Genomic DNA, 137500 nt, shown 5'->3' with positions numbered 1-137500 from the left:
AAATTCTTCTAGAAAGGTAAACATGCAAAAGCTCGACACCCATTCCATTTGATTTCCATTAAACAACACACGATCACAGTGTAGACTCTACTAAACTCAGACGGATAAATGTTTCATCTTTCACACTTTATGTTCAAGCTTCCCCTCCTATCTGTGTGCAGTGTTCATGTAAAATAATTGCCATCATTTCGATTCCCTTATCTTAAGATATTCCCCAACTTGTGTTGAAACAGTAGTTGCTAATTACACAGTCCTCCAAACCATAATTTTTCTGAGAGCATTTTGTGAAGCGATTGCTATGCGGTCAGAAGCTGTTCCTGCGAAGTCCTCAGTATATCGTCACTTCTCTTTACAGAATGTTCAAATCTGCTGTACACTGATCTTAGTGTTGCCCTTGGTTACCTTGGTTCAGCTGCATCCATCCCTCTGTCACTCTAAAAGAAGTCAGGTAACCTTTATTAAGGTATGCCCAGCAGATGTCACATGAGTGGTTGCAGTTAACAATGAAAAATAGACAGTTCATTTATAGAGATGGTTCTGGAAACAGTCAGAAATAAGTCTGAAGTTCTATACAACAATTCTTAAGAGATCTCAAAATTCGGCTCAGTTGCCACAATATCAAGTCTTCCCTTACAAACTCAAACTTGCACTTTGAAACAAGACATTCAAGAGAACTGTGTCAGGCTGGGGACTGGTAAAAAAAAAAAAAAAAATCCGAACGGCCTTGTGTTCTCATAACATAGAAAATATGCCATTTTAAAACTGGGAATATCCCCTTCACCACTCATTCTGCAGAAGTATTCCAGAGTTTGGATGCCCCTTGGCTCTAAGGTAGGGGCCGTATCTGGCGTTCTCTCTGATTGATATTCATTAAATCCTTCCTACATGAATGATCTGAAGAGGGGGGGGGGGGGTAGCCAAGATGGAGTTGGAGCTCCACAACTTCAAACTGTGCATATTTAAGAAGCCAGGCTTGGAATATATTGTACAAAACTAGCATTGCTTACAAACCATATTGGCAATAATGCACTATTGGTTAGGAGATATTAAAGGTGGAAGTCATTTGCATCGTTTTATTCTCTGGTATTTTGAGGAGTTCAAATCAAATTGTCGTGTTCAAATCAAGGTGTGGTGGGTGCTTTGACATTATTGATATTGATATTGATATATAAAGAATGACAAAAGAGTTGTAGCTTCTGTCTCAGTGTTCTTCAGCCTCAGTGATAATGTTCTATAGAAGAGGCCCTCACTCACCTATCAGTCCGCTTCCTCGTATAATGATAATAATAATAATAATTGTAATTATTATTATAACATGGCTAATGCCAGTAAATCATAATAATTATTTGCACACTGACATTCAGTTACGCCCACTCCCTCTCGGTCACACACACACACACACAACACACACACACACACACACACACACACACACAGAGAGAGAGAGGGGGCTAATAGTGTTGGGCTGAGCACTCGAGAGAAAAGGGCATGACGATCGTAAAACAATGATGGAGAGAGGAGAGCTAAATGAGGAGGGGAGGTGGCAACAGAGAGACAGATGGAGAAGAGGAACGAGGGAGAGGGAGAGAGGGAGAGAGGGAGAGGGGGAGAGAGAGAGAGGGGGAGAGGGAGAGGGGGAGAGAGAGAGAGGGGGAGAGGGAGAGGGGGGAGAGAGAGGGAGAGGGAGAGAGGCAAAAAAAATTGAAAAGTGGAGGGGAGGTATAAAAGGGGGGGACACGAGAGGCGTGGAGAGGTGAAGAGGATCATGTTCATTGAGAAGGACGTAAGACAGTAAGAGGAGGGATGTAGGGGACTGATAGAGGAGAGGAGGATGATGGGATGGAGAGAGGGTGAGGGGTAAGAGGATCGGAGCAGAGATGAGAAGGAGAGATTGGGCAGGCGAGGAGTCTGTGTGTGTCCTCACTAGCCCTGGTGGATACACACACACACACACACACACACACACACACACACAGAGAGAGACACAATCACAAACACACACAGACACACACACACACACACACACACACACACACACACACACACACACACACACACACACACACACACACACACTCACTCACATAGATTAAATTGGGGGCTTCAGAGAGCCCCCTGAGTGTTATCTGTGATTATCTCAGGCCACACACACACTCCATGCATAGTCATGATGTTCTGGAAGCATCCCAAAGGTAAAAGACATCAGTCAATAAACACAATCAGTCTGACACTTAGCTAAGGCCAATCTTCTCACTATGTCAAATTAAATATGTACCAGAGGTACCCCCCACGCCCCCCATCACCCCGTGATATTCACGATAATCAATTCTCAGAAATATGCAGTTATATGCAATAATGTTATCTAAGGTGTATTGGACCTCGTGTTCTTTTAGAATCCATTGTAGCTATAGCAGTAGGCCAGTAATACTGCAGGTGAAATGAAGTGTTCTCGGTAAATTGCCCAATATAAATCTTTGCTTACACCGTAGGATATATCCCTCGCAGAGCCTTAATGGATCTGGAAATTTATTTCACATTTGATGCGCCACTGAAGACGATAAAACATTTTTGCTTTTCGGTGAAAAAAAAATCGATAAAGGCCAACTTCCCCCGTGGTCACTTTGTGATGGGAGTCCAGATGGAAAGTTTAGCATTTTGCGACTTCCCGCATGGGAATGGGGGGAAGGGGGGTCTTGCACCCGACGCGCCTCTGCCAGCACATCTGCACGAGCCAATCGGAACTCGCTAAAATCGCCGCTAGAGTGCTGCCGAATTTCACAGGAGAGTCCTCGCGCTCGCAGCAAGATTGGCAGCGCGCAGCGGGCAGTGTCGTGTGGGCAGCAGTCTATATCCACTTCATCAGCGCACGGAGATACCAGAGTACCAACCTCGCTGTGGCTGAGATCGAAGAGAAGTCTTTCTGATGGCCAGACGCTCCTGGGTTGACGCGCAGACGTATTGACACTTTCAAGCGGTCCAAAATGCGATGGTTTTGCTGAAGTATTTTGGGGATATCGCTTTGAGGGGACTTTTGCCTTTTTTAACAATCCTTTAGGCTACCAGCAGTTCATTTTATTTTGTGGTTTCTTATGTGATCAAACAGAGGCGTTTTTGGATGATATGCCGTAATAAGTTTTATGTGCCGCTTTGTTGTTTCTTTCACATGGACATTTGAATTCAGTGTACATTTCCCACCTCAGACTGCTTTGTCTCCGCGCGTCCAGGGGAAGCAATAGGTCGGCGGCGCGTGTGAGTGGATGTGGGTGGTGGGCTCCTGAGTCCGCGGGTCGATAAGGAAGAGATCGGAACGGGCAGACGCTCTATCCAAGTCCTGATCCCCGATCGCGGCAGCCTCAGCACCACGAGCCTTGAGTCACTGACGCGCTGAGAAAAGGCGGAATGTTCCTTCTCGGAATTCTCCTCAGCTTCTTCTCACCAGGTACGACAATGTTTCCCGCTTTCCGATCATCATTTTGCCTCCCTAATGTTAGTGTTTTGTTTTTGGCACTCTTCCCTAAATGCAGTATAAGTGACTTTGTCACAACATTTCCAACCAATAGCCTACGTGTAAATAAAATGAATTGTCTAATATCGAATCTATCACCTATACCCTTTTTATAACATCCAGCAGATGGCCAGTCATTTCAAAAGTGGATGGTCTGTTAATTTAATTACGTTATCCTCAGTGAAGCTCTAAATGAAAAGACAAATGTTAATGTTCCTCTAAAGGCTAATTAAAGTATTTACTGGGCCTATTCAACTTACAAGGAGAATTGCGAGGAGTAGATTTATATTGGACTTTGATAGGCAGAACATAGTCGCTCAGTCCCTCGGCTGCCTCGGCTCGAATTTTGTTGCATTTAATTTCTGGTCGCCTGCATGCGGTGTTCAGATCATAATTGGATTGCGGGCTGTCCTTCGGGCCGCTATCAAATAATCATCGTAATCCGTATCGGCAGAGCTGTGCGCTGCTCTATAAATACGAGTCTTGGGACAAAGCTAATTACATTATGAGATCCCTCACAGAGTGAGTAACGCGTGGGCCTTGGGAATAGCACACTCACATACATATACAGACACACACAGTAGAACAGATTCAGCCCGAATGGCTCAGTCGCAGGGTTACTTTGACATGTAGTTGGTGAAGTTTTCGCGCACATATAAGAACACTCACTTTTACGGTGTAAACGCAGTGCCACCGTGAAGTCTGAGAATGTTAAGAGCGTCAGAAGGGAAATAATTGTGTTTGTCATAGCCTACTGTCGGTTATGCCATTCTGTTTTATGTTGTGTCTATGTAATGACGACGACAGAGATCCCATAGTGACCGAGCGTCGCCGCTTTCACTTGTCTGCTGGCCTACCGCGTGGGCAGTTCGGCTCAGTTTTATGCTCTTGCAGACAGAGAGTGCTGTTTATTTATCACACTTGTTAATGAGTGCACATTTGATGGGCTGCGCGTGTATCCCCCAGGGTCGGCTCATATATCAGCGGCGCGTGTTCTGACATGGCCTCCCGTGAGCTCAATCCGTGGGCGTAGGCCTACAAGCTATGGCTCAATGACAAGTGTATTTTATTCTCTATGGCCGGTTGTTATTGTGGTAATTACGCACAAGTGGACTTATCTTAGTTTAATTTTATTTTAAATCAATAATATATTATATATTTTGTTGTTTGCCATCCACATGTTATCTGTCGGGTAAAAAAAGCTCTGCAGGAACACACTATCTTTTTGACAAACAGTAGTGACAGCTCTTATCAATGTCCAGGTGGGCGCCCGCGTTAGATACTTACCAGGTGTGTTTACGGAGAGTACGACACGGAGCAAAGAGATCTGTGCTTGGGAGGTGGCACGAGATGTGAACGACGAAATAAACAGGTGGTTTAAATTGTATGTGATTGAAACCGGGGGACCGCTGTCACACATTTAATCTTTGTAAAACTGAAGATAGACCACATGCCGTTCCGATTACATCTGCGTGTTATGCTATATCCTCCACTACGTCTCCCAAGTAACGCTCCAGCACGACTTAAATAAATCTAATAAAATTTTAACATACACTTAATAACCGAATAAAATCAACTGAATATATTGAGGGTAAGAAAGATGAAGATTTTCTCCAGTAGATAGGCTCCACTTAAGAAGCGCACACAAAGACGCTGGAGGAGGGATGACGGTGGGGTGTGCGAATCCGTATTGGCAAAGTATGTTTAAGTGTGTCGAGTGTGAGCTTGTATGCATTTCCAGTGTTTCTTGTACTTTGAAGCTGTGAGTAGTGTCTGTGTGACTTGTGTGCACTGCACAGTGTTTTGGGTTGCGTTTTGTGTGCGTATGTGAGGGTGGGTATTGAGTGTGAGGTTAGTGAAGCAGGGGACTTTCTGTATAGGAAGTGGAGAGAGCGGTTGCAGGTTTGAGAGAATATACCGTTTGTACAGGGGTTTTCAGGTGTGTGGAGAGAGAGGGGAGCTGTGTGTGTGTGTGTGTGTGTGTGTGTGTGTGTCAGTGGCTGGCGTTTGTTAGGTTAAGTGTGTCTGTGCGGGGTGTTTTTAGGTTAACCAGAGCTTGTGGGAAGGGGAGGGGTGTGAGTGTGTGGTGTGTTGATAACCAGGATTTGGAACACAAACATGGAGATGGCAGATGGCGTAGGGCCTCTGCCTTGCCTTGGAGCCGGGAGCCAAGTGACAATCAGAGGGGTTGTGTGTGTGCATATTTCATGTGAGAACACACCTTTGATTCAGTTTGATCTGCCATTCAGGTGTATCATAGTGGTAAAAGGAGTGCATAAGGATCAGCAATGTCAGAGAAACATGTTGTGTGTGTGTGTGTGCATGTGTGTGTGTGTGTGCATGTGTGTGTGCATGTGTGGGAGGGGGCACTGACAATAAAGAACACGGACAGATTTGTTTGGACCTAGGGTTATTAACCCTGGAGAATTGTTCTGAAACTGTTCGTATGTGTGTGTTGGAGTCAATGAATGTGTTTGTATGAGTGTGTAGGCATGTCTGTGGCAAAATGAATATGTGGGTGAACATAAATGAGTGTGTGTGTGTGTGTGTGTGTGTGTGTGTGTGTGTGTGTGTGTGTGTGTGTGTGTGTGAGTGAGAGAGAGAGAGAGAGAGTGGCTAAGTGGCGGTTGCCCAGCTGGATGATGTCATTGATGGGCAGATATACGGCTGAAACCGAGTGTGTGAGGCCATCTCCAGCTAATGCATCAACCACACACACACACACTCTCACGCACACACACACACGCACACGCACACGCACACAAAAACACACGCACACGAACACGCACACACAAACACACATACACGCACACACACACACGCACACACACACACACACACACACACACATACAAAGACTAAGGCTTACACATAGACACTTTCAAGCAAACAAATATGTGCATAATCTCAAGCAAACACAAACACACACACACGCACACAAATACACACACACACATACACCCACACACACATACACACATTAGCCATCACTCACACACATATAGATTGAAGTCCTTACCTTATTGACAGGTGTGTTTGTCCTCTTCTTTCAGTACTTGTGAGGTCTGTGGTTCCCGTTGTTGGGCAGGGCTCTTAGGATGTCTCTCTGTATCTGGTGAGGATCTGTTGGTGGAGACTACATCCTCTCTTTCTCACACACACACACACGCGCACACACACACACACACTGAGACAGACAGACAGACAGACAGACACACACACACACACACACACACACACACACACACACACACACACACACACACAAACACACAAACACACACGCAGACACGCGCACACGCGCACACGCGCACACACGCACAGACACACAGACACACACACACACAGACACACACACACACAGACACACAGACACACAGATACAGACACATACAAACACAGACAGACAGAATGACTCATGTCAGCATGGGTCTGATTGGACCGTGCCTCCACACTGAGTCTGTTTTCTCCCCCCTCCTGTTGCCCCCTCCTGTTGCCCCCCGATGCCCTCATCCCTCGCTCTGTCTCTTCCTCTTCACCGTTTAAAATGATTGATCGATGTAGGTGTGCTCGTCCCCGTGTCTCTACATCTCTCAGTGTCACTCTCTATTTAAACCCCCTAATTGACATGTCAGTGGTGGTGGTGGTGACTGTTCAGAGCAATGTTGCGGTCGCGTACGAACTGTGTCTTTGTCGTCCACACACCTGCCTGCGTGGATCTCTGTCGGGGATGGAGGTCCTGGGTAGAGTTCCATATTCCACATCCCCAATCCCTGATCCCAGGACTGTGCAGGGCAATTTTTTATCTCAGGTGTCATCCCCCTGCATAGCCAACACTGCAAACCACACACACACACACACACACACACACACATACCTACTGATCATAAAGTGCTCTTTAGAAAATAATTTTGAAGAAAATGTTAACAGTAAATTGCTCACCAAATTAAACAAAGGTTTAACTTGGCATTCTTTGAATGACACATCTCTGACAAATAAAGCCTGCTGTTACACATTAATGATTGCATGTTGTGAAGGTTCATTTGTTTCTTTTGTTGACTGCTCTGGAAGCCTTGCAGCTCTCTGAAATGATTGTGACTCCATCATGCCTATGCAGAACGAACTGGGTGCCTCTCCAAGACCACTGCATGCAAACACCCACAACATCCAATTAAACACTCTTCAACATCTAGTCACACACCCACAACATCCAGTCAAACACTCTTCAACATCCAGTCAAACACGGCAGGCAGCTGAGCAAAATTGGACACGCTCCTAGTAGCATCTAGAAGGATGGAACTTAGATAAATTGTGCACTCTTAGTTCCATTTTTATTTCTTCCAGCATCACCTCTCACCACATCGATCAAGCTATTCTGTAGGCGTACGGGAAAAAGCCATACTTCCTCAGCAAATGTGTCACTGATAAACAGCCACCAGTCGACAGATGCCTCTCCATCCAAAGGCTCACGAATCCTCCCCTCTTTACTTTTTCATTTTTCTTTGCCGTACTGCTGAATGTATATTTATATAAATATATATGCAGCCACTACCAATTTCTTTCACTGCAGAGGAGGTCTGGAGCCCTGCGCGTCTGTGTTTGCAAGGACTCTGAGGTTGCATTGCGGACAACAAGGAAAATGGCGAGGAGACCTAACATGGAATGAATTCATGAACCGTGACATATACTCAGTGCTGAGAAACCCAGTGGACTTCACATGAGTTATAGGGACGTAACCTCGCCAACACCAATGTGTGGCACCCACCTGGCTGATTCAGTGGCTGCCATTGTGAACCAGCATGCTCCCCCATCCTTTGGCTGTCCGATGGGAAGGCGAGCAGACAGAGAAGCTAACCGCAATGAACAAACCAACCCTCCTTCAGAGGAGTGGATGGATGTTTGCGAAGGATCTCATTCTTTTTTCTTTTTTTTTTTAAACAAAGGCCCTCTTTGAAAAGGGGAAAGTCCGGAAACTCCTCACAAAAAAAAAAAACCAGTGGACACATGAATTATAGGGAAGTAATCTTACGTCCACTGGGTTTCTCAGCACTGAGAGGTGTGTGTGTGTATACAAACAAGGTTGTGGTGAGAGAAAAGAATGAATACATGCTCACTAAATAAATGAGAATGTACTGCATTCCTAATGTGCACCACTGGTATTCCATAACCCATGATGCCTGGGGTGATCAGTGCAAGTGGGATGTTGAGAACAGGGCAGCTCAACGGCTCTGCTGAAATGCATCTCCATTGGATGGCAACACTGCTAATGCTGTACAAGTGGGCTAGTTGCACGTCACTCACACGGAACTCGAAGAAACTGTTGTCATTAACTCACAACCAGAACCATGTCTTTAGAGCAGATCTGCCTTTGTCTCTAACAAGGTCTAGGAAGTGAAAATGAAATGGGGCAAAATTGTGCAAGAAGGTTCAGGTGGTGACAAAAATACATCAAAATAGGCAATGCTGTATGATGACTGGACAATGAAAAAATATCACATTTGAGATGAGATTTGCATATATTGTCGGGTCGAAGGGGAACGTCCTGGTCAAACAATGTTGATCTCGTTCTTTTGTATCGTCAGACTCCAGAACCCAGTTTATTTCCCAGTGCTATACTCTAGGGTTAGCTCCTGTTTAAGTGTCGCAGACCTCAGAGTTGGTTCAGAGACCTGATTGAGTTGTATTGATCTGGTGGATATGCAGTGTGATATGGTGCTGGGGGTGAGAGGGTGAAGGTGCTGTATGTTTTGACGCAGGATCTGTCACAGCTGCAGCCATCTTGAGTCCTCACCCAGATCCTACCGCAGACCTGGGATCAGACTCTCCATTTCCTACCCCCTCCTCAGACCCTAATCTAGTCTCAGCCTGCAGTCCTCAGATCAGCTTTGGAGATCAGGAGTGTGTATCTGTCCTCTAGGCCTACAGAGTTATGGAGAACTCCCTGGGCAGTGAAGGTGTGTGTGTGTGTGTGTGTGTGTGTGTGTGTGTGTGTGTGTGTGTGTGTGTGTGTGTGTGTGTGTGTGTGTGTGTGTGTGTGTGTGTGTGTGTTATGTATTTGTGTGTGTGTGTGTGTGTGTGTGTGTGTATGTGTTTGTGTTTGTGTGTGTGTGTGTGTGTGTGTGTGTGTGTGTGTGTGTGAGTGTGATCTTGTCACGTCGTGGGTAATAACTCAGTGACACCTGTTCAATAATGACTGACTGTAGAAGAAGGTTATTTAAACCATGGAGCTTCTGGCCAATCGATCTACAGTCATTATTTAAGATCAGAATTCTCTCTCTGTGACCCCAGAGCTCCAGTTCATGTCATCCACTACACTCGAAACAGTTTGCAAAGCTGTCCACAGTAATGTGTTTGTCCTTCAAATCCGGTCGGATTGGACATGATCTCAGCAGTGTGTGGGTGTGTCTGTGTGTCAGTGTGTGTGTGTGTGTGTGTGTGTGTGTGTGTGTGTGTGTGTGTGTGTGTGTGTGTGTGTGTGTGTGGTGTTTGTTGCGTTTATCAGACTCAGACAAAGCGGCAGAAGCGTGCTGTGTGTTGTGTGCATTTTGTTATTTTGAGGTGTGAAATCTGTTAAATGTCAGCAAAAATCTCTTCCAGATGACAGGTCTTAGGAGAGCGGGATTATGGGAATTAGAACTTCAGGCAAAGAGTGGCAGAGGACTAAAAAGGCTGCTTGACCCAAAAAAGACACTAAACATTAGCCACCGCAGCACGGTCTTGTGACTCACTGGCTGCTTGCATGAATAGCAGCCTTCACTTCCTGTAGTTTAATTTATATATGTTGCCCTCTGCACTTCCAGAAATACATACTCCTAAAATTACTGTGAAATAGCTCTCCCTTCTATCAATTTTGTTTTTCACTCTTGTGCACAGGCATACACACACACACACACACGCACACAAACTCTTCCTGAAACAGGTTTTTTCTCTCTCTTTCTCCCTTCCTCCCTGCTTCTCTTTGTCCTTCTCTGCACCCTCTCACCCCCCCCCCATCAATCTCCTCTGCACCCTCTCACCCCCCACAATCTTTCTCTCTCTCCCACTCCTCCCTCTCTCCCACTCCTCTTCTCTCCTCCCTCTCTCCTACTCCTCCCTCCCTCCCACTCCTTCCTCTCTCTCCCTCTCTCTCTCTCCCTCTCTCTCCCTCTCCTCTCCTCTCTCTCCCACTCCTCCCTCTCTCCCACTCCTTCCTCTCTCTCCCTCTCCTCCCTCTCTCCCACTCCTCCCTCTCTCTCCCACTCCTCCCCAGGCGTGCACTGCTCCTCGACTGGAGGACTGGACTGTCTGGAAGCCCGGCGGTCCTGTCAGGAGCAGCGGCAGTGTCGCACGCTGCTCGAGCACCTGGACCTCTGCCTGGAGAGAAGCGCCGATGGCCGCCTGGACCCCGAGGCCCGGCAGGGCTGCCTGCAGACGCAGAGCTCCCTGCTCCAGGTGAAGCGTCACCTGCTGCACTGCCGCTGTCAGCGCGGCTCACGCAAGGAGGAGCGCTGCATCAAGGCCTACTGGGCCTTCAGGTTCCCACAAGGTGAGCCATGTGTTTGTGTGTGTGGGAGTGTGTGTGTATTGAACGCTGCATCAAGGCCTACTGGGCCTTCAGGTTCCCACAAGGTGAGCCATGTGTTTGTGTGTGTGGGAGTGTGTGTATATTGATCTGGGGTGTGTTTCTACAACCGTCGTTCAGCGATTTGGTGTTTCCTGAAAGCCTACAGTTGTTCCAATGATCAGTCGTAAACATGGTTGTAAAGTTGGGTGGTTGGAACGACAGTTCGAGATCAGTCGTTAGAAGCGTTGTTCCTGGATATTTGCTGTTGTCAACATTTTAATTGCGTTAGTTTGACAAGATTGACCCTCTCCCTACCTGCCTGAACACCCACCAACTAAGCATATCATACATTTCAAAATGAATATTCATTCGTCTTCAGTGAACCGTTGTACAACGGTGGTTAGAGAAACGGGAAATGCATCATCTTTCGAGAAAAGCAATCTTCTTACCACGGAGCCACTGCGCGTGTGCAGATAGCTGATGACCTTAATTAATAAAATATTATGAATAAAATTCGTAGTTCTTCATTCTCAACAATTATTAAGTATGAGGCTGCTCCATCAGGTCCTATAGCCTTTTCCTAACCACTTTTCCTTGACCTCGATGAGCAAGGACCACCGTCATTATTCTTGAAACAAACCCGTCTGTGTAAATTTTGTACGGCATGTGTTTGCGGCATTTTGTATCTCTCACTGTGTGTGCGGGCGTGTGTGTGTGTATGTGTGTGAGGGTGTTTAGGTTTGAAATTCTCTATGCGAGTAGTGTGCGACTAGCTCTGTGTGAAACCGTAAATAGTTTTGGCGACCAGTGAGGAATGGAGCTAGTTCATGTATTCTGTTGTTGCCTAGCGCTGCTGGCTATTATGTTCATCAGGTAATCAGGACTGAGCTGTAATCTGTCATTTAATCTCATGCCACAGCTCTCTTAATTACAGATAATGACAAGCTAATGGCCCAGGACTGCAAGCCTAATTAGTCTGAGATCTGTTCCTATTGTTGGTCTGATAGAAATCTCTATCTCCCATTCTGTGTGTGTGTCTGTGTGTGTTTGATTGATAAGCGTTACATATCTCTTTGTCCAGGAAGTGGGGTCTTAGTGCATAAAAATGTGAATGACGTCATGTGCTTTTAATGTACTGTGTGAATGTGTGTGTGTGTGTCTTTCTGGGGTTTATGGCGTCACTGAGTTGTGTCAATGCATTTATTGCCCGTGTGTGTGTGTGTGTGCTGCTCCAGGTTATGATGACATTGAGTCATCCCCATATGAGGACATGGAAGAAGAGCTACGGAGGAGTTTGGACACGCTCAGGATAAACTCCTTAGTGGCAGGTACACTACACCTACACACACACACACACACACACACACACACACACACACACACACACACACGCACACACACACACTACACACACACACACACACACACTCTTTCTACTTTAGCTCCACCTGCTTTTCTTTTTTCTATTTCTGTTCCTTATCTCTCCCTCTCTTCCAACTACCTTGTTGCTGTCCCATTCCCTTTGGCCTACATCTTCTCCTCTCATCTCTACTTTTTCTTCATTCATTCATTCATTCCTCCCTCTCTCTCTCCCTCCATCCCTCTTTCCTTTACTTTCTCTCTCTCTCTCTCTCCCTCTCTCTCTCTCCCTCCCTCTCTCTCTCTCTCTCTCTCTCTCACTCATACACTCTCTTTCCGTTTCCTTCTCCAGCCTCCTCTCCCTCTCTGGATGGGCAGAACCAGTGTCTGAAGGCGGCTCAGTACTGTGGCATGTTTGAGAAGTGCGGCGCCCTGCGCTCCGAGTACGCCGCCGCCTGCACCAAGCCCGCCGCCGAGGGCATCGACCGCTGCAACCGGCAGAAGTGCCACCGGGCGCTGCGGCGCTTCCTGGAGCGGGTGCCCGAGGACTACAGCCTGCCCGTGCTCTTCTGCCCGTGCTCAGACCCGCTGTGCGGCGAGCGCCGGCGCAAGACCATCGTGCCGTCCTGCTCCTACGAGGACCACGAGTACGACCGCCCGCCCAACTGCCTCCACCTGAAGGGGCTGTGCACGACGGACAACTTGTGCAGGTAACACACGCACACACACTCACACACACACACACACACACACACACACACACACACACACAGACCAAGATGTCCACACCCATAAATACACACAAAAAGACACATAAACAAATATACACACACACAATGTTCCATATGACTAACGGACATGCACGTGTTCATGCACACTTATTTGTAGAGGTAACAACCACTTACAAACACTGAGTCACCCCCCACTAAACTCACACAAAATGAACACACTCTCTCACACACACACAGACAAGTGATACACACACTATAGACAATGAGATGTGTGGTCTGAATCATCCAAGTATATGTAAGGGATAAGGTATAGTCCACCGACGGGAAGAACAGGACTCGGTCTTGTTTCATCCTTAAGGGATTTATTTTCCGATACTGACTGGTGGACTATACATTATCCTGCTCGTTATATGGCTACTTGCCAAAATGATAAAAGACATTCCTCCAAAAATTATTTTGCAACTTCCGCTAAGAAAAATAGTTCTCCACGCAAATAGAACATCAAAATTTCAAGTGTTGCGTAGCAAACAATTACTTGCTGACTTTAAGTTACAATGACTTTCCGTTACGTTAAGTGAATGGACTACTTCCGGAATGATATAAAAGATGTGAATTAATTTATGGCATCGGCCAATATAAAGAAATATGAGACCTACGAACGTTTGGCTGGCCCATTCAAATCAATGGAACTTTTTTGCAAAATTCTGAGGAGCTGTATAATAAATATATATATTGCAATATGCCCAACATTCTGAGGAGCCGTATAATAAATATATATATTGCAATATCCCCAACATTCTGAGGAGCTGTATAATAAATATATATATTGCACTATCCCCAACATTCTGAGGAGCCGTATAATAAATATATATATTGCAGTATACCCAACATTCTGAAGAGCCGTATAATAAATATATATATTGCACTATCCCCAACATTCTGAAGAGCCATATAATAAATATAAATATTGCACTATCCCCAACATTCTGAGGAGCCTTATAATAAATATATATATTGCACTATCCCCCTGCAATTGTGCCAGGAGTTTTGTGTTTAGTGCGGGGAGATGGTGAAACAGCGTCACTGGAGATCGAAGAAGTTCAGAGTTGAGCCGTTACGCAAGCAGAAAATGGAGCTCAACTTTGTTTGTGTGTGTGTGTGTGTGTGTGTGTGTGTGTGTGTTTGTACGTCCATTTCAGGGCCAGGTTGGCAGATTTTCAGCACCACTGCCAGCCCTCCCTCTACTCCTCATCAGGCTGTGCCAGAGAGAGCAGAGCCATGTGCCTCAAAGCCTACACAGGACTGATCGGTGAGACACACACACACACACACACACACACGTGCCATTTGCCTCAAAGCCTACACAGGACTGATCGGTGAGACACACCCACACACACACACACCCACACACACACACACACACACACACACACACACACACACACACACACACACACACACACACACGTGCCATGTGCCTCAAAGCCTACACAGGACTGATCGGTGAGACAGACAGACAGACAGACAGACAGACAGACAGACACACACACACACACACACACAGACACACACACAGACACACAGACACACACACACACACACACACACACGTGCCATGTGCCTCAAAGCCTACACAGGACTGATCGGTGAGACAGACACACACACAGACACATACACATGTGCCTCAAAGCCTACACAGGACTCATTAGAGAATGACACACAAACATACACACAATACGCTACACTCACAGACTTACACACACACACACACACACACAAACCCATTACAAACAAACCTACGCCTACAACACTTGCTCACAAACACACTGAAAAGAAAGTGGAGTCTGAAAGCTTACTCTGGACACATCACTGATACACACTGACACACAGACACACACATACTCACACACATTTTCCCTTCCCAACTCTTTTTTTTCTCCTGCCGACCATCTAGTCCTCCATGAATTTCCAGTCTAATGTATTTTTTAATGCAGTATGTAATTGGATTTCTCATCATTAACTTTATTAAAAAACTGTAATGTGATTACTGTAATGTATTTTGTCCTCCTCTCTTCTGCGTCTTTTGGCGTAGGGCAGGTTTGTTATGAGGCCTGTGTGTGTTTGCCTATTAAATGTTTATAAAATATTCACTGCGACTGAAGGTACACTTACATCCCCTCCTACTCCCCACCCGCCCCAGGCATCCAGACGCCCACAGATTAACTCCATCCACGTCACACACACACACACACACACACACACACACACACACACACACACGCACACGCACACATGCACATGCACGCACACACACACACACACACATACACACGCACACACACACACATACTCCATCCATGTCAGAGGACTGTGATTACTCTGATCCATCATCTCAGCAGGACACACACACACACACGCACACACGCACACGCACACACACACACGCAACACACAGAGGCACCTGTGATTATTGTCATTACTGTTAATGCAAATGCCTGTCAGACATTCAGCAGGTCTCGCCCAGTGCCAAGTCCGGCACAATGAGCGCAAGCATTAGTAATGCATTACCAGTGCTTCAGGGGGATGAAGCCCTGCCCTGCCCTGCCTAATATTAGCATTATAATCATACACACACACACACACACTTAATGTCTCTCTCACTCGCTCATATGCCCAATACACGCCATTTCCCACATCAGGAGGTTTCATCAGGAGCAATCAGCTCGCTGCTTCCTCAGGGTGTTGTGATGATGCTGTCTGACAGGCGTTTGCATTAACACTAATGATAATAGTCACAGGTGAGCTGATTGGCTCTGTGTGCGTCTGTGTGTGTACCAAACCTTGCCTGTGCAGTTACTTTCTTGTTTGTGAGGATGGGTATGTGTGTGGTGTGTGTGTGTGTGTGTGTGTGTATGTATGTGCATGTAGAATAGAATAGAATAGAATAGAAAAGCCTTTATTGTCATTGTATTTGCATACAACGAAATGTGGAGCTCTGCTCCTGTTGGTGCGACGAGGGACAACATATAACACAACAACAACATATAACACAACAATAATACAAATAGCTAAAAATAGTACAAATAGCTAAAAATAGTACAAATAGCTTAAAAAAAAATTATGTTATGAGTTTAACAAAGTGCGGTGGTTTAGATTGCACGTTCTTCCCTGAGGTGCTTTACAATAAATACAGTAACACTTTGTTTATACACATGTGTAAGGTGACTGAGATGGCATTAGTCGAATAAAGTGATTAGTGTATTAATATTGCACAAGGACATTTTACGTTTAGTGCATGACTGGGTTTAATGTTCTGATGGCCGTCGGGAAAAAAATGTCCTTTAGACGCGTGGTCATTGCTCTCGAGGACCTGTACCATCTGCCCGAGGGCAGGAGAGTAAACAGGTGGTGGCCTGGGTGGTAGGAGTCTTTCATGATGTTATTGGCCCTGCCGAGGTAGCGGGAGCGGGCAATGATTTCCAGGGAGGGCAGTGAGCAGCCAGTGATTTTTTGGGCTGTGTTGATGACTCTTTGGAGGGCGTGTGTTTGTGTGTGTGTGTGTGTGTGTGTGTGTGTGTGTGTGTGTGTGTGTGTGTGTGTGTTTGCATGCATGCGTGTGTGTATGTATGTGTGTGTTTGTGTGTGTGTATGTGTGTTTGTGTGTTTATGCATCACCTAGTGTATCTCTTCTAATGTGTGTGTGTGTGTGTTCGTGTGTGTATGCATCACCTAGTGTATCTGTTCTGATGTGTGTTTGTGTGTGTGTGTTCGTGTGTGTATGCATCACCTAGTGTATCTGTTCTGATGTGTGTTTGTGTGTGTTTCCACAGGCACGGTTATGACCCCCAACTACGTGCAGAATAGCAGTATGGATGTGTCTCTGTGGTGCAACTGTGAGGGCAGTGGAAACCACTGGCAGGACTGTCAACACCTTCAGCACCTGTTCACTGATAACACCTGCCTGAGTGAGTTTAACACACACACACACACACACACACACACACACACACACACACACACCTTTGTCAGCATCTCTAGCAGTGTCACAGCTGTCCACTTCATTAAAATACATACAGAAAGGAATTAATTTTCTGTGTGTGTGTGTGTGTGTGTGTGTGCTTGTGTGTTGTTACGCACACTGCGTGAGTGAAACAACAAAATTGGGGGTTTGAATGTGCCGTGGAGTCGTACCAATCGTTGTTTTATTTAACCAACACTATCAAAAAGAGCCAATCAGAACCAAGTTCAAAGTTCAAAAACGGTGACTAAAAAGTTCAAAAAACAGTCAGATGAGCCTTCACACAAAACCACGTCCCTGTCCATGCCCAGTATTCCAAGACAGGCAACTGCTGCCGGGAGAGGAAGAGCAGCAGCGATTCAACCCATAGGACACCTGCGCACCACCATACACTCACTGGTACCTCACATACACACAGACACACAGACACACACACACACACACACACACTGGTACCTCACATACACACAGACACACACACACACACACACACACACACACACACACACACACACACACACACACTGGTACCTCACATACACACAGACACACACAGACACACAGACACAGACACACACACACACACACACACACACACACAAACTGGTACCTCACATACACACAGACACACACAGATACACAGACACACACACAGACACACAGACACACACACACACACACACACCGCCGTACCTCACTGGGCTGACTGGCTCCTGCCACACTACCAGCACACCTGCGAGGGAACACCTTTGAAAAGGGCCGTGACAGTGTGTGTATGTGTGTGTGTGTGTGTGTGTGTGCGTGTCGTCATGTTTGTGTAGAATTAACTTTGTCACTGTGATTGCCATTGTAAAGTTGCACTCTGATTCGCTGTCTCCTAGGTAACGCCATAACCACCATGGGCAGCTTCCTGTCACATCCAGAGGAGGGAGTGGCCCCTCCCCCTCCTGCGCCGTCCCAGATCACACAGCACCATCAACTCAACGTCAACCTGCAGTCTGCACTCAATTCTGTTAGTACACACACACACACACACACACACACACACACTCTTCAGATCACACAGCACCATCAACTCAACGTCAACCTGCAGTCTGCACTCAACTCTGTTAGTACACACACACACACACTCACACACACACACACACACACACACACACACACTCCAGATCACACAGCACCATCAACTCAACGTCAACCTGCAGTCTGCACTCAACTCTGTTAGTACACACACACACACACACACACACACTCTCCAGATCACACAGCACCATCAACTCAACGTCAACCTGCAGTCTGCACTCAACTCAGTTAGTACACACACACACACACACCAGATCACACAGAACCATCAACTCAACTTCAACCTGCAGCTTGCACTCAACTCTGTTAGTACACACACACACACACACACACACACACACACACACACACACACACACACTCCTGAACCAGTGCCTTTACACATGCATAAAGCCCACAGCTATGCTACTACATACTTACTGTTAGTTGTAAGTCAGTATACAGCATGTCTTCACTCACTCACCCAACATTCAGCGTTCCTAGTCACACTTCCTAAACACTCTGAGAACAGGTAGGCATCATCCCATCCAAGAACTCACACGCTCTCTGAATCAGACACACACAGACAGACTTACACACACACACACAGAGACAGACTTACACACACGCACATACACAGACAGACACACACACGCAGACAGACAGACCTACACGCACACACACACACACACACACACACACACACACACACAGACACAGACACACAGACACACACACACACACAGACAGACTTACACAAACAGTTGGGCTTCTGCACATCTCTGGCTGCACTTGTACCGGAAGGAACTGACAGGAAACACACACATTCATTAATTCACAGAGTGTGTATGTGCACATTGTGTGTGTGTGTGCACATTGTGTGTGTGTGTGTGCACATTCTGAACACTGAACATAATCTGGGCCTCCAGACAAAAGGATTCAATTCAATCTCTCTCTCTTGGCTAAAGCTCTAATTCCAACTCATTCTCATGCTTCCCTTCATCTCCGTGGGTCCATCTCCCTCTCTCTCTCTCTCTCTCTCTCCTCATCTGTCTCTCTCTCCCTTCCTGTCTCTCTTTCTCTTTGAGAGGATTAGCTGAAGATGCAGGAAGCGGTGTATCAATCAGGCTTCATTAGTATTAATTTATTCATGCCATCTGTCTCCTCCACTGGTCCTCCTCTCCTAATCCCTACCTCCTCTCCTCCTCTCCCTCTTCCCCTCCCCTTCCCTCCGTCATACATCACACACTTTCTAAGTTTCTCAGTTCTATCATTCACTTCTCTGACATCCATATCTTTCCCCCTCATTAAAGATTTCTCTTTAATTGCATCACTCTGGCCTTCTATTTTTAACCCTCTCTTCTTCTTCTTCTTCTTCTTCTTCCTCCTCCTCTTGTTGTTGTTGTTGTTTGTCTTCTTCATCATCATCATCCTCACCATCTTCTTCTGTCTGTCAGGTGGAGACTAGTGAGGAGGAGGAAGAGGAGGAGAAAGAAGAGCAGGAGGCTGTTAAAGACGAGGAAGAGATAGTGGAACGGTTCCACGTCATCCCGCCGTACTCCGAGAAGGCCACCGTGTCCAACCTGAACTCAGCGGGCCGCGGCGTCCACAGCGTGCTCAGCCTGCGGCGCCCCCTGCTGGCTCCAGCACTGCCCCTCCTGCTCCTGCTCAGCTTCCTGTTCATACTCACGCTGGCCTGTCCTTTCACCTAGGGGTGACACTGAACCCCCTTCACGCCCCCCCCCCTCCCATATACACACGACTAGACTCACCCTGAGACAGACGGAGAGGGGAGGGGGGGCGGTGTGGAGAGGACTGAGAGAGAGAGAGAGAGAGAGAGTAGCATTGAGTTTTTTTAAGAGGAAGAGAGGATAGAGCGAGTGGATTGAAAAAAGAGTTGGCCCAGACAAAAGAGTTTTCACCCCCCTCTCTCCCTCACTCTGCCTCTATTCATGGGGTTGCGGTGTGTGTGTGTGTGTGTGTGTGAAAGTCACTCTGCCTCTATTCATGGGGTTGCGATTGCCTTGTACAGTCTGTTACCATAGCTGCTCTTTCTCCTTGGCTCTTGCCCCGGCTCAGCCAATCAGGTGTGAGAATGGGGCCAGCACGGCATTGGGAGCCAACGGCGTTGTGCGGCTGGTCCATGACCCCACCTCCCACTCTTAAGCTCCGCCCTGAAGTGTGTGTTGCTGGGCAACGCCCCGGGTCCCAGCTGGTGTCATGTACATGCGTGGATATGAATGACTTTAACCCAAACGCTACAAACGCCTACGCACTTCCTTCATGTACCATTTTACGTTATGAGTCATTGTTATTATAATTATTAATAGAGTTATGTTATTATTATCTGTGTACTAAAACTGCTATGAGTTCAAACATGAGGGGTGTGTTTGTTTATTTACGTGTGTGTGTGTGTGCCTCTGTGTGTGTGTGCCTCTGTCTAGTGTGCCTCTGTGTGTGTGTATGTGTGTGCGTGTGGGCCTGTAAGTTTGTGTGCGTGTGTTTGCGTGTGTGTACCTGTTTATGTGTGTGCGCCTCTGTGTGTGTGTTTGTGTATGTGTGTGTGTGTGCGTGTGTGTGTGCCTTTTGAAACTATTTCATCTTAAGGTTCTCTCACTTCAATCTACAGGATCATCTTAGAGCTCTCTTTGACAGACACATAAATGCTACCAGTATAGACACAAACAAGGGCCAAGAACAATGAGTCAGACCTACACACACACTTAACCTCACACACTTGCATGTCCATGTGTGTCAGACACAAAAAATTCTCTCACACATTGTCAATTAATTTCAAGCCGCTCTAAACTATACCTCGCTCACTGTCTCTTTCTTTCTCTTTTTCTTTCTCTCCCTCTCTCTTTCTTTGTCTTTCACTCACACTCAGACACACTCATACACACACACACACACACACACACACACACCGACACACTCACTCATATTGATCCAGCAGACGCAGCATTGTCTCTTTATTGTGATGTGATGTGCTTTTGACTCAGCGCAGACTGTGCAGTTTAACCAGCGGCATAAATATCAACAGTAACCTACACACACACACACACACACACACACACACACACACACACACACACACACACACACACAGCCTTCAGACAAGAGCAACACACAAACACTCAAGGCCTCCAGATGTCACACACAGCCTCCAGACAACAGCAGAAACACACACACACACACACACACACACACACACACACACACACACACACACACACACACACACACACACAGCCTCCAAACAATGGTTCCTCCACCCACACAGTATCTGAACCACAACGTAACCCCCCACCCCCACCCCACAAACACACACACACACACATGCACTGACACACACACACACATATAGCCTCCAAACAACACTGCCATAAAACATTGTAAAATAAATAGGAACACAGCAGGTGCCACGCAGTCTGTCTAAGAGGAGCTGGTGGGGTTGGAAGAAGGGACAGAGAGAGGGGCAGATGGAGGGAGAGAAGAGGAAAGGGAGAGTTTGAGAGATGGAGGGAGAGAGGGGATGCGCTTTTTATTTTTGCCAGATTGTGCTTTGGCGGGGAGAGAGATAATGTGTGTGTTTATCTGCTGAGTGCATTCAGGGCATGTGTGTGTGTGTGTGTGTGTGTGTGTGTGTGTGTGTGTGTGTGAGGAAGAGAGATGGAGGGAATGAAATACTCTTTCAGCACACCTCAAAATTCTCTTTCCCTTTCTTTCATTCTCTCTCCCCCTCTTCCTTCCTCTTCTCTCTCCTATATTTTATTAATCTTTTCATGACACTTACATTTTTCTCTCATCTATATGAGCGGATGACACAGGAAACTAATCAAATCACAGACCAAATAGACACAAACACACACCCACACACACACACACACACACACACATGCAAGTACTCTCTCACGCCCAAATACACATACGTATATGGCAGTTTTTAATTGGACAAAGTCACACAAAGACCCACACACACACACACACACACACACACACACACACAAGCACTCACATACACATGCTGAATATAAACACAAATAGTAAAACTGGTTGAAAGGAGTCACAGACACTGGAGACGCTTGCTGTGTGTGTCACCAGATCTGATATGCAGTCCACACCTCCACACACACTCACACACACACTCACACACACTGACATGAAATGTTGGTACTGCACTTTAAAATGTCACCTGGAGAGAATCAATTGCAGAGTAAGTATGCTCTCTTAACACATACACACTCATATAAATCAATAGTCTGACTCATAAACACACACACACACACACACACACACACAAACACACATCCACCTCAACTGTGGAAGTTAATGTTGTGTTGGTCGTCTGAAGCCAGTCTTCCAAGGCCTTCAATCGTTCGGGAGGAGACTGCAAAAGTCAGTAAACATTACATTTAAACACATAACAACTTATGTTATTCCGCTGCCTTAACATCGTCTGCTTGTGAAGAGACTACATTTCTCTGGAATGCCAATGCACATTCAATACATATTTTGAAGAACTGCACAATCACTCTAAACAGGAGCCATTCGATTTATCAGATGGCAGCTTCCCCGATGCAGATTTTTATATTTTTCAACAACTGGTTGTATCTTGTTCAGTTTGAAAACAATGGGTGACCTTGGTATTGACGGGACACTAGGTGAACTCTTAATATATACTTTGTGTTCATAGTTGGGCAGGCCTAAATATATTGTATTAATTATTCAAATATCACTCACCCGTTGGTGTTCGCTCATGACTGTTGTCTTTTACGCACGGCCTTCTAAGTGATGCTAGTGAGATATCTCTACTCGTGGCTTTCTGTAAGGAAGCAGGCGATTTGATGAGCATGAACTCTTCAAAAGTATTTTATGGAGAACCACACCACGCACAAACTTAAGGAATTTAAGATGTATGTGTTTCAGGCGGATTTTGTAAGTTTGTTGATGCAACATTTAGAAACTTAGATTGAAACGTCATTACCTTACCTGCAGTTGAGCGATGGTTTAAACCTAAACTAGTCACATGGATTATTAAACTCCACTGGTAGGTCCTCGTAACCAGCGGTTTAACCAACCGATTCTCCTTTCTCCATATTCGCTCCACAAGGTGTCAGTGGCTCACAGCATCGTGTCTCCGGTAGGCCTACCCGACGGCTGATGAGTGGTGCACAACGAAACTAATTGAAGAGAGGCGAAATGACTGCGTTTGCTATGTTTTTAACACACACATCAACACCTGTGTGAACTCTCTGTGGACAACTAATCAAGTAGTTCTCAACCTCAAAAAGAGGTCAATAGATTGAAGTTGATACCAAGCATGGATCGAGGAGGCCGCCACCAACAACCTCAGCAAGGACTAGGACGAGGTCAAGGAAGAGGCCGTGGTAGAGGTAGAGGGGCCCCTGTCAGGGGACGTGGCATTCGTGTAAGATGCTCTAATGAAATTAAGGCAACAGTCATTGATCACGTAGTCAATCATGACCTCTCCATGAGAGAGGCTGGCCAAAGGGTTCAGCCAAATCTGAGCCGTCATACTGTGGCATCAATTGTTTGTATGTTCCGCAATGACAATGACACTTTGCTGGCCTTTACAGTCAATTTACTGTACTGTGTTTCACTGTATTTGCACTCTTGGCAACAACCATTTCTATACTTTTGTAAAGTGTGTTGCCACAATTCAATCTAGTACTGTAGTTTCACTAAAGTAATTTACAACATATACGGTAGAATTCTGATTAGTGTATATTTACAGTATTTACAGCCTATTGCACTATTTTTACAGAATAAACACACTGGCCCACACTGGTGGCAAGGGGAGAATGTTCACTGCAGAACAGATTCTACCTTTTTACTGTATATTGAAACCTGTCATTTTCACTTCTTACAGTATGTAATGTGGAAAAATTACTGCAATAAATATTTTTGTGTCAGAATCTTTGCCATTTCGTAAACAGTAGAACAAATTTAAATCAATGGTGTTGACAGGTCCTTGTTTAGAATATCTTTTATAGTATTTAGCAATACAAAAACAGAACTACAATATTTTACTGTATCCAAATTTCAGATTTCAAATACTTTCTGACAGTATATTCCCTAAGTAAGAGTGCTCATTACAAAACCCAAATTGTAGTATGTTGTCAGTGGTAAAAAAGTCAATACTGTGAGGGTGTTGCACAAAAGTTGAAGTGATGGTTTCAGAGGTTGATATTGATAGCTGTAGTTTGAATTTTGTTATCCATTGTTAAATAAATGAAAAAACATAAATTTTCAATTGAGCACAAATTGTAAGTTTTGATGGAAATGTTTGGTTTGGATGGGTGTGAGACAAGTTTTGAGAAGGTGGTGTCATTCTGCATACATCATATAGTGTTTTGGTCATTTCATCTTCTGTTAAGGGCTGTGTGTGAGCTGTTTTGAAAAAGTAAACAGTGAATGGAAAAATGTGCCGAAGCAATCGAGAAAAACTGTAAACCCACCAGCATAGGCGCCATTTACGGTGGGAAAATGTCCCCACCACTTTTTTGCAATCACCAATTTTGACAACTAGAGAAGTGTCAATCAATAGAATAAATGACAAAACAAATAATTAGTTGCACTATTTGCTGCGATTAAGCTTTTATCAATTAATATTTAGATGGTAAGATCACAGAAATAATGTAGAGTCAACACAAAGTATATTTAAATTCAAACACTATTGTTTAACAGCGTCTTGAAGTGCTCAATAGACTTGCAAGCTTGTGATTTCAGCCATGCTCTGTGCTGGGTGTACGTTGCATGCCCCCAGGTGTTTCAGCCATTACGCACGACAGAAACACAGGTGCTGGTAGCCTCAGCTCAGAAGAACCTTCTAGAAGAGAGGCTTAAACTCACCTCAGAGTTGTGGAATGCAGGAATCAAGGTGAGCGTGTCATATTTCTGTATCTACAAATTCTCACATATTGGATATTTTTTATCTGATCATGAGTGTGTGTGTGTTTTCACTTCAGGTGGAGGTGTTATACAAGCATAACCCCAAACTCCCAAGCCAGGAGACAGGCATCCTGCTGGTAGCCATCTTAGGAGAGCAAGAGCTCCGTGACGGCGGCGTCAAGCTGCGCAACGTCGCCAACCGAGAAGAGGTCAGCTCCTCCACGACCTTTTGAAAGTAGGTCCATCATGCACCTTTGTTTATGCACATGCTTGCAGGTCGTCTCTGCGTGCCATTTTGTCTTGCTTGCCAGAGTAGTCGTATAGGTGTGGGTGAGATCCCTCCAGCAAGACTGAATTGTCATATTGTAACCCCACACTAGAGTTCTGTTTTAGGACTAGGTCTTACAATCCCTGGTTGATTTGCACTCCTGAGATGTGAAGTGGGTTGACGCAGACATGCAAGGTGTTTCCGGGTAAGAGTCATGGTGCTGTCTGTGGGACAAAAGGGTCAGAAAGCCTCATTGGAGTCATCAGGTGGGCACCCTCCTTCTCCGGTGTTTCGATGATAGGCCCACAACACCTCCAGAGGGCTCATCGGCAACACCTGGCGTCCCAGATGTGCCCCCCTCTGCTTTAACCCTTCTGCGCCACAGATGCTATTTTGGGGCCCAGGTGGCGTCTCTCCTCTTCACCCACAGCCACCGGCTTGCCCATTCAGCAGCTCTTGAGAGGGCTTTGATGGCTTGGCGTTGGGCTTGGCCTCGAATTCCCAAATCCTTAAGCAGCCTGGTAGTTGTCTTACCCACAAAGCCTCTGCAGCCGACTTCCACTGGGCAAACTTTGGCCTTCCAGCCCGTTGCTCAGCATCAGCTGCCAGCTCAGCGTACTTAAGGCTCTTTCGTTCGTAGGCCTCCTCTACAGCGTCCTCCCAGGGCACAGTCAGCTCTACGATGTACACCTTCTTAGTTGAGGAGGACCAGAGCACGAGATCTGGTCTGAGGTTCGTAGTGGCGATCTCTGGTGGAAAGTAGAGCCTTGGACTCAGATCCACCACGAGCCTCCAGTCTCGCGCTCCTCCCAGCTGACCGGGGTCTGATGTTGTACTGGCCTGGGTCTTGGTTGGCTTTGCACCTTCACAGACTAAACCTCTTGCAGATCTAGGACGGGATGATGGAGGTAGGGCATTGATGGTCGTTCGTCTGGTCTCCAGCATAGCTGCAAGGCACTTCAGCACTTGGTTGTGCCGCCAGGTGTAACAGCCTTGAGTCAGGCCTGTCTTGCAGCCAACCAGGATGTGTTTAAGGTTTGCTGGAGACGGGCAGAGTGGGCACGTTGGGTCTTCTCCGTACCATTGTTGAAGGTTACTGGGAGATGGCAAGACATCATACGTTGCTCGTAAGATGAAGCTGGTGTGAAATGCTTCCATACTCCACAGTTCCTTCCAAGAGAACTTCCTTCTCTCAACTCCCTCCCACCTCATCCACTGTCCCTGTTTCGATTGGGAGACAGCCTTTGCGCACCTTGTTGCCTGCTCTTGCCGGCGCACCTCCTCAACGACCAGACCTCTGCGCTGAGATGGAGCTGCCTTGTGCCAAGATGGTCTGCTCTCTCCGAGGCCAAAGCCTCCTCTCCCCTGTTGCACAAGGCCAACGATGTCACGATGCCTTAGGTCTGCCTTTGCCTGCTGTGTAGCTGCGCTTGCAGTCCATTTCCTTCCGGTCGCCAGAGTAGGAGCTGTTTGGGCTACACATAGGTCACGGGATTCTGTTAGTGTCATTTCCAGCCTTACTTTGGAGCACTTGAATTCCTCTGTAAGACTGGACACAGGCAGCTCCAGAATGCCTCTTCCATACAGCCCTATGTTGCTGAAGCACCTGGGAAGACCCAGCCACTTTCTGGCAAACGAGCTGATCAACCTCTCCAGTTTTTCAACCTTTGAGATAGGGACCTCATAGATGGTAAGAGGCCACATCAGCCGGGGTAGAAGACCGAATTGAAGGCACCAGAGCTTTAACCTGCCAGGAAGCAGGGACTTGTCGATACTCTCAAGGCCGCAGATTGTGTCCTGCCTAAGCTGGTGCACTTGATCTTTGTCCTTGAGGTTGGCATCGTACCAGCGCCCTAAGCTCTTCACTGGCTTCTCTGACACAGTTGGTATAGGTTCATCGCCGATGAAGAAGCGTTGCTCTGACAGCTTGCCCTTGACGACTGATATGCTCCTGGATTTGCTTGGCTTTATCTTCATCCGGGCCCACTCGAGGTTCTCCTGGAGCTTTTTCAGCAGTCGTCTTGTACATGGCATGGTTGTTGTGAGTGTGGTCATGTCATCCATGTACGCTCTGATGGGAGGGAGACGAAGACCAGCTTTGAGCTGCTGGCCTCCTACCACCCATCGAGAGGCTCGGATGATGACCTCCATTGCCATGGTGAAGGCCAGATGGGAGATGGTGCATCCTGCCATGATCCCTATATCCAAACGCTGCCATGCTGTGGTGTACTCCTCAGTTGTGAGGCATAGCTGGACATCCTGGAAATAGGATTTGACAAGAGTGGTGATAGCCTGTGGGATGCTGAACAGGTCAAACGCAGTCCACAAGAGACTATGAGGAACAGAACCAAAGGCGTTGGCGAGGTCCAAGAACACGACATGGAGATCTCTTCCCTCCTTTTTGGCAGCTTGGATTTGATGCCATATCATGCTTGTATGCTCCAAGCAACCAGAAAAGCCTGGAATCCCTGCTTTCTGCACTGTTGTGTCAATGTATTTGTTTCTGTCTAGGTACACAGCCAGCCTGTGAGCTACTACGCTGAAGAAGATCTTGCCTTCAACGTTTAAGAGGCTGATGTGGCGAAACTGGCTGATGTCAGCAGCATCCTTCTCCTTAGGGATTAGGACGCCACCGGCCCTTTGCCAAGCTGTTGGTATCGTTTGTTTCTGCCACACCACCTTCATTAGCTTCCAGAGAAAGCGTAACACATCTGGTGCATTTTTATAAAGCCGGTAAGGGACTCCGTTGGGCCCAGGAGAGGATGCAGCTCTTGCTCGACGAATAGTTCTTTCCACTTCACTCCACTTGGGAGGACATACGTCTAGCTGGTGTTCTGGAGGATGTATTGGATTGTACTGAGGGCACCTGGAATATGATCACAGCAGTCATTCCCCTCTTGCACAGTTGGTTTAATAAAAACGTCCCACGTACAACATCGGGATAGTGAGTGTGTCGTTTTGGGTGATTACTGAGTCTCATGTCCACTTGTGAGTTTGGAAAACCAAAACTGTATGTTCAAGGACCAATGACCTGTAGATGAGCACAGCTGCAACACACCACCAGGACCTTGCAGTTTAAGTGTGTATAATTCAGGAACCCGTCATAATGGGTTTGCCAAACCCGGTTAGGTGATTAAAAGCTGATATTCACTGGCCACCGAGGTGTGAGGTCTACCATCTTGGGTAGGCAGAGGTGTGTATGTGCTGTACTAGAAGTAAAAACTACACATGAGTTTTCAATCCATACACTGCAAAAACTGCTTTTCTAACCTAGGGTTATTATTCTTATATTAAGATGAAAAAATCTAGTTGGTCTTGTTTTAAGCAAAATTGGACTTACCTAGTGTTGTCTTGATAAGGTTATTTTTACCTATTTCAAGCAAATATTACTTGCGCTGCCTTGATAAGCACATTTGAACTTAATTTGAGTTCTTTAACACTAGATATGAGCACTTTATCTTAAAAGAATCCATTTCAAGTGTGGTAGTTTTATTTTAAGCAATAGTGTCAAGTTGAAAACGTCTCATTTCAAGCAGAAATTCACTTGTTATTTTCTTATTGCATTAAAGGTCATAATTCAAGTTATTTTTAACTAGAAATTAGTTTTAACAACCACTTAATTGCATTAAGTAGTAAACGTGACCTAAATCACTTAAAAAACACAGTCAAATATACTTGCGATACTTGTGGATTACCACTGATCACAAGATGCTCAGTCAGAAATGTTGTCATAAACCACAAGTTTTCCTCAAACTCGGTGGCAGGATCGAATTCACTCGAACGCACCCAACTCAAATGTGGCTTGAGCTGCATGCCAGTGATGTGAACTGAAGCAAGTACAAGAGCTGTGCCTTTCGACTTCAAAAGCTAAAGGTAAGTTAACATAATTTAACCTCTGCCTACTTTGGTAATTCGTCAGCAATATTGAAAACAAAAATGTTTGTAAAAGACCAAGACTTCTGGTTGAAGTTATTAACTTGTTAGCAAACAAAGCTAGCACACTTGACGTCAGCTAAGACAGCTAACCTAGCACAATAATTCAATTGAAGCCATGTCGACTGAGCTAACGTCTCTCATATGTTTTAAACTAGTGCCAGGTAATACTATGTCAGAAAGTGTCCCTAGTAGTCTTGTCTGTAAAAAGTAAGCAAGTTCAGAGGATTCATTTAGTGTGAATGTTGGTGATATAATAGCTAGTAGCTGCAGTTAGCTCTTAGCTAACTAGCTACTCTATAGGTTAAGGATCCCCCACCCTGAGTGAAGCTTCGACTTGAAGTTGAAGATTTTTTTCTTTCTGAAAGAGTAACAACCCTTTTCTTTAAATTACAGATGGAGCAATTGGACAAGACAACACAGTCGCTTCTGGAAGGTAAGTCTATGATAGTACATATGATAGAAGATGGTTAGATAAAGCCAAAGATTGTGGCTAGACTGGCTATGCATGGTTTCCCTAGAAGTGAATATAGTTAGTTAGCTGGCTGGCATGGAGTGGCAGTAAGAAATGTAATAACAAAAATAGTAATAAAAACTTAAAGCTGTGTAAGGGATAATGTACAGTGAGGTGGTCATTATCGCGGCATAGCCGATATGCTACTACACTTTTCCTTGAATCTCAGCAAACTGGTGGTTGTCACTGGAGGGTTCTAACACCACTACATTTGTCATTTGTACAAGTGACCCATTACATTGACTTGCAGCTTACTCAGTGCTCTTATGTATCCATAGTTTCAGGGTCATCATAAATATTGCACATTAACTTATACCACTTTGTTTGCAGCTGCACAGGCCATTGCCTTGTTGGAGGCGCTCCCAAAAATGTTCCCTTACCCAACCGCCCCTCCAAGAAAAGTCGGCAAGTGAGGCACTGTACCATGTTCTTGAGGTGGGTTTTAGTGTCAGTACATAATGCTTTCATTTGTGAATTTCATGTGTGTGGTTTAACTTCATTCTGCCCCCCTCCCCCAATTTGTTGCTTTCAGCCATCTGAGGACGCCAATGTCTTCTTGCGTAACTGATGACCTTGCCAAGGGACATGCTTCTGGAATCCCTCATGATACTGATGGGATGCTACTATGTGTTCCAGTTAACATATTCCAAGTGTATTGCTAGGCTATTGTCCATAATACAAACAGATTTTATTCACGAGAGTGACAAGACGACAACATATAAAAAGGTGCTTGCTGACTGTCAAGCATTCATCCAAACCTAGTCTGTCTCTCCCTCTCTCTTTGTCAACCTCCTACTGTATGTCACTCTTCTGTATGTCTCACACAAATTCAGTGCCTACAAATACACAAATTCAGTATAATGGTGCCATTTTGCAGAACAAATGTTACAAATGTTTCAGTGATCTGATGCATGACTTGTAGTCTTGCCTTTTTAATCATCAAATTCAAAACCCAGACCCATGGTGTCACACAGCCAGCGCAGGAAGAACACAGGGTTGCCCCCTGACTGCAGGGCCTCCGTGGGCCCCCCCTCCTGCAGGCCCGCTACGCCCCCAAAATCCGCCCGACTCCCAACGGCGGAGGGAAGCTCTGGATGAGGGGGAGGGACGGCGGGAGGAGGCCTTGTGGCAAGGGAGACAGGTTTGGGAACAACACTGGGGGCCGGTTGGGGAGGGGCGGGTTGTACCTGGGTGGGACCGGGGTCTGGGGAGGTAGGGGCAGGCTTGGGAGAGACAGGTGCGGCGGTTTGGTAGGAGATTTGTTCTCAGATGGTAGGCAGTTGAAATCTAAATAAGGCGCTCCTGGGGTTGCATTTCAATGAGCTGAGGGAGAACCTAGGCATGTAATGATAAACAGACACCTTCAAGAAATGCTTGCTTGTGTGCTCAGTGTGGGGGCTTACTTGGGTCGTCTTGTTAAAAGCAAATGCAATCGGTTGAATAAATAGAAGGGTCATGTGCACATTTGCAGAACTAGCAGGGTGAGTTTATAATTGCTACAGTGTACAAGCGATGGTAACAATACAATACATGGAAAGCACAGCATATTACTACTTAGAACAAACACAATACGCGATACAAATGTGTGTGTGTGTGATTTGCCACTCCAGCGGGGGGGGAGGTGCCATGCCTGTCATACCTGTCGGGACTGGTCGGCAGTGCAGAGGAGGACATCCAGCTCACGGTCAAGGCAACTCCAAACTGCTTCTTAAAGGCTGTAGTGAACGTACATACAAACACACACACAAATTGGCTAACTTAAATGCTGTGGTGAAGAATACAACTGGATACAAAATGGATGAATGAATAAGCAAAGGAACAAACGCATACATAGTGACGAATATTTCTTAAGTACCACAAACAGTTATTTACTCCATTTGACAGATGTGCTTTTTATATGTAGAGTAGTCTTAGTGACAGAGATAGTTTCGAAACACTGTTAATGAACTAAGAATATATTAATCAAGTGCCTGTATTAATAATTACCTTGTATGAATCATGTGCTTATGTAAGCGGGAACATGGCTTTCCTGTGTTTCTCTGTGTGTGTAACTTAGATTATTAGGTGCCACTTAGTCTGAATATGTGTAAGACCATGTTTGGACCAGAGGTGAAGAAGGGTCTTGCATGGCAGAAAGCATAGTAAGATATCCTCGGATGTCAGAGACCCACCACGTGGTTATCCCTGCTGACAAAGTGTTTTGGTGTCAGAGAACGCTAACTTCTATCTATATAAACCTTGTGTGATGTGTTTAATATTGCTTCTCTCTCGTCTGCTGCAGTGTGGGAGTGAGCACGGGCTCCCTCTCTCTCTGGGAGAGGGCCCGTGTCTCTCTCTCTGACCTGCCGGGACGTGGGTGAGCCCAACGAGCTTGTTGTTGTGGTTTAATAAATATACTTATATGCAACTCCGGAGTCCTGAGGTAACTTGAGTGAATTTTCACCTAACACTAACAGTAGTCTAACGCTAAACTACTATTTTGCCCAACACTCAACCATTATGTTAATCTGAACAAAGATCATTACCAAATCCAAACATGTATAAACTTTGTGCTGCTTGCCGGTCACATCTGTTCGTATTTCCCATAAAAATCACGCATCTGCAATCACATTCTGGACCTCTGGAGTGGCCCCTCTTCAAAACAGACTTTGAGTAGACATCTCTTGATAATATCAACTACAAATACTGTTAATCATGCAAGGGGATGTCATGAACATGAGCCTTAGCACCTGGGACTCCACTCCTACACCCTATTTGGATATGCAGCTCGAAATGTCTGTGATGTACGCCAGTCAATCTTCATTACCCAAGTGACCAAATATAAGCAGAATCTGGAACAGATCTAGCCCTGATCTGGTGCTGATATGGCGGATCAAGGGCCAGACCAGTGACAGAGTCTCTGCTGCACTGATGAATGAATTAACCTTTTTGAAATTGGAAAACATGATTGATTTAATATCAAACTATGTTTGCATGAGCTGCAAGTCAATATCCCATCTCAAAACAAGCGCAGCATAGCAAAGATCCTTCGTTAACATCCACTGCGTTTGTCATCGCTTAAACAGAGGGACTACTAGTTGAATCACAGTCTGAATATTTACTGAGGTACAGCAACATTTCATCGCTTTTGATTGCCTAGTACCAAGCCACATTATAGAGAGATCATGATTATTAATGCTACCATTTGCGGCTTCCATCACAAACATACACAATCCAAAATGCTGGAGTGAATAGATCTGTACAGACACACACACAATCACTGTTAACGGCTTCTGAAGACCCTGCAATTTCATATTCTTTTTAATTTATTAGTTAATCAACCCTCCTAAGCTAACATAAAGTATGCGGTCCCAGGCACCCAGCCTACCTTGCACCACCACCTTCTTGACCATGGACGCGGTGTGATGGCTGGAGTAGGTGGCCAGCGCCGTGGTCTGCCTCTCCTGCTGGGGCCTCCTGCACCGCCATCAGGGCGGGCCGCTCCAGGCCACCCGGCAGGCCCTCCAGAACCAGCTGGTGCAGATGGTAGGGTGTCTGTTCTTCCTGTATATCTAACTGGGGTCACTTCAGTAGGGGTTAAAAGGTTGCGAAGGAGCTGACCTCTTCTCGGCTCTCTCACCTCCGCCTTCTGCTTCTGGAGAACATCCTCTCAATGCCAATGCTGACGCCCACGCACGGAACCTTCCGGCTCTTGGGGTCGAACATCCTGACCAGGCCGTCGTAGCGACTGGCCCCTGCCCACGCTGACGGGCCCTTCGTCTCCCTCGCTGCCATTGGCCTCCTGAGGGGCAAGGACTGGGGCCACACCTGCCTGGGTCAGGATGGCCTCGTAGATCACACCGGTGTAGTAATCCAGCCCGCGGGCGAGGGACAGGTCAAACACCACCTGCACAAAAGACATTACAGAATTACCATCACAGACATACCAGCTACAAACACATAGAACACAGAAGAGTTGAGGACAAATATAACAAAGCCTATTGTGTCTGCACAGCCCTAGCACTGACTCCTTAAGTTAAGGCAGCAGCATCAGGGCCAATGGTGGAGGAGTCAAAGCCATTCCACTACTACTATTTAGCGCTGTCAAAATGAACGCATTCATTTTTGCAATTCATTTGAGATATTTAACGCATTAACAAATGTTATTATTTCAGTTAGTCCATATGTAATGACTGAAAAACCTGGGGGCATGCAACCCAACACAGAGCATGGCTGAATGCACAAGCTTGCAGATTTATCGAGCACTTCGCTGTTAAACAATAGTGTTTGAATCTAAATATACTTCATGTTGACCCTACATTCATTCTGTGATCTTACCATTTAAATATCTATTGATAAAAGCTTAATCGCAGCAAATAGTGCAGACAATTAGTTATTTTGTAATTTATTCTATTGATTGATTGACACTTCTCTAGTTGTCCAAATTGGTGATTGCAAAAAATTGGTGGGGTAATTTTCCCACCGTAAATGGCGCCTATGCTGGTGGGTTTAATAGCCTAATAGAAATCGACCTCACATGCTGTCTTGTCTCAGATGCCCCAATGGAAATAGTTAAAACTCATTGCTTCATTAGGCTGTATTATTCAGCATTCTGCGGTGTATAATTTTCATAATTTCTATAGCCGAAATAAATAAATAGACTAGCCTATCTATGTAGCCTAGGGTTACTCGTTTTGTATGGAAGCGCAACAATTTGGGGATGGTGTTGATGTGTGTGTTAAAAAAGAGCAAACGCAGTCGTTTTCAATTAGTTTCGTTGTGCGACACATATCAGCCGTAGGGTAGGCCTACTGAAGAAATTATGCGGTGAGCCACTGACACCTTGTGGAGCGAATATGGAGAAAGGAGAATCGGTTGGTTAGGAGGACCTACCAGTGGAGTTTAATAGTCCACGTGACTAGTTTAGGTTTAAACCATCGCTCAACTGCAGGTAAGGTAATGACGTTTCAATCGACTTTTTATTTCGTTTCTAAATGTTGCATCAACAAACTTACAAAATCTTAAATTCCCATTTGGCTTTGAGTTTGTGTGTGGTGAGGTTCTCCTTAAAATACTTTTTAAGAGTTCATGCTCACCTATTCGCCTGCTTCCTTACAGAAAGCCACGAGTAAACAATCATGAGCGAACACCAACGGGTGAGTGATATTTGAATAATTAATACAATATATTTAGGCCTGCCCAACTATGAACACAAAGTATATATTAAGAGTTTACGCAGTGTCCTGTCAATGCCAGTCACCCATTTTTTTTTTAAACTGAAGATAGTTATATGCGCCAACCAGTTGTTGAAAGATATAAAAATCTGCATCGGGGATGCTGCCATCTGATAAATCGAATAGCTCCTGTTTAGAGTTCTACAAAATATGTATTGAATGTGCATTGGCATTCCAGAGAAATGTTGTCACTTCACAAGCAGACGATGTTAAGGCAGCGGAATAACAATAGTTATGTGTTTTATTTGAATGTTTACTGACTTTTGCAGTCTCCTCCCGAGAGATTGAAGGCCTTGGAAGACTGGCTTCAGACGACCAACACAAGATTAGCTCAAGTAAATGGTCAGCGGAAATATGGCGGGCCACCACCAGGTAAGTAAGCTTTTAATGCGCTCAAGCCCATACCCCACCGACCCAAATTTTGGCTATCAGTTTTGCTGCAGTTTCCACTGTTTTGTAACATCAGCATGTGGAGATGAACTCTAAAGAAATGTTGTGATTGCGACACACAATGAGGCTTATAAAAGAATGTCTTCATGGCTCATGCAAGAGACTACCTGTAAATGAGAGGCCATGCCTCGCCTTTCTGTCTTTAAATTTGAATCTGGCCCTGGGCACCTTTGCCATTTCAGGCGCAATAGCATGCAATCTCTGGGTGGATGCAGAAATGGCAAGTGTTACGACATTTGAAAAAAAAAAAAATGGCCACCGCTATACACCAATTAAATAATGGATGGACAACCTGTTTTCCCTAGACAACTAAAGAATAGCCAGGTGACAATCAAGGCTGGGGCCTTTGGCGAAAGTGGCCAAGCTGACACAGCTGTCGTCTTCTCAGCCGCGGTATCCCCATCGTCTCATCTGCCTATAGGCTACCCACCAGCCTTGTTACTGCGCGCTGGTGTTGGGGATTATTTCCCGCACCTGGTCCTAATTATGTTTCGTGGTTAATAGTCAACTTGGTGACTCATATCGTTGCTCATTTCTGCTGAACGCGGCCTGCACGCACTTATTTATAACAACGTTTGCTTTCAGCTGTCTCATGTAGTTCTCTCTAATTATCTCCCCTTACTCCTTTAGTGTGTTCTTGATACTCTCTTGTATACTCTGCTGAAAAAGACAAACAATAGAAACCATCACAGAAGTCATGGTGGTTTTCAAAACAAATGTCATAACAAAATAGGGTGTTTGGAACACATTCCATTAGGATTTATTGGTTTGTTTAGGTTTCCATTATCCACTAGGTATGAAATACCAAACATTAAAACCAATTTTATTCCAATTATAATTACTAAAACTATCAGAATTTCCATTATTTGTCTCTATTTCTTTATAACAGGGCAAGGGTACCCACTGCTGGGTTTGTGTGAATTAACATTTAATAATGTGCATAGTGGGTTACGTCCAGCTCTGTAATCGCACAGCATCCTGCACAGGAGAGTCCTCGTCAAAACACATCTTGAGATGTCACTTAAGGCTTTCACTGTATCATGAGCGGTAAATTAGGGTTGAAGGGATGTCACTTTAATATAATGTTTGAAAACAAGCTCATTTTCTTTAAGTATAAAAGTATTACCACATGCCCCATAAAAAAAAAAAATTTTCTCTGTTAGGCTTAGGCTGTTTACATATTGTGTTGCAATATACTTAGTCTACTGTGTACAAAGCAAAACATGTAGTGAAAAAAGACGTCCAGTGGTTCCACAGGCAATGAGTGTCACAGTCATGGACACAACTTTGATCATGTAATGTCTGAATAATTACATGATCAAAGTTGTCTGAATAATGTCTGAATAATTACAAGACCAAGTGTGCAATTTACCAGTCCCTTTGACAAGCCATTTTGAAGCTTTTGCATTTCAAAGCATGTCCTCATTCTCTTTGCCTAAATCATTCCCCACTGTTGCCTGACTGGTGGCATACAGAAAAGGCTTAAGTCTTCATTTGTCTGTTTCCAGATCATACTTGCAACAGCAAACAAGCTGGAGATATTTTAGCCAGACTAGGAAACTGGGACATGGAAACAACTTTTTGCTGGTTTGGCCACAGCACCTTAAATAGATCTTGCAGGGTATGAAAAGGAAGGATTTTTAAATAAATGATATATTTGGTAGTCATTGTAGAGCGGTCAAAACCGCATTTTGTATAAACTAACTTAAGTGAATCATTAGCACATTCCGATAGTAGAATATTGCAGTAAATTTAGTCTTGAAGGAACAACAAAACTGAATAGTCTTTTCTGTATTCTGTAGAGATCGTACATTCTTGATGTCCGCAGTATAACATAGATGAAAGGACCTCTTGTGTGACTTAAATGAAATGTTCTGGTCAGTAGTAACACTAAGGTCTTGACAGGTGCTTAATGTAACATTATGTAACAATTTTACATTAAAATTACAGCTTCTAAATCATTTTGGTGGCACACTGGTGGCACGCCACCATGCCTGGTATGCACTATGTAACTTTGGTGGACAGGGCGTGACCCCTCTCGCGAGAACTACATAAGGCTTTATGGCACCACCTCACACAACAGCTAGACCCTTCTGCGAGTTATAAGAAGAAGCGAGCACAGTATTATCTGTATAGACATCATGGCAGAGGTGACAATGAAACTGAGGAAGACGTTGTCGGAGAAAGCGAGGAAGAGAGAGAGGGTAACCGAACTGGCTTTTATTCGTTGGCGACTCGCTAGTTTTTCATCATAAACATCCCTGCCAATGTTGTTTATGAAAGACTGCAACGTAGGCTGTAACTTTATCTGTGTCATCCCTGTCTCACGGAAATTTGTAGTTTTTCCAGATGCCCAAAGTTATTGACCTAGCATCCAAATAAATTCATGTCACGTCAAAAAATTTGATCAATATTTGTCAATCTCATGCAAAATAAGCCTTGGAAATTTGCATCCTTGAAAACCTTACTCCGCTAGCTAGTAATAAATTGCACTGTCCAATGTATATTATTCACAATATGTCGCCAACTAAATTTGATTTAGATTAATTAGATTAAATAGCATGGAGGTAAATATTGTCGAGATTATCGAGATATTTATTTTTGCATATATATTTTTATTGATATATATTTACATATTGCCCAGCCCTAACGCCAAGGACATATAAATAATTATTAATATTAAAAAAACTTTTAATAGTTGTACAATTGAAACCGTTTCAAAATAAGCAAGAATGTACAGCATGCTAAGATGCATACATTGAACTCTCCAGAAGAGTGATACTTCATGGACCTTGTCTCTACAGTACAAGCCTTCTCCTGTCTATTCCAAGCTACTAGCAGAGCTGAGCATAGTTTTACTTGTGATGGTTACAATGATAAACTTCTTTTATTATTATTATTATTATTTATTTACTAACAATAAAAACACTTTGAAAAATGTTTTAGGACTTTTTTTTAAATGCGACATTATATCACTGACAGATTGAAATCCTCATTCACAGTATTGAAAATTTGCATTTGAAGTGAGATGCGTTATAATTCCAAAACCAGCACAAAAGAACGGACTTAAATTCTGTATCTGTAAAATTGTAGGTTCAATCAGAAAGTGCGTTCACATCAGCATCACCACATGCTCTGGTGACCACCAAATTACGACAGATGGATGAGACCACTCATTCTATCAGTTCTTCTATCACCCGAATAAGAGTCTAAAATTGGCTGTGTGGGAATACTGTGGCTTTTTCAGAGACCCGCAAGGTACAGTGAATTATGTTGGAGTTTGTTATTATCAAAATATGTCTACTCGAAGTGTTTTGAAGAGGGGGCACCCCAGGGGTACGTTCGTCGTAGGATTGAAGCTAAGTTAATCAATTGGCCTTTTAGCCCGTTAAGATTAGCGAGCTGATTGAGAACAGCAAATATCGGTTCGTTAACGGCTGATCCGCATCCAAATCATGTGGTTAATTTCAACCAGGCTAAACTTACCGGGGCATTTGCGCGTGCACGTCCTACTTCAAAAGGCAGGAAAGGTCGATCACCAAAACAATGATTTGGTAACGGTATAATGGTTCTAAACTCAAAGAAAATTGCTCTTTTTTTCTCCGCTGGCGAGCAGGAGATGAACATGAACGCTTATGAAGAATACAAGACCATAATCATGGCAAAATTCAACACCGCCACCGCTGTGAGAGCAAGGTGTGTTGGGATGTTTATAGGGTGATATCTATGTATGACTAACTGACGGCAAGTGTCAACTAGTACAGAGGTTCTCTCTACCGGTTCGAAAGTACAAGGTTGCTAGTTCAAATCCCCTCACCTCCTTCCTCGATATAATTCTACATTTTCTTGTAAGTCGCTTTGAATAAAAGCGTCTGTTAAATGACTAAATGTATTAATAACAAATGCAATAAATTGAAGCAGTGAAAATAAATTGTCTGTATTTCTCTCTATTCTTATCATGAGTCCACCTTAATCATTTTCTACAATAATGATATGCTATGGTGTACTAATAACGCTCATATAATTATGAGTGCTTTGTTCTCCGCATCACCGACACTACAAAAATGTACCACTCGCAAAAAAGCGCAAGACAGTCAATGTTCGACTGTGGTGTTTGCAATTAATGACTCGAGAAGGTCTTGTAAATGAATGATTCCTTGTCGGCTGAATCGGTAGCGCTCATACAAGAATAATTGATCTTGGCGATTGCAAAGAACTCTCTCCCTCCGCTAATCTTATTAACTATCTAATATCAGTCCTTGGTCAATGGGATCCCTCCTTTTTCCGGGGGTGTGGCAAGCTTATCCAGCTACACTTAAGTTAGCCTGCCCTGGAGCAGGTTAGTGCTAATCGATATGTAACTATGGTGATTTATCAAAAGTTGCTTCCACGAACCAAAAAGAGGGGCGTTTTTTATCTTAACCTGAAAATTAGCTCGCTAAACCGCTTAGCGAGCTACGACGAATACCCCCCTGAGGTCCAGAATGTGATTGCAGATGCGTGATTTGTATGGGAAACACAAACAGATGCGACCGGCAGGCAGCACAAAGTTTATACATGTTTGGATTTGGTGATCTTGTTTCAGATTAACATAATGGTTGAGTGTTGGGCAATATAGTAGATTAGCGTTAGACTACTCTGGACCATGACTTATAAAATCACATTTGTCAAGAAGTAAATGATCTATTCTATTCAAATTTGTTGTATTTAAGAAATTAAGTTGGAGAAAGTACTTGCCCAAGGTAAAATATTACTAAACTTTTCTGTCACCTGTGGGATCGTCACCTCTCATACCTCCTTGCTATGCAAAGTGTACTAAGGTGAATGTCACAGTTAATATTATTTATATTATTTATAAATATTATTGTTTCTTATTCTTGCTTTCACTTGCATGAAAAATGCATCTTTACCAATGAGAAAGGTTTGTTGAGTTTTGAGAGAATTTAGTAATTTATTTATTTATTTTCCTTTTGAAACTGGAAAAATCCATCTTTACTAACGATAAATGTTTGTCACTAAAGAGCAGGCTTTTTGAGAGAAGAATTGAGAGAATTCTGTCATTTATTGATTTTCCTTTTTAAACTGGGGGAAAAAAAGTTAAAAAAGCGTCTAGCCCACAGTCTCATTGTAAAAAAAAGTTAGTTGAATAAAAATAAACCACATCTCGCGTATGCGTGAGTATTTATATGATTATTATTTGGTGTGTGTGTTTTTCTAGACTGGTCCGGTCCTGCCCCTGGTGCTGGGTGTGAGGTCTTCTTATGCCAGCTGCCGCGTGAGGTGTTCGAGGACACCTTGGTCCCCCTGTGCCAGTCGGCCGGGCCCCTCTATGAGTTCCGCCTGATGATGAACTTCAGCGGCCAGAACCGCGGCTTCGCCTACGCGAAGTACAGCACGCCGCCGGCCGCCCGCGCCGCCATTCGCATCCTGCACCGCAGCACGCTGCCCTGCGGCGCCTCGCTGGTGGTCCGACTGAGCACGGAGAAGCACCAGCTGGTTCTGGAGGGCCTGCCAGGCGGCCTGGAGCGGCCCGCCCTGATGGCGGTGCTGGAGGAGCTGGGCGAGGGCCTGGTGGGGCTCAAGCTGAAGACAGCCGTGGTGGGGGCCCAGCAGGAGAGGCAGACCACGGCGCTGGCCACCTACTCCAGCCATCACACCGCGTCCATGGTCAAGAAGGTGGTGGTGCAAGGTAGGCTGGGTGCCTGGGACCGCATGCTTTCCCTTACTTTAGGAGGGTTGATTAACTAATAAATTAAAAAGAATATGAAATTGAAGGGTTTTCAGAAACCATTAACAGTGATTGTGTGTGTGTCTGTACAGATCTCTCCACTCCAGCGTTTTGGATTGTGTATGTTTGTGATGGAAGCTGCAAATGGTAGCATTAATAATCCTGATCTCTATAATGTGGCTTGGTACAAGGCAATCAAAAGCGATGAAATGTTGCTGTACCTAAATATTTAGACTGTGATTCACCCAGTAGTCCCTCTGTTTAAGCGATGACAAACGCAGTGCATGTTAACGAAGGTTCCTTGCTATGCTGCACTTGTTTTGAGAGGCGGGATATTGACTTGCAGCCCATGCAAACATAGTTTGATGTTAAATCAATCATGTTTTCCAATTTCAAAAAGGTTAATTCATTCATCAGTGCAGCAGAGACTCTGTCACTGGTCTGGCCCTTGATCCGCCATATCAGCACCAGATCAGGGCTAGATCTGTTCCAGATTCTGCTTATATTTGGTCACTTGGGTATTGAAGATTGACTGGCGTACATCACAGACATTTCGAGCTGCATATCCAAATAGGGTGTAGGAGTGGAGTCCCAGGTGCTAAGGCTCATGTTCATGACATCCCCTTGCATGATTAACAGTATTTGTAGTTTGATATTATCAAGAGATCTCTACTCAAAGTCTGTTTTGAAGAGGGGGGCACCCCAGAGGTCCAGAATTTGATTGCAGATGCGTGATTTGTATGGGAAACACGAACAGATGCGACCGGCAGGCAGCACAAAGTATATACATGTTTGAATTGGGTAATGATCTTTGTTCAGATTAACATAATGGTTGAGTGTTGGGCAATATAGTATTTTAGCGTTAGACTACTCTTAAACTACTTCACATATAAAATCACATCTGTCAAATGGAGTAAATAACTGTCTATTCAAATTTGTTTTACTTAAGAAATATTCGTCATTATGTATGTGTTTTGTTCCTTTGCTTTTTCATTCATCCATTTTGTAACCAGTTGTATTGTTTACCACAGCATTTAAGTCAGCCAATTTGTGTGTGTTTGTATGTACGTTCACTACAGCCTTTAAGAAGCAGTTTGGAGTTGCCTTGACCGTGAGCTGGACGTCCTCCACTGCACTGCCGACCAGTCCCGACAGGTATGACAAGCATGGCACCTCCCCACCCCGCCGGAGTGGCAAATCTACCAAACCGCCACGCCTGTCTCTCCCCAGCCTGCCCTTACCTCCCCAGACCCCGGTCCCACCCAGGTACAACACGCCCCTCCCCAACCGGCCCCCAGTATTGTTCCCAAACCTGTCTCCCTTGCCACAAGGCCTCCTCCCGCCGTCCCTCCCCCTCATCCAGGGCTTCCCTACGGCGGTGGGCGTCGGGGCAGATTTCGGGGGCGCTGCGGGCCTGCAGGGGGGGGGGCCCACGGAGGCCCCGCAGTGGGGGGGCAACCCTGTGTTCTTCCTGCGCTGGCTGTGTGAGACCATGGGTCTGGGGGCGCCCCACTATGAGCTGATGCAGCAGTACACGTGCGCCGATGGCTACCAGCACTTCCAGTGGAAGGTGAGCATTCCGGGGCTGGCCGTGCCTGCTTTCCCCGTGACGGCCCACATCCAGGCGGACCCCGAGGTGGGGGTCAGCGGCCTCATGAGGCAGGCGCAGTGTGCCGCTGCCATGGAGATGCTGCAGAATGTACTCAACCCTCCCCAGGTCTGACAGCCTGGGGTGTCGAGTCTCTTTCTCTTACACACACACACACACAGTTGCCAGCTCTGTTAAAAAAAATAAGTTTGTAAAAGAAAAAAAAGCTGTTGAAAGAACTTTTGTAAAAGAAAAAGAAAAGTTCATCAAGTTTAATAATATTTTATTCTTTTTATGGAGCTTTTACTGTTTTAATTGTTTTAATTATGCACTTTTTTGTATTTGTTTTAAAACACGTGTTTGTTTTGTGGGTTTTTTGCACGTTTTCTTTCACTTCCCTTCTCATTTTTGATGTGCTTATGTAAATAGTTTGCAGTGTTTTGGATTTGATGATTAAAAAGGCAAGACTACAAGTCATGCATCAAGATCACTGAAAAGTTTGCAACATTTGTTCTGCAAAATGGCACCATTATACTGGATTTGTATATCTGTAGGCAGGGCTGCCATTGATTCCCAGTACGGTATAGGCAGTACATGAGGAATTCTGTGAAGTTTGAGTTACTCTTTCCAAGTTGCGGGCAAATAAGGAAGCGTGTAGGAGTATGGATTGAAAACTCCCATGTAGTTTTTACTTCTAGTACAGCACATACACACCTCTGACTACCTAAGATGGTAGACCTTACGCCTCAGTGGCCAGTGAATATCAGTTTTTAATCACCAAACCCATTATGACAGGTTCCTGAATTATACACACTTAAACTGCAAGGTATTCTAGTTGGTATCTGTGCTCATCTACAGTTCATTGGTCCTTGAATATGCAGTGTGGTTTTTCCAAATTCACGAGTGGACACGAGACCCAGTAATCCCCGAGTACTATGGTATTATAGATAACCTATTATGCTCAATTTCAATGTTCATTATTTGATTTTGGGGGTCTACTAGAATAGATTTACATGCTTCAATGTTCGAAAAACTAATTTCTCATGCTGTACATCTCTATTCACCTTCTGTTACTTCTGCTACTGTGTCTTTAAGCCCCTCACCTCCAAATGAGCCCAGTGTGCTCTGATTGGCCAGCTAGACAGGCAATAAGGATTGTTATGAGATTGCATCATCTTGTAACAGTGGAATTTCAACGAGGCCTTTCAAGCAGCTGAGAAAAGTAGTTTCTGTGGGAGTTATTCCCTCTGGCGGGTACTTTGGGCTTTAGAACTTTGTAGACTGTTAACATGCAACAAAAAAAAAAATATATATACAACACTACTGAAAACTGGGCAAAGAATAAAAACGTTCTCTACATTGCTGGTGACACCATCAACCTGACACCATTGACTCAAAATGAAACAATCTGTGACTAAAACCTTTGTCATGATCCGATGATGACTTCTGATGGGCGTCTTTATTGTTACAAGTTAAATCCTCAGTGGACCATGAGAGTGTAGAACAGAAATGGTCACAGAAGCAGATCCTTGTGGTCTTTAGCAGACAGCAGCTGGTTGGACTCCGCTTAACCCAAAACAAGTGGGGTCCACTCCATGCTCAGTGGGACACAGCTGCATTTCAAAGACCCACATTAGTCCTACCTGAACATACGCTGGGGCGATTAGACAGAAAAAGAAATTCATTCAAACTTCATGTAAAAGTCAGACATGTATGTATGTATGTGTGTGTGTGTGAGAATGATGTAAAAGTCAAGCGTGTGTGTACGAGCGAGAGATGATAGATGATGGTAAGACGGATTCAGTCAGATGGGTTTGGCTATATTTGGTTGGGTGGCCTTAAGACTCAGAGGTCCTCTTCCTGATTTCCTCCACCAGGTCTGCTCTGGACACATCCACCTGCAAACATACATGATGTTAATTGAAGTTAACAAATAAAACAAACACACACACAAAAAGGGTTGTGTGGATATCATTCCTTTCAATCTCATCATAAATGGAAGATGTGGCGTTGATGACAATACACATTGGCTACGTCTGTATGAGGTAGGGTGTCTGTTCTGCCTGTATGTCTAACTGGGGTCGCTTCAGTAGGGGTTAAAAGGTCGTGGAGGAGCTGACCTCTTCTCGGTTGGCGACATTGCGCAGCTTGACGACGCCGTCACGGAGCTCTTGCTCTCCTAAGATGGCTACCAGTGGGATCCCCGTGTCTTCACAGTGCTGCAGCTGGCTTAGGAGTTTTGGGTTACGCTTGTACAACACCTCCACCTGAGGTAAAACATTTTTTTTATTAAAACACACACACGGACACACTCATAATCAGATGAAGAATACACAATATGTGAGAATTTGTAGATACAGAAATATGACACGCTTACCTTGATTCCTGCATTCCACAACTCTGAGGTGAGTTTGAGCCTCTCTTCTAGAAGGTTCTTCTGAGCTGAGGCTACAAGCACCTGTGTTTCTGTCGTGCGTACCTTCTCTGCCGAAGCCTGGAAACACATAGTGGTACTCAGCTCAGCGGTAACCAGTATACTTGTGTTCTAATATTACTTCATTACAAACACATGGCACATTCCTGCGTTTAACTTCAGAATATTCCATAGTACCTAAAATTCAGATTGATGTAATAAAAGGCATTTTTCACATGCAGATGTATGGGTGCAGTAATGGGTGCATACACAAAAAAGTTAGACTTTGACTAAGGCCACCTGGTTTCTGTCAGCTTTCGAAAGTAGCGTATCAGATATGGTCACTACTGATAGGGGAGTGGTTCAATGTGCTTGGTGTATGATTGATATAAGGTGAATGAGTGTATGGGTTATTGTGATGCTGTTTGACATGTGCTGGGGGGTAGGGTTGTGCGAGTGTGTGCTGTGATGCGACGCGACCTCACCTCCGCCTTCTGCTCCACGATGGAGAAGATCCTCTCAATGCCAATGCTGACACCCACGCACGGAACCTTTCGGCCCTTGGGGTCGAACATCCCGACCAGGCCGTCATAGCGACCGCCCCCGGCGACGCTCCCCACGTTGACGGGACCTTCGTCTCCCGCGCTGCCATTGGCGTCCTTAGGGGCAGGGACTGGGGCCACACCTGCCTGGGTCAGGATGGCCTCGTAGATCACACCGGTGTAGTAATCCAGCCCGCGGGCGAGGGACAGGTCAAACACCACCTGCACAAAAGACATTACAGAATTACCATCACAGACATACCAGCTACAAGCACGTAGAACACTGAGAAGAGGCCATCTCAAATACAGAGACAGGAACAAGTTGAAAGAGTAGCGGACAAAGATAACAAAGTCTATTGTGTCTGCACAGCCCTAGCACTGACTCCTTAAGTTAAGGCAGCAGCATCAGGGACAATGGTGGAGGAGTCAAAGCCATTCCACTACTAATTAGTGCTTTCAAAATGAACGCATTAAAATGTTTTATTATTTCAGTTAGTCTATATGTAATGGCTAAAACATCTGGGGGCATGCAACGTAAACACCAAACACAGAGCTTAGCCCAAATTCACAAGCTTGCAGGTTTATTGAGCACTTCAACTTACAAAAGACGCTGTTAAACAATAGTGTTTAAATTTAAATCGATTTCATGTTGACTCTACATTAAATTCTGGGATCTTACCATTTAAATATTCATTATTAAAAGCAATTGATCGCAGCAAATAGTGCAATTAATTTGTTATTTTGTTATTTATTCTATTGATTGATTGATTGATTGACTCTGACCTTGTCTGTGGTCTGGAACAGCTCCAGGTAGCTGAAAAGCAGTTTAATATCCGTGAGGCCGGCAACGGCCGCTTTACTCTTTGACAGTCTAGGGTCCTGCAACAGCTTCTCCGCCAGGTCACTCCCTCCGGCTACACACACACACACACACACAATATACAGAATCTCTCGTACATTATGGAAGGATGGGTGCATGTACGTGCGCACATGTGAGTGTGTATGTGTGCAGGTGTGTGTGTGTGTGTGTCTTACCTTTAATGTTGACATACTCTCCAATCTGATCTGCCACCTCCTCTGTGAGGCCTTTCTCCTTCACAATCTCATTCTTCACCTCCTCCCAAGACACCTACAGCACACACACACACACTTTAATCTGCGCTTCTGGCTAGCTGGATCAAGAGTTAAGGATGACCATTCTCAGAAGCTCTTCAGAGATGCACCATCAAAGTGATTCTGTGCGTGTGTGTGTGTGTGTGTGTGTGTGTGTGTGCGCCTCACCTTGTCCAGTTTGTCCACAGAAGAGCAGATGGTACGGAACTGTTCTTGAGGAACTCCACACACATCAAACATGCCATCCAGGATCCTCCTGTCGTTCACCTGAAGCAGATACACATTTACAAAACACATCTCCACCTAATATAGACCCCTTCAGACACACACTTCCTCACATTTACAAACACATCTCCACCGAATATAGACCCCTTCAGACACACACTCCCTCGCAGACACACATTTACAAGCACATCTCCACCGAATATAGACCCCTTCCCTCTTCTCTCAATGACCAATAATCCCCATTACATCAAAGGTTCAGGTCATACATTCACTTTTCTCTGTTCCCTATGCTCTCCTGCTTATTCCCCCATGCCCTCCCCAAGGGGTTAACTTGGGATTTGTAATCTGTGTGTGTGTGTGTGTGTGTGTGTGTGTGTGTGTGTGTGTGTGTGTGTGTGAAAATACCATTGAAACTATTTTGTTATCTCTGATTGTGGCAGTATGAAAAACTACTGCAGATGACAACCTTTTTGTAAGTGCACTCTCCTGAGCATCAGTATCAAATATAGGAATGGTGGTGTTGGGCCACTAAAAAAGGAGAGAATATTAATACAAATTAACTAATTGAAAAGATTGGTCCATTCATATAATTCCATTCAAATGGAATTAATTTACATTCTACAATATTAAAATACACATAGTGTTATGTACGAAGCTGAATGTTGCTTAATTTATGGTGACCACTAGGTGGCACCTGTGTCATGTATAATTTCTCGTTAGTAATAAACCAGACCAGGTGAAGTGATAGAACAAGCTACAAGTGTTTCCGTGTTGCTCTGTGTGTGTGCGCGCATGTGAAATGGTTGCATGTAGCTAAAACGCTAAGAGGCAACAAAACACATAGACATTAACTTATTGATAGCTAGGAAATGATCATCATTACCCAGCCATGGTGCAATTTGAGTTGCTGTGATATTCTGCTCAAACCACGCTAGCTACCTGGACCGTTGAACTTGCCATCTAAAATAATGTAAGAATCCCTTCCTTCTTTCCTCCTTCCACACACACACAAGTGTATGGAGAGCTCTCAATTGCCTGCCCCTTCCCTGACTTGTGCAAACACACACACACACACACACACACACACACACACCTTGATAAGGAACTCTCCCAGTTCCAGCTCGCTCAGGATCTCGTAGACAATCTTCAGACACTCTGCATCAGGAATCATGGGGTCATACTGGCCAGCAATGTCAAAATCCTGTGGTGGGAACACGTATGGTTAGTCCACACACACAGAAGTATATCTTACACAACCAACCCTGCACTGCTTATGGTATCTTACGTCATATGGTGTGACAGGTGGCTATGAAAACATTACGCCTTTAGGCCATCACAGGTTAAATGTAAGGGAAAGAAAGACTCACGCATTGGTAGAACTCGCGATAGCGTCCACGGGTCATGGCTGGGTTGTCACGGCGATACACCTTGGCGATGTGGTAACGCTTGATGTTAGTGATCTTGTTCATGGCCAGGAAACGGGCAAAGGGCACCTGAGGTAGGTGGTCAAGGATACGGCAACCAGTGGATTGCCAGTCAGCCATTGGACTGGCGTGTGTGACTCACATCAGCGCAAACCCGCAATATTTATAATATTAATATCATTTATATATTGATATAATATAATTATATTTATTTTAATATTTGCCTATAAGCATGTTAAGAAAAAGAATCCCGAGAAAATAATGGGGGAGTTTGGGAACGACTACTTTGTCTACTGCTAGATCCAACACCTTGTGAAGCTGGAGATCAAAGTCATGATGCTGATTCAAACAGGAAATGGCTATAATGAATGGTGCTCTGGACAAGGTGTGGGATGATTTCCCAAAGAGAGACAGTCGTGTCTGTTGCAGATTTTGACATGCACATTACTTTTTAAGTAAGTATACAGCTTCACTGTATACTACATCACTTGGTGGAACTGTCAAGAGATTTTCTATGCACTCTGATGAGCCTGTGTACAGCCTGGGCTTGCTCCTGACACTTCTGCAAATAGCAAGACTGTTAATCATATTATGCATATGATGTAAATGCTGTGTAAATGAAAATTATGTAAAAAATATATATATATATTTCATGCAGTTAAATCACATTTTGAAAAACAATGTCACTACAAAAGTCATAAAAGCCTTATCATTAAAAATATTGTTTAATCAACATTAAATTGTAATTGTCGATTTTACAATCTTAGATATTTCAACATTCTCTTGGTTTTCTCAAAAATTAGCAGCAGTGTTCTGGAATTCTACTGGTTACTATAGGGTTAAAACATGGACTTATAACTGAGCCCACTTTGTAGAAAATACTGTTATATATTGTGTATCGGTATTCAGCCTAAAAATAACCAGGATATATTTTATATCTCTCAGCCCCACTGCTAGGTCAACAGAGCAACAACATTCAAGTCATACAATAGTGATATTAAGGGGTTAGATGAAATATATCTTATGCTATGCATTTTATGTATTTAATTTTTTTTTTTATTATCTTTATGCAGTCTATCACTGTTTTTATGCTCATTTTAATAATTATTATTATCATTATTATTTTTTATTTATTTATTTTTTGCACTATATGCTAGTTTTTATGTTTATTTGATGTCTATTCTTATGTGGATCAATGTGCATGTCATGTCTTTGTGCAGCACTTTGAGCTGCATTCTTTTGCATGAAAGGTGCTATATAAATAAAGTTAATTATTATACAGCATCAGTCAACATCATCTCCAAGGATACAGTGAGGTCATACCTCAGAGCCAGGAGTTCCCCTCCCTGGTCTTTCAGGTCATAGATGAGTTTGGAGTCTTCACCGTACTTCCCTGTTAACGTTTCCTTTGTGAAACAAACAACACAATCACCACAGATCAGCCTAGGACTTACAGTTAAGACACACCCAAAATACACAAAGGCACCATAAAGAGCAAACATGGTTCCTTGTCAGCCATATTAAGCAAACAGTTAGTCTGACCATCATTACAAGTAGAACAACAGACAGAGCAATATTTCAAAATGTCTGTTATGTCCCTGCGTACTTTGAGTTCAAAGACCGGAGTATCAAGGGTCTCGGCTCCATGGCGCTTGAAGCAGTTGATGATGGTCTTAAACACTTTGTCCCTGATGGCCATCTGCTTTGGGTTGTAGTCCCTGGTGCCCTATGTGTACACAATCACAATCACACATACACGTTTGGTGAAAATGACAACAACAACAAAACCAGCAGGATTTTGAAATCTTGGAACTGCATGCTCACCTTAGGGGTCTTGAGAACGAACACGTGTTTGCCTTCATCTCCTCCTAACTGCAATTTCAGCTGTAGGAGTTTGGCCACTTCCTCATCAATCTGCAGGGTTCAAACACATATGCGAGATGATCACAAACACACATAGGAGAGACAGGACCAAAAGCTTCTAAATACCCATCACTTGAATACTCTCACTTTAGATAACATTAGACTGGTTTATTATGTGGTTTAACCAATTCTAAATCAAGCAGCCAGAAGCTTATTGAAGTGTTATATTTTTCATTTAAATAGGCTTTGCTTGACCATTCCTAAAAAGGTTGGTGTGGTGGGTGAGTGTCTACCTAATGTCTAGATAAAGGCATACCTGTGGAACGGTCATCCCAGAGAGAGACCGTGCCAAGTGCGTCAAAGGTCCAGCGCATCGGCCAATGAGTCCATCATAGACACGCGGAGCAGTCAGAGCAGTCAGTCGCAATACAGTCATCATGATGATGACAAAAAAAAAAAAAAACCAGCAGTGCAAAAGACAGAAGAAAAGACAAGAAAAAAAAAAGACAAGAAAAATAGAGGATAGGCGTGTTCAGTTCATTGGCACACCATCAGTGTGACGGCACAAAAAAGGTCCCCATGTTGAGGTGACATATCATGGCGCACCATGGAGGTCATTGCATCATTGAAGACAGGTCACAGGTCATTCCAAATGGTCAGGCGGTGCAGCAGTTCAGGGACGCATCAGATTTGGAATCGTACCAGGAGACAGAGCAAGTTGAGGAGATGATGGTGGAGGATGGTATCCGTGGCAACAGGCAGTAAGAACAGGAGAAAAGTGATCAGCAACCCTATCGCTATGAGGTGTGGCATCACGGCGACATGGAGGCAAAACATGAGAGGAAGCCTGGGTCAAAATCAGCCGGATTTCAACGAGTGGTAGGGCAAGACATCCACATCACACTTACAATGGGGATTAACACACATCAGCAACGCTTGTTGTCAAACCCAAACCACAGTGCAATTACAGCACAGATCTACTTGGACCACAACTGGGTCCTGGCACCAAACACATGGCAAGGGTATTTGACAGGCTCCAACAGATCACCTGCATTTTATTAAAATGCAATAAGAAATATTACATCATAATGTATAAGATAAGTCACCCAGCTACTCTAAATGTGCACATCTAATCAAATTCAGTCTCAAGAATTTCTGTTAGAGAGTAATATATTTAAGTAAATATTTCAAACTATGGCAGGCAGACAGTTATTTAAAATGTTAAATTAACCTTAGTCGCTAAGCTCTCCTGTATGTTGCATTTGTTTGTTTTGACGTTCTGTGCAATGTGGTTGACTATGTAGTTTCTAAAACAAACTTCCTCAATTTCTGACTTGACAGGTGTCATAATAGACACAGAGTTACCACCTTTCAATGGTATGCTGGCGTGAAGATCGGGGAGATTGGTCAAAACAGGTGTATTATTGGTGAGACAGAACATAAAAGCCTGTCTTACGCCGGAAGCGTGGGAGATGGCGACCGTGCAGTTTTAAATCTAGACAAAAGACCTAACTTTTCTCAGATGCCTTCTGCTAACTGGCTATGAACAGTTCCTTGAAGCATTATTGCTTACTGTAGTAGACTAGTGATTTTTATTATTATTTTGTATGCTTTTATTTCCTATCTTTTACTGTTTTTATGATCATGTACTGACCTTTTGCTTTTATTTATGTGAAGCACATTGTATTGCCATTGTGTATTTATTTGAAGCACATTGAATTACCACGGTGTATGAAATGTGCTATATAAATAAACTTGCCGTGCCTTGCACAGAACGAGCTAGGTAGCTATCTAGCATAGCAAGATTGCATCAGACAGCTAAAATGGCTTTATGATACATATGGGTTGGATAACCTAAAGGCAACGATATTTTCAATAACACAACTGGAAAGTAAACATTGAGTTAAGTGTACCGTAAATGCAGTAACGCTAGCTATGCACTTAAATGTACAAGTTCACCGCTAATCGGAGTTACTGAACTTGTCAGCGAACACTAGCCATGCGGAAGAGCTGTCCCCTTCCTTGCTTGTCTGACTAAGGGCAAAATAACAGAACAGGGTGTTGGATTTGTATGGGATTTTGTTAACAAGACGACGGGCTGCCAGGCTGAATAGTTCGACCGACGTGCAGCTTTTGGAAATGCTCAAGCCCTAAACCATGCTGTATCTGTCTGTCTAGCTAGTTACGATTAGCTAAGTAACGTCACTGCCACAAGCAGTTCAACAAACCCGTGCGAACGGATTCAGATGTATTGTGGACATGCCTGAAAGGATACTGACCTGTTCCTTACTGGCTTTTTCGGTCTTGAGCTTCCTGACGACCTCTCCTTGCTCTTTGATGGCCTGTTGTATCTGCTCCTTGTCAGCCATGGTGCTTTTCTCACGGACCGGTGTATCTGAATGAACTGAACCTCCCCGGCGGTGGGAGGCTGGTAGCGTTGCTTCACATTTACGTCATGGACGCAACCACGTCTGCATGCTGTCCAATGATATGCTCCTGGGAACCAAGAAAAAAAAGTGCCATCCAATTTCTCTTTTTTGTGATTTCCTTACTAGTTAGGCTTAAATAAACATCTTACAATTTAGATTTTTTCGAATTAAATTTTACAACATCTCCATTGTAATGGACAAATGGACCATATTAGTTTGAAAAGATAAACAAACTTAAAAGATAAAAAATGAGCAGAGAATGCATGTAGTAATGTACAAACAAGATTAAAAAACAAATCATCTTGAAAAAAGACTGGAAAGCAAATCTCTTCCTTTTAACAATGCTAATCCTTGAAGCTTGATTTCCTGCACCTCATGTAGGTTTTACCTTTGTAACCTCTATTTCTGCATCTCTCTGCATGCTTGATATCCATCATTTCTGGCATGTGTGTGGCTCCCAGTCTGCACACAGATGGCTCTGGTTGTGGGATTGTTATTTTGGCTGGTGGTTCGTATTCTTCGTCACTGTCTTCATCGGCATCAGGTTCTGGACTGTCTAGACTGTCCATCAAGTCCTCGGCCAGGTGCAATTTGAAGTCCAGGTACTGGTTGGTGTCCTTTGTTGTTCTGTTCACTGCTTTGCTGTCAGTATTGGATCCAAGAGTTTGTAATGGCAACATCAAAGAAGTGACTAATCACTCTTGTTGTCCACTTTATGGTCCTGTTTGCCATGCGGTAGAAGCTCAGCATACGATCGCAGAGGTCCACAACACCCATGTTGTCATTGTATTCTTGATCACTGCTGGCCTTCTCACCTGGACACATTTATTTTCTTTTTTGGACCACCTGTTGGAAATATCTTCAGGATCTCTTCCATGCACAGTGGAGGCCATCAGCACTGCCTTGTTGTCATACCATTTTGTGATTGCCAGCTCAGGATTCATTCTGACTACTGAAACGGTCGTTCCTCTCCCTTGCTTTTTCATGACCTTGTCTTCTGGCAGCTTGCATGCCTTAGGGCACATGTGTCAAACTCAAGAGCGATTTCATCTGGCCCGCCGGCTCCTCTGAATGTTGCAAAATGTTCCATTGATCTGAATGGGCCACGGTGTAATTTTATTTGGCCCGCCACATAATATCTATCAGAGCTGGCCTGCCGCGGCCGCCGGTATGTCGCACTCACCAATACTGCAAGTCCCACAATGCACTGCCATCGCGTTGGTAGCCTACGTCAATATAAGGCCAGCAAGCGCAAACCCTTGCCCCACTGTCTGCAGCCTCATCACCTGAAAGTTTAGCTTGCGGCCTGTCTCTCTCCATAAAAAAATGCCAAACGAAAGGCGGACTTTGAAAACAGGGGGTTTCAAGAGAGGTGGGAGGCAGAATATATGTTTACCGAAAGCACTTTACATTGGATTTAACTGACAACAATAATATCACTGACATGTTCACTTTTCATAAACGTCATGCCCAAAGAATAAGATGATTCACTTCATGCAGAGATTTACCAGTCATTCATTCATTTTCAGTAATTTACATTATATCTCTCTCTCTCTCTCTCTATCTATCTATCTATCTCACACACACACACACACACACACACACACACACACAAGTGCAAACAGACCACAGGCAACATGTTGTGTTCTCACAGTCAGACTAATTCAACCTCACCCACCCACTTCCCCTGTGGGGAAAGCTAACGGTCTGTATGCAGGTTTTGTTGTACGTGCTGCCTGACACGGGGGCCTGCGTTGTTGGGTGTTGCGTACGTGACAAAAATAACTGAGAAATGTGAAACTGAACAGTCGCAATCGGAAGACGATGCAGGTGCAGAAAGTTGTCCAAAAAAGTAACTCCAAATATACGTGAACACAGTGGTGTACATGAAAATAATTGAACCATCTGTTACTGTATAATCAGTTTTTTATGGCTATTGCTATTGATGTGTGAGTCCAGAAGGGAGAAGCAGAATCAGATTTCCCTCTAATATGTGGTCTTCTTGGATGTATTCAGGTACTTCTTATATATCAACAACAAGAAATAAGCATCTCAATGTTCAACTAAATGCCAGATGTGAGAAAGCACTACATCACATGTGTCAAACACTGACTTCACATTGCCAACAAAAAATACACATAGACATAAGAGGGAAAACACCAAACACCTGGAATTAGAATACTAAAACTGAATTTACAGACATAACCATTCTGATACGAAAACTGGGAGTTGATGGTAATTTTGTAGGCATTAATAGGAGCTAAGTATTCATGACCTTAAAACGTGGCAAGAGAGATAATGTGTTTCATTGCAAAACACACCATTTATGAGTTTTGCTTCATACATGTATCAATAATGTAACATATAACATCTATGATAGATTTCCACTGGATACTATAATGCTCTTTAGATAAGGATCAGTTTATTACAAACACATATAAAATACAAACAAAAACATTGTGGACACCTTCGGAGTTCATTTTTATATTTCCTTCAGCTGTTTTCTGTTCTATGTTTGAATCAATGAAAGAGCACAACAGCTACGACAATCCAAATCCTTATTAAAACACTTCCACAATGTACAGCAGTTTGGCCTGCAAAAGACATTCATGTTAATTGCCAATGCCAATGCAAAACCTTAAGGTTTGTAGTGCATTTCCATTTGATACGTTCATGATTACTGATAAATACAACTTTATACGCCAGACTCCCTTTTTCATTATTGAAACTTTTAAAAAACACACCATATAATGTTATTTATAATTGAATTGACAAATAATGTATCATTTAAACGTGTTACTCTGTGATCGCCACAGGGTTGAGGTTGTTATGATGAATGAAGCTGAATGCAGGAAATAGATAAAATCTAAGCGTCAAGATGTTTTCACAGGAATGTGCTTGGATGCTTTTGAATGCAGGAAATAGATCAAATCTAAACATCAAGATGTTTTCACAGGAATGTGCTTGGATGCTTTTGAATGCAGGAAATAGATCAAATCTAAACATCAAGATGTTTTCACAAGAATGTGCTTGGATGCTTTTGAACAACATCCTAACACCCATCCACCTTAGGAAAAAAGAACAAAGGTTATAGTCAAATACGTGTACAGTACCAGTCAAAGGTTTAGACACACCTTACATTTTTTGGAGAAGTTTTTACTTTACTTTTATTATTTTCTACATTGTAGATTAATACTGAAGACATTTAAACTACGAAAGAACACATACGGAATGATGTACTAAACAAAAAAAGTGTTATCTACCATGTAGAAATTAATAAAAGTAAAGAAAGAATTTCTCAAAAAATGAGAAGGTGTGTCCAAACTTTTGACTGGTACTGTACGTTCACTCACACACGCACACAGCCTCTCGTTTTCTCTTGCACACAATTTCCTCTAACCACACAAAGCACAGACAGCCTCTTGACTTAAAAGAGAGTGCGACAGAGTACCAAGCTGTGGGTTTCGGTTTCAGATTGTAGCAGGTCATCTTTAGGTGCATCTCCATGCCTTAAACACACACACATCAACCACTTGTGACTTGTGGTGCTGTGTGTGTGTGTGTGTGTGTGTGTGTGTGTGTGTGTGTGTGTTCGTGTGTGTTTGAGGCTCTGTGTGTGAGCGAACCTACAGATTGAGAGCTATAGTGTATGTGCATATAAGTGTTATTGTCTGTGTGTGTGTGTGTGTGCGTGTGCTTGTGTATGCACTGTGCGTTCACATGCTCATGTGTCTGTCCGAACATCATTTTGGAGGATGCTTGAATGTGTGTCTATGTATGTCTATGTGACTACTAACTAACTTCAGACTGAGGAAGCGTGTGCGTGTGCGTGTGCGTGTGCGTGTGCGTGTGCGTGTGCGTGTGCGTGTGCGTGTGCGTGTGCGTGTGTACTTACCCCTGGTTGAGGCAGGTGATCTATGATGTAAGAGGCTCTCAGGCGGAGGGCTTCTTCACTGTTGAACAGCATCATTTCCAGCACTGACACACCTTTCAGCTGGACAAACCCCTCTGCCACCTCCCCCACCCAACAAACAAACACTTTTCATTAAGATTCATGTCCTCCTTTTTTCAGTTTAATGCTGCCACTGTGTCCAATACTACGTTAGGGCTGAACGATTAATTGCATTTGCGATAAAATCGCGATTTTCTAACCGCAACGTCCGCGATTACAACGTGGTAAAAAAAAAAATCTAATTGCAATTAGATTATTTTCCCAAATCGTTCAGCCCTATACTACGTTATGCATTCTGGTAGACTGCCAACATTGCCAAATTGTGCATTCTGAAATAATTGAAATTTCACAAATTTGAGACGGTAAAAAAAGTTATTTTGTGTCTCTCTTTAAGAGAGAAATCAAATCTCAAGAGACAAGGGAAATTAGACTATGGAGAAAAGAAAGGGCAGCTATCTGTGTAGGAGAGAGAGAGAAAAAACAGAAGGCTATGTAAAAACAGGAGATCAATTTGTAAATTGCCACCGTCTGTAAACCAGACACACAAAGACCTTCCCCATCGGTTACAGAGGTAATCAGTGTAGCTCAGACCCACCCAAGCAGTACTGAAGGTGCACCACATCTATACAGTACACATCTGTTCCCTACAGTTACCTAGGAGTAATGTTTCACTTGTCTTTACATTATGCCACACATCAGCCCCCACAGCACTGTCCTGATTGGATGATAACCACTGTAGAATTTGATGCTGATTGGCTCCCTGACCTACCTGTGGACTGCTGGCCACCAGCAAATGGAGCACCTCCAAGCTCAAGGTCACAACCTCTGCGTCAGCCATCTTGAGTGTGGCACAAAGAGCAGGGAGCACCCCTGCCTCTACTAGCTGCAGGCAGAATGCAGTGCCCTTGTATGCAACATTACCCAGAGTCCTCAGCACCTGCGCAGCACATGGAGAGGAAATAACTGATCGGGTCTCAGTCTATGCTCAATGAAATGCTTTTTTTAGTTAAGCTGGCTTTCAGTTTCTAGTGAACATTACGCTGTTTCGTGCTGGTAAAGTTTGTGTGTGTGTGACCGAGGGAGTGAGATTGAGCAAGAGAGAGAGAGAAAGAGAAAGAGAAAGAGTGTGTGTGTGAGTGTGCAAGTGAGTGAGTGAGAGAGAAAGAGAGTGAGTGAGAGAGAAAGAGAAAGAGTGTGTGTGAGTGTGCAAGTGAGTGAGTGAGAGACAAAGAGAGTGAGTGAGAGAGAAAGAGAAAGAGTGTGTGTGAGTGTGCAAGTGAGTGAGTGAGAGACAAAGAGAGTGAGTGAGAGAGAAAGAGTGTGTGTGAGTGTGCAAGTGAGTGAGTGAGAGAGAAAGAGAGTGAGTGAGAGAGAGAGACTAGTAAGTGAGTGTAGTATGTAGAAAATGTATTCAGTGTTCCCTCTATATGCTGTAGAACACAGCATGTGACATGAGTGTGCATATGTGTGGCTCCCTCACCATGCTGTTGATACCCTGGGAGAAGGGCATAAGCTGGATGAGCACTGGAACCAAACCACTGCCCAACACAGCAGAACACCACACCACAGAGTCCGCTAGAAAAAGGAGAAGACAAGTACTGAAGAGCACAGCAGAGGGGTAAAATAATTAAATGAGGACTGACTGCTGATACATGTACACCGAGTCAGCAAAGTATAAAACCTGAGTCATCCAAAGTTATACAAAAAGACACCCAACCCTGACTCAGGACCAACAGACATGAAGAGAAACAGGAGGGTCAGAGCAGAGACACAGACAGAAGGATGGTCTAGAGACGGAGAAGGCCTACCAGTGAGGTTGTTAAGTACCCAGAGGGCTTCTCTGCCGAGAGCTGGATGTGTGTGCAGGTAGCTTTGGGCAAACACACCCAGCGCTGCCAGGAGACGGCAGTCGTTCACACACGCTCCCACTTCCTCGCACGTATCACAGCGGGCGAGCAGGTTACCCAGGCAACGCAGCAGGGGCCAAATAAGCTGGGGGGGGGGGGGGGGGGGGGGGGGAGGGGGAGGAAGAGGCAAAAACTTAAAAGCATAATTATGCAAAACATGAACGGCATAAAAGTCTACGTTTATTCAAAATTAGCTTAAAGAAGAATTCATAATATTCATTCCACCAATTTAAAAGTATAATGCAAACTTAAAACAACAGAAGTGCATTTGAAGTGTCAGCTGGGGTAATTGCTCAGAGCAAGAGCTTTATTAGTGTGCTAAGCCATTCAGCAAGCTCACTCGCGCGCACACTCACATACTCCTACACAATTCAAGTAGAAAACTTCAAAAAAATTATGCAGACACACACACTCCAAGAAAACTATATAAACACACACACACACACACACACACACACACACACACACACACACACACACACACACACACACACACACACACACACACACACACACACACACACACACACACACAAAGTGAAGTAACAAACAAGAAACACTTACAAGCTCCAAGCCATCCTGAGACTCTCCATGAGCCACAGCTCCCCCTAGAGTCACCATCAGGGAACTACATCGTGACAGTGCACCATGATTCACTAGCACCGAAGAGTCTGTCTCACTGAAGTGCGAAGAAGAGAAGTGAGACTCTTAAAATATGTTATTTTAAAATATATATCCTTCCCCCAAGCATTTGGGAATTTATACTTGTATTTAAACTTAATTATAATGATAATAGATCATGAACAGGTGACTTAGAATATAAACGTGCGCGCGCACACACACACACACACACACACACACACACACACACACACACACACACCTCTCACTAGTGTGTTTACACAAGTGTTTACCTGCAGCTCAGATAGTGCAGACACCAGGCACATTCAATGGATGCCCCTATACCATACTCAGGATCTGAGTTCAACCCTGCCATGAGGTGAGAGGTCAGGCCAGAGGTCAGAACCAACCTGAGGACCAATCACAGCAAAGCAGGCAGATTTGTATATGGAACAGCAAGAAAAAAACAAGTGATTATTATCGTTTGTGTTTATTATCGTTTGCAATCATTGTGAGAAAATCTCAATAGTATGACATGATCCACCTTCCCTCACATCCTATGACCAATGAAGATAAAAATCAAACTTTCCATGTACATTTCACCCATGTATAAAATGTGTGTGAGAGAAAGAAAGAAGCTTACGGTATGATCTTCTGCTCAGCATCTCTGGCCTGCAGAAGCTGTGAGAGTGCGAAGGCAACAGCTTCCAGCACGGCCAGATTACCACCGTGGTTCTGTACACACACACACACACACACACACACACACACACACACACACACACACACACACACACACACACACACACACACACAACCTTAGACTCTGTGGATCTGAACCACCTGGAACTCATAGGACTCTTATAAGACCCTTCTATACAATCTGAAGAATTTAGAATATGGCTTCAATTACTGGGAAAAGAAAGTTGAGGTACAGTGCAATTATGCTATTACAATTCAACAGTATGTCCATTCCTAATTTTAATATAATATCATTTTTGTTTAATATAATTTGTATTAATACCTTAAATATATGGCTTAATGGACTACTAGAGAAATAAGTAGCGTGAGTATGTATATGTGTATTCAGGTAAGAGTCAGAGTTCACCTGGAGGCAGTGATGCAGTGCTGGGATGATCCCTTGTGCCAACAGCTTCTCTCTGACCAACTCATTCTCAGGACACAGATTTCCCAGAGTATACAGACACAACTCCTGATGGAGAGAGGAAGGGGAGAAAAAAGGCGAATAACTTGTAAAGAGACACAGATTTTCCAGGGATACAAAACATGAAATGACCACACTATTTACCCAAATCTAACTAAAAACACAAGATTTGAGTTATCAGATAAGTTTCTCACCGTGAACTTGGCACTCTGTCCGGAGAGGTAGGTGAGCAGATATGGACTGGCAAGCAGACAAGTCATTCCGACCTCAGGGTGAGGGGAGTGGGAGAGAGTGTGCAGACATTTTCCCGCCTCCACACGACACTGGGCGTCTGAGCCCGACAGCAGACTCACCACCACACGCATGCTGTTCTCCAGTCTGATCAGACAGATATACACACACACACACACACACACACACACACACACACACACACACACACACACACACACACACACACACACACACACACACACACACACACACACACACACACACACACACACACAAAACACACACACACAAAACACAGAGCTGACCACAACTGCACACACCACACCAGGGAATTAGACATGAGTGGGCCCTCTTGAGGTCTTAGATCCTTTCCATGAGAGGGTCTTTCAGCCATAGACAGGATTTCTGTATGTTTGTGTAGCTACCGGATGAAGATGAGCTGGACCTTGAGGTCTCTAAGTGCTCTCCTCAGCTCCCTGCACAGGGTAGTCCTCTTCTCTCCGCCTGCCTGCAATCCATGTAGCAGCTTGACCACCTACAGCACACACACACACACACACACACACACACACACACACACACAGAGAGAGATAGAGAGAGATTAGAAGAGGTTGAACGATGTTGATAAGCAAAGCTAGGCGTAAGTGCAGCACTGTCCATAAATCACCTGGTCGCTAGTGGGCGTGATGCACGTATCCATCGTCCCTTCACCCTCGAACGCATCATCTTCATCCTCATGCAGCAGGACCCGCTTGCTGACGAGTTGCCGGTCTCTCCGGGCTTGTCGCAGTGCTGCGTGTCAGGGAAGGGTGTACAGAAACGTCGCAGAGTGAAAACAAGGCTATTCAGACCTCAAGACTTTGAAATAGCCAAGTCAGGTAACTTATTCATCACTCACCTCTCTCTTGCTCTCGCCTCTTCAATTTGAACTCCTCAAGTCCACTGCCTTGAAGTCGGGCTTTATGTGGTACTGTTTTCAACCTCCACATTTCAATGCCGCTGGTTTACAAGCATGCCGTTCAGCGAACAGATAACCAGATTTACGTTAAGGTTACTCGCAAGTAACGGTCTTGATACCGACAGAAAAGAACGTTCGATCCAGAAAACAGTGTTCGGCAGCACTTGACAAGTAACCAGAAGGCAAGCCCTAGCGTCAGTGGGAGGGGAAATTCAAACTGTAATCCACACATTTGGTTTTCTATTCTTACATGCATTCAGCTAAACAAATTAGCACTATGACTGATACAACTGTATCAACATATCAGTGTCCAATATTCTGTCAAACTTTGCTTCAACTGTTTTTAGCGCCGTGGAGTCAGTGACAATAATGAAGTTTCAATATGGCCGCCATTTGTAACCTTTTCAAAGTAAAAGTAGAAAGTTATTCATTAGTGTTTATTTATATAATGAAGAAGACATGTTCGTTTAACAAACACTGTATATGCTACTAAAGGTACACTTAACGTAGAGGACAGAATACAAATACAAAGAACCTATTAGTGTTGTATGGTGTTCTATGACTCTCAACCAGTATAAATAAAACTGTTTTGTATCAGCTATGTGGGCCTTGGTGTGAAATGCTTTGGATGTGGTGATTTATAATAGATTTAATGGAAAAAAAAAGTCTATGTTTTTAGCCTTCCTAATAGGTTACCTCCTCATTCCATGATTATTTGCTAAATTCTGATAAAATGACAAAACAGGCAGATGTCGTGCAAATCGTTAAAACATTTGTGAAAACGGATTTTCAAACAAAACTTAGAAGCAGACTTTTATTTTGACACTTTTTGAAACATACTGTCGCTTATTGTGGCTATACCCACGGAACTCGAGCTTGCCAGAAGCGTGTAACCAGCCACAACAACGAAAATTCCAGTATGGCCTGCCATTAATTATACAAGGACATTGTTTTTAAGCTAAAAAAAAGTAATTTGTTTCTCAAAAAAAATCAGGGGAATGACAACGGAAATTTTTATCTAAAAGTGTTACATGAGTCATTCCACCTGCCTGAGAATGAGTGTTGAAAGGTAGTCGATAAATTGGCCAACAATAATTGCCTACTGATGAACCTCAAATTGTGTGACTGAGAAAACTAATTGTGCATCCTTATTATGTGGGTGAAATGATATCCTATACTTTAAGGAAATTCATAGATATTTAGGCCTGAATCGCCTTTGTAGTGTAAGTGGATGGAATTGCACAGCAAAAATACCTGCAAAACAACCTGTTGTCACTAAACGTCTTCAAAGTGTTGACCTTTTTTCTATTTTTATCTATGTATGCCATTGTGAAGTTTGTCTGTCATTTTTTATTATTGCCATTGCCCTAAGAAATTGCTACCATTTGTGTTTACACATATTATAAAACATTTTATGGTATGCTGTTATACAAATTGTAGTTCCTTATGTAATAAGAGTGTTCATTAATGTTTCTGCAGAGTGTTAAATAGTTTTTTCTTTATATAATTGAGTAGCAGCTTGTGAAAAGCGATGTGAATCTCTCTGTGTCCGCTTGTACAACATTTGTTTTATTATTAACCTTGTCTTCTGTTTTGTCCTGTCCAACTAACATCCCACTCGTGGCCTGTACTTTGATGTGGTGATTGGGCTTTCAAATAAACAGGCCTTGCTTCCTCAACAAAGTTATCTGTTTTGTTTTGCTTTTCAGCATTCTGTTCTGCCAATTCATACCAAACACAGTCTATAGGCTAATTTTATTCAGTAATGTGTAGGATGTTCTGAGTATAAATACAACGTTTTTTTAATCAGCTATGTGACCTTTGGTGTGCAATGCAACTTTATGGATGTGGTGATGTATTATTGATTTAATGGTGAAATGAATGATAATAAACGACATAAAACAAATGTTGTGTAGGCTACCATCTCATTCCATGTTTTTTTGCTAGATGAGTTACCTAAAAGGACAAAATTTGGAGATGCAATATGGAGTGTATTTATCTAGACTAGTTAAACGTTGAAACATTTGTCAAAACGGATTTTCAAACGAAATTTTGAAGCGGACCTTATTTTTACGCTTTTCGCCGCTAGCTCTTCTATGCAGTAGTAAAATTGTGCGAGTTGTGCGAGAGCATGTTACCGTGATTGCCACCTACTGATGGGGAGGAAAGCTATCGCACGTTTCATTGAGAGAAAAAAAAACTTACTTCCGTCACAGGGAACGATGGGATGCAGTTATGCTACTGGTACGATTTTGCCCTCTGCGATGAACATGGAACAACATTAAAGCGATCCCTGGGAGGACAGCTCCGCTCCGCTTTAGTTAGAGGTATATCTAATCTGTGTTTGAATCTTCCCTTAAATATTTTGTGTAGCTAACATGCAGCAAAAACATACATTCAGTCATTGTAATGTAGGCAAATGATTACACAATTCTCAAAGTCATCGGCAAAGACATTGCTATGTCCACACCTGCTGGTGGAGGGGACGAACTGTCAATGAACTTTCGACAGGTTCCGTTACCAGTAACTACTTCCATGCCACCAATGCAAGTAAGACCATAGACAGCGGGTCTGGGCAGTAAGTAAGTTGAGGGTAATACTGACTGTTAGCTTATGTGTTCTATCGACTCTACCCGTTGCTGTTATGAAACTGTTATGAAGGAACGATTTTTCGAGCGATCGGTGTTTTTTCCCCCGAAAATGTCTTTCTTCCAGAAGGAAGCCACGGCATTCTCGAAATAGAACGTAAACGAACGGATGTTTTTGTTTCATAGACACAGGGAGGTTCTCCAATGCCTATGGCTTGTTTGCCTCGTTTACTCACAATGTGAATGAATAGGGTTAACTCCCATGTTGTATCGCAAAAGTCAAAAGGCGTCCTCTAGTGTTTGGTTGTAGACGGCAATGTCAGCCTGTGATTCCGTTGAGTGGTGATCAAGCTTCGAGTTCCACGTAGTGCGAGGACTTGTCTATATTGAGTACACTATATTAGGCTATATTGAATGTTTAGGTGTTTATATGTATTGAGATACAGCAATACATTACCCACTAAATAACACAGAAGTATTGATTTGTATTCATAACTACAAATATTTCTGCAACAGTTGCCAACGATGTAGTACCTTCCTTAACAGCCTCGTGTGTTGTTTTGGGTGTGTTCTTCTAGATGAGAGGCCTTACAGATGGGGGTTAGTCGACTTGATGTGCTTTATAGAAGGCTTCTCCTGACCAAGCTGTTCATCCAAGGATGGGGAAAGCCAGAGGACCTAAAAAGGTAGACCTTTGCCATTATAATTCCACTTGCCGTGCCAATGCACAATCTGTACAGGGGCTTGCTGACTAAATTGGAGCTTTGTCAGTAGTAAAATGTCAGCATCACAAAATATCTGTGAAGACAGCTAGGTATCATTCAGTTTGTACTGGGTAAAAACATTTTTGTGACAGCCTTCCTCCATTGATCACATACATCAAAACAAAACTACTGGGTTACAGTTATAACTGAAATAAAATGCAATGTGTGACAATGTATGCAAAAATGCCTGACAGTGTTGTATTGTAACCTAGAAATCATGTTATGTTTTGTCCTTTTTTTTCTCCTAGAATATTTGAGTTCAGGAAAATTATTGGTGACCGAGAGAAGTGTAAGCACCTGGTACCCAAGGATTATCCTGTTTATATTGATAAGGTGAAGCTACTTTTTCTCCATCCTCAGTAAAACTGTTCTCTTGTTGTATAGATAGTGGTCCAGATCAAGTGCTGAGGTGTATATATAGAAGTATATAATGTATAATGTAACATGTAATGTGTAATGTATGTATATAATGTGCATATAAGGTCCACTGAGCTAATTTGAGAATGTCTGGTACATTTATCTTTGTTTTATTGAAAATGGCATAGAGCACTGATAATTTTTTATTGTAAACAAGACCCAGTATGCTTAACAATACCACAACCATAAGGAAATTATACTTATCACTTAAAAATAAGCAATATGTCAATGTTTATTATTACTTTACTTACCATATAATGCTTAAATAATCAGTCAGATTGTATAGAAACATGCAAATAAATGTGACCAGGAGGATTATTTGTAAGTGTGCACAGGCCTCATAATAACTGGTTTTATGTTCCTAGGTAGAGGATGAGTCAGACTGCAAAATTCATAATGGCCATTTTATATCACCCCTGGAGGAGATTGTGCCAGGTGTCTTGCCAACAGAGTCCGTAAAAGCCAGGTGAAGTCTCAGCTTTGTTATGTGGTGGACTGTGTATTGACTCTTTCATCAGATGAGATCATACCAATGACCTTTGATCATTTCTCTTCAAGGTTCCAGTTTATCGTGCCCAAGAAATGGAAGAAGCACCACCCCGTGTGCATACACCTGGCAGGAACAGGTGACCACGTACGTTGACTTTGAATTATATGTTAGAATGACTTCACTGTAGTTTCCTAGGTTCCTATTTGAAGCTTTAGCTTGACGCTCAACTTAGTCTCTCATTCCACAAAGCACTTGAAAATGGGTTATCCATAAAGTACATACAATATCCAAGTATAGAGAGAGTGCTAGAGCGAGGTTAAAAAACTATTTTGCTCCAATCTTACTTCTCCTCATCTTTTCCCCACCTTGTGATCTATTCTGCAGTTTTTCTGGAGGAGGCGTACCCTTATGGCCAGGCCAATGATAAAGGAGGCAGGAATGGCATCCCTGCTGCTGGAGAACCCATACTATATCCCTCACTGGGCTTCACCCTGTTTCAGGAACCTTTCTTAGTGTGGTTGTGAACCATACCTATTTCTTTACTGAGTTGGCTGTACATTCTGGTAGACCTAATTAAAATAGTTTTGCCAGGGAAGTCGTGTTAGGAAATCTTTGGGATTATGCATTGTTATGAATACCGTATTTCAGAACATTCTGAATATACCAACAAATTAGGAAATGTCAAAAAGAGACCGGTGTATCTGCCTACCAGAGATTTTAAGCTTATACTGTTTTAAGGAGAGTGGTTTCCTCCTGTGGTGGATAGAGCTGGCAGAGGTTAGGAGGAAATGTATACTTTAAAAAGCAAAATGGTCCATTGTGCCAAAAATTGTTTTGTCAAACATTTCCTTAACCTTGAACTGCACATGGATACCGGAAACCAAAAGACCAGCTGTAAGTATATTTAATTACTGAACTATTTGACTGACATTTCACTTGTATGCATGTACCGATAAATTCGACATGTCATCATTGCCTGCCTCGGTATTCATGCGTGTTGCACGCCGATGTTTTGCATTTGTCTGTTCTTTGAAAGACGCTCCAGTCTGAAGAACGTGTCCGACCTGTTCGTTATGGGGGCGGCACTCATCCTGGAGTCGGCCGTGCTGCTCCACTGGCTGGAGAGGGAGGGCTACTGGCCACTGGGCATGACCGGAATCTCCATGGGCGGCCATGTAAGTCTCCTTTGTTCCAGTTACTATTTATACAAACCCACTGAATGTACGCAATGCAGAACGCTTTATCCCCGAGTGCCAGGATGTGAATATATAGCCATCTGAACCCTAACCCTGCTGGATCATCCGCATCCGCCAAGGAATAAATATTCCTCGTGACGACATAATTATAAAAACTCTCGGCTCACACCAGCGTGATCGTTCCCCTCATTGGGTTAACTCCAGCTCACGTAGCCCTAGATGATTTCACTGGAATGATGCAGGACTTAAATTCTTTCGTTTTTACACGTTTGCAAGTTAGCCTGGTGTTTTGGGTGCTGGGTGATTGGTGCCTGTTCTGGATACTTGTATCATGTGTCTCTTTCCCTGATCCCTGGAGAGCATTTCGAAATAGAGTGTGGCTCTCAGTTGACCTTGTGGTGTTAAATAAATGAATGCACCCTGTGCCAAGTTCCTTGCGCTTCTCTCTAGCGCTCTCTAGCTAAGTGTATGCAGTTTGCTTTACCTTTGACTTTTTAATTACATTTTTTTTACTTTTCTGGACAGATGGCATCTTTGGCTGTGACAAACTGGCCCAAACCTATTCCTCTGGTGCCCTGCCTCTCCTGGACCACAGCCTCCAGTGTATTTACCACAGTAAGAACTAACCTCTCTCAGGGTTTAGGGGAACCCAGTCCAATATTGTTATGATATTATGCTTAATGTTGTAAGGAGTTGGTTCAGTAGTCAAGAATCCATTTTTACTGTCGAGTTCTCGTCATGTTAAATGCAAACAAAAAACAAAACAGTCGCTTTCATGATTGACAAAAACAGTATTGATTTTGACAACGTGTCTATCAGTTTGTCTGTAGGGGTTTCAGAGTGGGCCATCCACTTCACATGATTTTCCTCTCTCTCTCTTCAGGGTGTTTTAAGCAAAGCTGTTAACTGGAGACAACTTGAGAAACAGTATGCCATGCACACGGTGTATGAAGAAGAGATCATAAGAATGCTGGAGTACTGTGGGGTAAGTTCACTATGCCTATGAACAGGGAGGGACGTGCACAGGAGGGGGCTAAGGTTGCTCGGGCAACTGCCCGTTTGCCCTCCTCGACTGAAGTTGCCCCTCCGAAGGAAATATGTATATATTTTAAATAGTATTACGGCTGCAGAACTTCATGTAGGCCTAGATAAAATAATCATGGAATATGTGCGTGGGGGGAGGGGGCGTGGCGGCGGCGGTTAGTGATCGACCCTGACAGTTTCAGAGTTTCAAGTGATCTAGGCAGAATTTGCGTCCAGGGAGGGGGCGTGGCGGCGGCGGTTACAAAAATTAACGTGTTGCCCCTTTTTTCCAAGGCAGAGCAATGGCCCTTCAAAATTCCTGTGCACGTCCCTGCCTATGAATGTTGTCACAATAAAAAGATATCTAGTAAGACAAGTAAGTATGGGATAAGGTAAAGTCCGGAGGGTCATTATCGAAAAATAAATCCCGACGGGATTAACAGGACTAGCCGCCGGGGAAGAACACTTAAAGTGCAGTATAAATCCAGTACAAAAGGACAGTCGGACTGCAGTACAAATCCAGGTTCTATGAATTGCAAATCTATAATTAGAACCAGTGGTGACCTGATGCAAAGCCGTGAGTTATAACAACTGGAGCAGGTGTTGACCCTGCACCACAAATTTGTTCACTTAGTATTAAGAGATTCAAAATAATCCAGTTGTAAAACGCAGTGTATTTCTATGAAAATCCTTGTGGAGATTAACTCACAGAAAAATCCAACATGTTGATTTTTTCACACAACAGACCGATTCATTCAGGATGGGCCAAGACTTTGTGAAGTTCTCCCCTGGCAGCTTTGACCTGGAGCTCTCCCATGAACTGCTGGGCCTGGACCAGCAGGAGAGGCAGCACATGGGCCTGCGGTCCTCGTCTCTGCGCTTACGGGCAGGCGGAGGAGGAAACGAAACGGACAGCGGCAAAGGGAGCGAGCTGTCGGGCGGGTCAGCGCACGAGCAGCTGGACCACATGCTGTCGGCGGTGAGCAGCAGCGGGCCGCACATCGATATGCTCCACGCCAAGAGCATCGCCCGCGCCGCCGCCGGCCGAGTTGGGGCCAGGGGAGGAATGGGTCAGCGCGACTCACTCCAGAGGCAGTCACTCTTCTTCATGAAGGGAGTCATGGATGAGTGCACCCACATTGCCAACTTCTCAGGTGGGCTCACTGTGGGGGGCATGGCCAGGGCATAGGGCATAGGGCATAGGGCATAGTGCATAGGCCAGGAGGGGGATGTGCTTCTGCTGCTTGTTATTCATTCATGGCATCCAATCCAGACATAACACCAGGCATGTTTTTTGGCGTGATTTTTACTTACTTTGTAATTTGTGGATGTGAGGCCATATTTTGTTTCCTCTTTAGTGTTGTACACATAAAGCATAAAAGTACATGTTGAAGTGTACATTTTAAGTCAAAAGAATTGTAGCTCCCTACGTATGAGTGAACTTCATGTCCAATTATATATATATATATATATATACACACACACACACACACACACACACACACACACACACACACACACACACACACACACACTGCAAAGGCCAATTAGACATCCTTCTGTTTTTGCAGTCCCTGTGGACCCCAGCCTGATCATCATAGTGCTGGCCAAGGAGGATGCCTATATCCCCCGCACTGGTGTGAGGAGTCTGCAGGAGATCTGGCCTGACTGTGAAGTTCGTTATCTCAATGGAGGCCACATCAGCGCCTACCTCTTCAAACAGGGACTTTTCAGGTAGACAAGGCCCATCCACATATCTTCACAGAATTGACTGCTTCATTTTACTGTTTAACAGTAGTAATGTGTTCATGTGTGGTCAAAATCTATTTGTCTTATAATTATGGTTGAAGAACATGGCCTTTTTTTTAAATTATGACTAACTATTTATTTTTCTGTCTCCAGGCGAGCTATTTATGATGCCTACGACCGATTTCTTCAAAAGTATTCCAGTCTTTAGCAGTTTGTTTTGGAACCCACTCCATTAACAAGCATGCTGTTAACTCAAACAAAGCCAAGGTGTGTACAGTGAAGAACATGGTAGACTTCTGATGACTGAAGAATCTTGAAGGAATCCTCATACAATGGGACAGATACTGTGGTGCTATCAGCAGCATTATTTGGTATTTACATACAAAAAAAGTATTAGTATTAGTATTTATAAGAAAATATCCATTGATCAGTTCACCTGATCTTCATGCCAATCCACAACTTGTGCTAACCTGTTTTCACAGTTCCTTGCAGCACCTCCTTATCCTGGTTGCCTTCCACTGTGTTACTACGCATTGCAGGGAAAGTTTTTTAATAAAAGTATTGTATTTTTGGATAAAGATAAATGCTGTTTCACAATGACTATTAAAGAAGGTTCCAGTTGATTTTGTCCCCATTGCTTTGTTCCAGTGTGTTTTCTGGGTTGCCATCACATTTTTTACATTTGTGTTGCCGTGTTATGATGGGGGGAGACCTACCACTGCCAAATATAGTTAATGAAAGACTCCCTTGTATTTTACAAACGAATTCTTCTTAATAACTAGAGTATTAGTAGATGTTTACCATTGAATGGCATGCCCCTTGTTATATTGACTGTCTAAAATATTCCTTAAGCAGATTTATTTACTGAAATAAAAATGGAAAAAGACAGCTGTGTTGGAGAGTGAGATGTTTGTGATACCGTTAGACATTATTCTTGGCGCAAAAAGTTTAGTTAAGTTTAACTAGTTTCGCATTATATAGTTTATGAGATACAGAAGAAAAACCGAAGAACTTTTAAACTGAAAATATTTTTTCTTAACATGGAAACACGAAAGCTGTGAAAGCTGCGCCCTGAAATTGGGACTATTGGGGCAGGTCCACATCATGGCACAGCTAGATAGTGCATATCAGCGGAACATTTTAGAGCACAACGAAGAGACGGAGGAGAATCGTTATGAAGTGGGGAGGCTGATATCGTGCATAAAGCTCTGTGGGAAGTGCGAACTTTAAAACGATGTGCGAGGGCGACACCAGGCTGAACAGACACTACGATTAGGTGAGTCAAATTTTTTTTTTGAGCTGATCGATGTATCAGAATCAGAATAGTATTTGCAATGCAATCTGCAAGAACAAAGTTTTGTTCATTTAGCAGCATGTTTTGTTGCTGTTATTTGTTTCAGTTGTGCCTTTTGCTTCATATTGTATGCCACACGTGTGCCACAAGCTTAATAAATTATGCAAGTTATTTGAGCTATGTGTCTGTCTAATCTTTTTACTTTGTTGCAATCATTTTACTTTAATGCTGTATTATAGGCAACATATTTGTGTCGCGCTGAGCGCTGAAGCATGTGAAATGTATCTGAAATAGGATTTCTGCTCCTTGCTGGCACTCAAAATGCAGCCCATAGCATATCGTACTGGTCTATATAGGCCTTCTGCTTATAATAATCAGCTACCTCTATTTTTGTGACGGTGCCATGACGTCATACAAAATTGCCCCACCAGAAATTTTAGGCTAAAATCCAAATCGCCACTGTGGATATCTATTTCTTGAGAACAGTATGCATGTCGTACTGTGCCCTTGGCGAAAAGATTGCAGGAATCTCTTGTGCGCCGTGCGTAAGGATCTTTGGTCTTGTGTTATACATTATGACATCATGACGTTGAATTTGTATTTGTATTTTTTTACCCACGTTATTATGCAAAATGATTTCGCGTTTACACGGGGGGGATGATGGTGACATGTAGGGAAGTGAACGAGAGAGAACAGCAGGGCGGAAACGGAAATACTCCTCTGACGTTTTGTTATGTATACCAGCTGATCTGGCAATCAAGGCGATCTAGCTAACAACATCAGCCAGCAACTCTGGGAAAGCCGCCGCGCCTTGTCATCTCATCTGCAGTGTTTGTTGGTTACCTACCGCAGGTAGAAGACCACTCAATTTCGGCGACATGCCATTTAGGTGAGAATCCAGGTCTCCTACGCTGTACGGATTCAGCTGTGCAGAGGAGGCCACAACTAAGTGGCCTACTACGTTGTTCGGTTTGCTTAGCCAGCTGAATAGCCTTCGGGGACTGCAACATTTAGATTACTTAACAACAGAAGGATTATTGTTTAAAATGTTGTATACCCAAAGAATGATCAAGTGGCCTCGAAGTCATCCGTGGCATCAAATGTCGCCATAGAATCACTCCCCAGGGGCATGTCTATTCTGTGAAGAAAATAAGCTATCCTAGCTAACTCGCTGGACTAGTTTCAGCAGGTACACAGCTAGTGACAGAAGACAGGCAAACCGTCGGAACAGAAAACTCTAATGCGAAGTTAGGCTACTCGGTAGCTACCGATTTATACTACCACTAATTCAGTTACTATTCCTCGAAAAAGTCAAAATGTGGTTGAAGCTGTTCTTCCTACTTCTGTACTTTTTGGTGTTGTTTGTTTTGGCACGTTTTTTTGAAGCCATCGTATGGTATGAAACGGGCATTTTTGCCACTCAACTGGTGGACCCTGTCGCATTAAGTTTTAAAAAGTTGAAAACCATCCTGGAATGTCGGGGATTGGGATACTCAGGTTTGGCAGAGAAGAAGGATGTCCGAGAACTGGTCGAAAAATCAGGTTAGTCCCGCGGCTGTCGACAAACATACCACATTTAGTATATATTTGATCTCAATCGGTACCTCATTCTTCTAAATGCTTGTAGTTAGGCTACTTACATGAATGTAAGAAACATGCATTTGTTAAATCTTATTTGCTTGTTTAATGCAGGTGATCTGATGCAAGGGGAACTCTACTCTGCTCTGAAAAATGAAAAAGAACAGCAAGGGACAGACTCAAGCATTACATTCAGTGGGGAGATGCACTTTTATGAACTGGTGGAAGATACCAAAGATGGGATATGGTTGGTCCAAGTAAGTGTCTCTGTCACCCCAAATAGGAAGTTCAGACATTCACTGAATCATTCCATTACAACCAATGAAGGGAATTACATCAGCTTTTCTTATTTAAATTGATCCACGTGGTGGTGTAAAAGTCTTTTTTTACCCTGAACTTATGCAATGGATTCCAGATGTGCAACTGCATTTCTGTGAAAATGAGATGGACAACTAAAATAATTATGCATTTTTAACAAGGTAATCGCCCAGGGCAGGGACCCACTGCTGAGCAAAGCCAATTGGGCTAAAATGAACCAGAAAGTGTCCCAATTTGGTATTCGGACTGGCACTTTCAACTGTTCAAGCGACTCAAGGTGAGAGATTCTTGGTGAAACAATTCTAGTTAAAATATAAAATGTCTTTTATATGAATATTTTGAAAGACGAAGTTTTAATGCACAGTATCAGGCCTATTTATTTTTCATATCACAATGAATCAAAGAACAAAGTCAGTATTTACAAAATCATACGAATAAAGCAACTCAGAATTTCCACTGAAGCTGCAATATTTGGTGAAAGACTCCTATATGGTTTGGTGTAAACAGAATGCAAACATAAATCACAACTGTCTGCACACCAGTATATGTTGCAGGGGCTGTTTGTGGAATGCACATTCTTCATGGACTTAGTGTTTGGGCATACATAGAGAGTTACATACATAGAAAAGATGTTTTCCCGCTGTTTAAGAGAGTTTATTTAAATTATTATTTAATTGTATTCTTAAATAAATAAAGTTATTTACATCCTGTATGAGGAGCCACAAAGGTGCCTTATTGCCTTAATCATGAAATAGGAGTGAGGTATTGCTTGCTTAATAAGTTATTTAAAAAAAAAAACACTCACATGAAGGTATTTTTCTCACAGATACTGTCGTAAGCGTGGCTGGATGAAATCCACACTCATCATGTCCGTGCCACAGACCTCAGCCTCCAAGGGCAAAGTCATGCTGAAGGAGTACAATGGCCGGCGCATCGAGACAGAGCACATCTTCAAGTGGATGACCGCACACGTGGCCTCGCGCATCAAAACCATCCACTCCTCCCAGCAGCTTGCAGACGACTGGTACCAGCAGGACGAGCACGCGGTCAAGATGTTCCTCTTCGCCGAGCTTGACCAGCCACCGGCTTTCTTCTCGGCCCTCAGCATCAAGTTCACGGGTCGCATCGAGTTCATCTTTGTGGACGTGCGCAACTGGGACAACGCCAGCTGCCTGGAGGAGATCGGCATGAAGCAGACGCCCTCCTACATCCTCAAGACGCCCGAGGGCATCTACAGGTATGGGAACAGCACTGGGGAGTTCATGTCCCTGCACGCCATGGACACTTTCCTGCGCTCAGTGCAGCCAGAGGTCAACGACCTCTTTGTCCTCAGCCTGGTCATGGTCAACCTCATGGCCTGGATGGACCTTTTCATCACGCAGGGTGTGACGATTAAGCGCTTCGTGGTGCTCATTAGCACACTAGGGACTTACAACTCGCTTCTTATCATCTCCTGGTTGCCCATCCTGGGCTTCCTGCAGTTGCCGTACCTGGAGAACTTCTACGAGTACAGCCTGAAGGTGCTCCGCTACGCCGACACGACGACCGTCGCCTCCTGGGTGAGGGCGGACTGGACCTTTTACTCCTCGCACCCGGCGCTCTTCCTCAGCACCTACCTGGCACACGGCCTCCTCATCGACTACTTTGAGAAGAAGCGCCGCTGCGGCGAGCAAGACCAAAATGCCAACAACCTGGAGTGGCTGACCAGTCTGTGGGATTGGTACACCAGCTACCTGGTGCACCCCATCGCCTCCTTTCAGACATTCCCAAACGAGTCCGACTGGGACGACGATCCCAACTTCCTCCTGGAGAGGCTCGCCTTTCCAGACCTCTGGTTGCGTCCCCTCATTCCCATCGACTACATCAAAAATCTGCCCACCTGGAGGTTCCAGTGCTCGCAGGTCAGCACCACAGATGGCCACGCTGACTCCGAAAGTAATGGGGTTCACATGTGCGGGCTTAACAGAGACCCAGGTGAACACTGCAGTGACGTGGACAGCCCCTGTATAGGTGACAGCTGTAGGAAGACAGACGAATCCTGGTCCGGTGGTGGAGAGGCGCAGGACGGCGAATCTTCCCCCTGGCCCGACGACATGCTCCACTGCACCGAGTGCGTTGTGTGTCTGGAAAACTTCGAAGTCGACTGCTTAGTCATGGGGCTGCCGTGTGGTCACGTTTTCCACCAGCAATGCATTGTGGTGTGGCTTGCAGGAGGAAGGCACTGTTGTCCAGTCTGCCGATGGGCGTCGTACAAGAAGAAGCCATTGAGACCGGCCCATGGAGCAGACTTGCAAGAACAGGAGTAACAGTCTCATCCCTCTCCCATCACCTGCTTCCCACACCTAACTTATATAAATACTTGATGTGTCCATCGTTAGTCTCTAGTTTCCTGTTGTTGTTTGTTTTCTTTTTTGTTTTCATTGGCTTGAGCCTACATGCATTTAGAGGTATATGAGTTGCAATGGGTAATATAATCCTAACATCATTATTAGCATTGGTAATTGTCAAAAGAAATAACAGTGGAATAAGATTTCTTGACCCTACTGGGATCTGATTTGCCTTGTTCGTAATAGATAATAGATTTGATCTGCATTGCAGCTGTAATTGTAAAAACGTCAACTTGTGAATGCCTCTTTGCGATGGTTTGCGCTGTTATTGACATGAGGCAGCCCTCTTTACAATAATACGGTCCTCCTCCCACTTTACTTCTCATATGACTGAAAAATCCACTTATATGCTCCATTGATGAGCAGAATTTAATGTGTGTTTAAAAAGTTTGTCATTATGTAATTGTTACAAAGTTTAGAAGTATGTTTGTTTTACCGACAGACTTCTTGAAGGGTTTACTAGATGGTCAGTTTATGATTGAAAAAAAAGAGAGGATATATACATACAGATGTTTATCTTCAGGCATGTTATTTTGATATTTATTGCAAAAAAAACAGAACTCTAAAGCAACAACTGTAATTGTGACATCATGTCAAATGCTCAAAAGCCTCCATTAAAAAGAATCTTGCACAAGACCAACTGACCCAGGATAATAAACTACAACTATGGTCCTGGCTTGGTTTAGTTTGCCAATTCATGGAAGGCTTTTGATCTTACTCTAAATGCAATTGTAATTGGCGTTGTATTAACACTTCTAAAAGGACTGGGTAGTCCTGCTCACCTCTGTGATGTAATCTAAATCAGAATAGGTTATGAACAGAGAATAGCAATGTTCATTGAAATAAAGTTTATTTTTCACCTGGATTTACCTTGTGGAAATGTTCCCAAATAAATTGCAGTGTGTCTGTTACTTTTAGTGAGTTGTTGGAGCTGGGTAATCCAGCTGTTATGTTGTTGCTGAATTTGTTAAAAGGTATTTTCTTTTTGCCATAACCGGGAATGTACTGTTTTAAATCATTAGACCCACTCTGATACCAGGGCTTGTCAATCAGCAATGTGGACCTTTATTAAGGTATATGAAGAATATGCGTTAATTCGTTCTACACTGCTTAATAATAGGATGCTTAAAGTTTTTCTTTTGACCATTGACCTATTGATGATGGAACCTTGATTTTATGTCCTCTGAAATAGAGATCCTCCAGTCGTTGCCTGTCAACAGGCCTTATATGAATTCATCTGAGCAGCTATTTTCCTCTAGATTCTTTGTTTAAAAACAACAAAAAAAACACATTTTTGGTCAAGGACTATAAAGTATTGACCTTCGGCGTTCATCACGTACTCCTTGATGACTATGAACTCGTGACGTAATATTTCGCAGTTGGGCGTGCCTAGGACGCATGCGCTCCTTTTCTGTCACTCGGCTAAACGGTGCTAGGGGAAATTTGCTGTGTTGGGGGCACGACAGCATATGAGGTTTATTATCTTATAATGTCATACTGATCGGTACCACCTTCTGTTCCTTGAAACTACGACGCTAAGGGAGTAACCACCACAATGCTGCGTGTCTGTTTGAAAGGGGCAAATGCAGCAGCTCGGGTAAGACATTTGTGTGTGGCGAGCACAGACTAGCATGCTAGCCTACTAGCCACACAGAGAACGGTCATTCAGTGACCCATTCACAAGGCCTAATTTAGTTACCGCTTGTCAGTGAAGGGAAGCGTTATTTTCTCTGACGATTCGTCAATAATCAGTTGTGCGACAACAGTGTGTGGAAAGTATGAGATAATGATTATATTCATGTGATATTGTATTTATTTAAGGGTTAAGCAGCTTGCTGTTATCTATTGCCACCTTGCGTAAAGTACGTATTTCTCAGTGGAAGTAGGCGTTACCTTTAGATGGTTGAAAGGGGTTAGCAAATGAAATTGACGGATCCCATGAGGGGCATGATAATGCACCAATGTCTGTCCTGCTAGAAAGTATAGCTACGCAAAATTCGGCGGTTTGTGCGTGATTCATATTTTCTGTCATTCACCCATGCCTGTAACAGTTTGGTTTTTGAGTTAAACCAAACAGTCAAATTTTCGGATTGCCATATGTGCACTTTGAAGTAGATACCGATTAGTATCATACCGATTTCATACATTTTTTTTAAAGGCAGTAGGATGTTTGTATAGTTCCCATGAGGAGGACGTGACCTTGTCGGCGAAAAAGTTCGCGAAGTTCCTTTCGGAGTCAACCTTTCCTTTAGTAATGTGGCCCTACACAATATGTAAAATATGTTACTTTCAGTTTACACACACACTACATTTATCAAGAGCCAAACGCCTACCTAGCAAAGCTAACATTAGCATTAACCATGTGTTGCCAGTGCAATCTCAGATGATATTCATGGAAATGTGGAAACGTGCTCTTTTACAACGAAATTCTCGATCTGCACTCGTTGTACACCAATTAAATATACGTTAATAATCTATAAGTTAGCTGTCTAAATCAACCTGCCTCGCTGTCTACGACAGCCGACTCTTCACAAACAGTATCCTTTTCGGGGCTTTTAGATGTCATTTTAAAAACCTCATATTCTTATAGTGATGTCACCTTGACATCTTTAACATGGAAATCATTTAATGTATCACCACTTAAGGACTTCTGTTGGGATCCAATGGGACCCGACGAAGCCTTGTGGCTTTAACGCAGACCATTGAAGCCACATGGAAAAATGTTCACCAATGCTTCCATGATGATTCGAGGTGTTTACAGTTGTCTACGGATAATTTGACGTCTCCATTGTGTTTTCCCCCTAGAAATGTGTTTGTGGGAAGGTGGCCGGCCATCCCTTGCAGCACTGTCGTGGCTACACCTCAGCGGGAAACTCCGGGTAGGTTATCTGCAAACATGAGGCCCTCAGCCAGGAGGGATGGCGGTGGGAACATATTGTACTGAAAGCAATAAAGTGTAACTTAGAGCTAATTGTCAGATGTTGATGGCTACGATGGTCTTGCCTAAGGTGAAGGTGTCGGTGCTTTTGATACAGTGTCGTATGATACTCATTGTTTGATTGTAGGTGGGACAATACTGTTGTTTGTCATTGACATTAATGGTCTAAATGAAGTTTAACTGATGACTTGTATGTTTGTGTTGGCAGAGTAACTGCAGGCAAGATTGTAGCTGCCAGCCTTCTAACAGTGGGCGGCGGGCTCGGTGGCACAATCCTCTATGCCAAATGGGACCCCAAATTCCGGGCGAATGTTGAGAAGACTGTTCCTTACTCAGACCAGGTGTTTGGGATGACTCTGGGAGCGGCGCCTGTCCTCACATTGCCAAAGAAGCCGGTAGGGTTAGCACACATCTGGTTTCCAGTCACATTGCCAATACTATGCTGGAGTTCCCTTCATTGCATCTTGGGTTTAGGTCTTCAGATAAAGTGCATGACTCCAACGATAAAACAGAATCATTGAGACATTTAGGATTACTTTTTCAAATCGGTAAACAAGTGTATTGCCATCTTTAATTACGCTTTGACCAAACTCTACCAAAAACTCTTGTATTGGGAAGGAAATGAGGCCCAATGCTTGTCTCGCGACATGGCTGTGTGACATCAGGTAACATCGTTTTCTTGGGTGTTCACCATGTTTGTACAAATGTCTCAGCAGGCAAAAGTGGAAGCCCTGCAGATATCCAGTGTGTCCGAAACCATCAAGGAATCCAAGCAGCCGAAAAAGGAAAAGAAAGCCAAAGAGGCTGCCCCTGAGAAACCCCCTGTGGTAGAGGAGACCCCAGCTCCACCTCCTCCTCCACCTCCACCTCCACAAACTATTGAGGGTGAGATCACCAGAGGTTTAGCAAAAAATCATTGAAGGTTTTTTTTTTGTTTGTTTTGTTTTTCCAGAACTGCTCAAACATGTTAGAGATGGATTTGAAAGTTAGGAGTGTTGTTGTAAGCTTGCAGTTTTAAGGTTAGCTGATTCCTTAAAGAGATGAAATAGTTAAGGAGAGTCATGCGAAGGCTTGCTAAGCCTTTGTATAGCTGGTGAGACCAGTGACCTCTGCTAGGGCTTAACAGTGGTTGCATTACTGGCATTTTGTATGTCAGTGAATGACACTCTTGAGGTTTCTCTTCTGCTGGAGGTTGAGCACAAAATGGCTCACTCGCACTCACTGATCTTGCAAGCCAGACGTGGCAAACCTGATCGGCCTGAAGCTTACTGGGCTGCATGCTGTGATTTCCACACACTCGAGTTGTCTAACTGTCGTGATTGATAAGCTCTTCTGGGTGTGTTTCTGTTATAAAGGTGGGAGGGAATGAAGACCGCTGTTAGGGTGATCTCATGGAATGCATAAGAAGTGAATGTATACGAATATTTGAGTACCTCTGTAGGTTTTGAGATTTTATATTTTAAATTCAGCTAGAGAATAGGCATTATTTTCTTCCTCAATTCTATCCAATTAATCCTTTATACTTTTCTCAACTATATTATATACATATATATATATCTGAAATTGCATGATTATTGTTTCTACCGTTACGTTGTGCCTCAGTAAGTCTCTGGTTGTGAAGTCTTTAATGATTTCAAATCACATGTTTGTGTGAAGACGGACAGTTATGGCCTCATGAATGACTCTATTCACCCTTCAGGTCAGTTTTGCTGACCGACTAGAAATGAGTGGCTTTAAAGCAGTCATCTAAATGAACAATGAAGGAAGGATGAAGACATTCAACCACCACTGGAACATTGTTACTGATATTTGCTTTCCAAAAGGGTGGGGTTCAGTTGGCACTTCAGATAACATTTTGCAGTGGTTGTGCGCGTCGGTTTTAGCCTTCCCCACTGCAACCTGTCTCGTGGAAGGTTCCACTCGTGACGCTCCCACTGTGTTGCAGAGGCCTCTGCCGAGGCGGCCCACATCCTCTCCGCTATCGGCGAGGTGCCCTCCGTGCCCGCGCCGGGCACCAGCGACAAGGCGCCGCCCGCCCCCCCAGCAGAGGCTGCAGTTGAGCCTGCAGGTCTGTGACCCAACAACTCCCCCTCCTCCCCAACGCACGCCGACATCTTCTTGACCTTTTACCTTTGCCCTCCGCAACTGACTCCCCTCCGCAGGGTCAGCCTCCAGCTACAAATACGATTATAAAACTGATTTCACAGGCAAGGATACAAGTCCCACAGCTTCTGCTCTACAGCGGAGTCCTTGGGTGAAATTAGCTCGAAAGGTCACAAATACCTGACATTTAACAGTGGAAAAATATGAACTAAAAGCTTGTTATTCAGCCGTGTTTTGAGAGGTGACAAGACTAATCTCGTCTGATCTGGAGTTGCTGAACTGCGAAGGGCGTTGCATGCTGGGCTATGAGTTTCTCTCTCTCTCTCTCTCTCCTTTCTCTCCCTTTCTCGGCATGTGGCCTCGATGAGTCCATCCCTGTCACTATCATCAACTAACAGGATTTCCCACTCTCCCTGCACGGCTCTCTGTCCTGTCGCACGCTCTCCTCGTTTCTCTTCCCGGATCATCTCGCTCTCCTTGGTCCTTTCTCCATCTGTCATTGTGGTTGGAGCAACAGCCCACCGCCCGGTGCTCACACGCCACTAACATGGAGGTGCCTGCGGGGTCATGCATTATCACTCATTTCACACAGTGTGCATCGTCATGAAGTGTGTGTGTGTGTGTGTGTGTGTGCATCGTCATGAAGTGTGTGTGTGTGTCCATCGTCATGAAGTGTGTGTGTGTGTGCATCGTCATGAAGTGTGTGTGTGTGTGTGTGTGTGTGTGCGTGCATCGTCATGAAGTGTGCTGCATGTAGGCTCATTTTGGATACGGCGCATGTGTGTGTTGTGTTTTATGTAGTGTAATGTCCATGTGCTCAAAGTACAGTGGGGTCACTGGCTTTCGTCTGGGCAGATGTTAGGGGTATGGATGTGTGCATGCCACAAAACCAGCGATTATGCTGGTTGTGCAAGTTTGTGTGAAAGCATGTGGATAAAACATATAATACTAGTGTTTGTATGTTCTCAGCCCCCTGGCTTACACACTCAGAGAAGTGTGAAACACGGGAATGAACTGAGTGTGTGTGTGTGTCTAGCAGGGGAATGTAAGGAGTGTGCACATGAGCCTGCGCTGAAAGAACGGCCGGCAGAGGAGGTGACTGCACTCCTGGCTGCAAAGGATAAGGCTGAGGAAGACATCCTGGCCTGTATGTGTCCAACACACACACTCTGTCTTACTCTCACAAACACACACACGCGCACACACAAACTCATTCTCTCTCTTTTCTCGCACACACACACACATACTAAACACTAATCTCCCTATCCCATGTAGCTGCACACACCACACTCAAATGCGCACACACACACACACATACACCCCCATTGACAGTATGTGTTAGAACGCATGTATGTGTTAGAACACATGTACAAATATGCACATGCAGCAGGGCCCCTGTAACCGTAGAGGATACATTCCAACAACTACCACGTATAGTAGCCAACATCGTATGGAACTTGATTTTCGTGTATATACATTCCTATGATTCGGTTTAATTTATAAATAACCCACAATAAGACCTCAATAACAACTTTTTTTTTTCTTCCTTTCGTTATGTCCTAGCCCCTCCCTTTGATTTAAACAGAATGCAATGAGGATGAAGGAATTACAGACAGACAGACATGAGACTAAAGACATCAGTCACGTGTTAAGCACTATTGTGCTGAAAGGTTACTCGGAGTGGCACGGAATTAAGAACTGAAGAACCGTTTATTTAAGAACCGACCTTAATTGTCCGCTTAATATTTTCATAATCGTGAATAACTGAAACCATGGTTACCAAATCAGGAGATACGGGGGCTCCTCTGTATACACAAAACACACTCCCAGGCATGCACTCACACACGTGCACCATGTGCTTACTGCATCCACGCACGAGCAATGTACATACACTTTTCTTGGTTTCCCAACACACACACTTCCACATACCACAGCTGATGGAGTTGAGTGTACTGCATTGGTGATTTTGCTTCATGCATTTGTGTACAAGCCTCCCTCTGCTCCCTTTCTGTGATTTACCCTTTGTGTTCTCTAACTTCCTGTCCCCTTACGACCGTCCTTTAACTTCCTGTCCCCTTACGACTGTCTGCTGCTGATCTGTCCTCTGTTCTCTGGCCTATGCCTTTGCATGGTCTCATTAACATAGTGGTGAGGTGGCCTCAGGCACACCAGCCTTGTTGATTGGCCTGTCTCTTTGTCCCTCACCCAGCTCTCTCCAGCCATCTGGATGAGACGCTGGGCAGCTCGGCTAAGGTCACGCTGGCGGCCATCGGCGCTCAGGAGGCCGCGCTGTCAGCCATTGCCGTCCACTGCCAGAAGCTGAAGGAGGCCATGGATGCGGAGGTGAGGCCCGGCGTAGAACAGCCACCACCACATAACAAATCCAGTGTGGGAGCATATTCATTTTTTGTGGTGCTCCTGTGGTGAACAGGCTCCTGTGCTGGTAGGGGTAGTTCGTGGGGGCTGGGCTGGGGTGGGGTGGGGGGCTGTAGGGGTATTTTTGGAAGCCTTGCAGTGAAGTGGTCGGGACTGGAGATACGGTGTCCGGCCGCCCCTCTAGTGTTGAGGTGTGGAGCGAGAGGGCAGGGAAACAGACCAGCCATCTGTGCAAAGCCATAGCAATTCAGATAACCTCTTTTTTTTTTTTTTTTTTTTAAATAGGGCTCCTTTGAGGAAGTCACTTTAGCTTTTCATCAGCCATTAAAAGACTGCGTCATGTTCAACCTCTGTATGAAGTCAGTGGCAAGTGTTCCTGTCTGAAATGTCATATGTCAGAAGTGTCACATTCCCACGGCAGTCATGCCTGAAAGAAAAGCTTCCAACCGTTTTGCCTCACCGTTTTGCCTCACCGTTTTGCCTTACCGTTTTGTTGTTTTCCTTGTGGGAAACTATAGCCCCTCGTTTGGAAAGCAATGCAGTTCAGAATGCTGTAGCTCACGTTTTGGGTGCCCTGGAATGAGACTGGTCTTGTGCGTCCATGTTTGTCTCGCTCAGGGCGCCCCTGATAAGAAGTCCTCCCAGTGGAGGGAGCTAGAGGACGCTCTGGGCCAGCGGAGCCAAGCCGTGGATGATGCTGGAGCCGCCCTCCTCAGAGCCAAGTGAGTCACACCGTCTCTACACACACACACACACACACACACACACACACACACACACACACAGGCCTTATCACACACACAGGAAGAGAAAACGCAAACAAAGTGTCTTTGTTGGGAGACGCCAACGTTAAACAAAGCCATGCAGTAGTGGTGCTCAGAAATCTCAAGCCCATTGGTTTGGGAAGAGATCAGCTTTGTAGGAAATGAAGATGGTGTAATGTTTATTAATATGGTGTGATGTCATCACTGTGGGGTGTGTGTGTGTGTGTGTGTGTGTGTGTGTGTGTGTGTGTTGTAGAGATGAGCTGGAGAAGCTGAAAGAAGTGATACATGTCGCCAAGGGCTCTAAGATCGACGCAGCACGACCCCAGGTCTTGGCAGCCGAGGAGAACCTCCACAGCATGATTGTAGACCTGGACAAAGTGGTGGGCAAGGTAAAGGCCACCCTTTCCCTCCTCATTATCTTCCTCCCTCCCTCCTTCTCTTTTTTGTTTTTTATCTCACTTTCATACGGTCTTTTTTATAATTACCTCCTCCCTTCACCTCTCTTCCTTATGCCCCCTCTCTCACTCACTCACTCTGGCTCCCTCTCCCTCAGAAAGCATGTTTAAGTAATGATGTCCGATTTCTATCCAGGCGTGTATAATCTCCTCTTATTAACATTGATGGCTGTGCAGTTGATACCTTATAAGGCAGGTGGTGTTTAGACACACGAAAGTTTAAACATTCTCCTATTCAAACACTGTCTAGAGAGGTGAAAGTGTAAGATGCCATAATTGGCTTTATTGGCTATATTTTACCCTGTTCTTGTGTATTGTGTAACTAACGACTCTGTAGGCATCCTAAGCCCCTTTAGAATGCCTTGTCATATGTGAGGTTAAACTCTATTTAGATAATAACCCGGCTTCATACCTCATGTTGTAGTGGTGTGTTTGAGTTAGCGCGTGACTCAGAGACGACGTGTGCCGTTATCTGCAGGTCCAGTCAGCCCAGTCGGAGGCCAAGATCGTCTCTCAGTACAGTGACCTGGTAAACGAAGCCAAGGCACAGTTCCAGAAGGAGCTCGACAGCATCACGCCAGAGATCAAAGCCAGCTGGAAGGGACTTGGTAAACACACACACACACACACACACACACACACTCTGACTTGGTGGCATTGCCAGCAGTTAGCAACTCCTCATATTGAAACAATCTAGAGACAATAGTGGTCTGTGGTCTTACTCCAGGAAATGGGTAGCCTCGGCAAGCACTTATAAGTGGTTTCTTGTTGCTTATTAGCCATGCACTTTAATTTGATAATGAAATTATAGTAATTGGAATGAGAAGCTTTGGCCTGGCTTTGGACTGGACTTTTGGGCCTGAACAGTAAACGGTGTTTAGTGCATGCATGCAATACTGATAAGATGTCTGTAGTTATTAAGTCATGTCAAGTCAAGTGTGAAAATGTAAAGAAAACTACATTTCTAAGATGAATTGTCATGATGTAAAGCAGGGAAGAGGAGACCAGAACCCACCTGAATGTGTGTCTTCCTTCTGAAAGCCCCCCCAGTCTCCCATGAACCATCACTGCTAACCTCTGACCCTCCTCCACCCCTCCCCCTTCCCCCGCCCGCAGCCGGCAAGCTGAGCATGGACGACCTGAACTCGCTGATCGCCCACGCGCACCGGCGCATCGACCAGCTGAACCGCGAGCTGGCGGAGCAGCGCGTGCGCGAGCAGATCCACATCGAGACGGCGCTGGAGCAGCAGAAGCTGGAGCACCAGAAGGCCCTGGAGCAGGCCGTGGTCACCGCGCTGGAGCACAACCGCGAGGAGATGCGCCTCGAGCAGGAGAAGAAGGTAGGGCAACAGCAGAGCGCCAGAGTACCAGCTCCTTTTCTAGTTGTTGTGTTGGCCTATGTTGTGGCTGCTTTTTCTTGTATACATGTTTAAAATGTGCTACACAAATAAAGTATTGTTATCGTGCATACAACTTACTCTGAAGTGTCCCCCCCCCCCCTCATTAGGTGTGGTTTCCATAGTCAGATAACTGTCTTCAGTGTCCAGAGTCAGTGTTTTGTCTCCGTCTGTGAGCTAGCTGCACTCCTGAACCAGGATGTAGAACTTGTTTATTCAGGCAGCTGGCTCACTGCTTGGCTTTTAGTACAGAGTGTCATGGTTGTAATATATAACTTACGTGTGATATGCACATATGTTGTGCACTCTTGTAGCCCAGACTGTAGAGCAAAGTAAGGGATAATGCCCAAATCATGAGTTTGACCCAAACTAACAAAAATGAATGCCTCACCTATACTGTGAGATGCTGTGGAGGAAGGAGTCTGCTGATGTAGTAACTGTTGATGTGAATGTTAGGTGGAGGAGGTGCGTGAGGTGATGGAGGCAGAGATGCGCACGCAGCTCCGCAGACAGGCGGCTGCACACACAGACCACTTGCGTGACGTGCTCAAGGTGCAGGAGCAGGAGCTGCGCTCTGAGGCTGACGAGGTGAGACACACACACACACACACACACTCAATCACATCGCTCTAACACACTCTCACTCAAATACGCACGCAGTCTCTCACTCAACTTCACGTCTCTGAAGCGTGTCCTTTTTATGCATCAGTACACATGCGCTGCCGTTTCCACCAGCTGATTTCATCCTCAAACGAGGGCCTGTAGTGTACAGTGCATATTGTAACACGTGTGTGCACACACACACACACACACACACACACACACACACACATACACACACACACATTAAATGAGCCTCTCACTCAATGTAGACCAATGCCACTGCCCATGTCAATGTCTGCTATGCCGTCGTTGTTTGTTTGGCAGTTCTCATCTGTTTAATTTAAATAACCAAACTGCTGTGTGTGTATGTCTCAGACCCTGAAGAATAAGATGCAGGAGCAGGAGACAGGGTACCGCAGGCTGACTCAGGAACAGCTGGACGCCTTCACCCTGGATATGAACGCTGCTTACGCCAGACTCAAGGGCATGGAGGAGGCCATCGACAGTGAGTCACTCACAGCCCTGCCCAGATAGATATTCATATAGGGCCTCTGTTTTAGTATCAAGGAAATGTGGAGTGCATTGGGAAAGAGTAGTCAGTCTTGCGGTCAGAGTTGTACATTTTGCACTTTGTGAGCAAATTACTAGAGCAGGTTAGTGGACGTCCTGTTCTCAGAAGCCTTAATGGGGGTGGGTGTCTTTCCCGTTTGAGACTCCTTAGTGTGGGTGTGTGTCCTTCCCGTTTGAGACTCCTTAGTGTGGGTGTGTATCCTTCCCGTTTGAGACTCCTTAGTGTGGGTGTGTATCCTTCCCGTTTGAGATGCCTTAGTGTGGGTGTGTATCCTTCCCGTTTGAGATGCCTTAGTGTGGGTGTGTGTCCTTCCTGTTTGTGAGCTCTTTCTTCTCGTCACTGCCTCTGTAGGTCATGTGATTGCTGAGGACGAGGCGCGTAAGGCGCACCAGCTGTGGCTGTCGGTGGAGGCCCTGAACTACACCCTCCGCACGTCCGGCGCAGACGCCCCTACCGAGCCCTTGGAGGCGACCGCCGCCGTTGTGCGCCAGAGCTGCGCCGACAACGAGTTTGCCCAGGCGCTGGCGTCGGCGCTGCCCGGCGAGTCACTGAGCCGCGGCATCTACAGTGAGGCGTCGCTGCGTGCCCGCTTCCAGGACGTGCGCCGTCTGGCGAGGCGCGTGGCGCTCATCGACGAGACGCGCAACAGCCTCTACCAGTACTTCCTGTCCTACATGCAGGCCGCGCTTCTCATGGAGCCCCAGCAGGAGGCCCCACCGGCCCGCCTCAACGGCGACGACCTAAACACCTTCAAGCTGCTGTCCTACGCCTACTACAGCATGGAGCGCGGAGACCTGGAGCTGGCCGCCAAGCTGCTCAACCAGCTGCAGGGCGAGCCACGCCGTGTGGCCCAGGACTGGCTCAACGAGGCTCGGCTCACGTTGGAGACCCGGCAGGCCGTCAGCCTGCTCTCGGCCTACGCCAACGCCGTCGGCCTGGGCACCACGCAGGCCCCCTGAGCCAGCGGATCCAGAGGAAATACTAGAGCCAGTCGGTGGAGATGTGGAGAGAGGGAGAGATGACGTCCAGCAGGAGATGGTACGAGCTGTATATTTGCAAGTGCCGCGACTCAGGCCCCAGGTCGCCACGGGAAACGCCTTGATGCACGCTTGCCCCTCCTTCAGCTCTCCTGAGATTTTTTTTTTCCCAACGGAACGATATCAGAAGTCCCGAAGCACTTTTTATTTTGTTATGTTTCATTTGTTTTCCAACAAAGTGGCATAAGCCTACAAAACTAAAATTGATAACATTGTGGCCTCTTACTCAAAACAGAAATAAAAAGAACAAACTGTTCTGAATATTTAAGTGTATCTCATATGCATAAATTAATTTCTGAGGAGTTAGCTGTCGTATTGAAGAAATGCCACTCGTTCTGTATATAAGAAAGCACCTCTTCACAGACTAACTTTGGAGTGTGAGCTTAGCAGATAGATGGGCCTCCAGTCTTACACAAGCTAGGTTAACTCGTATGACACTAGCCCTGTTCACTGTTTCAAGCCCACACGTGTTAGGTTGTTCAATTTGATGTTCATTATTTTCTGCTCATCCAACTGACCAGATATTTCAGTAAGGATCCTGATTGTCAATGTTGTTGTCATGCTACAATTCTCCCTAGTAATGTTGGATACTAATAAATCATGGATGTTGTGAAAAATCTTGATTTGTTATTGCCTTATTTCAAGTGTGGTGGAACACCAATGAATGCTTATTGGAATGGTATGAATTAGTTTTATTACACAGCACTCACAGGTACAACAGCATTAAGTGACAGTACAATGGTAATGGTTGAAGGACTTAGCAGGTGAGGTCCCTGTTGCCATCAGAAGAAAACTCCAGTGATGACAGGGTTGCCCTAAAAAAGACCAAAAAAACATTTTCAGAACGGTCACTCTGGCAATTTGAAACAATGCATGATTTGATGTTTTGTAATTATTGTTAATTTTAAAGCTTTTTCTATTAACCTAAACTTGTTTACTATGAACATTACACAATTCCCAACTTGCTCTATGTGGGCGCCATGAGAACCGGAGGGGATGTGTTCGGCAGCTTACCTGTGATCCTCGGTCAGCTCAAACTCCTTCTGGACCCTTTCGGTGAGCATCGGTGTGCCGGCGAGGCAGTATCTGGCGGACATCTGCACCAGCTCCACGGCTTGGTTGGCGTCCTGAACCTCCTTTATACTCGACAGGAAGTCCTCCATCAGAGCATCGCTGGAGATGCAGAGGAGATGTTAAGGGTCTGGCTTATAGCAAACACACAGGGAGTGCAGTGTGCATGCATCCTACCCAAAACACTGTCAGAAGACATTTATGTTTCTCACATCTATTCAGGGCATTAATGTATTCTTAGTTTTCACAGATGGATCAGCGTCCTAGAGCAACTGGACATATAGTAGCATATCCTGTGCTTTCAGTTAAACAACTGCAGTGCACTCACGTTGGAACTCTGTTGCTGGCCTTGAAGAGCTTCATCATCTCCCTGTTGTAAAACAAACGAAACAAGAGTGACGTAAGGTACTCACATAATAAATGGGTGAAGGTCAGGAAACATAACAACAGAGACTCATGGTCAAGGTCATGTGTGCTTAGTAATTACAATCTGTATTGACATCTCACCAAGCTTGCTGCCTTTTCTGGGCTGCTAGTAGTATAGACGTGATGCTGCCCAGAGAGTTGGCTGTCCATTCCAGAACTGGTTTGCCAAACTCAGTAGGAACATAGCGCCTCTTCACATCCAGAGCACACTGTGCAAACGATTCCTGGACCTTTACAGAGAAACGGGAAACAGGGTTGAAGAGGACTTCATTGGATTCGAAATGACCACCTGATGTCGGAATGTTGCAGTACTCTCGGAGTACTCTATACCGACTGTGGTTCTCTGTTCCATTCTATGTCTACATGCTGCTGTAAAGGCACAGGTTCCTTCAATCAGGTTCCTTTCTCTCACCTCAGAGCTCTGTTTCTCTCTGGCCATCAGAGACAGCATCTCATCCACCAGCTCAACCTTGTTGTCGTGACCTATCTGTTTGATGTCTGCAAAAGATGGAGCAGAATATTTTCATTTGCAATATAAACTTTCTCGCAAAACCAAATTGTGTTATTAGTCATTCCATGTTAATATTCAAAGCCAGTTTTGAAATTCTTGCCCACTTACCTTTCCATATCTCTGGGATGAGATCAAGTCGTCCGTCTGTGTCAAGTGCTTGAAGTAGGTCTATCATTCCTTGAGAGTGTGGATAATACAGCTGAACAAACAAGAAAGACATATTGTAAGGGTTTTATATCAGGTAAGAAATGTGCTATTTTTATTCCATGCATTGCACTTACAGAAGGGATCAGCTCCTTGTACCACTTCAGGACCACATCTATGTGCTCCATCATGCACAGGATGTTGAAAAATCTGCCACTAAAAAAAGAAAAGTCTCTAGATTAGTAACCTTATGAACATCCCACTATTTCAACAGATAACTTGAACAAAACTCTTTAGTACTTCTTGAATAGAGAATCTCTACCCATTAAAGCAGCAGTAAGGAGTTTTGGTCAAAAACTAGCAATCTAACTACTGAAAAGGCAAAAACCTTACAAACACCAACAACAGCACAGCTGGCACTGATAAAAGGCTTAAAAATAACAGTAATAGTCAACGTGCTGGCTGTTTGTTTTTTTTTATACTTAATTTCTGAGTTGTTTAATGTGTTTTGTTTACTTATTTTGTCTGTTTTGTTTTGTTATGTTTGTTATGTTTATTTATTGTTCTTCTGTATTATGTAGCCTCAATCAGGGCATTGCTGCAAAAGAGCCCTGTGCTCAGTCAATTCACCCTGAATAAACAATGATGATGATGATGATTGAATGTGAGTAAAAAAGGCTTCTGGGACTCACTAGTACATGCTCTGTTGATGGGCGTCTCCCAGCAGTCTCCAGTTCTCTCCCTCCTGCATCAGGCTGTGGAGCCGGTAGGCCGCCTCTAGGTCCTTATGCTCCAGGCACTGAGGAGACAGAGTGATGAGCCTCATTACCTCATTAGCCCCCCCCCCCTCACACCGTAGTGCAAGACGCACTGACAGCATGTTGTGAAAATGTTGCACTGCTTCACCAATCAACACTTACAACTCTCATGGCGTTCAGGAAGAACATCACTGTGGATTCAAAACAAGAAATGTTTTGTTAGTTTCTTCCCCCCTTGGGTTGGTAAATGATGCATATGTTCATGCACATGTACAATTTGCCTACAGTAAGGGGCGCAAGGATATTCATACATCACTGAAAAGTATACAAAGAAGTGACAACACCCCTGTGCAATATAGCATATGTCAAATTATTCAAAATTTTACACACCTTACAGGTACTGCGTTACTACCATGTTGAACAGTAGGGTATTTGCTCTTATGTGAAATTGAAAACTATCGGTCCTCTGGCTGTGCTTTACCCTGTGGAGCCATGATGTAGACACGCAGATAGACACAGCCCATGGGTCCAAAGCTGAGAAAGTTCTGGTGTTGACAGGTTATTTTATAACCGTGTTCATGCAATTGGACTACTTGGAAATCACAGGTGTACTCAATTTTGTTTCAATGCCCGCAGGTTTTCTAACTTTTGTGTCAGTGATCACGGGTGTAGTCACTTGTGTTGCATTGGGTTTCTACTTTGATGCCTGTATTTTCAGTATAGTCATATGTTCATAAGAGTAAATACTGTACTTGCGCCAACTTAGAAATAATTCAATTATTGAGATGTGATATCATTTTGAATCATTTGACATCGAAGTGATATTGCACAGGGGCGCTCATCACTTCTGTTGTATACTGTGTATTTAGTAAGAGGTTTAAATCATACCATCATCTGGGTCCTGGGGCTCGAAGCTCTGTCCAGAAATTTCATTCAGCACATCCTGTAAGATCTCTGTATGACCCTGGGTAGAGGAGGCTGAGGGGAGAATACATCTCATCACAGACAGCTAAAGGACACCAGGGCCAACATGACATTGTACTAGAGCAGTCCAGTGTGGATATTGAATGTGAAAGACCCTGGTTTGAAATATGGAGCTAGTTTCGATATCTGGATGTCCTCTGAAAGCTATTCAATAACAAAGCCTTACAGAGAGATTGACACAAACTATATAGGCGTAATACATACCAGCTTTATAAAAGATGCCTAGGAGGTGGTCATAAGAAGCCAAACTTGGTGCTGAGATACAGAGGGAAAAAATTGGTAGACAAAAGCATCAAGTAATAATAAAAATGACCAACAATCTCCCAGGGTTTAAAGCGAAATAATATTTAAAACACTATTGCAAAATCTTCAAACTAAATTTTCATTTTTAACAGTTTTTCTTAGAGTGAGACAACTTGATACTATGCTGCTCTTTGAATGACACTGAAAACACATTTCCAATCACAGTACTAAAAGAATCAATCAATCAATCAATCAATCAATCAATAAATCAATGAATAAATAAATAGCAGCTTTAACTGACTGATGCCGAGGGCCTTCATCTCGCCGAAGATGAGGAGTGCCTGTGATCTGGCCATGTTGCCACAGCGTCTCAGGGCCCTTAGTGCAGCATTGAACGTCAGCAGGTTCGGCCTCACCTTCTGCTCCGCCATCTGATTCAGTAGCTCCTACACACACACGCACACACACACGCACACACGCACACACACACACACACACACACACGCACACGCACACGCACACGCACACGCACACACACACACGGGCACACACACTCTTAACTGCAATTCGGAATTTTGGCCATTCCCCCCCTTTCCCCCTTTATACATTTGCTTTAATTGCATTAGTTCAGTTATCTTTTTTTCTGAGATAACAATGGATTTCATGCTTTTGCAAATATCTGAATGAATAACCTTTAGGTTTGAAAGATTGTATAGAAAATAAATGCCTTTTCAATGTGGCTGAGCAGGATGTTGCTTTACAAAGAAATGCTCAGAATACAGACAGAATAATGACAGAATTGCTCACAAACATAATGCACAACAGATGATGATGGTGCTAATTATCAGGTTGTCATTCATCTGTTGAGTATACTTCTTGATGTTTGAACTTTTACTTAAAAAAAAAAAGTGTTGGACATACGAAAATGAGCTCCCGTTTCTCAATGTACTTCTCCCGGACCTCAGGGGAAGCCAAAATCAGCGCGTTGAAGGTGTGAACATTGGCTAAACGAGAGAAGGACACACAGGGAATGAACTTGACTAATGATTAAGACAAAGCAACAAATTACTAAAAACCTCATTACTTTAACAAACAAACAAACAAACAAACAAACAAACAAGCACTCGTTCACCTGTTAATCGATTGTTCAGCAAATCGGTGTAGGTACTGAACGCCTTGCCATAGGCTTCGTGCTGCAAATTCATAAGGGAACACTTAGCCATCAACAACAAAAAACAAACAACAAACAACAACAACTTCACTGAAACAACTTTGCTAGGGCTGCTGTTAAACATACCCTGGCCATTCCTTGAATCAGCGCGCCATATGATCTGCTGTCCCGCTCTGGCATAAGATTAAAAATCCTTTCAGCGTTGTTATTCTCTCTAGGGCATAGAGACACAAAGCAAGTTTTATTCCAGTGTGGTACATGGGGAGAATCCTTGGGGTTAAAGGGGAAAATACTGGTGATCCCAAAAATCTGAGTCACAGGAAATACACAATATTTAAAAAAATATGAATCTTGTATTTGTTTCTAATATTTTTTTAAACGAGACCATGACATCCAAACATTTACAATTTTTACTTTGAAGATTCTCCCATCAGTCTTGGCTCTGTTTTCAGCACCAGGGCATATAGACATACACACGAGGGGACTCACTTCCAGACAACCCTCACGATGTCAGATGCTCTGCGTATTCTCGGTCTCCTCTTCCTGGGGTCATCTTGGACCTCCTCCTGGCGCAAAACATGAATGTAATCAATCAGAACGTGAACAGGTGGCCTTCTGTTGATATGTGTGATAGGGGTGTTGTTTACATAATCTCCAACCACCCCTCCACTTGTCTTTCACAGAGTATAAAAATGGTTTGGCAATAAGTGCAAGCAAATTCAGTGATTTTGTTCTTAAAATTTAGCAGTCAAAAATATACACTATTGAACTGTGAGCAGTAATATTAAAAAAAGAATGTTTCAAAAGTGGTTTGTCTCCTACCACATCCTCCGGTTTTTGCTCTGGGTCACTGTCATCTTTTGGGTCCTGGTCACCATAGAGACAGATCAGGTCCAACAGGTCATTGGTGAGATCCAGTGACAACGTGGTGCCTGGATGGAGGTTAAACAGAGAGAAATCAAATCAAGTCAGTTCCAAAATTTTACAGTGACACAGGAAACACAAGATAAAGTCTACATACACTGCACACTGTTTGAGTCATGTAAGTTCAAACAATATGTTTTATAAGACATACAGTATAATAAACATGTCTGCCTAATTAGCTGTCATAAGTCTAAAGTGCCCAAACCAATCAAAATACTTTTTTATTAAGATCTAGTTTACCATACAAACCTAAACAAGCTTGATGAGATTTGAGATTTGTAGTTTCTGAGTATTAAACTGGGTGTGATACTGTTAGAAAGCTGTGAGAGACATGGGCAGTGATTCTCAGAAGACACCAGCTAAAGCCACACTTGCTTTTGTATGCTTTGCTCCCCTTACCAGACTGCAGCAGCTGATCATACATGTCCACAGCAGCCTTGACCTTTCTCAGCTGGATGCGCTCAACCAGGGCCGCTTCAGACACTTCCTCAATCTGGAGCTGGAAGGTCTCCGGCATCAGACACTGCCAACCGAAGTGCAAAGAGGTATTTAGAAACTGGTGTAAGAGTGAATATTCAGAAACTGCTGGAGTTATGGTTCTGAATGCCAAGGGAAAATGTACAAAATCACTTTATAATAGCATTTGCTGGAGAAATTGCTATTGTTATTGTTATAGCGGTGAAGGTAAAAAAAACACCCAAGAGCACTCACAGGAATATGCGGCTCAGCAAAGTCCTTCTGGAAGAACTTGGGGTATGTGTTAATAAAGTACTTGGCTGCAGATTTGCCGGACTCTTGGGAGAGAGAGTACAGTTTCTGTAGAGGAAAGGCAAACACACAAAGTAAAAAAAAAAACAAGTAGCACAAACAAAAACAAATGGATAAAATGTGGGTTTTTTCTCCCACAAACAATTCTTTACAGACTGTAGTGGTACAAAATATGATTACTTACAAATTCCCCTGATGTTCTTGGGGTGAGGTATGAGTCATCCTGGAACGTGTAATGTGATGCTGTAGGGTCCTGGGGAAAGAAATAGCAGGCTTTTTGTTTTACTGCTAACAAACACACAGACACAATGTTAACAACACTGGGGGAAAAGAAGCTGAGCGTATAATATTTTACATACCCTTTTCACTGTAGATGTAAGTGCCTGCAAGACGGCTTCTTTACTCCTATTGTAAGAAGGCCAAGGATATTTAGTTTTTCAAGATATGTTTTCAACATACATTGCATCAACATGTTCTGCATCACTCGACCAAGACAAATGCATTGTAAGCTGAAACCTACTTGGCAATAAACCCATTTCTGATTCTCAAATGATTATGACCATATAACGTTACTGGATGCACTGGGTTTTCTCCCCCTCACAACTGATACCATACGTACCATGTTTTCTTTCGAGGAATAACAATTTCTTCTGACGACCCTGTAAGAATAGAAACGCAGTGACCAAGGGGGTACATAGGCATACCCTACTTCATTCGTAAACTGAAAGGCTATACTAGGTCTTAGTAGCTTAGTAGCTACGTCCGCACGTACCATTTGATGCAACTGCAGTTTTCTGCCAAGCTGATGCCGTGCATGCAAAAGTTCTAAGGAAGAAGAGGTTTTATAATACGCACACATGTGATAAAGAACAATAATTTGCAATGACAAAAACTGCAAACTAAACTGTGACCCTGCGAAAGCATTTAATGACCTCCAATTCGTTATTACACATAAGTATGTAGCTAGGTTGTCTGTATCAGCTAGGCTTTATAAAACAAATTGTAATCATGAATCAGAAATATGATATGACGGATTCTGTATAATTCACTTACCTTCGAGGATATATATGTTCCAAATTATTCAGAAATGTCAAACTCTTGATGTAAATATGACGCCCTGCATGTACACCGGAGGACGCCATTTTGACATTTACGAAATGCATTGTTGGTAAGGATAATACTACTTTAGTTTTATACAGGGGTGAATTTGACAGTATACTTGCATGGAAGTCATGAACATCTTAGATTGACATGTTGATTGGAAAATAGTTGTATTTATCTATTCTTATTCCCACCATATTTTCCATATGTTTGTCTCGAATAATATGTTCCGTCTCAATTCCGTAATCACCCTTCCTCGTGGTTTAGTCCATTAGCCCCCCACGTGTGTGACTTGTAATGCTTCACGTGTGTTAGTGAAGAAGATGCGAAGATGGACTTTCTGTAAGTGATTTAAATCGTACAGTTTGGACATAAACATGCTTTTTGCAAAGGAACTACCATGGAGGCGCCTCGAGGGCATGTCGTTTGGGTTGTACTCATCCGATGAAATAAGGTCAGTGTTTTGAAAGTTGCATTGGTTACAACTCTAACTTGCTGTCTAGCCATGGTAGCTATAACGTTAGCTAATATTGCATATTACCGTTGAGCTGTTGAAATAGCCTGTTTGTTGTTTGTCATAGGTTGTACTAATTAAAAAATACAGCTAGAGTGAGTTTCAGAATATTATATAACTGTATGTATGGAGCACAACCTAACTTACATTTTGTACTCCTCCTATAGGCTTAGATAGATAGATAGATCTATCTATAGGCTTGCATGTTTATTGTCCGCATTAACGTTACAAATTGAACGTTGGACGAAGTTGGGCAGTCATAAAGTAACGTTTTTATTAGGTGTCAGATTATAGGCACCCTGAATCCTACGTGGTTGTCAAGTCTGTGAGTGTACCGAACAATTGTCACCGGCATTTTTCTTTTGCAGAAAATTGAGTGTAAAAACCATCACGAATCACCAGATTCTGGATAATGTTGGCAACCCTGCCTTTAATGGCCTGTATGATCTTTCACTCGGGCCCTCGGACAATAAAGAAGTGTGCTCAACCTGCATGCAGGACTACATCAACTGCCCTGGCCACTTTGGACACGTTGAACTACCTTTGCCTGTCTTCAACCCTCTATTCTTTGATGTAAGTTCCTTTATAAAAGACAGGTTTACTGTCTGGCACAAAGTTGTCTAAGTCCATCACACCGTTTAAACTCTGTGTATTACATGATCTTTCGTTTTCTCCCCTTAGAAACTCTACCTGCTCATCCGAGGCTCTTGTTTAGCTTGCCACATCCTCAGCTGTGCCAGGGCTCCAATTCACCTCCTGCTTAACCAGCTGAAGCTGCTGGATGTTGGTGCTCTGCAAGATGTCTATGAACTGGAGAATTTTCTCAATCAGGTAAGGATCAGCAACTTAAGGCGCTGACTTAAACCTTAACGAAAAGACATACACACACACTCACACACACATAGCTTTTCAAATTAGCAGAAAAGAGATGGTCCCTTTGATTGTCACACAAACATACTGTAACACAATTTTAACACTGCTTTGCCTTTTTGTTCTGGTGCTTGTCTTGTGTAAGTTTTTGGAAACCAGTCCACAAGCTTCTGGTGCAGATATTCAGGCGGTCTTAGAGGAACACTGTGCACCAATTCTGAAAGCCCTCAAAGATGGGGAGGAGCGTTACACTCCAGTGAGTCCCGTTATTTTACATTTTTTATTTTGTATCAGTACTGCATGCTCAATGTATCTTGGTAATTCCCTTTTCTGCTTGTTGGAGCTATTTATGGTACAGGAAGTGATGCATGTTCTAGACCTAGGGATAAAGGAATATATTTATTGTGTTGGTCCACCATTCATCTTTGAAGGGGAAAGGGCTTTCTTCCCAAAGTTTCAATATTTTGTTTGCCCTTGTGGTTGTGCATCCCTAGATTAAGCATGTCTGCGAGAAGAAAGCCAGCCTTGTTCAAAATTTCTGGAGAGTTCACATGACACCAAAGCGATGCTCGAGCTGCAAGTAAGAAGAAGTGATATTTTTGTAATATTATTTCATATTGTAAACTATGAAATTATTGACATTGGGGCAATGGTGGTTCAGAAGGTAGAGGAGACGTTTAACAATCGAAGGGTTGCTAGTTCGATCCCGACTCCTCCTGACCAAGTGTCGAAGTGTCCTTGAGCAAGATACTGAACCTCCAACTGCTCCCTATGTGCAGGTTGACACCCAGTAGCCTTCTCCATCTGTGTGTGATTGGGTAGATGTCTGAGGCAATAATCTGTAAAGAGCTTTGAGTAGAAAAGTGCTATATAAATGCAGTCCATTTACCAAATTCATAGTGTCATGCTGATTTTATTCTATGATTACATTTAAACAGGACACCCAGAGCAGCGGTGCGGCGAGAACACAACAGCAAACTCATCATCACAAATGCCCCCTCCAAGAAGCCAGAGGTCGAAGGTGATCATTTAAGATCATTGCTGTCAGTCATGGATCATGGAACTTTTCTGTTATTTGGTTTTAGAGTCGCTCATGAAGCCTCGTTAGCATTTCCTCTTGTGCCTTCCTGCTCATCCTTTTGAAAGATGTGTCCGTGTTTGCTGTGTGGCGTTTACACATAGAGTTTTGTTTGACTCACGGGTGGTATTTTGTTTTTGTTGTCCTTTTAGAGGACGCTCAGATTGCCAAGCGGGGATACCTTACCCCCAGCTTGGCTAAGGAGCACATCGTTAAACTTTGGGAAAAGGAAGGTAAGGCAGCTTCTTCCACAATGCATATACTTGATTGATTTACATGTTGCTGATAGCAATGTTACTAAACAGAGAGACATACTGAAGTGAGTATAATTTTAAAGTGATAATTTGAGTATTTTTCTATATAAAGAGCTGAGAGTAAAAATATGTTTCACTGAAATGCATAGTGAACATCTGTGTGCACCGCTCTGTATATGCAGGCCTATGCACAACAGTCTTAACATCTAGACAGTCCTCATCAAGCGTCTGTTGATGCTTTTGCTGAAATGTGTGACTGACTGCTTTCTCCATCACAGGCTTCTTCCTGAAGCACCTGTTCGCTGGTATGGATGAGGGCTTACAAGCCGTCTTCAAACCAGATATTTTCTTCCTTGACATTCTGATGGTTCCACCGAGTAGGTAGGTAACTTTACCTCCAGATTGAACTTGTATAATGCAAAATATATCGTCAATTAAAATAATAAATTACGATTGAAATGAATTGTACAGTGTCGAAGAGTAAATACATTCTAAATGAATACCATTCCCTTGAGTCTCTAGTTTAGTTCTCATACTAAGGTTTGATTTGAACCGAGTTGAACCTCATGTGTTTCTGTAGGTACCGGCCCATCAACCGCCTGGGAGACCAGATGTTCACCAACGGGCAGACAGTGAACATGCAGGCCGTGATGAAGGACAACAACTCTATTCAGAAGCTGCTGGCCCTCATAGCTGCAGAGAAAGCAAAGGAGATCGAAGGCAGTGACACGGAGTTGGACAAGGTGAGGAGATCACTTGTATACCTTGTATCTCATTGGCGTTAAAGTGTACTCTATATATTGCAATATATGCAAACTAGCATATCCTCATATGCATACTCTGTTATAAACTTAAGTATTAGAGTATTAGAGGTTACCAGTGCATTTGACTTTGCAAGAACATGGTATTGGAGTTGTTTTCATCATTGGTCGTTTGTGAAAGCCATTGCCTTTCAGTGAAATGATCAGTGTTCTGATCCAATGTCATCTCTCTCCCTCAAGGACACAATGGAGACAGAGGAGAAAGGTAAAATGGACCAGACGTTTCTGTCCGGCATACCTGGTCAGACGCTCACAGACAAGCTGTACAACATGTGGATCAGGCTGCAGAGCCACGTCAACATTGTGTTTGACAGCGACATGGATAAGCTGATGAGCGAGAAGTTCCCTGGCATTCGGCAGGTTGGTTTACCTGCCCAGACAGTGTCTAGTACTTACCTATTATAGTTAGTACTTCGCAACAGTCGTTATTAAAGCATTCTCAATGTAAATGTGTTTCATGCTTCATGCTTTTTTTTTTTTCATCTATACAAATCTGTGTTGCGGGATTTGTACATTTGAGAAAACACACATTTGAAGGAATCCCTGATATTAAAGCCCAACAGCTTAAAACAGAATATACTTTAAAGACTGAATGATTCTCAAAGACTTCTGGTTTCGTCGTTTGGTGACATGAACTTGCTTTGGTTTAGCTTCTGGAGAAGAAAGACGGTCTATTCAGGAAGCACATGATGGGGAAGCGCGTGGACTTCGCTGCCCGTTCCGTCATCTGTCCAGACATGTACATCGGCACCCATGAGATCGGCATCCCCATGGTAACAGAACAGCTTTCAAACTAACCTCTCCCTTCCATCATGAAATACGAGATTGTCTTTTGAAGCTGGTATCATGATGGATAATGGCTATCAGTCATGAGATATATACATATATAATATATGTATGTACGTACCTGTATGTATGTAAATGCAGTGCTCCTCCACTGTTGCCCCAAGAACTGAGTTATACTTTCTCACATGTATACGTGTCACTAATGGAAAGCTAGGCATCTGGGTTGTTGTTGTTGTCGTCGTTGTTGTTGATGTTGTTGTTTACATGTGTACAGAAAGTGACCACTTTCTCCATACCCATGCGTCAGGTGTTTGCCACCAAGCTGACGTACCCCCAGCCCGTGACTCCGTGGAACGTGAAGGAGCTTCGGCAGGCGGTGCTGAACGGACCCAACGTGCACCCGGGCGCGTCCATGGTGATCAACGAGGACGGCTCGCGCACCATCCTGAGCAGCAGCAACCTGACTCAGCGCGAGGCCATCGCCAAGCAGCTGCTCACGCCCAGCACAGGCCCCCACAGGGTGCCCATGAAGATCGTGAGTAACGACTCGTTCCCCACCTCAACACTACATGCTCTTTTGCACAACCAAAGCACTAGATATTGGATACTGCTTTAGTGTAACTGTCCTTGGGTGTTTCAGGTCTTAGGTACTAATATGTCTAGTATATAAGCACTATACTATTTCGATTTATGGATCTCCTACCACTTCCCCTCTTTCAGGTAAACCGGCACATAAAGAACGGGGATGTTATGCTCCTGAACCGCCAGCCCACCCTCCACAGGCCCTCCATCCAGGCCCACTCGGCCCGGATCCTGCCCGGCGAGAAGGTCCTGCGGCTGCACTACGCCAACTGCAAGGCCTACAACGCCGACTTCGACGGCGACGAGATGAACGCCCACTTCCCTCAGAGTGAGCTGGCCAGGGCCGAGGCCTACACGCTCGTCAGCACAAACCAGCAGTACCTGGTGCCCAAGGTCAGAAACACACTTTTACTTACGGCAGTTTCTTCAATGAAATGAGTCAAACACTCACCCATCCATCAGTCAATTCATCAATCCATCCATCCACTTTTTTGTGTGCCGCTACTGTAGAGTAATATGGGAATTTGATCCGAGAAAAATGACATCAGTGTTTACAAAAATGTTGTCTACTTCTACCATTTGGAAATGGCTTGTTTACTTCACTGTTGATGTATGTATCCTACTTATCCATGTACAGTATGTATCCACCACACCATACGTTGTTCCCTAATTGTCCGAACCCTCTCTTCCCTGTGTCTGCTGTAGGATGGGAAGCCTCTGGCTGGTCTGATCCAGGACCACATGGTGTCTGGCACCACAATGACCATCAGAGGCTGCTTCTTCACCAGGGACCAGTACACAGCACTGGTCTACAGGGGCCTCACAGACAAAGTGGGCAGAGTCAAGCTGCTCCGCCCTGCCATCCTCAAACCCTACCCCTTATGGACGGGCAAACAGGTCTGTGGTGAAGCTGAACCGCCTTAGAAACCATGGAATAAAAGAAGCAGACAGATGCATATTGTTCAGTTGGGATTTCAGCCAAGTTCCAGGCAATTTATGTCGTTTGAAATGCTACAAATTAATTTAGAATCTGCGTTCTTATTAATGTCGGACGTGGCAAATAACTATAATCACACTATGGAACGCCTCCTACAACATCAGGCAACCCAACCTATATTTTAGAATTTTTCAGCACTTGAAAGTTGTTTCACTTCCCCACAACCTGATCAAACATGATTTCGTCTCCTGTTGTCCTGCAGCTTGTGTCCACCCTGCTCTTGAACGTCATCCCTGAGAACCACATTGCCCTGAATTTGACTGGCAAAGCCAAGATCCCCAGCAAAGCCTGGATAAAAGTGCCTCCTCGTCCTGTGAATGGATACCGCCCTGACACCATGAGTGACTCTCAGGTAACTATGGATACCACCCTGATACTATGTGTACCTCTCAGGTAACTATCCAGCAGTCCTCCACCATAAAAATGAATTGTTCAGTAGTATCGATACAGTTAGCAGCTCGTGGCTAAGTGCTACCAGATTTAGTCAACTCTGTGATTTGTGTCTTCTCCTTGACAGTTTCCTAAATGCTTAATATTGTTGCACTGAGCTAAAATGTGTCGTTACTACTACTGCGGTAACTGAAAACCTAAAGTAATATTTCCCCTCAAGAGTATCTTTTTTAGTGATGTATAAACACAATGTTTCTTAAAACAACATTGGGGTCAGGAAATCAAGAATTAGGGTTTGCTTGTTTCAGCCAATCAGGAATTCTTTGAGGACATGTCAGGACTTGTCCTCTTGCTGTTGTGCAGGTGGTCATCCGCCAGGGGGAGCTGTTGGTCGGGGTTCTGGACAAGGCTCACTACGGCAGCTCGGCCTACGGCCTGGTGCACTGCTGCTACGAGCTGTACGGCGGGGAGACCAGCGGCAATCTCCTCACCTGTTTGGCACGCCTCTTCACCGCCTACCTGCAGCTGTACCGCGGCTTCACCATGGGTGAGGAGCTTGGGGCGTCCAGATGATGATGATGATGATGCAATGCACTGTGTTACGTGCTCAGTTTAGCTGCTGGATCAAGGGCTTGGCAAATTCCATGGTTATGGATTTGGGTTCCCAGGGATCCCACATACTGATAAAAATGTGGCTGTGTTTACTTTAAAGTCACTTTTGTTTGATATGTATTCGCCAAGAGTACTTTGAGTAAATGTAATTTAGATGTTAGTAGCAGTAATAGTTCATATAATAAATATTATCTCTTGATTCACAAGTACACAGAACACTATTGCATAGGTTTGATAAGCAAAGTTTAGATCACACTATGAAATTGAGCTTGGGGAAAGACTTTGTGTATCCATAATACTATTAACATGACATGTTGTTTTACAGACATTATTCTTCGCAGGCAATGTGTGTGTGTTATCATTTGAAACAGTACATGAGATCATTACATATTCCCATTTGTAGGAGTGGAGGATATTCTAGTCAAACCTGGCGCCAACATAGAGAGAACAATGATCATTGAAGAGTCTGTTACAGTTGGAACCAAGGTGAAGTGTCAGTCCCAAAAATGTGATTTTGAGGCGTTAATAAAGCTAAAATATACAGTAGAATTAATTTAATTATATATTATATTATATATAAAATCCACCATAAATTCTTTAACCCCCCCCCCCCCCCCCCCCCCAGGCTCTGAAAGCAGCCTTCAGCCTTCTCCCCACTGCGACTGAGGAGGAGGGGCGGGACCATTGGCAGAATGCCCACCTGAACCCAGACCAGAGAGACTTCAACATGGTGGACCTCAAGTTCAAGGAGCAGGTCAACCAAGTCAACAATAACATTAACAAGGTGGGTGTGGAGGAATAGTAGTACTATGGCAGGGATAATTAATAGTCCTCTGCTGCGCGTCCGGTTTGTCCTGTCCGGATTTATTTTTCGATAATGACCACTGGACTATATATTATCCCACTTAATACGGTTACTTGCTAAAAAGACATTCCTCCAAAATACTTCTTTTTAACATTTTGTTGAGGTTTCTTAATTTCCGCTGATAGAACTTCAAAAGTTTCAGGTATTGCGTAGTAACCCATTAGTTGCTGACTTCAAGGTACAATTACTTTCCGTTGCATTAAATGACCGGACTACTTGCGGAATGATATGAAATATGTGAATTAGAAGCACAAAACCCGTTGCCAATGACAGCGGTCAATATAAAGAAATATCAGGCCTCCGAACGTTGGGTTGGCTCATTCAAATCCACTGAACTTTTTGGAGCATTCTGAGGAGCCATATAATAATTCTCTATATCGCTCTCAGTTCCTCTGCCTTTCCCAGCAGACTCAAGGTCCTCCTCACTTTGTGGTTTCAGAGAGCCCTGTTCTGGAAACCTTAGCTAACTCAGGTTGTCCAGATCATGTTTTTCTTATAGTTGTATCAGTCATAAAAAATGATGTCTCTATAGATACATGTGGGTCCTATCTATGAACAGGATAATGCAGTGTGTGAGATTTGTTTCCTCTTAAAAATGTGCATGTGATTACTTTTGAGTGCTGCTATATCCTCATTCGCATCTCAGATGGTGTCAAGGGAACAGAGAGAGGAGACCAATTACAAACAACAAACAGTGTGTGTGTGTGTGTGTGTGTTGGAATATACATGCTCTGTCATAGTCACAAGATGTTATTTCCACTGCTGACTGAAGTCTGTCTTTTTTTCCACACACACACACACACACATGCCACCCCGATGACAAACAGTGAAAGAATGCTGCTGAAGTGGTTGACCTTTTTTTTTTTGTACAAGAGTACAATCAACATGACACATTTACAATACCTGAATACTTACTTTTCTTTTTGAAAACACACAAGTTCCTTCCTATTTCAGGACTCATTATTAGGCAAAATATTTTTTACTTGAAAATATCTGTCAATTCTTTACTATGACCAAAGGTTCATCTTCTTTTCTTTTTTTTTAAAAAAAATAAACAAACTTACAAACTTACAAACATACCCAGTCCATCTAGTCCAGATCCAAATTAATTTTTCTTTCTGAATTCTAAGTGAGAAAGACAGCTTTTCCATTATGTATATATCACGGATTATATCTACTATCCACTGTACTATCCACTGTAGGTGGTTCTGGGTTTAACCATTTCTTTGTGATAGCCTTTGTGGTTGACATGTAATGTGTGTGTTTCCCCCGGGACAGGTGATTATGCCTATTGGCCTTCACAGGTCCTTCCCAGAGAACAACCTTCAGCTCATGGTGCAGTCAGGGGCCAAGGGCTCCACTGTTAACACCATGCAGGTGTGTATAAATACAAACAGATATCATTATGCTTTAAGATAAATTACCAGTTCAACTGAGGTATTTATTATTAATAAATCTTAAAGATAATTGTTAATGTGTTGTAAATTCACTGTCGTTTTCGCACATATTTGAGTGTGGCGATGCTTCCATTCAGTTTGATTATTTAAAGCTCCAGCACTTCATATCAGATTTTCTCTAAATTCAGTCATTACTATGCCCCCCTAGATTTATGTTCATTCAAAAATGCAAAACAAAGCTAGTGCACCAAAAGTGTCAACCCACACAGAACACTGACCATTCTCCCTTTTCTGCTTTCCCACCAGATCTCCTGCCTGCTGGGTCAGATTGAGCTGGAGGGCCGACGCCCACCCCTGATGCCTTCTGGGAAATCTCTGCCCTGTTTCCAGCCTTATGACAGTGCGCCCCGGTCAGGGGGCTTTATTTCCGGACGATTCTTGACGGGGATTAAGCCACCAGTGAGTAGAGCTCTGCTACAGGTTCCCCTCATGATTGACAGGTGATGGAGGTCTTTAGGGACCACTGACTGAAAAAAAAACACCCACTGAGATGCTGAGGATTTCCCCCCCTAGCTTTTCTATTCAGTGGCCTTGTTTTTAGATTTGTGTCAAAGTGAAATGTTGGGAGAAAAGTAGCTTGTTGCCCATTTTTTTCAGATTTTCTCTCCTGGAAAGATTTGACGTCATGCTGTGTACAGTGGAACAGGTTTTGAGTTCAGATGTGGAACAGGTTTTGTGTTCAGATGTGGACAGGGGCGTAACTATAGGGGGTGCAGCAGGTGCGGTCGCACCTGGGCCCGTGGGTCTAGGGAGCCCGTAGCCATGGGCCATAGACATATTTACGTCAATGTTAATAGTCTGAAGGCGGAATATGTGCGCGGGGGAGGGGGTGTGGCGGTGATTAGTGATCAACCCTGACAACTTCACAGTTTCAAGTGTTATAGGCAAAACATGCGTGCGGGGGGAGGGGGCGTGGTGGCGGCACTTACAAACATGAAAAAAAGGGGGTACGAGACTGTGTTTTGGAACCACTGCCTTACACCACTGACTAGGGCCCGTCATAATAGCCTGCACCTAGGCTCGTCGTAACTACGTTACGCCACTGGATGTGGAACAGGTTTTGAGTTCAGACGTGAAACAGATTTTGAGTTCAGATGTGGAACAGGTTTTGAGTTCAGGCGTGGAACAGGTTTTGAGTTCAGACGTGGGAACTGTATTTGAGTCTTTGTCAGTGATGTAAGAGGTTTGGTAATGCTCACAAATGTGTAACATGAGTCAATGTAAGCTGTAATGCTCATAAATGTGTAACATAAGTCAACGAACTGATCTTGGATGTTTACTGTCCATGTTTCAGGAGTTCTTCTTCCATTGCATGGCTGGGCGTGAAGGCCTCGTGGACACTGCTGTGAAGACCAGTAGATCGGGCTACCTGCAAAGGTGGGACTGGATTTAAACACAGCCAAATGCCCGTTAAGTAACTGGAAGCTCAAAATAACCACAACATTTTCTGAGTAGCCTTCTAAACTTTCCAATAGCCTTATGTGGCGGGTACAGGCAACATTCTACACACAGACCTTTGGCCTCAAATACCTTATTTACTGACGCACCATCCCCTCCACTACATGTGTTTCTCCATTCCACTGACTAAAATGGTTCTTACAGGTGTGTGATCAAGCACCTGGAGGGTCTGGTGGTCCAGTATGACTTGACTGTGCGAGACAGTGACGGCAGTGTGGTGCAGTTCCTCTACGGGGAGGACGGCCTGGACATCCCCAAGACTCCGTTCCTCCAGCAGGGGCAGTTCCCCTTCATCAAGGACAATTACGAGGTAGAGCTTAGTTCCCCTTCATCAAGGACAATAGGGCTGGGCGGTATGACGGTATATACCGTGCAACGGTAGAAATGTGTCTACCGGGAGAGATTTGGCCATACCGTTTCAACCGCGGTATATTCTTATTTTGAAATCCAATCGATTTATTTTTAGATAATGACCTCCGAACTATACTTCATCCCTCTTATTATACAGTAACTCGCCAAAACAATAGACATTCCTCCAAAAATACCTCTTTAACGATTTTGTAGCCGTTTTGTGATTTCTGCTGAGAAATAAAATAGAACTCTAAAGTTTCAAGTGTTGCGTAGCAACCCATTACTTCCGGTTACGTTAAATGACCGGACTACTTGCGGAATGATATGAAAGATGGTCAGCGGTCATTACATTTTCGCAGCAGTAAAAATAAAGAAATTACAGACCTGCGAACGTTGGGGTGGCCCATTCAAATCAACGGAACTTTTTTGAACATTCTGAAGAGCCGTATAATACGATACCCAGTACAATTTTTATGCACATAACCTGCACGGACTATCATGCCTACTTGTTGAGTAATCCTCGACTGTTGGGCAAGATTCAATACACTGAAAAATATGGACTGAAAAGTGTCTAGTGTAGGCATTTATTTTTCAGTATTTCAAAGTGAATGAGCTGTGAGCGCACAAGAACAGTGAGCGTCTAGCAGCGATTATCATATACATGTATGTATGTCAACGGCGATTACGGCCAAACCAACGAGATTCTAAGTAATATGGAGACAAAACTTTTTTTGGTACTCCACGTAGATCTATGTATATATGTCTATGTGTAATGGCCAACTTCTTAATTTTTTTATTTTAATATGTGGCCATATAAAGAAAATATCGCATCATTATTGCGTTAACATATGGACACACATTGAAAAGAAAGTTTTAACACTTGAGTTATCTTCTGAAAGTACATTAAAGAACCACTGAAACATAAGCACTGGACTAAATGCCACAGAAAGATTTTTCCTTTTTCTTTTTCTTTTTTTTACATAGACTTTGCCACTATTGCTTAGGCCAATAGCCTATTGAGGCAGTATTGTTTTTGCACCTTAGTGTTCTTAAGGGTCAATAAATAAATGTCTGAGGACACATTTCGCCACCGCTGAAGTGTCCTCTTTTTCAAAAACCCAAATCTGGTTACCCTACGTATAATAAACCGTGATATATACCGTAACCGTGATATAAAATGACAAATACCGTGATGGAAGATTTTGGTCATATCGCCCACCCCTAAAGGACAATTACAAAGTAGATCTTGCCAGGGAATAAGGTGCTTTTGAAGGTGATGACATGAGTCAGTCAGGCTGCTGAAATTTAAGACCTGCTCGGTCTAATCTTTGCGTGACCTACTTTTGGATAGTTTTCCTTTTACCAAATACATGTTTACTTCATTACAGGACATTAAAAAAAGCTTCAACTTTCATTCATTCAACTTTCATTTCATTCACATAAAAAGATTATTGTATGTTTTATAAAAAAATAAGTACAATTTCACATTCATTGGATTCCTTGGATGATGGTTTCTGTCTTCTCACACAATGGCCCTGCAGGTCATCAGGAAGTCCAAGTGCCTGGATGAAGTCCTGTCCAAGATGGACTCTAGTGTTTCGGCCAAGCACCAGAAGGCCATTAAGAAGTGGATGGAAAAGCGGGCAGAGGCAGCACCCCGGGATGGAGGCTTCCTGCTCTTCTCGCAGAAGAAGCTGCCCAAGATTAAGGCTCACAATGAAGGTGCCTGTCTGGCCAACGGCAGAGAGAAGGCCACCCTGGAGGTACTGTGTCCACTTTCAGCTCGCTGTGTTCAAATGATATCCCAATGATGTCGCAATATCAAGGACAATTTTGACGACTTTGAAAATATTCCATCTGGTAGAGCAGTGTTTCCCAAACTGGGGTACGCAAAGGGACGTAGGGGGTACTCGGGCGAGAAAATGTGATTTGCATTTTCAAAGTGAAACAGCCCATTACATTTTCAAACTGACCTACAAATAGACATGACATCTTAAATTGTCAAAATAGCCCAGTCACATTGCAAAAAAAAATACACTCATGTATACATTGTAGTGTTCAGCTAAATAATTACACTGCCTAAAATAGCTACAGGTAGGTTAGTCAAAACATAGGCACAACGGTTAGCTCCCTTGTCAGAATTCCAAAGTGTAGCTCATTCTGTTTGCTGCACGAAAATGGATAAATGGTTAAATAGAGTTAATCCCCGGTCCAGAGAGACACCAACCGCTACTACTAGTAGAAGGCCTACAATCAAGGATGCCCCTGCCGGCGACAGCAACCCAGGTTGCTCTTCCAAGTCTACCTCGGATCAGGATGTTAGCAGCAGTACAGTTGTTGCTAGCCAAGCTACTAGCTTTTTTGTGTGCAAATCAGTAGCTGGAGATTGAATGTCTGAAGGGGTACGGGACTGTAAAAAGATTGGGAAACACTGTGGTAGAGCAAGGTGCTCACAACACCTTGTGTTTACAAATCAAACGCTACGTTGCTTTGGGTGAAAGTCTGCTAAATGACAAAATATATTGGAAATGTAATAAATGTCTGTTACAATTGTAAACTGTATAGAATAAATATAGATGGTAGTTTATTTAGTAAAGAAAGGGTTTCACAGTGTGTGTTTTTTTTTTTATGAGAATGTGAATTTGTATCTTTGTTTTTTTAGTATGTATGTTTGTTTATTAACACTATACTTGCACACAATGCTTATTGTATAATCTGTATGTATAGCATAACCATCACATAATTGTAATCAGATTTTCCTTTAATGTCATTAGCTGGTTGAGCGGTGGTCGGCGCTGGATATGGCCAACCGGAAGAAGTATCTGAAGAAGACCTCTCGCTGCCCAGACCCCTGCCTGGCCGTGCACCGACCAGACATCTCCTTCGGCTCCGTGTCCGAGACCTTCGAGGCCATCGTGGAGTCCTACCTCACCAAGTTAGAGAGTGGCCAGGACTGTAACACTTCCGATGAAGTGGATGGCGACAGGTGAGTGTCTTGAAATGCATAATGGAATCCAGACAGACACACACTCACACACACACACAGAATGACCAACCCAAGCGGTCCAAGCCTGAGCTATGAAAGGCTTTTCATGGACAGTGTATGTGGCTGTATATGCATCTACACTTTGAATTGTGCAAACCACTTACTCTGATCAAAATTGCACAACCAAGCAAACTTGTAGATGCAGATGATATTTAAACATTGTGTGTGTCTGTGTGTGTGTGTAGGCTGAGGAAACTGCTGCAGCAGAAGTGGCAGCGGGCGCTGTGTGACCCCGGTGAGGCCGTGGGTCTCCTGGCGGCCCAGAGCATCGGGGAACCGTCCACGCAGATGACCCTCAACACCTTTCACTTCGCCGGCAGAGGAGAGATGAACGTCACCCTCGGTATCCCCAGGTGACCTGTCCTCTATCTCCATAATGTGTTCACCCAATACAGATCAGTCTTCTTCCTCTGCCATTTAACCAAGCTCAGATGGGGCCATAAAGGGTATTGGTGCAAGGTTTGGTAGGAACAGGCAGATTTCTGAAAGGCAGTTGTCTTTAAAAATATAAGGCCTGATAATATAATTTCTAAAAACAGTTGTATTGCAGATAAGCTTTATTCCCTGTAAAACCTATTGTGCAATTCATGTAGTAACCATTTATGTAACCAGTTCCGATGACAGCTGATGTTTTGTCATTGCCTGACCTTTGGTGGTGATTTTTCTCATGTGATCTACAGGCTGCGTGAGATCCTGATGATTGCCAGCTCCAAAATCAAGACTCCAATGATGAGCATCCCTGTCCTGAACACCAAGAAAGCCCTCAAGAGGGTGAAGACCCTGAAGAAGAAACTCAACAGAGTGTGCTTGGCAGAGGTATGACTCAATGACTGAGCCACTTCCGCCTGTAAGTCAACATGTCCTTGAGTCACAAGACAAAGAACTCCAGACTTCTCCAACTCAAAAACGTCTGATGTTGGTTCATGAGACAGTGAAAGCACTTTCAGTACCCTGAGAGTTAAAAAACAAAGCATAATTTCTGGCATTCCCCTTTTTTATTGGTGGTCCTGTATTGTTAATGAGGACTTTTAGGAGTGTGGATCACTGCAGGATCATAGTATTCAGGCAGATGCCAGGTTGCCGTGGTGAAACGTTATTGTTCTCTTGCTCTGGTTGCTTGGTAACAGGTCCTCCACAAGGTGGACGTGGAGGAGACACTGAGGTTCGAGGGAAAACAGGCCCAGAAGAAGGATCGAGTGTTCAAGCTTTCCTTCCACTTCCTGCCACCGGAGCGCTACCAGCAGGACAAGATGCTCACCCCACAGCAGATCCTGCGCTACATGGAGGCCAGGTATTGCCATCACCTGTCCTGTCTTCCCATGAACTCACTCGATTTTTACTCTCTATTATGGGGGTGTGCAGCTTGCCATTCATTCATTGCCGCCATTTATAAATGTTCTAATTTTTGGGTAACTTATTGCCCATAGGTTCTTTGCTCAAAGTACATATTTATAAAAAATATGAGCTATTTTTATTCATTTTGTATACCAGGAGTAACTAGCCCACTGTTCTTAAATTTCCAGGTTCTTCAGACTGCTGTTAGAAGCTATCAAGAAGCTCAATGCCAAGCTAGCCTCTATCGACCCTGTTGAAACACGCAAAGCCACACGGAAGGATGAGGACCAGGTCGGGGGGGAGACGTCTGGTCCTGCTCAGGTATTCCTGTGAAATCCTTTCAAGATGAATCAAATGTCATCACTTAGATTGAGCATTGGTGAACTGAAAGTAACTGACCAATATACCATGAAACAGGATGAACAATCTGCAAGCATCCACATTCGATTTCAACATTCCATCCATTGTGATAAGATGATGATGTTTCTATTTGTATTTTTGACTTTGATGTAAACAAATTGTACAATTGTGTTTTTAGAATCTGTCAGTACTCTTATCACAGCCTCACAGATAGATACCAATTCAGCTGTCCGAATAGTTCTTCTACACAAATGCTTGAAGGAATTTTGTTCCGCTTCTAAACTGCAGGAAGATGGAGATGCAAACGCAGAGGAAGAGATGAGGATCGTTGACGATGAAGCAGACGAAGGAGATGCCGACGCCTCTGATGCCAAGAGGAAAGGGAAACAGGAAGAGGAGGTGCTGAGAGGAGCAATCTTGTCCCAAATCTAATCTAATGCACATTCATTTTGCCATTGTAAATGTGTGATGTAAACGATCAGTAGCCCAGAGGTGCACATTCCCTCCTAAACCCTGATGGCTTTTTGGGTAGGTGGATTATGACAGTGAAGAGGGCAGCGAAGGGGATGAAGGAGAGGACCTGGAAGAGGAACCTGAGGAGGAGTCCAGGGATGCTCCAGCCGATTCTCCTCCCACAGAGGAGCCCGACCAGCTGGCAGAGACAGAGATCCAGGATCAGATGCGGGTGAATGCAGTGTTGGCCATCGGCAAAGCAGTGGAGAACTACAAATATGACAGCTTGAATGGACTCTGGTGTGAGGTGGGTGCTGATTGTTTAGGCTGTTCATCTCTTTTTATTTATTTTTTCACTTAAGACTTTGTAGTTGTATGACTATATATGTATATAGTATTTGATAACGCACTCACACACTATATATATAGTTTGGCCTACTCAAGTGTCTTCAGATGCTATACACTTTATTGATAAGTACAGCGTACTTCTTGTATACGTATATGCCATTAGAGGATGTTCTTGAGGTTAGGGCTCTTGTCTTGTAATGATATTTACTCACCTGAAAAGGAAATTATAATTATATATTTTAAGAGACTTGCCTTGAAGACACTAACCAAAGCATAGCTGACAATGATTAAAGCTTCCTAGTTTGCTGACTGGCTATATATTTGGTGATGTCATGCTCTGAGCGCTGTTCAACCTACAAATCATTCCTCAAGAAATTGTCATAACACGCACGACTTGCTTCAACTTGCTTAAAAGCCATTACATCAAATGGAGTCTTATCGTGCTGTTTCCACTGAGGGAAATATGGTTTTCTGTTTCCTAGGCAACCATTGTCCTTCCAGTCACTAATGTGCACTTTGACCTGACGTCACTGGTAGTGACGCAGGCTCAGAATGCCGTCATCATGGAGACCAAAGGCATCACACGCTGCTTACTAGGCGAGGTCACCACAAAGGACGGTGCCAAAGAGACTGTTCTCAACACAGAGGGCATTAACATGCCAGAGATCTTCAAGCATGGCGATGTGAGTGACAATCTCGAAAAAGTTCCTTACTCTGAACAGAGCGCAAACAATGTGAATAAATAATTGCAAAACATAATTGGCCTTTTTAATACAGCATTGAAACTAAATTGGAGTCATAAAAGCAATGAATGTATTGATATTAGTGCTGTCAAACGATTAAAATATTTAATCGCGATTAATCGCATTTATGTCATAGTTAACTCAAGATTAATCGCGATTAATCGCAAATTTGTATCTATTCTAAATGTCCTTTCCTTTATTTATTTTTTCCATCATTTTATTTGTATTGTAATGCCCTTATCAACATGGAAAAGTGGATTGGCTTGCTTTATGCAAATGTTTTATTTTATTGAAAACCAACATTGCCAAACAGGGCAGTACAAAATAAAATTATAAAGTGCACATTTCAGGTAAACAAGGACTGCCTATAGTGCAGTTAAACCATGGCTTAATATTTTCTTTTTTTCAAGTTTGCTGGGAACATAGCAGTCAGGCCTCTTATTTCAGAAACAATGAACCGTAACAGTTAGGTTACCAATAAAAGGTAAGCCTACTACTTCTTTGCTTTCAGCCAGCTGCCTGTTGACATTTTCAGACAACAGTGAAGCTCGCTTCTTTTGCACAACACAACTTTTAAAAGTAAACTTTCCATTCAGAAGCTTTTTATCATCCATTTCGCCGTATCGCGCTCACCATTCACTCAACCCGTAACGTTAGCCTACTACACAGTTTGGGAGGCCAATTAGTTAATCTAAAAAAAAAAAAAAAAAATTATATAAAAAAAAAATTCGCGTTTATCTCGGGATAAAAAAATTAACGGCGTTAAAATGGGTTTGCGTTAACGCCGTTAATAACGCGTTAAACTGACAGCACTAATTGATATAGATTCTTCCAGAAGATTCTAATGGAAAAGGCACATTGGTGTGATAATTTTATGTTGTGCAATTGCCTCACATGTTTGAGAAACGCTTTCTCACCATATTTATACCACCCTTTTTGTAATTCGTGCATATTCTTGATTTGAATAGGCTGTGTTTTATGCAAATTCTTGATTTGAATAGGCTGTGTTTTGTGCAGATTCTTGATTTGAATAGGCTGTACTCCAATGAAGTCCATGCCATTGCCAACACGTATGGCATTGAAGTGGCTCTACGAGTTATTGAAAAGGAAATCAAAGACGTGTTTGCCGTTTATGGTATGTGGTGTTTTTGCCTCTTTTTTTTAAACTCACTGTAACTTACAGCAGTATTAGTATGCAAGAGCATTACTAATAATGATAATCACATGTAATCAAAGTAGTTGCTTTAATATTACTAATATTTCTCTACTTGTCTCTTGAGAGCATTTGATGAAATTGCACATCTCTTAGGTCTCTAAATGCATAGGTTCTATCCATTCAAACCGCTGAACTGTGTGGCTGAGCTGTGCTGTGAGTGTAAGCGTTCTAACCTTTATCCATGACACGCCTGAACCGCTTCTTCTTACAGGTATTGAGGTGGACCCCAGACACCTGTCCCTGGTGGCTGACTACATGTGCTTCGAAGGTGTTTACAAGCCCTTGAACCGGTTTGGCATCAGGTCCAACTCCTCTCCCCTGCAACAGATGACCTTTGAAACGAGCTACAAGTTCCTCAAGGATGCCACTATGTTGGGTATGACAATCTATGGCTGTCGCAGTGTTCGTAATAATAATTAAAATGGAAAGTAAGCTCTAGGCAACTTTAGGCCAGCGTAACATCAAGCTTTATATTTAGGGTGTCAAGATGACTACATGTCAATAAGGCACATGAATTTTGTCAGTGATTTATTGTCTGAGTGATTTAATGATTTCTTTCTTATCAGGATCACATGACCAGCTGCGGTCTCCCTCTGCTTGCATCGTGGTCGGAAAAGTCGTCAAAGGAGGAACGGGGATCTTTGATTTGAAGCAACCACTGCAGTAGTGCGTCATGTCATGATAATCAACTTGACAAAAAGTCGAATGCTTTGAAGAAGACTGGACTGCATTTGGCATATCACTGATACTGATACTAATACACATGCAGGAGAATGTCAGAACAACTATTGTGTTATTTGTACAATTCGTCTTTCAATTATGTTTGTCAATGTATTAATAAGGATGTATGAAATAAATATATTTTCAGCTGTCTGAACTCATATGACCTCATTTGGTTACAACAACAAAAAATGCAGGGGTTGGAAAAAGTTATTAGATTAGCCATGTAGATTATGTAGAAATTGTCAGTACAAATGCAACCTTTTTTGGGGCAAGTAGGCTACCGCATTGTCCGTTTGTGAATTACTTTTAATTTGGCAGTAGCGAATACCGGAAGCTTAGCTGTGGTTATTTCCACCAAGAACAGTGTTCGGCGCTAGTTTCAAATACTACTAAGACATTTGTAATTGATTTTTAAATCAATATGGTTCAAGAATTTCACGTTTTAAGATGCTTTGCTTGTGAAACGTTCCAGGTTCAACAGGTAAACTCTGACTAATGTAACAGAGCCAACTTCTCTGCAGTATGCGGTTGGTTCTTAGCGTGACCTGGCTAGTAGCTAGTCAGTCAGCCTAAGCTGATTATTGTGAAGTTAGCAGATGTTAGTAAATGCTGAGAGTCGAGTGAATGAACTTAAAGAACAAGTCAGCTAGTTGGTTAAGACAATGTATTACTTACCTGCATTATTGGCTTCCCAACTTTTCTATTTTCCTTTAAATAATATCTTAGGTTAAAAAAGCGAAAAAATGGAATTGCAAGATGTGTGGGGAGAAACAGTCCGTCATCAAGGTGAGACCCATACTCTTTCAGAAAAGCGTGCCATTTAGTGTGTATGCCAGCACACTTAATGAAATGACGTTGTCTGGTATCGCCGAGACTGGACATTGTGGGAATAGTTACATTAGTAAGCGTTCATATTCAGCTGTTACCCGTAAAAAGTTACTCAACGTAAATCAGGATTGGCTGTTGACTGCTGGTCAAATATACTGTCTCAGACCAGCATAATGTGATGTGAGTTGTGCTTGCAGAGACAAGTTTGCTTTTTCAGCTTGTAACAAGTTGAAACTATTTCATCCAGATTAAAAACTCACAGTACTGGTATGTATTGTTCAGGTATCCTTTGTGTAAAGATAACAAGCTGTTTGGTACTGAACAGGAATTTGGGCGTGGCACTGGGGCAGAGTGCAGAGGCCATGTCCAGAAGCTCAACAGCCTGAGAGGGAAGCAGCTAGAGGAAGAAAATGATGATGCCTGGTCTCGATGGTAACCTACCACCATTCCTGAAACAGTGTGTCACTATAACCAGCATAGTTGCCATATGTACTAATTTCCTTCTCCTGATGTGGAAACAACATGATATTCCCATCTCCTTGCACATTGTTCCATGTTACCAGCGTTACCTCAGTGTTTTGTTTTCAAGGGAGGAAGATGAGGAGTGTGAGTACAACCAAGGAGACCAAGGCCTCTCCAGTGAGCCCCACCAGGTCTGTAGCGTAATGAATTGGTCATCAGTTTACATTCTAATTCGTGATTAGATACTACAGTACCCACTGCACCATATAGTTTTGTTAATACTTAGCATTTCATGTGAAGTGTCACACATTAAACATTAGGGGTGGGAATCTCTTGGCACCTTTGCTATTCAAGTTTGCTATTCAGAGTCTCAAATCTGAGTTTGCTACTCAAAGGTTGCTAATCACTTCGAGACAGAATCATTATAGAGAGAGTCGAGAGAAATCGAAGATTCAATTTTTTTTTCCCACCCCTATTAAACATACAGCACGTAGTGCCAGTATTTATTTTTACTGATGTCTGCACAATTATCACAATCTACCCTCCCTCCTTGCACTTACAGAGTAATTAGTGGGCAGGCCTGACTATTAGAATTCAAAGCCAACTGCCTTTTATCCCAAAATGATATCACTCACAGCCTGTTTATATATACATGTATCTAGATTTGTTGTTACCCCTAAATTTAAGCATCATAGTACCTATAGCCCAGTCATGTTTGAATTGCCTTTTTTTACAGAGCGTTGGGGAAAGTCGTTGGAGTAAGTACACTGAGACCGTGGCAACTCTTGACGGTGATGAAGAAGAGGAAGGAAACGTTTCCACTGAAAGTAAGCGGTTTGGCAGTCAGAGGAACAACAGGTCAGTATATCATAACACATCCTACGTTCTGTTTTTGGGTTGCTAAAATTAGCAAGTTAGAGACTGTTGCGGTAGTAGACTGTGTATGTCTTAATTCTAGAGAGAAGCGAGCCTAGTTCAAAATCTTTGTCATGACAGATCAGGTGTGCTAATTCATAACATTACTAAAGCAGTAGATTTTGTTGCTAATCTGAATTTAAAATAGAAAGAGGAAGAGAGGCAGAGGTGCCAGGCGGGGCATTGGTTGTCGTGGTGAGGATGATGAGGATCAGGGAGAAGGGACTGGTGCATGGAGACGTGATAGAGGCGTCATAAAGGTAAAACAAGTTTCTATTCATTGGCTGTGTCCCATCATCTACACTTGAGGAACTCAACTTGCTTGTTCATGTGCTTAAATTAAGGGACAAAATCACGTTGTGTTTACTTTGAACATTATTTGTACGTTAGCTTTTTTTTTTCCCACAGAACCATGTAAAATGCATCACTGGTGTAAAATGCAATATGTCAAGTTTTATCAAAATGTGACAAAATGGGATAGATAAGAGTAGATAATAGTTACTTTTTCAGTCAAATTCCTTTCCTCTATGTTGTTAAGAATGGAACTAGACCTTATAGTATAACACATCCTGGATGTATTGTCATTGCCTGTACCCTGCTGCTACAGCCACCAGCTCGCTCAGGGCCGGTGACCTCAGCGCCAACTTGGGAGGAGCCTGCATTTTACACTCCTTCCTTCCACGCAAACACTCCAACACCCTCTGCTGCTAGCAAACCCCTGTCCAGTGGAGTCACTTCCAGAAACTTCCCTGGAAACCAGCACAGACCCAGTGCATCTACAGAGATCAGTTCCAGTAGACCAACTGGCCTAGCTACCCGCAAACCTCTGTCAAGCACATCCGTCAATAGACAGACCGACATATCTACTCCCCACCCCGTGTCCAAGGTGAACCAGGCCGAGACTAAGTCCTCTAAGTGGTCCAGGTTTCTAGCCTCACCCTCCACCGAGGACCAGGAGGAGGATGGACGTGGAGATGATGGACATGGAGCTGCCCATTGGAGTGACACTGACGAGGGCTTAGACTACCATGACCCAGACCCTGCTAGAGGAGTTCTGGACCAGAACAGTTTTAAGACTAAAGTTGAAAATACTTCCCTTTCAAGTGGCCTGTTTGGTGCACTGCCAGGTCTGGGAAATGGCTCTGGTATGGTGAATAAGTTGAAGTCGGCAACTGCCTGCTTTGGGTTTGTGAGTGCCACCAATCAGATGCCAAGCCCTACTTTCACCACTCGGCCCATTGGCCAGGAGAAAGCTGTCTGTCATCAGCCTCCGCCCTCCAAAAGACCTTGCCCTGGCCTTGCTGTGAGCTCACTTTTTCAAACTGATGAGACATTTGATGACGCACCATTTTGTTAGACTGTTTGTTTTCACAACAATGTCTGTTGGTTTTTGTAGATTGTTTGTCTTCACAACAGTTGTTGTTTGTTTTTCTGTGTAGTAGTAATAATTATTAATTTACTATATTCTGTAAACTCTCTTGTATTAAACTATTCTTGTAAATGTCACAACATGCCTTTAATGCTTATGCAGCAATAAAACACATAAAACGTACTATAATGTGCAGTTTCCTTTATAAATGAAAGACAGTACTACTACTTATATTAGAAGGAAAATGACAGCAAAAGGATTTTTTGATTTTGCAGAAGAATTTTATTTTGGTCAGACAGGGCAAAAACGTCATGGTAACAGAGGACACCAATGATAACCTAGTTTTCATTCGATTTAAGAAAACATAGACATGAATCCATTCATTTTGACTGACAATATAAACACAGGGTCAGAACAAACCAATAACAAATGTCATACATTTTGTACGAATAAGTGCATTAACCACTAATTTGCTTACATCTGATTGGTAAAATATATCTGTTGTATCGGCAGTGAGTAAAACTGTATAAATTCCATTATATGAATAACCTGCACACCAGTAATGTTAGTAACATGTAGTACTCATAGTCAATGACAACCGTCTCAGATAGAAGAATATATCTTCATTCAAAATCTTATGAAAGCAAAAGCTGTTTAATTTGTATCAAAGTTAATGATTGCTTGATTTGCCTGAGTTGCTCATACTGCCAGTAATATGACAGGAAATGGCTACATCTACAAGGGAAGGCAGAGTGGGTAGAGTAGTTGAGTAATGCTCAAGGTCTGGGTTAACTGGAGCTGTAGACGTGACCATGGTCGTCTCTGCTGTGCCCCGCTGTGTTTCTGCTTCTACTTCGGGGGACCCTTGGAGTAATGGATGGTGTCCAGGGCCACTCCGATGTCGAAGTTCTTGGTGGTGAGGAGCCTGGTCAGCCAGCCGCCGTCGTCTGTGAAGCCCATTGAGAGCATCTGGGACAGGGACTCCACCAGCCGCGGGTCGGCGTCTGCGCAGAGGAGAGGAGGCGTCTCATTTTATCGTATGTTACAAAATGCAATTGGTTTTGGAATTTGTTTGGTATGTGAGAGAGGCAAATCGTTGTAGAGCACAAAATGTTAGTTATAACTAGTAGTTATTGCTTCTTACATTCTTGGTAATAGACTAACCCAACACAATAATACACAAGACACATACAATTACACAATAATAATTGTATGCTGTAGAAACACTACTCATATGGAGCCCAAAGCACTTTGCTTTGTACAGAATGTAAGACACTGTTAGAAAGAATTTCCTACAAAAGATGACTTCCAACCTTATACTTTGTGACCTCAGACTTAGTAATAATCACCCCTCACTACACACCGACATAAACACAATAATTCCTGTTTTGCTTGTGCATTTACAGATACAAGTGTGCTTAATCTGACATACCTTGTGGTAGGTGTGGGTAGAGGGCAGCTTCACGCAGGCCTGTCGGCCCCTGGGACGAAGAGGAGCTGGTGCTGAGCGGCCGAGGTTCCTCTGGCCCTTCCTCTGTCTCCTCGCCCAGGCGCAGGGACTGGAGTTCCCCGGTAGATGGGTCCACCTCTTTGGAGCTCAGGTGGGTCCACTCCTCATCGCTGCCCTGCTCCTTCTGAGCCTGCAGGGAGAAGAAGGTCAGGAGCCTGGCATTCAAACTGGGCCTTTTTTTAGAAGAATTCAAAGGCTTTTTTTTTTATAAATGAGAAGCCTTGCGAGTAATTGGATCCAAGTCAAGTAGTTGAAAAGGGGGATGGCAATTTAAATTCTATGAATCCAATAAAGTGTTTCTACTCAAATTACAAAATGAGCAGTCATCCTAATTATAGCCACGGAACTCTTTCATGTCTTTGTATCGCACATTCAGTAACCTACAAATGAATGGAATGTGACTCATCTACACATTCTAATCTTAACATTTCAGCTCTTCAATTAATTGGGTGTCTGACTTAATTACTCTCATGTGAGGCTATTGTGTCCAGAGAGTGTGCAGGGGGACAGGGTTGGTATTTAACAGGAGTGGACACTCAGTAGGAGACAAGTCAGAGGAATATAAAGCACACATACCTTTGCCCCCTCACTGGTGCTGCTGACACTGCTGTGGCTGCCCGGCCCTCCTCCCGTTCCCCTTCCCACTGGCTTCCCACTTGCCCCCGAGCTGCCGTCGCTCTGGTTGCTGGAAGGACCCCCGGACGGAGGCGGTGTGGGGTTCACTTTGGACCTACTCCCCTCGTGCTCCACGTCAATGTCAACATCTATGCCTGCCAAGTACCAGCCATAGTTAGATCTCATATAGCTAGATCCTAATACTGATGAGTTGTAGCAGATGTCTGTTACAGACACTAATGGTTCATAGTCTTCGTGATATTGCATCGTACATATCCTATCCTTTTTTTACACATTTTTTCACTTTTGTTGCTTGTTGAAATGTTTAATACTTCACATATCAGGTGTTACTAGCAGAGTAGCATGTAGAATAGCATGACAAGAATGAGAGTAAACTGGCACCAGGCACTTAGCATGTGCTACTAGCATGTGCTACTAGCATGTGTTACTAGCATGTTTTACTAGCATGTTTTACTAGCATGTGCTACTAGCATGTGCTACTAGCATGTAGAATAGCATGACAAGAATGAGAGTAAACTAGCACCATGCACTTACCCAGGGGACTAAGCATGGCAGCTACTCCTTCTCCGATGCTCTTCAGGTATTCCACATTGGCCTGGGTGGCATTTGAGGTACCTTCTGGTGAGAGAGGAAGGTACAAATAAGAGTTGGCACTGGCTTTTAATATTCTATGCAATTGATATTCTTATATATATTTATTATTTCGATTCTAGCACAATAAATATAGGAGGCTAATATGTTTTGTGGTCACATTGTCCTCATCAGATATTCAAATGTTATGTTTGTAATGACACTCACTGATGGTTGTGTTATGACAGCGTTAGTTTGGTTGTTGTTGTTGTTGACTCTCACTGATGGTTTTGTTGTTATAGTGTTAGTTTGGTTGTTGTTGACACTCACCTGCCTGAGTGGGGTCCTCAGCTGCAGCCTCAGGGGCTTGCTGAGAGGCAGGCCTGGATCCACATGGACCCTGCTGGTTCTGGTCCTGATTCTGGGATTGAGCCTGAGCCTGAGCCTGAGCTCCAGCCCACATACAGTGCCTCATCTTTCTCATCCACTTCCCACGAGGGAACCACTGTGGATTGTGAAAAAGAGAGAGGCTTGGATCAAAGTTGGGAACGGTTTGTGTCAGCCCTCCAAAATGGCATTTATGAAGGAGTCTACCTCTGCAGGCAGTAGAAGCACTTCCTAATATGAATCTGATTAACATCATGGTCTTAAAACATTTATATAATTGTAATCAAATTATGGCCTGATTTCAGTCATTATAAGAATCGTATCATCAGATTCATATCATGGCATTTTTCTTTTCTTTTTTTTTCTAGGCTAACGGAGATTAGCTAATGGAAATACATTAATCTTGACCACGCAGCTACAAACGAACAGCTATTGTACTTAAAGGATCCGGTTGAATCCCCTCATTCGTTAATGAGGACACAAAGGGGCTTAGGGGAATGAGCTCACCTCAAACATGTTGTTCAGTGGGTGCCAGATGGGAAGCAGGGGGTGCTCCTTGTGGAGGCCCTTGGCCTGGCAGGAGGGGCACAGATCATAGTCAGGGCAGACCGTGCACTTAAAGCGGGTCCCGACCACTGGACCATCACATCCGTCACAGGTCACCCCAGGGTGCAACATGTGAGGGTGATGAGGGCCACCGTGAGGTGGTCCGGGAGGCATGTGGGGGGGTCCAGGAGGACCAGCATGGGGGGGTCCGGGGGGACCCTCATGAGGGGGTCCAGGGGGCATGTGGGGGGCTCCGGGAGGAGGGGGGAAAGGGAATCCTGGGAAGACATGATGAGGAAACTCCCTGTCTTTCTTGTGCTCTCTCCTCTCTAAGGGAGGCAAACAGAGGAGAAAAGGTCAACACTCATGGACTGTTACAGTTTTGCATTATGAGTTAATAAGACACCTACAGTAAGTAGTAGAAATGTAAATAGACGTAAATATAAATGGTGACAGTATGTTATAAAAGGAAGCCAAGGTAGATTAAATGACATCATAATGCCTCTGAACTTTAAACTAGTACACTCACCCTTGATGAAGAGACGGAAAGTCCCGTTCTTCACTCCTGTAAGCCCCATGATGAGTTCATCATCAGAAGAAAAAGCAATCGTGTCACCGTCCTCATCTGTTGACAGAATGAAAGATTAGCATGTACTGCATACACAGCTATTGTTTTGATTGTCATTCCTCTTTATATTTACATTTTATATATATATATATGTTACATTTGATTGTCATTCTAATGTCCTGTGTATTTTAACTCGACGGTGTTATCAGCTTTTTTTCCCAGTAACGCTTCCAAGGGAGAGAACCAAATTAGACCAAAATCCAAATGGCATGTATGCGCATGCGCGCAATAATAAGTTAACGAGCATAAAGAATACTATTTTTATTTCTTTTTAAAGGACGGACGATTAAGCGTCTAGATCTGTTTTGTTGTGCATTTATTCAAACACCCATTGCATAAGCCGAAGTAGGCCCATGTTATGACGAAGGCACCAGTAATCAACATTAGATTACACTTCCGCAACTCCAAGCCTTCTCGGGCAAAGATCTCTGGCTCAATATGTAAACAAGAACTTCTCACGACAAAGAAAACTTTATACTTTTTTGACAAACTTACGTCTACACAGTCTTTGTATTGTTGGAAAACATTACCACTGAAAGCAATTACCCACATCTAAGAGTAACCGGTAACATTTTATTTCACTGCGTCATCATATCCCGTGACAGTCTAGCTAATTCTTCTATTGCTTAGGTCGAATGCTATGGTATGACAAGCTCATGTCCAGCAGTGGACAACACCAACCATTATGCTTTCAAGTTTATTTTATAAATAATGTTGTAAACACCAGCCATACAATTCACAAATGCATGCAATAACATACAACATAAAATATTAGCTGTCAATAGGCCTGCGTAAGAGAGCAATGATTGCGTTGTTTACCTTTGTAGAACATTTGGAAGGGGACATTGCGCAGATTGCCGAAAACATCGACAACCTTTCCTTTCAAATACTCAAAACTCGTAGACACGTCCTGGTCAATGGCAAAGCGTCGAATCTCTTTATGACAGTCCTCTTTGCCCAACAAGTAGGCTTTCACGGTCATCGACATGGTCGCGTCTTGGTGACTTTCAGATGCTTGCCGAAATCTGGTTTGGCGCAGTCTGGAATAGGGTTTCTACCTTCGATAGCCGCTTCGCAGATCTCTTAGCTTGGATTCGATATCCGGGCTGGAGACCTCAAGCGTCAGCTACAGCATTTATAGGTAGAACGCCACTCCTACTTTACAGAGTCAAAGCAATAAGCGTCTTTTGACAGAAGGGGAAGTCCGTTGGATGAGTGGACACGCCTAGCCCAATGCTATTGTACTGTAGTCTGGATAGATACGATACCAAGTAGTACCAGGCAACTGTAAACATTGGGGTGGGGCGTCATGAAGGAGACTGGATGAGAGAGCAGTGACACGGCACTTTCCACGCTGGGGATTTCCCGAGCTCACCTATTATTCAAGTTCCACGCTGATTTTGTTGGCATGCAGGCCTGCATTGTAACCATATTTCTAACTGAGCCCAACTACACTGGTTTAGTTAGTGCATGCGCGCTAGCGCTCTGCAGTATGCAACGCTGTATATCCTAAGTGAAATATGTCTAAAGTAAGGATGGCACAACCTGGGAGGAGGTCAACCTGATATAGATAGGCCTACGTAAGACAGCCCAACGGAAAGTCCCACCATCAATAATATAGAACGTCTAGCAAAGTCTAGCAAAACGTCAATATGGTGCTGTGATTAGAGACATTTAATTGTGTGACTCCTGATCTCTGAGAGAAGACTACTGTGTCACTCTAATAGTACGTATCATTAAGCATTCACTGTATTTGCCACTATAGGTGAAGCTCCATCACAATTTTCTCTCTGGTCTGTTAAGTATTCTAAGTGTGTAATAATTAAACGTTTGGCAGCATCGAATTTTCCACCTTTGTCTTGAGCGAAGGAGACTGTCAAGATTAAGTTAAGGCTACACACATAAGTCAGATATAACTCTCTTGAAGAAGAATAGGCTACATACGTCTACAAAATGAAATCGGCCACTCTAAACTATTGCCCTTTTTTAACCTTTAAATGTTAAGAGTTGAGATAAATAATGGCTATAGACCTACAACTGGCTGATGTAACAAGTAGGTTAAAAAACTGCGAGTCATTCTGTGCTTAGCATAATCACATCACCGACACGTGGATTTAAAGAGGGAAAGAAGTAGGCTGGGCCACGGTCTACCTCATTCGGGCAGACCTTGTCATCTGATTGTGACTCATGTCAAATCATGAGATCGTTTGTTTGTGTAATGCGCCCTTTCGCCTGTCTCCAGTGTTCATGAAGGTTCTCGAAGAGACTCGAACTTACCAGGAGTGAAACAAACTTTGCCTGAAACATGTAACATTTAATTGTGCCCCACGGTGAAATGGATTTTAGATAATATTATATATGCTAGGACTATATCGCATAAAAACGACGAGGCACCCTAACATTCTGAAAGGAAGGCACAAATCCAGGCAACAGTAGGGTATAGATAAGCATAAAAGACAAAAACTATCTAGCCTAACCAAGAGAACTGAGTTAAACGTTTGCTTTTGTCTATTTTGGTGTTGTCCTGACAGGACGAATGTTTGGATGCGGATTCTTGGTTGACAATTGGACCATATTTCCATGACTTGGAGTAAAGTTTGAAGGTTACTTTTTAAATGTAATAGGTTACCTACTACCAATTACGATGTTAAGAAAGAAATAAGACATTTAAATATTTAATTACTTCATCAAAGTAATGTAACTTAGATTTATATTATATATATTGTATTACTTTTTCGATTAGTTTTGTATTGGCAGAGGAGAGGCGGTGCTAATTCAAACAAGAGAACCAATCAAAAGGGTTAGAGCCTTTTTCTCTATGTGGTTTTGATTTGGCAAGGCTACATTCTGGAGGGAGTGAAATTAACAGTGGAATATTTATGTAATAATTTAGTTTTTGGTTGTATGTGGCTTCTCTTCAGGACTGTGTATGTTCGGACAACGATAAAAGGTAGTCCGTGTCATCTTTCCTTTTATAGCCTACGCGATTACTGTGATGTATATCGTTCAGGATAGAGTAGTATTTCTTTATGGCCACCTCCAAATTGTTCCCCAGTCCATAATATAACGACCAGGAAAAACTTCAGCTGCGTGTAAAAAAAGTCTTCACCGCTAGATGGCAGACTCTGTACATACATTCGTGTACTCGTGTAATTCGTCTACTGACTGCTGGATATTCGTATGTGACAGAGTGATGATGGGGACTGTTTTGATAGCCAATGAACACGATGATATAGGTGTGTAAGCTAGACCACCACGTCCCTTTAAAGAAAGATAGACATTTGACGGTGACATAGGGGAAATGTTTGATACTACAATCAAAGTCAAAAGTCAAAGTAGCTTTATTGTCAATTACTTTGCATGTTAAGACATACAAAGGAATCGAAAAAAACGTTTCCCACTCTCCCACGGTGAAACATATAAGTGCACACGCACAACAACAGATAAGACAAGACATATAGATATACATATACATATAGTTATACACATACAGATACCTGTACAGCAGCATAAGTTTACTTTAAAGTGACAGGTAGTGCAAAAAAAGGCAGCAAAAAGACATCCTGTGAGATGTATGTAACACATTGGCAGTGCAAGTATAACAGTAAGTGGTAAAGTGATAAAAGTGCAAGGGACAGTTTTGTTGCAGAGTCCTGAGTTATTGTAGGGGGGGGGGGGGGGGATTTCAGCCTCCCATCAGACTGACGGATATGGCTAGGGGGAGTGAGGGGAGAGAATTTAGCTTCCTGACAGCTTGGTGTATAAAGCTATTTCTGAGTCTGGTGGTGCGGCAACGGAGGCTCCTATACCTTCTTTCAGAGGGTAGGAGGCTGAACAGACTGTGTGCGGGGTGGCTGGTGTCACTCGCAATCGAGGTAACTTTCCGGGTGAGGCGGGTGGTGTATATGTCTTGCAGGGAAGGGAGTGGGAGTGGGGCACCAATGATCTTACCAGCTGTGTTCACTGCGTTGCAGTGCTTTCCTGCTGTGTGCAGTACAGCTACTGCCCCACACAGTGATGCAGCTGGACAATGGGGCCCTGTAGGCCTATACGAATTTGTTCAAGTGTGTAGCATAGCATAAATATGGGCATTTTATGGGGCTGTCTTGCCATCAATAGCCTTAATTCTAACAAATCAAGAGGGATCCAAGTATGAGGCTGATTTAGTCAGTAGGAAAGAAGGGGCTAAGTTGCCATGTCTAACACACTGCATTCAAATATTATTACATAAGAGGATTCTTAACCCAAAAGCTTTTTTGTTGACATTTCTCCAAAGAAACTGATGAAACCCATGACCTATAATGATCTACAACTCTTGCCTGTTCGCATTATATCTTCACTCTTTATATGAGTAGTTTATTTTCTCATTATTTGTTTTTGTTAATATTGGCTTGCACTGTACATGCATACAGTCTTGCTTTACTTTTTTATTAGTTCAGCATTAGATTGGTTGCTCTGTGTTTACACAATTACACAATAGATGAAAAGACGCTATCGACCAGAGAAGTACATTCATTCTCAACATTTCTTTGGGGAGTAGTGAGGGATTTCAGGGAAAGAAGTGTCAATTTTGATGAGTGGGCGAGGTGCTCCTGGTGTACAAAGAGGAGAGATGGATGGGCTGAGAAAGCGTCAGCCAATCGATCTTTACCTTCCATTGTCTGATTTTGAATGGAAACCTGGAAGTTTCATTTTAAGCTGGTAGGTGTGAGTCTTGAGTGGAAACACTGCCAGCAGCAGATTGATGAACACTGAGCACGGTCATGGATCTGGCCATTTTGATGTGCGCTGACCTGCATGTTTGTGTCATGCAGCTTTGCAGGCATGCAGCTGGTTTTGAGCATTGTATACGAAAACTGAACCTTCTATTCCTCTGGGATTGGTCATGTCCTGTCGATTGGTACCATAGTTTAGACCATGACCCAGGTAATGTACTGTCATGAAAGCATGAGACCATGAAATGACCACCTGTCGTGCTCTGCTGGAAGCTGTTTTATCATACATATGGCAATTTGATGTGTGCGGCTTATGCAGCCCTATGAAGTCAAATGAACTGCTGACAATAGATGGACGTTTGGAGATGTCTGGGGGTGATAATAAGTCCAAATCTGCTGCTGAGAGTGCTTGATGACGTGCGACTGCTGTGATGAGACGACTCCACGTGCTTCACATCCGACCGGATGGAGGAGCATCTGCACCGCGGCTCAGCTAGGCCACCCGTTGAATGGAATATGAAAATGAGCTCTGTGCTGCTGGCTCACACATTTCCACCGCCCACTCACACGCTTAATACATGCCTCTCTATCCCAGGAGAAATGAAAAAACCCCACCACCACCCTGCTGTTGCCCCCTCCCAGGGTTGGCCCTAGCATGTCTGGAGCTCCAGGTGAGTTTTTTGCTGGGGGACCCCATCCAGGGGGCGCCGCAGGTACCATGAATTAAAAAAATTAAAATACTGGTTAGGTCAAGTATTTGTGGATTATTTAATAGCTTTAATAATGTATCTCATTATGCTTCTTGCTTGTTAGTATTTTGACACTGTGCTGTAGGCTGCTATGCAAAACCATTCTAAATAGAGAGAATTGCTTCGCCCTATCCCAACAGCTATTTACATCTAAATAATCATACCACATGTTACATTAATAAAGACATACACAACGGACATAGATTTTAAAAAGACAACAATTTTATTCCACCCATAAATCACTTAGGACTCAGCTGGTCTGCAGTTGTGTCAATGTTCACAATCAAAACTTTCTATTTCTGCGAAGCCGGCGTGATCTATGGGACATCCTCGTCCACGGTCTTCTCAGCTGGTACTTCAGGCCTATCTACATAATCACTTCCTGGGTTTGTTGAGGTACCCCGAAGGTAATGCTAAGCAGGGTAAGTAGGCTATATAATTCACTTCACTCTGGACATTTTGCTGCCCCCAAACACGCGTTGCTGCTATTGTCCAATACATGATTTAAAGGATTTATGTGCTCTAGTACCATTGCTTTGATAATAAGCTTCTTTTGTTGTGGGCTGTTACATTGGTTAAAAAGGGTAGGTTATGCAATAAGCTGTAGCAACAGTATTTAAACCATGCCTCCATATTTACTTGCTCATTTTTGTAGAAAAATGCTTAGAAAGATGGTGTGTAAATGCTGGAACAGTAAGACAAATATCTCTGGGGATACCCCCAACCCCCTGAACTGTTTTTTACTTTCACAAAAGATAAATTGTAAATTAAAAAAAAAATAACTCGGTCTGCCACTGGATGCTACATGCAAAAAAGCAAATTCCGAACCAAAAATGTAAATAAAGAATAGCACGTGGAGCCCCCCTGGGTAGCTACGGGACCCTAGGACACCGCCTAGTTCGCCTATGCCACGAGCCGGCCCTGCCCCCTCCACTTACCTCCTCCTCACAGCCTCTGCGCGAATGAGAGCCGCTATCTCCGCGCAATAACAAACACAGCGCTCCTGCTTTCCTGCGCCTGGCGTGAAGTACTCGCTCCTGGTCGCACCGTAAACGACCGCTGCGTAACAGCCACCAGCCCCGCGTTCGGCTCGGACATGATCCCGGTGATCCGGAGATGAGGCTCAGAAATGGCACCTTCCTAACGGTCTTATTGTTTGGACTATGCGGACTTATATCGCTGTCCTGGTACACCGCATTCAGCAATTCCAAAGGTAAGGTATCCTCACCACGGGGGTACGGGGCGGGGGCACGGTGATATATCCACTAGGCTTGGCTTTAGCGATAGTAGATGGGCTATTAATTTGTGTCTGATGGAAATAATAGATTCGTATCATTAGATAGGTACATTGTCTGTTGTAGATTTCCCTTGATTTGTGCTGACTGCTGAAATATGCATTGAATCACAGAACTGATAAGGCACTGACTGGTGGCTCGGTGTCTGAGTCTACCTTTGTCGTGAACGCTTTTGAATCAGCGATACGGAAGACTCTGCGGAGTAGCTCCTGTAACCAGAAGGCCTTTACACTGTTACTTCATTATTAATATATACAAATTCTTATGTACAAGCTCTTTCAAACTGTTTCACACAAAATAAAGGGGATTTTGGTTTACATTGCAGGCGAAACACGACTGTATGTTACACAACATTCAGAGACAAAACCCCCCAAAAAAACAATTACAATGTAAGAAATTCCCTAGATCTGTTTTAAATTATACGGTCTGTGGCACACTAGAGTGATTTAGACCTCATGCTGGTGCTTCAGCATAGATCGTTACGTTTTATTCCATTGTTGTGGACTACGCCAAAATACTATTCGGCTGGGGCAAGTCTGTATACAGGTAGGAAGAGGCGAGTTGTGACGAGTGTTAACGTTAATCATGTTTGTGAAATTCCCCCAAGTCTGCCTGTGCGTGTTCCCCTCTCCAAGTGCAACTGGAATCTGACAGGATAGTTACAACCCCACTACTTTTTTTTTTAAGCAAATATTTTATTATTTTAGTCTATTATCAACTTTTTTCATTTTCTTACCCACGTTTGGCAAACGAGGCGAGTGATGCAGACACATAACCTATTGTTCATTTGTAAGCGAGATTGTGCTTAAGTGTGGGCACCCTGTGAAGTTTGTTTTGGTTTTCATACTGGGTTGACAAGCTTACTCTTTGAAAATGCTATACGCATGCAAACACTTTTTAGATTTGCTCATTTCAGTATCTCCTATGAACTAACCTTCAAAACGGTAGCATGGTAGGAGGTGGATCTAAAGGTGTAAAAGCTCAGCTTGTGGAAGGACAAGATGAGAGCGAATCCATTATGCGATATGCGGACACATCTACCTGTGCGTTGGGAGATCAGAACTTTATCCGCCTGCCGACTGAGACGACTGTCGGCTCTGTTACGTCAATCATTCTTCACAAAAGGCATATAGTAAAGGCATGACTGACGGCGGGGCGGGGGGGGGGGTGGTACAGAATACCTGCGTTTGGATATTCTCAAGCAATGATGTGTAATAATATGAAGTGATTATCTGTCATAGCCCTTGTTTAATTACTAGTCCTGTTTTTGTGTGGAGTGAAATTACTTTGTGTGCATACATTTCAAATCTCCTACCTATTTCTTGAAAGTACTCCCACAACAAATTTTGATATCCTGCATTTTTTTGCTTAACTATCAACAATTTGCATTTGTGTGGAAGAGAGAGTGAGAATATTTAGAGGGTTTATTCTGTGCTTGAAGTATTCACACACACATCCATTGTCAGTTTCCCTGAAGTCGGTTTGGTTTTCAGTGCTCACCAGAATGCACTTCCGCTTGTTGAGATTAATGCCCATAACTACAGTGGCCACCGCATGGCTCCATTCATACGTCATAAATGTAAGCATTTCTATCTCCATCTTCCTGATCGTCTTCATCTCCATCATCACCGTAATCTCCCCGCACTCGTTCAATCCACTAATCTCTCAATCTCCTTGACATGGTAGCCTACATCTCCCGTTCCTTCTTGCACACCGTGCAGCAGACGGCCTGTGGCTGCCGTGGTTGTGTTGCTCTGCTGCTCTGCTGCACAGTCTGTCTGCTAGAGATGCTAATGAAGGGGAGAGAGAGAGACACACAGATAGAGAGAGAGAGAGAGACAGACAGACACACAGATAGAGAGAGAGAGAGACAGACAGACAGAGAGACACACAGAGAGAGAAAGAGAGGGGGGGAGAGGGGGAGAGAGAGAGAGAGCGAGAGAGAGAGAGAGAGAGCGAGAGAGAGAGAGAGAGAGAGAGCGAGAGCGTGCACACACCGGTGAGAGCATGCTGGGTTTGATTAATTCAGTCTGGCTAATGGTTTAACATGAACCCCAGTGGCACAGGGGACTTCTGTTCCTACGGGCTTTAGGCTGACTCAATCAACTGCTGAAAGAGGAGACAGGATCTGAGTCACCAGTTACCTGCTAACTCCGCTCCAGAGACTCACTGAAGGCTTAGGGTGTTTAGGTGGGCATCTTCATCCATACCTGACAGCTCTCCCAAGGACTCGACATACTAAAGTGTTCAAGTATTTGAAATAATATTTTGGGCTGATAAGCAGAAAGCAGAAAAGACAACAACTTGAAATTACCAGATCTATTTAAAGGCAGACAACCTTTTGTGTCTTTTAACACCGCACAAAATCCAGCCTCTCCCACACTGCCACTGCATTACAGGGATTAGGGTAGGCCATTGCTGCAACTCATCACTGATCAACATCTTCGGACCTTCCTCTGTGCTTTTGTTGGTTGTGTTACTCGTTCCAATAGTTTCATGTCCTGAAAGGTGCTGCTATTGCTTCCCCACCAACAGACATGTACACAAAGACATGAGTCATTTAAAGGCAAGTCTGGTGAAACGTTGGTCATTTAGCTAACAGCCAGTCACATTATGCACCTCCATTCTGTGTTCCCCGAAGCAACATGCTGATTTGCCTGGGATTGTGTATGGCTCAGTATGAGCTACCACTGAAGATGGTGACTGAGGCCCTGGATGCAGGGCAATGGCAGCTCAGTGGTGATGCAAGGTGGTGACTTGCTGACAGATGAAATAGGATCGTCCCTGCCCAGTCCGGACGTTTTCTGTGGATACTGAAGTGTCTTTGTGTAATGTGCGTGTGTGTTTCATCTCACGTGTGTACCTGCGTTGTTTGCGTTTTGAGTTTATCCATGCTGGGAAAGACCCCATCTTTTTCCTCTCAGTTTCGCAAATGTGATTAGATGCACTGAGAGAGGCCTCTGTGCTCGCTGGGCGAGGTCAGAGTGTTTTAAAGGCCGCATGCAGAAAGGGAAGGCAGGCCCAGTAATGAAAGCTAATTCAATTGGATGCGATTAAGTGCGCCACACAGTGTGCTCATTGTCCGGTGTCCAATCAAGGCCTGGCATTTTGTTCACTTGAAGTACATGATAAATGGAGCTGAGTTTTAAGTGTGTTTGCAATGGGGTGGTTTTGGGGGATGGAGGAGGGGGGGGGGGGGTCTCCTTTCTCTTGTAGTCCTGAGAGAGATAGAGGTCTGGGTTGAACCAGTGTTATCTCCCCCCTTTACCCATCTTTTGCCTGCCTCTTCTAGTGGGCAGGTATCACATGGCATGATCCCTTTCGGAGCCAGAGCGGATATTCCCTGGTCTGTGTGTGTGTGTGTGTGTGTGTGTGTAGGGAAGTGTGTGAGAGTGTCTGTCTGTACAGATATACCCCATTCTCAGTGCTTCCATTGATAGCAACCATTAGATAACGGAAAGAGAGTGGTGTGTGTGTGTGTGAGTGTAAGAGAGCATTATCTTCGAAAGTCCCTTGAGTGTCAGTAATACAGAGAAACTAAATGGTTAAGTGGTATGTGTGTGAGAGATTGTGTGTCTGTGAGCTCACATGGAAAAAGAGAGTGGGTGTCTTCAAAATAGTCCTAGTTTAATTGTCTCAAAGCACTGAGAGGTCTAACCACCGAGAAAAAAAACATGAAAGACCTGTTTTGTCTACAGAACATAGAATCGCCTTTAATTGAAAAGTGAGTCTGTGTCCTATGTTCTAATGCTACACTTTTCACGCATTTATTTTTTCCATTAATCCGATTTGTCATGTTGGGCTCTCGGTGCCACGAAGTGATTCCTTTGAAGACGGCAGACAAAAGGCATAGCGGTTTTAGATGAATAAAGGACTGTCAGGATTCCTCAGCGTCGGACGACATGAATAAAACACAAATGTGTCGCCTGAGACGTGTTGTCTGGAGGAGCACGAGAGCGAGCGAATGAGAATGAAAGTTCCGTGCCGGTAAAAAATGTACGCGTCGGGCCGAGCGTGACCAACCAGGCTAATGAGAGAGGTCAGCTCTCACCTGGTTCGAACCGGCTGCGTTGCCTAGGTGACGCAAGTAGTTCTCTGCGGAGTGGATGAGTCGCATTCTCTCTCCCACCTGCGAGGAGTCAGGCAGCAACACAAAGGGGGCAGCCTGCCTTAGTTCACGTGTTCACAGAAGTAATTACTGCTGATTATTTTATCTGACGCACACCTAAAAATGTAGTTATTAGTACATTTCCACAAGAAAATCTGAATGATTTTCTTCTTTATTGCAATTACGCCTGAGGGCATCCATTTAATATATTCCCATCAGCAGGCTATAATATGGCTATGCGCTTTTTCACCTTTTATTGTCGCTCGTTTACTGAAATAGTGTTTCACCACATCACGTGGGCCATAACATGAGCATACCCACGGGGGTGCTTTATTTCACTAATAAATTAAGAGGTAATGATCCCAGGAACTTATCATTAATGATGATGTTGAGCAGCTAATTCCATCTAAGCCTGCGTTCAGCTTACTTCCACTTCCACTCTCATTTCATACCTCAGGCTTGACGTTTAGTTTGAGTTTTTTTTTTTTCATCCTTATTTATCCCCCTCCCCTTCCCCTTAAACCAGAAGCCACTGATATAACGGTTATAACACCCAGTCCGATTTAAGACATGGGCATGTGTCCCATAGCATATGTGTGTCCATCAGACAGGTGGGCCTCATTCACTTGCCTCAGGAGCTCATAAAACTAGTGAAGTACTGCAGATGGCAAAAATGGCCTTCTAGCTAGTAAAACCTGGGCAGTGTTTTAAGTGCAGTTGCATTTGCACATTTTGTACAAGTACAATGTGCATACTTTATATTACATAGACTGCTGCGCTCGGGTTACCCTCGGTAACTGTACTGAAAACAGATGATTCATTCAGGCACCTTTCAGTTTCGTATTGTTTTACTTACATACGCATACACAGTCACTAAATGTTAACATGCTTATTAATGCCTATGCTGTTGTTGTTAATGTTCGTTCCTGTAGTTCGGCTGGTAGAGCATGGCCCTGACCACTATGACCACAAAGGGTATGGATTCATTACCCAGGGATCACACTGACTCATAAAATGAATGCAGGTACTTGTAAGTTAATTTGGATAAAACCAAGTGCAAAATGTAGAAGTGCAGGAAATATATTTGAAATCTAATTTTCTCAGCCTTTCAGTCTTTCCCCCGAAGAGCGGGCAAATCATTTTGTTCTGACCTTTTCGAAACACGCATGTCTTAACGCTTGACTTTAGTTATTCTGCTTACACAGGGAAGGAGTGAAATTGGGTCGGAGGCTGGAGAGGGGGGGGTTTGAGTCATTCCTTTTTCAGACGCCTGAGCACGCGTGGCCGTTGTCATGGTACTAGTCTCGGACATATACCCCAGAGCGAGCCAGGGCAGGAGGGCGGAAAATTGTTTCAATTTTTCTTGTTAGCGGCAGAGACGCTTGCGGGTCTCGTCTCACCTCACCAGAGGCCGTGGCTCAGAGAGCTCAGACAAACTCTGTTGTTTTAAACTTCATGACCTTGATTTCACCGCAGAGGTTGGGATTAACACACACCGCAAACGCAGAAGAATAACACCTGTGTGTATACATGAAACCTGAGGCAGGCCTGCGGAGTGAGGCGTAGCTGGAGCTGCTCAGCTACCTAAGTGCCGAAGAAACAATCACAACGGCAGTGTGCTCAAATAATAGTTTCTATGTCTGTCGTTATTATTCTTTCACACCTTGTTTGGATGGTTGCTGTCAGTAGATGTGCATGTTGGGCTGTGTTTATGCGTCCACCTTCATTGCCTCGGAAGAAATTCTGTGTGTTTTTTGTTCACTTTTCTCTACCTTTATCGATTTCAAAGCCCAAATGTGAATGTCTGTTTTAATGTCTGCCTCCTTGTTTCTGTCATAATTTCTTGTGTAAGGGAGACACAAGAGGTGGCTAATTCCGTCTCCCAGGGAGACGTAAAGTAATTACTCCCAACTCCGGCCAGCTCACGTTCTCAGGTGTCCGGTGGTGGCGCGGCTCCAAGCGTGCCCGTAATGATGCCGTCTCATGAATGATGCATCGTCGTCGTTGTGGCACCATTAGAATGTGTGTGTGCGCGCTCTGGATACCTGCCAGTGTCATACTGTCACCACCCCGTTCTGCAAACATTGGTCTAACACCGCAGCTTTCTGACACCGCTGGTAGAAATGCCTGATGAAATGAAAATGTTACTTGGGAAAGAGAAATAGAAGCTGTCCTGACATATTCATGGTCCTGATAAGAGCTAGGAAGAAGCTGTGAAGTGAACATGAAGAGGTATTTGCCAGTGTGCGGGAGTGCTTGTCAGTGAAGGAGAATCTTGTACCTGTCTCTCCATCTCTCCAAGAGTCTCTTCTGTTCTGGAAGGGGGGGGGGGGGGGTGTCTGCATTCAGTGTCTTCAATGCCAGATTATGCCATGACGTTTGAAGGGTTTTACATACGAGGCCCCGTTCGTGTGTGTGTGTGTGTGTGTGTGTGTGTGTGTGTGTGTGTGTGTGTGTGTGCGCGTATGCATGTGCGCCTGTGTAACTCAACAGCCCTGAAAGAATGTGTTAAATTATTCAGTATCAGAGCGTCTCGCTGGCTGGCCAAGAACACTCGAGGTGCAGCCGCTACAGCAGCAGCAGCGGAGAGCTGAGAGTGAAGTGGAGCGGCTGGAAGACAGACAGACAGACAGACAGACAGACAGACAGACACAGACAGACAGACAGACAGACAGACAGATGTATGGACAGACAGATGTATGGACAGACAGACAGATGTATGGACAGATGGATGGAAGGAGAGCGAGGAAAAGAAAGGTGAAGAAAGATAAAAGTACATGGACGGTTGGTATCTGGGAGGAAGAGAACTGACTGATGGGAATGTGGGGGGGCTTGAAGTACGGTGTCTGGTGAGGGCTGCAGCACGGGGTGCAGTTGACAGAGAAGCAGTGTCTAAAAGGGTTTGGATTGGAACAGTCAGCAGCATGTGTTTGTTCAAAGACCCCCTCAGTGCAGGTCACGTTTTTAAACTTGTTAATATGCCCATCTGGTGTCCATTCGCTATATGATACACAACATATGAGGGAGATAAGCAGTCAACGCCATGGCTGAGTATTTCCACCCTGGAACTGCAGTGTACCAACGACAGTCTCAAAAACACAGAATCAGTCAACCTGGGTGTCATATGTCACAGACCTAAGGAACTATTCCCGTCAGGAGGGAGGGGCAACGTCAGTATACATGTATATATAGTATTATATTACTTACGATGAACTAAATGGCTTTCTTCAGAGACTTTCTATGGTGTTAAAAACGTTTCTCCCTAACAGCACATCTGGATGTTTATCATTTCAGTCTAGCTAAGTCAGAACTGGCGATCTGGACCAAAGTTTATCGAACGTTAGCAAAACATAATTAGCTGTTAGATAACGTGGCCAAGGAGCTAATTTGCGGGACTATTTTGCAAAGGTTTAGAGCTACATCCAAGCCTTTTTTCAGGCCATGAAGGGATTTTGAACACCAGATATTCAGCTGCACACGGACAAACTCAAGAAATCATTTACGGGCAAAAAGGGAAACCGACCACTACTGCCCTGCCCTTAGGAGTTCGGAGGGGGAGGGGGGGGGGGGGGGTGCAGGCATAACTCAATGTTAGACTTTGGCTCTGAGTGCTTCCCAGTCGGTCAATCTGGGACTGCCACCCCCCCTTCCCCCCTCCCCAGCTGAAAGTGAGAGAAGGGCTTTAGCCTGGGGGCAGG

The 137500-nt window shown here is 43.8% G+C and overlaps 11 protein-coding genes and 2 long non-coding RNA genes across 27 annotated transcripts in view; 8 read left to right on the top strand and 5 right to left on the bottom strand.

The window, feature by feature from the left end:
- Nucleotides 1–2685: 2685 nt before the first annotated feature.
- On the top strand, nucleotides 2686–20594 carry gfra3 (GDNF family receptor alpha 3). Its single transcript, XM_031587572.2, has 8 exons — nucleotides 2686–3439; nucleotides 10755–11030; nucleotides 12284–12376; nucleotides 12760–13117; nucleotides 14338–14447; nucleotides 16969–17103; nucleotides 18038–18168; nucleotides 19676–20594. The coding sequence occupies exons 1-8, from the start codon at nucleotides 3400–3402 to the stop codon at nucleotides 19928–19930; spliced, it is 1398 nt and encodes a 465-aa protein (XP_031443432.1). The 5' UTR covers nucleotides 2686–3399; the 3' UTR covers nucleotides 19931–20594.
- Nucleotides 20595–29025: 8431 nt separating this feature from the next.
- On the top strand, nucleotides 29026–30661 carry LOC116217941. The gene is made up of 3 exons (XR_004162603.2): nucleotides 29026–29770; nucleotides 30179–30283; nucleotides 30381–30661. It is a non-coding gene; the product is annotated as an uncharacterized LOC116217941 (long non-coding RNA).
- Nucleotides 30662–30757: 96 nt separating this feature from the next.
- LOC116217940 lies at nucleotides 30758–34077 on the bottom strand. Its single transcript, XR_004162602.2, has 4 exons — nucleotides 34030–34077; nucleotides 33216–33734; nucleotides 31488–31563; nucleotides 30758–31183 (listed from the first exon to the last, which is right to left on the bottom strand). It is a non-coding gene; the product is annotated as an uncharacterized LOC116217940 (long non-coding RNA).
- Nucleotides 34078–34458: 381 nt separating this feature from the next.
- Nucleotides 34459–43015, top strand: dnd1 (DND microRNA-mediated repression inhibitor 1). Of its 3 annotated transcripts, none has more exons than XM_012831256.3 (5): nucleotides 34459–34778; nucleotides 34946–34983; nucleotides 35331–35433; nucleotides 40730–41200; nucleotides 42319–43015. In XM_012831256.3, exons 2-5 carry the CDS (start codon nucleotides 34966–34968, stop codon nucleotides 42960–42962), a joined length of 1236 nt encoding a protein of 411 aa, XP_012686710.2. In that variant the 5' UTR covers nucleotides 34459–34778; nucleotides 34946–34965; the 3' UTR covers nucleotides 42963–43015. The 3 variants fall into 3 exon arrangements, with proteins under 3 accessions (XP_012686710.2, XP_031443124.1, XP_012686717.2); XM_031587264.2 differs by having other exon boundaries at nucleotides 34459–34783; XM_012831263.3 differs by lacking the exon at nucleotides 34459–34778 and having other exon boundaries at nucleotides 34850–34983.
- A 1234-nt stretch (nucleotides 43016–44249) lies between these two features.
- Nucleotides 44250–52860, bottom strand: hars (histidyl-tRNA synthetase). 2 transcript variants are annotated; one of them, XM_031586891.2, is made up of 14 exons: nucleotides 52687–52824; nucleotides 50724–51204; nucleotides 50369–50458; nucleotides 50151–50270; nucleotides 49855–49950; nucleotides 48488–48613; nucleotides 48214–48321; nucleotides 47064–47162; nucleotides 46818–46911; nucleotides 46566–46696; nucleotides 45726–46004; nucleotides 45205–45321; nucleotides 44948–45094; nucleotides 44250–44725 (listed from the first exon to the last, which is right to left on the bottom strand). In XM_031586891.2, the coding sequence occupies exons 2-14, from the start codon at nucleotides 50844–50846 to the stop codon at nucleotides 44666–44668; spliced, it is 1590 nt and encodes a 529-aa protein (XP_031442751.1). In that variant the 5' UTR covers nucleotides 50847–51204; nucleotides 52687–52824; the 3' UTR covers nucleotides 44250–44665. The 2 variants fall into 2 exon arrangements, with proteins under 2 accessions (XP_031442751.1, XP_012687567.2); XM_012832113.3 differs by lacking the exon at nucleotides 50724–51204 and having other exon boundaries at nucleotides 52687–52860.
- Nucleotides 52861–55236: 2376 nt separating this feature from the next.
- On the bottom strand, nucleotides 55237–62053 carry tmco6 (transmembrane and coiled-coil domains 6). 2 transcript variants are annotated; one of them, XM_031586893.2, is made up of 14 exons: nucleotides 61614–62053; nucleotides 61383–61507; nucleotides 61141–61250; nucleotides 60676–60859; nucleotides 60425–60529; nucleotides 59960–60051; nucleotides 59610–59726; nucleotides 59260–59374; nucleotides 58597–58780; nucleotides 58269–58363; nucleotides 57558–57725; nucleotides 56732–56851; nucleotides 55849–55903; nucleotides 55237–55782 (listed from the first exon to the last, which is right to left on the bottom strand). In XM_031586893.2, exons 1-13 carry the CDS (start codon nucleotides 61702–61704, stop codon nucleotides 55889–55891), a joined length of 1521 nt encoding a protein of 506 aa, XP_031442753.1. In that variant the 5' UTR covers nucleotides 61705–62053; the 3' UTR covers nucleotides 55237–55782; nucleotides 55849–55888. The 2 variants fall into 2 exon arrangements, with proteins under 2 accessions (XP_031442753.1, XP_012686763.2); XM_012831309.3 differs by having other exon boundaries at nucleotides 55237–55903.
- Nucleotides 62054–63770: 1717 nt separating this feature from the next.
- On the top strand, nucleotides 63771–70523 carry abhd18 (abhydrolase domain containing 18). Of its 4 annotated transcripts, none has more exons than XM_012831047.3 (13): nucleotides 63771–64000; nucleotides 64840–64947; nucleotides 65274–65358; nucleotides 65808–65908; nucleotides 66001–66076; nucleotides 66317–66401; nucleotides 66799–66826; nucleotides 66969–67107; nucleotides 67654–67743; nucleotides 68012–68113; nucleotides 68897–69305; nucleotides 69723–69885; nucleotides 70054–70523. In XM_012831047.3, the coding sequence occupies exons 2-13, from the start codon at nucleotides 64856–64858 to the stop codon at nucleotides 70106–70108; spliced, it is 1425 nt and encodes a 474-aa protein (XP_012686501.1). In that variant the 5' UTR covers nucleotides 63771–64000; nucleotides 64840–64855; the 3' UTR covers nucleotides 70109–70523. The 4 variants fall into 4 exon arrangements, with proteins under 4 accessions (XP_012686501.1, XP_031442756.1, XP_031442754.1 ...); XM_031586896.2 differs by lacking the exon at nucleotides 63771–64000 and adding an exon at nucleotides 64023–64223; XM_031586894.2 differs by lacking the exon at nucleotides 63771–64000 and adding an exon at nucleotides 64023–64255.
- A 1059-nt stretch (nucleotides 70524–71582) lies between these two features.
- Nucleotides 71583–76371, top strand: rnf103 (ring finger protein 103). The gene is made up of 4 exons (XM_012832052.3): nucleotides 71583–72736; nucleotides 72887–73029; nucleotides 73252–73367; nucleotides 73917–76371. Exons 1-4 carry the CDS (start codon nucleotides 72511–72513, stop codon nucleotides 75394–75396), a joined length of 1965 nt encoding a protein of 654 aa, XP_012687506.1. The 5' UTR covers nucleotides 71583–72510; the 3' UTR covers nucleotides 75397–76371.
- Nucleotides 76372–76841: 470 nt separating this feature from the next.
- Nucleotides 76842–88341, top strand: immt (inner membrane protein, mitochondrial (mitofilin)). 7 transcript variants are annotated; one of them, XM_012831524.2, is made up of 14 exons: nucleotides 76842–77074; nucleotides 78283–78356; nucleotides 78624–78810; nucleotides 79132–79300; nucleotides 80361–80483; nucleotides 81555–81665; nucleotides 82728–82861; nucleotides 83513–83616; nucleotides 83915–84050; nucleotides 84595–84724; nucleotides 85233–85456; nucleotides 85970–86101; nucleotides 86492–86621; nucleotides 87039–88341. In XM_012831524.2, the coding sequence occupies exons 1-14, from the start codon at nucleotides 77033–77035 to the stop codon at nucleotides 87644–87646; spliced, it is 2304 nt and encodes a 767-aa protein (XP_012686978.2). In that variant the 5' UTR covers nucleotides 76842–77032; the 3' UTR covers nucleotides 87647–88341. The 7 variants fall into 7 exon arrangements, with proteins under 7 accessions (XP_012686978.2, XP_012686972.2, XP_031442748.1 ...); XM_012831518.2 differs by having other exon boundaries at nucleotides 79129–79300; nucleotides 81558–81665; XM_031586888.1 differs by having other exon boundaries at nucleotides 79129–79300.
- A 60-nt stretch (nucleotides 88342–88401) lies between these two features.
- ptcd3 (pentatricopeptide repeat domain 3) lies at nucleotides 88402–95889 on the bottom strand. The gene is made up of 24 exons (XM_031586890.2): nucleotides 95778–95889; nucleotides 95497–95549; nucleotides 95344–95383; nucleotides 95084–95129; nucleotides 94909–94977; nucleotides 94668–94772; nucleotides 94356–94479; nucleotides 93855–93964; nucleotides 93522–93598; nucleotides 93159–93246; nucleotides 92994–93054; nucleotides 92783–92865; nucleotides 92163–92307; nucleotides 91823–91873; nucleotides 91523–91612; nucleotides 90797–90825; nucleotides 90569–90675; nucleotides 90014–90092; nucleotides 89841–89931; nucleotides 89634–89719; nucleotides 89303–89451; nucleotides 89124–89165; nucleotides 88739–88897; nucleotides 88402–88539 (listed from the first exon to the last, which is right to left on the bottom strand). Exons 1-24 carry the CDS (start codon nucleotides 95885–95887, stop codon nucleotides 88482–88484), a joined length of 2052 nt encoding a protein of 683 aa, XP_031442750.1. The 5' UTR covers nucleotides 95888–95889; the 3' UTR covers nucleotides 88402–88481.
- Nucleotides 95890–96087: 198 nt separating this feature from the next.
- polr1a (RNA polymerase I subunit A) lies at nucleotides 96088–118841 on the top strand. Its single transcript, XM_031586887.2, has 40 exons — nucleotides 96088–96279; nucleotides 96708–96912; nucleotides 97021–97170; nucleotides 97355–97465; nucleotides 97704–97789; nucleotides 98148–98230; nucleotides 98440–98520; nucleotides 98820–98922; nucleotides 99122–99284; nucleotides 99543–99722; nucleotides 100013–100135; nucleotides 100456–100683; nucleotides 100869–101123; nucleotides 101436–101627; nucleotides 101930–102079; nucleotides 102481–102664; nucleotides 103133–103215; nucleotides 103355–103513; nucleotides 104873–104971; nucleotides 105298–105450; nucleotides 106346–106428; nucleotides 106654–106819; nucleotides 108402–108623; nucleotides 109635–109846; nucleotides 110092–110259; nucleotides 110587–110722; nucleotides 111034–111197; nucleotides 111430–111562; nucleotides 111890–112000; nucleotides 112134–112361; nucleotides 112885–113085; nucleotides 114163–114280; nucleotides 114573–114737; nucleotides 114928–115565; nucleotides 115811–115870; nucleotides 116238–116344; nucleotides 116502–116565; nucleotides 117111–117232; nucleotides 117438–117549; nucleotides 117897–118841. The coding sequence occupies exons 1-34, from the start codon at nucleotides 96203–96205 to the stop codon at nucleotides 115026–115028; spliced, it is 5073 nt and encodes a 1690-aa protein (XP_031442747.1). The 5' UTR covers nucleotides 96088–96202; the 3' UTR covers nucleotides 115029–115565; nucleotides 115811–115870; nucleotides 116238–116344; nucleotides 116502–116565; nucleotides 117111–117232; nucleotides 117438–117549; nucleotides 117897–118841.
- Nucleotides 118842–118917: 76 nt separating this feature from the next.
- Nucleotides 118918–124206, bottom strand: sqstm1 (sequestosome 1). Of its 2 annotated transcripts, none has more exons than XM_012831612.3 (8): nucleotides 123755–124206; nucleotides 122837–122932; nucleotides 122269–122636; nucleotides 121705–121879; nucleotides 121339–121419; nucleotides 120745–120938; nucleotides 120091–120298; nucleotides 118918–119662 (listed from the first exon to the last, which is right to left on the bottom strand). In XM_012831612.3, exons 1-8 carry the CDS (start codon nucleotides 123921–123923, stop codon nucleotides 119508–119510), a joined length of 1446 nt encoding a protein of 481 aa, XP_012687066.1. In that variant the 5' UTR covers nucleotides 123924–124206; the 3' UTR covers nucleotides 118918–119507. The 2 variants fall into 2 exon arrangements, with proteins under 2 accessions (XP_012687066.1, XP_012687059.1); XM_012831605.3 differs by having other exon boundaries at nucleotides 121339–121422; nucleotides 123755–124204.
- A 5114-nt stretch (nucleotides 124207–129320) lies between these two features.
- mgat4b (alpha-1,3-mannosyl-glycoprotein 4-beta-N-acetylglucosaminyltransferase B) overlaps nucleotides 129321–137500 on the top strand; it is a 114576-nt gene continuing 106396 nt past the window's right edge. The window contains exon 1 of the mRNA XM_031586871.2: nucleotides 129321–129612. Within this exon, the coding sequence (XP_031442731.1) occupies nucleotides 129516–129612 (97 nt within the window). The 5' untranslated portion in view covers nucleotides 129321–129515. The remainder of the gene's footprint in view (nucleotides 129613–137500) is intronic.

The sequence above is a fragment of the Clupea harengus genome, chromosome 20, assembly GCF_900700415.2.
Source record: "Clupea harengus chromosome 20, Ch_v2.0.2, whole genome shotgun sequence".
Lineage (NCBI taxonomy): Eukaryota > Metazoa > Chordata > Actinopteri > Clupeiformes > Clupeidae > Clupea > Clupea harengus.
Note: the sequence above shows the minus strand (reverse complement) of the source record. Positions and strands in the feature narration are given on the sequence as shown.

Bases quoted from the DNA above. Each gene is read 5' to 3' on its own strand.
- hars (XM_031586891.2), bottom strand. From the start codon at position 50,846: ATGATGACTGTATTGCGACTGACTGCTCTGACTGCTCCGCGTGTCTAT. The intron at 50,459-50,723 runs GTATGCCTTTAT...TGAACCCTGCAG, and splicing joins CTGGGATGACCGTTCCACAG to ATTGATGAGGAAGTGGCCAA. The intron at 45,322-45,725 runs GTGAGGTCGCGT...ATGTGTTTCCAG, and splicing joins TCGTGGAGCAGAAGGCGGAG to GCTTCGGCAGAGAAGGTACG.
- gfra3 (XM_031587572.2), top strand. From the start codon at position 3,400: ATGTTCCTTCTCGGAATTCTCCTCAGCTTCTTCTCACCAG. The intron at 3,440-10,754 runs GTACGACAATGT...ACTCCTCCCCAG, and splicing joins CCTCAGCTTCTTCTCACCAG to GCGTGCACTGCTCCTCGACT. The intron at 13,118-14,337 runs GTAACACACGCA...CGTCCATTTCAG, and splicing joins ACGACGGACAACTTGTGCAG to GGCCAGGTTGGCAGATTTTC.
- immt (XM_031586888.1), top strand. From the start codon at position 77,033: ATGCTGCGTGTCTGTTTGAAAGGGGCAAATGCAGCAGCTCGG. The intron at 77,075-78,282 runs GTAAGACATTTG...TTTTCCCCCTAG, and splicing joins GGGCAAATGCAGCAGCTCGG to AAATGTGTTTGTGGGAAGGT. The intron at 82,862-83,512 runs GTGAGGCCCGGC...TGTCTCGCTCAG, and splicing joins AGGAGGCCATGGATGCGGAG to GGCGCCCCTGATAAGAAGTC.
- rnf103 (XM_012832052.3), top strand. From the start codon at position 72,511: ATGTGGTTGAAGCTGTTCTTCCTACTTCTGTACTTTTTGGTGTTGTTT. The intron at 72,737-72,886 runs GTTAGTCCCGCG...TGTTTAATGCAG, and splicing joins AGAACTGGTCGAAAAATCAG to GTGATCTGATGCAAGGGGAA. The intron at 73,368-73,916 runs GTGAGAGATTCT...TTTTTCTCACAG, and splicing joins AACTGTTCAAGCGACTCAAG to ATACTGTCGTAAGCGTGGCT.
- polr1a (XM_031586887.2), top strand. From the start codon at position 96,203: ATGCTTTTTGCAAAGGAACTACCATGGAGGCGCCTCGAGGGCATGTCG. The intron at 98,231-98,439 runs GTGATCATTTAA...TTGTCCTTTTAG, and splicing joins CAAGAAGCCAGAGGTCGAAG to AGGACGCTCAGATTGCCAAG. The intron at 103,216-103,354 runs GTGAAGTGTCAG...CCCCCCCCCCAG, and splicing joins CTGTTACAGTTGGAACCAAG to GCTCTGAAAGCAGCCTTCAG.
- abhd18 (XM_012831047.3), top strand. From the start codon at position 64,856: ATGGGGGTTAGTCGACTTGATGTGCTTTATAGAAGGCTTCTCCTGACC. The intron at 66,077-66,316 runs GTACGTTGACTT...TCTATTCTGCAG, and splicing joins TGGCAGGAACAGGTGACCAC to TTTTTCTGGAGGAGGCGTAC. The intron at 69,886-70,053 runs GTAGACAAGGCC...TTCTGTCTCCAG, and splicing joins TTCAAACAGGGACTTTTCAG to GCGAGCTATTTATGATGCCT.
- dnd1 (XM_012831256.3), top strand. The intron at 35,434-40,729 runs GTAAGTAAGCTT...GTGTTTTTCTAG, and splicing joins ATATGGCGGGCCACCACCAG to ACTGGTCCGGTCCTGCCCCT. The intron at 41,201-42,318 runs GTAGGCTGGGTG...CGTTCACTACAG, and splicing joins CAAGAAGGTGGTGGTGCAAG to CCTTTAAGAAGCAGTTTGGA.
- ptcd3 (XM_031586890.2), bottom strand. From the start codon at position 95,887: ATGCATTTCGTAAATGTCAAAATGGCGTCCTCCGGTGTACATGCAGGG. The intron at 93,247-93,521 runs GTGAGTCCCCTC...TCTATGCCCTAG, and splicing joins ATCGTGAGGGTTGTCTGGAA to AGAGAATAACAACGCTGAAA. The intron at 90,093-90,568 runs GTGAGTCCCAGA...TTCTTTTTTTAG, and splicing joins CATCAACAGAGCATGTACTA to TGGCAGATTTTTCAACATCC.
- sqstm1 (XM_012831605.3), bottom strand. From the start codon at position 123,923: ATGTCGATGACCGTGAAAGCCTACTTGTTGGGCAAAGAGGACTGTCAT. The intron at 122,933-123,754 runs GTAAACAACGCA...TTCTGTCAACAG, and splicing joins CTTCCAAATGTTCTACAAAG to ATGAGGACGGTGACACGATT. The intron at 120,299-120,744 runs GTATGTGTGCTT...TTCTCCCTGCAG, and splicing joins GCACCAGTGAGGGGGCAAAG to GCTCAGAAGGAGCAGGGCAG.
- tmco6 (XM_012831309.3), bottom strand. From the start codon at position 61,704: ATGTGGAGGTTGAAAACAGTACCACATAAAGCCCGACTTCAAGGCAGT. The intron at 60,530-60,675 runs GTGAGAAACTTA...TCTCTCCATCAG, and splicing joins GACAGAGTGCCAAGTTCACG to GAGTTGTGTCTGTATACTCT. The intron at 57,726-58,268 runs GTGAGGGAGCCA...TGTGCTGCGCAG, and splicing joins CCCAGGGTATCAACAGCATG to GTGCTGAGGACTCTGGGTAA.